Source organism: Tenrec ecaudatus, chromosome 12 (genome assembly GCF_050624435.1).
Source record: "Tenrec ecaudatus isolate mTenEca1 chromosome 12, mTenEca1.hap1, whole genome shotgun sequence".
NCBI lineage: Eukaryota > Metazoa > Chordata > Mammalia > Afrosoricida > Tenrecidae > Tenrec > Tenrec ecaudatus.
Window position 1 is genome coordinate 124,675,166 of NC_134541.1, and position 137,091 is coordinate 124,812,256.

General features: G+C 51.7%; 8 protein-coding genes and 2 pseudogenes across 19 annotated transcripts; 2 read left to right on the forward strand and 8 right to left on the reverse strand.

Moving 5' to 3' along the window:
• Positions 1-12,213: 12,213 nt before the first annotated feature.
• On the reverse strand, positions 12,214-16,616 carry LOC142422911 (sequestosome-1 pseudogene; annotated as a pseudogene).
• On the reverse strand, positions 16,343-17,691 carry NUPR1 (nuclear protein 1, transcriptional regulator). Its single transcript, XM_075564695.1, has 3 exons — positions 17,504-17,691; positions 16,928-17,077; positions 16,343-16,663 (listed from the first exon to the last, which is right to left on the reverse strand). Exons 1-2 carry the CDS (start codon positions 17,616-17,618, stop codon positions 16,941-16,943), a joined length of 252 nt encoding a protein of 83 aa, XP_075420810.1. The 5' UTR covers positions 17,619-17,691; the 3' UTR covers positions 16,343-16,663; positions 16,928-16,940.
• Positions 17,692-31,619: 13,928 nt separating this feature from the next.
• On the forward strand, positions 31,620-91,375 carry SGF29 (SAGA complex associated factor 29). 6 transcript variants are annotated; one of them, XM_075564696.1, is made up of 18 exons: positions 31,620-31,799; positions 50,502-50,662; positions 54,704-54,794; positions 58,251-58,326; positions 58,847-58,919; positions 63,236-63,300; positions 64,136-64,265; positions 64,340-64,486; positions 64,638-64,673; positions 64,788-64,950; positions 65,445-65,524; positions 76,478-76,542; positions 77,378-77,507; positions 77,582-77,728; positions 77,880-77,915; positions 78,030-78,192; positions 78,686-78,765; positions 89,283-91,375. In XM_075564696.1, the coding sequence occupies exons 2-18, from the start codon at positions 50,583-50,585 to the stop codon at positions 89,392-89,394; spliced, it is 1,674 nt and encodes a 557-aa protein (XP_075420811.1). In that variant the 5' UTR covers positions 31,620-31,799; positions 50,502-50,582; the 3' UTR covers positions 89,395-91,375. The 6 variants fall into 6 exon arrangements, with proteins under 6 accessions (XP_075420811.1, XP_075420814.1, XP_075420813.1 ...); XM_075564697.1 differs by lacking the exon at positions 31,620-31,799 and adding an exon at positions 45,455-45,576; XM_075564699.1 differs by lacking the exon at positions 50,502-50,662 and having other exon boundaries at positions 31,621-31,799.
• Positions 65,942-69,109, reverse strand: LOC142423202 (sulfotransferase 1A1-like). Of its 2 annotated transcripts, none has more exons than XM_075528417.1 (8): positions 69,048-69,109; positions 68,119-68,273; positions 67,900-68,025; positions 67,712-67,809; positions 67,147-67,273; positions 66,861-66,955; positions 66,267-66,447; positions 65,942-66,136 (listed from the first exon to the last, which is right to left on the reverse strand). In XM_075528417.1, the coding sequence occupies exons 2-8, from the start codon at positions 68,264-68,266 to the stop codon at positions 66,024-66,026; spliced, it is 888 nt and encodes a 295-aa protein (XP_075384532.1). In that variant the 5' UTR covers positions 68,267-68,273; positions 69,048-69,109; the 3' UTR covers positions 65,942-66,023. The 2 variants fall into 2 exon arrangements, with proteins under 2 accessions (XP_075384532.1, XP_075384533.1); XM_075528418.1 differs by lacking the exon at positions 69,048-69,109 and adding an exon at positions 68,499-68,724.
• Positions 79,172-82,393, reverse strand: LOC142423203 (sulfotransferase 1A1-like). Of its 2 annotated transcripts, none has more exons than XM_075528419.1 (8): positions 82,274-82,393; positions 81,349-81,502; positions 81,130-81,255; positions 80,939-81,036; positions 80,374-80,500; positions 80,087-80,181; positions 79,509-79,689; positions 79,172-79,378 (listed from the first exon to the last, which is right to left on the reverse strand). In XM_075528419.1, exons 2-8 carry the CDS (start codon positions 81,494-81,496, stop codon positions 79,266-79,268), a joined length of 888 nt encoding a protein of 295 aa, XP_075384534.1. In that variant the 5' UTR covers positions 81,497-81,502; positions 82,274-82,393; the 3' UTR covers positions 79,172-79,265. The 2 variants fall into 2 exon arrangements, with proteins under 2 accessions (XP_075384534.1, XP_075384535.1); XM_075528420.1 differs by lacking the exon at positions 82,274-82,393 and adding an exon at positions 81,699-81,961.
• Positions 91,376-91,565: 190 nt separating the features above from the next.
• Positions 91,566-94,651, reverse strand: LOC142462637 (sulfotransferase 1A1-like). 4 transcript variants are annotated; one of them, XM_075564703.1, is made up of 8 exons: positions 94,558-94,651; positions 93,641-93,794; positions 93,422-93,547; positions 93,232-93,329; positions 92,667-92,793; positions 92,493-92,587; positions 91,898-92,078; positions 91,566-91,767 (listed from the first exon to the last, which is right to left on the reverse strand). In XM_075564703.1, the coding sequence occupies exons 1-8, from the start codon at positions 94,597-94,599 to the stop codon at positions 91,655-91,657; spliced, it is 936 nt and encodes a 311-aa protein (XP_075420818.1). In that variant the 5' UTR covers positions 94,600-94,651; the 3' UTR covers positions 91,566-91,654. The 4 variants fall into 4 exon arrangements, with proteins under 4 accessions (XP_075420818.1, XP_075420820.1, XP_075420819.1 ...); XM_075564705.1 differs by lacking the exon at positions 94,558-94,651 and adding an exon at positions 93,991-94,323; XM_075564704.1 differs by lacking the exon at positions 94,558-94,651 and adding an exon at positions 94,016-94,322.
• Positions 94,652-98,004: 3,353 nt separating this feature from the next.
• Positions 98,005-103,962, reverse strand: SLX1A (structure-specific endonuclease subunit SLX1A). Its single transcript, XM_075564708.1, has 6 exons — positions 103,439-103,962; positions 100,280-100,331; positions 99,853-100,179; positions 98,431-98,558; positions 98,207-98,294; positions 98,005-98,124 (listed from the first exon to the last, which is right to left on the reverse strand). The coding sequence occupies exons 1-6, from the start codon at positions 103,624-103,626 to the stop codon at positions 98,092-98,094; spliced, it is 816 nt and encodes a 271-aa protein (XP_075420823.1). The 5' UTR covers positions 103,627-103,962; the 3' UTR covers positions 98,005-98,091.
• Positions 103,963-104,118: 156 nt separating this feature from the next.
• On the forward strand, positions 104,119-104,813 carry BOLA2B (bolA family member 2B). Of its 2 annotated transcripts, none has more exons than XM_075564710.1 (3): positions 104,119-104,181; positions 104,275-104,372; positions 104,670-104,813. In XM_075564710.1, the coding sequence occupies exons 1-3, from the start codon at positions 104,119-104,121 to the stop codon at positions 104,767-104,769; spliced, it is 261 nt and encodes an 86-aa protein (XP_075420825.1). In that variant the 3' UTR covers positions 104,770-104,813. The 2 variants fall into 2 exon arrangements, with proteins under 2 accessions (XP_075420825.1, XP_075420826.1); XM_075564711.1 differs by having other exon boundaries at positions 104,313-104,372.
• Positions 104,814-107,196: 2,383 nt separating this feature from the next.
• Positions 107,197-112,307, reverse strand: CORO1A (coronin 1A). The gene is made up of 11 exons (XM_075564707.1): positions 112,168-112,307; positions 110,579-110,777; positions 109,363-109,485; positions 109,139-109,268; positions 108,860-109,044; positions 108,601-108,720; positions 108,363-108,467; positions 108,120-108,265; positions 107,982-108,039; positions 107,666-107,881; positions 107,197-107,405 (listed from the first exon to the last, which is right to left on the reverse strand). The coding sequence occupies exons 2-11, from the start codon at positions 110,774-110,776 to the stop codon at positions 107,301-107,303; spliced, it is 1,386 nt and encodes a 461-aa protein (XP_075420822.1). The 5' UTR covers position 110,777; positions 112,168-112,307; the 3' UTR covers positions 107,197-107,300.
• Positions 112,308-115,289: 2,982 nt separating this feature from the next.
• LOC142422913 (large ribosomal subunit protein uL13 pseudogene) lies at positions 115,290-115,926 on the reverse strand (annotated as a pseudogene).
• Between the last annotated feature and the right edge of the window lie 21,165 nt (positions 115,927-137,091).

The following is a 137,091-nucleotide window of genomic DNA, read 5'->3' on the forward strand; positions in this document are numbered from 1 at the left end:
TGGTGGGTAGGAGTCGTGAGTTGGGCTGCTTACTGCAAGGTCAGTAGTTTGAAACCACCAGCCGCTCCTCGGGAGAAAGGTGGGACTTTCTACTCCCGTCAAGGAAATGTTTTGAAAATGACGATGGCAACATATGTACAAATGTGCTTGACACAATCGGTGTGTGGATTGTTGTAAGAGCTGTAAGTGTCCCCAATAAATGATTTATAGAATAAAAAATAACAAATTGATGTGTATCATAAATCTACTTAGGGTTTTCCACATGTTCTTTTTAAAAAATATTTTCTTTTTAAAAATCATTTTATTGGGGGCTCATACAACTCTTATCACAATCTATCCACCCATCCATTGTGTCAAGCACAATTGTACATTTGTTGCCATCATCATTCTCAAAACATTTGCTTTCTACTTGAGCCCTTGGTATCAGCTTCTCATTTTCCTCCTCCCTCCCTGTCCCCCCTCCGTCATGAACCCTTGGTAATTTATAAATGATTATTTTGTCATGTCTTACACTGTCTGACGTCCCCCTTCACCCACTTTTCTGTTGTCCGTCCCCCAGGGAGGGAGTTCTACACGTTCTTTCATATAATCCATAGACAAAGCCTATGATGAATGTTAAAAAAAAAAAAAGGTTAGTCTTGTAAATTCACAGGAGCAGTTCTGCCTTGTCCTGGAGGCTCTCTATGAGTCAGAATGGATTCAATGGCAGTTGAGTTTGGTGGTTTTTAACTACGCTCGCCTAAGTATCCCAGAAGCCTTTGCTATAGGCGCCAATTTGAATTTTTGGACTCTATCTTGACTCAGCATTTCATCTTGACTCAACGTTGTGCGTACGTGCACCCACTGAAAGAGGCTGCAGGTCATACGGGCACGTGACTGCACAGACTGCCCAAACCAGAAACATTGCCCCAAGGAACACTTACAGATCCTGGTCACCCCTGGATGCTGACGAGGAGACAGTTCTACCGAGGCCTTGAGTTGCAAGCTAAGGGGCTGTAGGCCCGAGGTGGTCTTTCCTGCCATTAGCTGTCTATTCTTTAATAAAACGCCTTAGTACAATTTTGACTTTCTAGTCTTTTGACCACGCCCATCTCTGAGACAATCCGTTCACTATCGAAGTTGCTTCTCGGTTTTGGCAATGACGAATGAAGTGTCTACAAACGTGTGTGTGTGCGGGCTTTTGTGAGGACATACATTTTAACTCACTGAAGTAGAGAACCAGGAGTATGACGGCCAGATCTTATGGTAAGACAGGTATTAGCTTTGTTAGAGACTGCCAGCCTGGTTTTCCAAGTAGCTGTTCCATTTTGCATTTCCACCAGTGTTTTAGGGCAAAAAAAACCCAACTCAAATTCAAATGCATTTTGTAGAACCAATTATTAAGTCTTCCACAAGACAGTGACAAGATAAAGACAAAAACCAATCGTTCAGATGAGCCCATGAATGCGGTTGAGCATACTGGGGGTAAAGTTATGGAAACTTCTCAGACAGAACCAAATCCCTTGAGGGAATTGAGTTGTTAGACCTACGGGCTCAGGACCGTGGTCTCAGGGAACACCAAGTTCAAGTGGCTTAACATGGTCTACATACTACTTTGGAGAGTTGCAAATGGGATCTTAAAAACTCATAAAAGATGCAACTATTAATCTCTCCTTGCTGGAGCAGGGAAGAGTAATGAAAGTCAAACATGGGCAGAAACAGTAAATTCTGTAGATTCACGGGTCACTGAACCATCAGTCTCCATAACCAGAAGAACTAGATGGTGCCCAGCTACAACAACTCGCAGCTCTGAAAGGGATCACCTTGGAACGTGCCGGAAGAGTAGAAGAAAAATGTACTTCAAAACTCCAAAAGATCAGGCTTATAGGTCTTATAGAGACCGGAGGGACCCTCAAGACCATAGTATGTTAACACCCAATTCTTTTCCCCCGCGCCACCCCCCTCCCATGTTACCCCGGAACTGTCATCCCGTTGTTCTCTCTTCCGGCTTGCTTATCCCGCTTATCCCTCCCAGATAGATATGCAGTGGCAACAATATGCACCAACTCAAGACCAAGCACAACGAAGCAACAGTAGAAAATAAGACAATAGCCACAACAACAACAATGATAACAAAAAGGAACAACAACAACAAAGCCCTATAAATAGTTCAAGGTCTATTTGTTGTCCTTTATGAGTGCTTTCCAGTCGAGTCTGGTGGGGTGCCATGGCCTGGCATTCCTGGGGACTTCATGGCTCTGCTTCCCCTGCTGCTCAGCTGCACGTCCCCAGTGTGCAGACTGCTGCCTTCTGCACCTTTAGTCAGGACACAGAGGCAAGTGTCCCTTTATCTCAGGCGGAGAGACAGGCTCACCATTGCTTCAGCAGCCCCCCTGGCTGAGCCGCCAGCCTTGTCCCCCAGGCCGGGAGAAGGAAGGGGTGGTCCTGTCCCGTTAGCCCTCACGGAGACCTTCGTGTCACGCTGCTCTGCCTCAGTAGACTAGGGCCCCCTGAGTAGGACACAGATTTTTCTTTCTTACAGTAACAGTGAGCGGTTTCTTTTTTACAGTAGGGATCGTGCTCTTCCCATGTGGGGAGATTACACGCACAGTTTCCTTTTGAATGAGTCTGAGTCAAAAGGAGCCGTGTCTGCAGGGCTAGTGACTGACAGCATAGCTGGGAGGCACACGCGGGAGGGACTGCCAAGTGCTGGGGAGATCGGGAAAGCCGTGAGGTGGACAACAGCGGTCCTCGTCGTCGGCATCACTGTCGCAATGACTCCTGCTGCCCCTAGCAGGTGGTCCCCGAAAGTCAGCTCTGGGTGATTCTGGGGGGGTGCAGAGGGTGTGTGGGAGCACATACAAGGGGACTTCAAAAAGCGCATAAAAATGGAATTAATGGATACAAATAAAAATTGTAAACGTTATTCCTCAACATAAGGCCCATCGAGTTCAAGATACTTTTGTCAGCAATGACACTGGCCATTTAGTCCATCGCTAAAGAATGGAGGGATCGGGGGAATCTAACCAGGTCAATGTCATTCTTTTTCCCCACTCTTAAGTGTAGAAAACTGGGTGCACTTTAAAGATGTTTTACAGATTTCCCCAAACCAAAAGCATTGCTATTGAACTGATTCAGATCCAGGATCTCCCAGGGTGTAAATCTTTAGGGAGTAGGTTTAAGACCCACTGTCGAGGAGTCAATGCCATCTCAGAGTGACGGTGCACAGGGCTCCTGCAGGCGCCCCTGCGGTGTAGGGCTCTGCTTCCTGCAAGGTTAGCGGTTTGAGCCTACCAGAGGCTCCACAGGAGGAAAGTGAGCTTGTCTGCTCCTGGCAAGATTGACAGTCTCACAAAACCTCCAGGAGCTGTTCTGCTGTGCCCTGCCCCCGTCACTGTGATTTGGAATTGACTCTATAGGAGTGGGCTAGCGAAGGTTTCTGAGCCGTGATGTCTCTCTCTCTCTCCATAGATATATTATATATTAAAAGATCATTTTACTGGGGGCTCTTACAACTCTTATTACAACCCATACGTCCATTGTTTCAGGCATATTTGTGATGTGTTGCCATTATTTTTTTCTAGACCATCATTTTCTGTTAAGTCCTTGGTATGGAAGTCTATCTTAAAGTACACAACTTCAGCTTTCTCCTCCAAGCAACTGGCGGGTTTGGATGGCTGGCCTTACGGGCAGCTTTCCAACAGTGCCGAGTCAGAAGGAGCCCCAAAGGACTGGAAGATGAGATCCCACCGAAACTCTCACTGTGCTAGGCTGGGTTTATAAGAGAAACAAATCCAAAAACACGCATATGTGTGCAAGAGAGCTCTTTATAACCAGAAGCAAGTATGCATCGATAGAACCTCTCAGCCCAGTTCAGATCAAGCCCATAAGTTGGAGATCAGTCCATATGTCTGATACTAGTCCATAAATTCTTCTTCAGACTCATGCAGCACATGCAATGATGCTGAATGCAGGAAGATCACAGGCCAGTGGGTGGATAGTCCCGTGGATCCAATGGCGGTGGAAGCCTCTCCAGGACTCTGGCCGCCATCAACCTGGCTCCATGTGGCTCTTCCATAGGAAGACCAAGGTAAAGAGAGAGTGTGTCCCGCTTCCAGGGAGGAAGAGAGGGAGTTCCCAGAATCCTCATGATTAGGCCACGCCCACAAGGAGACCACTTTAGGCTGTGACCTGATTGACAGGCTACACCCCGCCCCCTCACTCTTTTATTAAATCGACATGAATTGTGTAACCACTATACTCACAAAATCGCCTGGCTTTGATGAGAGGAATGAGCTGTGGTGGAAAATAACTCTCCCATGAGAATTTCTCAAGCGTTTTCAGGTTAAAGCTTTGGCAAACGTTCTCAAATCACTCTGGTGTTGAGTAGATGCTATAGATCCTTGGTCCTCCAGAAAGCCAACAAGCAAAATATTATGACCACCTCCCAAACTATTGGTACGATCTTTGCTCTTGACTGGTGGATCACTTCCACTTCTTGGTAGCCATTTATTTGCTTTGTGCTTTGGCTACAGGATTATACTGGGTCATCTCTGGTTACAATATTTTTTGGTGGGGAAATGCTACAAGATCATGATCCCACTTGTTTAAAATTTCCATTAAATCCACAGACTGGGAGAAAATGGGGGAAAGGGACTCATCTCTAAAACCTCTAGGCAACTTCAACAACCCAATTTAAATGGCCAGGGGCCATGAACAGGCCATTCGCACATCGAGGTGGCCAACAAGCGCGAAGGGTCCGTAGTCAAGAAACGGAAATCAAAACAACGTGGAGATGCACTCCGACCCCGGCATTAATGGCAAAGGTCGAACAAACAAACCCAAGTCCCAGCAAATAAATGCTGAAAAGGGAGCAAACCAATTGGGACCCACATCCACCGCTGGTGGCTGGAAAGCACCGAAACCACTGTGGGAACGGTATGGCGCTTCCTCAATCGGGGCTCAAAATACCACGGGATCCCTCAATCTGCTGCCCACTCCAAACACGAAGCACAGCATCCTAGATACAGGCACACCCATGTTCAGCACAGAGCACTGTTCACAATAGCAAGATGATAGAAACACCCTCACGGCCCATTGGTGGAAGAGTGGATGAATAACTGTGAGTTCATACACACAATGTTACAGCATGATGACGAATCTGTAATACCCCTCATGTTGTGAATGGGTTAGGGGACATTATCCTCAGTGAAATTAGTCAATCGCGAAAGGACAACCTTGTACGGGACCACTGTTATTTACTTTAAAAAAAAGGAAAATGTTTTCATACCCTCAGAGACAGACTTGGATGGTTACCTCTGTGTGTGTGTGTGTGTGTGTGTGTGTGTGTGTGTGGTCAAGGGAAGTAATAGGCTAGAGGCAGACGGGTGTTCACATGAGGGAAGGGGAAGATTATGTCCAATGAGAGAGAGATGGGCAAAAATAAATAAAAAGAAGGCAACATTGGGAATTTGATAAGTTGTTGAATCCCCAAAATGATGGTCTGACCTGTAAGCCCCTCCTAACCCACAATGCATAGTTTGGAAAAAGCCAAAAAAAAAAAAATGCAAAACGAGGCCGGTGGCTGACTGTGGAACAGACCATCAGTTTGCTCACATGTCAGTCCTTGGGGTGCAGTGGTTGCACCTTGGGTTGAAGCCATTAGCCGCTCGGCAAGAGAAAGGGCTTTCTTTCCATCTTTCTTATAAGATTTTATAGTTTATTAAATTCTGGTGAAAAAACCGCACATAATCCTTGCAGCTCAAGTCACTGTAGTAGCTTTATTCTTTCTGGGATCCCATCTCCAGCCCACTTTTCTCCAGAGCCAACGATGGCCTTCGCAGCCCCGCCTTCCCTCGTCCTGTTCTTGGCTTCCTCGCGCAGTTTGCTGGAGGCCTCGTTCTTCTCACAGAGGCCGTGTCTTGCAAGGCTGACTTTAGGGTCATTTTTCCTTGCAGAATCCAAGGAATGGTCCCTCATGCGGAAGCCCGTCGTCTTGCCACCACCAAAATGGGTTCTAAATCCAAACACAGAAAAGACAACCGGCTGTGTGCTGTACACGTTGGCCCGTTTTTTATGAATTTCTGTCATGGCGCCGTCGTTCTCCCGGGGCGCAGGACATCCATGACCACTTGTTTTCATTGAAGTAGTCTGGTGGTCATGAACTTCCTGGTCCGGATAGTGACTGGGTCATTCCTGATGGCCGAGGATGCTCAGGGAGCCAGCATCGAAAAGAAGGTGCTTCTCGACTGGCCAGTCGTATCAAAGGACCCTAGATGGGCTGTGGGGTCAGAAAGGGATTTCTGTCCTTGTAAAGAGTTAGTCTTGGAAACCCACAGGGACGGTTCCACCCTGCCCTGTAAGGTCACTATGAATCAGAAAGGATTCTATGTCAGTGAGTTAGTGAAGTTCAAGTTGAAAAAGATGAAAACAAATCCACCAGAGCCAAAATATGCCCTTGATTAGTATGTCGTTAAGTGTCCTCAAGGTGATTCTGTCTCATAGTGACCCTGCTCCCAACAAAATGAAAGAAACACTGTCCACTCCTACGCCGTCCTCACAATGGTTATGTTTGAGCCCATTGTTGCAGCCACTGTGTCCATCCATCTCGTTGAGCGTCTTGCACTTTACCAAGCATGGTCCTTCTCCAGGGACCGATCTCTCCGAATAAGTCATCTAAAGTACAGGAGACTAAGCCTCGCCATTCTTGCTTCCAAGGAGCATTCTGGCTGTATTTCTTCCAACCCAGATTCGTTTGTTCTCCTGGCAGACCATGTGCTTTCAGTAGGCTGTACCAGCACCATGTTGATATTCTTAACTATATCCCACCTGAGTTTTGAGAATACCTCAAGAACAGACCTGACCATCTGGACATCACTGAAGGAAGGCCTGACGAACTGTGGGAGGACATCAAGACCAGCGCACAGGAAGAAAGCAAGAGGTCATGAAAACAGCGAGCAGGAAAGGCGCCATCAGAGTGCATGCCAGGAGACGCTCCGAAACCTGCTCGCGGACATGGAGATGTAAACACATAGGATGAACGATGAAGTGAGGGGCCAAACAAAATACCTCAAAGGGCAGCTCGAGGAGACAAAGCCAAGTACTATAAGGAACTAGGAAAAGACCTGGAGTTGGAGTTAGTTAGAAAGCCAAAAAGGAAGAACACACTCAGCATATCTCAAATCGAAAAAAAAGAGGCAAGCCTCAAGTTGCAATATTGAAGGATTCCATGGGGGACGTTGTTGAATGATGCAAAAGGTATCAACAGATGGTGGAAGGGATAGCTAGAGTGACGATCGGACCCCAAATAACTGGCCAACAGCAACCATTTGATGAGGTAGCAGTATGATCAGGAATCAATAGTGCTGAAGGCATTCGCCAAAAATAGACTCCAGGGATTGATGAATTCCAATTGAAATGCTTCCACAAACTGAGGAGGCACTGAAAGTACTCACTCGTCCGTGCCAAAAATTTGGAAAACACCTGCTAGGCCAACTGATTGGAAGAGATCCATATTTGCACCGATGCCAAAGAAAGGTCATTCTACAAAGTGCAGACATTATCAAAAAATGTCATCAATATCACATGCAAGTAAAAGTTTGCTCAAGGTAATTCAACAACAGCCAGAGCAGAGGGCTACCTGAAATTCAAACTGGATTCAGAAGAGGATGTGGCACAAGGGATCTCATTGCTGATGTCAGATGGATCTTGTCTGAAAGCAAAGGCTATCAGAAAGATGTTTATCTGTGTTTTATTGATTATGCCAAGGCATTTGACTGTGTGGATAATATCAAACTTTGAATAACACTGAGAAGAAAGAGAATTCTAGAACACTTCATTGTGCTAATATGGAATTTGTACATGAAGAGAACAGGGGAATCCTGAGTGGTTTAAAACAACAGGAATGTGGGTCAGGGTTGTATCTTCTAACCATACTTACTCAGCACATATGCTGAGCAAATCACCTGAGAATCTGGGCTACCTGAAGACGAATGTGTCATCAAGAGTGGAGGAAGGTTGTCCCCACCCCCAGCCAGTCCCAGGGCTGTGGGGCTCAGCTCAAGGGGAGTCCCTCCGGGACATGGGGGTACAGTGAATGGTATGACCCTTTGCTGGGCATGCCTACACAGTAGGGTATGCTGGGCCCCTCTAGGGTTTCCCGTATGGGCTCCAATAAATTTCTTCCCTTTTGCTTAAGAAAAAAAAAAGAGTGGGGGAAGGTTTATTATGAACCTGTGACATTCAGATGATGCAACCTCGTTTGTTGAAAGCAAGGTGGACTTCAGCCTTCAGTAGTGATTACATCCCAATATAAAGAAAGAAAAATGAAAACTAAAATCCTTACCATTGGACCCCTAAACAACATCACGAGAAACAGAGAAAAGCTTGAACTCCCAGTCCAGTGCTCGTGGAAGCAGCAGTTAAGAGATCAAATGAAGTATTGCCTTGGACAGATCTGCTGCCAAACGCCCCTTCAAAGGGTTGACAAGTCGGCCCGTTACTTTGAGGACTCAGGCACTTGGGACATGTTATCAGGAGAGACCAATCCCTGGGGAAGGACGTTGTGCTTGGAAAAACAGAAGAAGGCCCTAGACAAGCTGGGTGACTACAATAGCTTCCACAACAGGCTCCAAGTTAAGTGTGAAGATGCTGCAGGACTGGGCAGTGATTTGTTCTGTTGTATATTGGGTTCCTATATATGTATACCAAAAGGTCAGGGGTTCAAATTCACCAGCTGATGCATGGGATCGCGTTGAACGGTGCAGTTGAAAGGACTGCAAGATGGGATATGGAAAGTTGAGGCTGTCTGCCACCATAAGTATTTAATCTAGGGGGCTTTTCCAGTCTGTCCTGTCAGGTCACTCTGAGTTGGAATCCACTTGGTGGCAGTTGCGATACAGGTTCTGTGATGCAAACATTGTCTTAAGGCCACAGGAGCAGTCCCTTAAAGTCTTCTCAGCCAGGGGTGGACTTAGGGAAGGTGGAGGTCTGGGAAGACCAGGTGGAGGCCTCCAGAAAGGAGCCGTGTGAGACCTGCTGGCATCGGCCAAGGACCCAGGAACCAGGGAGTGGCTAAGTTCAGCCAAGCGCATTTCCCAGCCCGGCTTTCCTTTGAAGAAGAGGGAGGGGAAGCTAAGCTTCCCATTTGACAAACTAGGAAACTGAGACTCAGAAGGAGTAATTGACCAGAAGTTAACTAGAAGCTGGAATTTCCCTCTGTGATAGATGGTGCTTTTTTTTCCCCAGACACGCAGCAAAAAGGTAAAAACCCAGCCACTGGAGATCAGACGGACCGGGGTTCAGAATTCCAGGGGTATGACTTCGAGCAAGCAAGTTACTTAACTTCTCTGAATTTCAGTTTTCTGATCTGCAAAAGAAACTAAAATTGTGTGTCCTGTTGGCTATCCGGCGGTGCTGGTGCAGGGGATTGAAAGGCGTCCCATGGCCAAAAGAGGCCGTCAAAGAAGAGGGTCCCTGTAAAGCAGGAAGGCCCTGGGCAAGAGGGATCGACACAGGGGCGGCCATGATGGGCTTGAACCTGACAATGGCTCTGAGGGTGTTTTGTCCTGTTGTACACAGGCTTGCTACGAGCCGGACCCAACTGGATGGCACCTGGCAATGCTAACGGGGGGGCTGTTGTCAGTAGTCACTGGAGTAAGGCCGATAAAGCAGAGTAGGAACCCCATTCCAGACCTGTTCGTGTGATTTTCTGACACTGGGCGAGAAGATAGTGATGTGCGTTGCTCCTGTCATTGGCCTCCTGTGCGCCAGCGCTGGCAGGGGCTGTCAAGACGGATCCCAAGGACACCAGGGTCCCCTTGGCCCCTCTTTGCAGTTGGTGCTTTGAGCCAGTCTTTCAAACCCAAACCAGACTCACGGCCGGCCAGGGGATGCCGGCTCCTAGAGGCCCCGCCGCTCTGGGTTTCTGAGACTGTCACTCTTTATGGGAGTAGAAAGCTCTGTCTTTCTCCCGAGGAGCAGCTGGTAGTCTCGAACTGCAGAACCACTACGCCGAGCCAGGCTCTGGTAAGGTTCAAATAAAATGAAGTTTAAAAAAATCAAGAATTACTTGTGGGAAGAAGCAATCAAGGGGAAAGTAGAAGGAACTGCATCGGATCCTGCCCCAGGAGATGATGATGATGATGATGTGTGTGTGCAGGGCATTGTTGGGGAAAACTTAGAACAGAAAGTGGCCCTTGAGCGGAGCCTTGGGGGATGGGGGAGATGAAAGGTATGTCAGACAGAAAGTACGGGAACAACAGAAGCAAGGTCAGTGCCTGGTAGAGGGACATCATGAGCCAGGTTTCAGTCCCCATTGAGGTATTCTTCGGAGAACGAGACAGCCTTCAAAGAGAGTGAGCCCCTCATCTCCAGTGACAAACAAGGGAGCCCTGGTGGGGTAGTGATTCAGTGTGGGGCTGCTACCCCATGGTCAGCAGTCAGAAACCACCAGCAGCTCCGAGGTCAGAAGATGGGGCTTGCTGCTCCCACAAACAGTGACCGTCTCAGAATCCCACCAGGGGGCATGAGTCAGCACCGATGATTCCACGGCAGTGAGTTTGTTTGTTGAATGATAAACGACTAAGAAGATGTGATCACATCGCTTCTCGGCCTTTTGGCTAAGATCAAGTGTAGAAGACGTGATCACGCAGGATGGGACTGGCCTCCAAACTAACACTCAAACTCACTGCCACTGGGCCGATCTCCACACGTAACGCCCCCTACAGGGCAGAGGAGGACTGTCCCCCTGGTGGGTTTCTGAAGCTGCACATCCTTAGGAAATCCTCCTCGTTCTCCCGAGGAGTGGCTGGTGGGTTTGGACGGCTGACCTTGCAGTTAGCAGCCCAATACATAACCAACCCATTATGTCACCAGGCATCCTTGGGGTTGAACTAGATGCCCTGCAGTGCCCCTTTCCTGTATAACTGTGATCATGCTGGACTGAGGAGATGGCTGGACAAGAGAGCCCCAAAGGTCTCAGTGGGTGTGAGTCCACTGTGTGTCTGTAACTGCTCTAGTGCACAGCCCGTTCTGCTCTTGATACTCTTGGGTCTCAAAGAACATTTGGCTTCCAGTTCTGCAGGCTAGGAAGAGGGACGGGAGAAGAGGAAAAAGGGGCTGGCTGATGAGTCATCATCCCCCACTTGTGTCGACTCCACCCGTGGGCAATGCTTCTTGCTAGTGTTTGCCGAGACTCATTCGCTCCGGCGTCTTTTAATAGTCAGATCCTGCCCTCATCCACGTTTCGACTAACAGCTACATAGACACTTCCCTTCCTGGTCTCTTTGTGGCTGGGTGGGTCCATGTGACTGAAGGCTGAGGAGATGTGGGTTGTGCCACTTTTTGGTTCTGCCTTTCAGAAGGGATAGCGGGGTGAACCACCTGGCCTCTTCCCTTCCTTTCCCACAGGATGCGATCCAGATGTGGTGTGGGCGTTGGAGCAGCTAGTGTGCACCGCAAGGTGGAAGCTGTCTTTCAAGGCTGGCAAAGCAATGAGTTCAGAGCACCTGGGGATTCCCAGCACAATTGAATTCTTATTTTCGCCCAGGAGAACGTCTCCATGGGTGTATGCTTAGGGGAAAATCGTGTTCTGTCCTGCCTTGTGCACCATTCACTTGTCAGTCTGTCGTACTGTGGTGATGTCCACCTTGTTACGATGCTGGAAGCTAAAGAGTTCCTCCAGCGGGAAAGTACTCAAAGTACACCTGGGGAAAGAGTTGCCTCCTCCAAACAGAGGCTGGGGATGGAGCAAAGGTTTTGGGGCTGGCTGGCCCCAATCCCAACTCCATGGACACCTCCCTCTCCCCCCAGAAGAATTCACTTCAAAGGACAGCATTGAAGCTGCAGCTCAGGGAAAGGAACCTGTCTGATCAGAGCCCACAGGAGCAAATGAAGGGGGAGGAAGAGAGAGTGGAGCACATCCTGGCCCATCAAGCCTTGAGGATGATATTCCTGCTCAGAGCAGCCAATGCACAAAGAGGACCATAGGGATGGCCCACCATGGGACAGGATGTCCCTCACTGACCCATAGCCCTACAGGGGACAACACTGGAGACAGTGCGGGAATTGTGCCTGATCTGAGGGCCTGCAACAGAACAGCAAGGGGAGCAGAGCAAAGAAGTTCCAGGGAGTACCAAAAATAGCTGGTGGGGCCAGGGTGTGGCACCCCATCAGACTCCACTGGAAAACACTCCTAAAGGTCAACAAACAGACTTTGAACTATTTATAGGCGTTTCTTCTTTTTTTTTTTTTTAACTTAACAGCATTTTAATGATAGGTTGCTTATAAACATCAAGGCTACAAAGGGATGATTGTACTTCAGAGTCAACAGATCCATTAGGAAAGGAGAGCGCTGTCTGGGTTAGGGATGAGGAAGCAGCAGTTAATGAAGACCAACCTCTCGGATTCCCCCTTCAACCAGCTCCCAGCAGCCCCACTGCGTTAGTCTGCAAGCACCGAAGACAAGGCATCCGGCTGTCCTGCCCTCTCCCCATTCCGTCCCAGACCTGCTATGGGACAGCCCTCCGCTGCTTCCTGATGAAATGGTAACAGCACTCTATTTAAATAGAATGAATCAGGTTTCTAGCGGATGGTCAAGTACATGTCAGCATACGGTCAGTCACTTAAGCAAAAGCAGAAGGTTGTTAGGCCGGCTATATTCTTGACTGCTGGTATGACTCAGGGGCAGAGGGGCAAGAACACGCTGTAAGGGTCCCCTGGGTAAGGACAAGGGCATGCTGGTTTCATTTCTCAATCAACATCAATCAACAACAGCTCAAGTCCTCAAATAGACACAAACTTTGGACACCCCCCCCCCATTGCTGCTTCTGCCCTAAATGGCTCCCTGCATCCCCACCCCCAGATTCTGGAAGAATGCAGAGAAACTGGCCTTTCCCAGGATTTGCTTCTCTATCTTACCAGAACTACGAGGCAAGTGAGGGGTACAGATGAGGGGAGCAACATTGTCACAAGGGCGGTGCGTGCTTCCAATACCGGATGGTGTCCAGAGGAGCTCCGACGTCGTAAGTCTTGGTCCACAGGAGCCTGGTGAGCCATCCACCTTCCTCCAGAAACCCCTGGACAGCATCTGGGAGAGGGCCTTGATCAGCCAGGGTCTGCTTCAGGTGGCAGAGGTGGGTCCAGTGCCGCTTCCTTCAGCCCTGTGGGGCCATCCTGGGAAGGGTTCAGAGAGCTTGGCCCTTCTGATTCTGTCACCTGCAGAGACGGAGCTCACCCGTAGATGGGTCCGCTTCTTTTGAAGACCAATGAGTCCAGTCGTCCTCTCCTCCTAAACAGTTATATCAGACTCCATCTGCTCTGTCCCTCCCAGGGTCTGGGGAGCAGGCTTGCCCCAGGTTGCCCCACTGGCTCCAAGGGATCTTCTGCATTTGCTCTGCCAGAGCCTGGGTTCCACTCCCCACACTGCCTTCAGGAGGAGCAGCTGCTTGGCTGAGAGTTGCCCATCCCTGTGATAGAAGGTCTGCAGAGACTGACTTCAGGCGGCTTCCTTTCCCTCGGAGTTCCACATCAATATCACCTTCAAAGCCCAGGTGGCTGAGCACAGTGGCCACACTTGCCCCTACGTTCTTCATAAAGTTAACCTTTGGATGATCTGAGGGACCAGAAGATGTGGGTCGGACTGGTGGGCCCATTTCCCAGCCTTGCCACCCTAAGTGCCCATGTTTCAGCTTCAGGAGCCAGCAGCTACCAGCCACGGTGCCCTGCACTGAAGGAGGCAAACTTGGTGTGCTAGCTGTGCATGCCCTCGCCCGCGCAGGCAGCCCACAGGTCATAGTTCGGGCAGACACTGCACGTGCCCCCCCCCCCCGCCCCGCCCCGCTACAGGCCCATTGCGACCATCACAGATCACACTGGGACGCTCCAAGCTAGCAGGCACCTCCTGCGCACACGTGGGGCGGCGCTCCCGCGGGCACTCCTTCTTCTCTTCCATGTGAATACGGAAGATGTCATCTGCACACAGGACAATGCCACTGTCAGCACCTCAGCACTGGAAAAGGCAACCAAGTCTCCATCCTCGTTGGGCGGCACGCCTGGAAGCCTCCGGGACGCAGCCCGCGCCCGGGGGCCACTGCGGCCACCGGCTAAGCGCAGCTCCCAGGACCCGGCCCAGCCGCGGCCTCGCTAGCATTGAAGCTGCTGATCTCGCGGCCCCTTCTTCCCTCCCCAGAAGGGAGGCTTGACCATGAGCGATGCCATAGCAGCCATGGCCACAGTGAGTCGGAACCGAACTGGACTCGGCTTTTCTTCTTTTTGTCATTGTTGCTGTTGTTGTGTTTTGTTTTGTTGCTTTGTTTTGCTCTGTCTTGTTTTTGTGCATATTATTGCTCCTGCAAGTCTATCTAAATAAGATAGGTTGGATGAACAATCTGGAGGAGAAAACAACAGGACTGATGGTTCTGGGGGACATGGGAGAGGGGGAGGTGGGGGGAAAAGAAGTGGTGTCAACAAACCCAGGGACAAGGGAACAAGTGATCCAAATTGGTGGTGAGGAGGGTGTAGGAAGTCTGGTAGGGCATGATCAAGGGTAATGTAACTGAGAGGAATTACTGAAACTCAAATGAAGGCTGAGCATCATAGTGGGACAAGAGGAAAGTAAACGGAAATAGAGGAAGGAACTAGGAGGCAAAGGGCATTTATAGAGGTCTAAAAAAAGGAATGTACATATGTAAATATATTTATATATGAGGATGGGGAAATAGATCTATGCACATATATTTATAAGTTTAGTATTAAGGTAGCAGATGGACATTGGGCCTCTACTCAAGTACTCCCTCAATGCAAGAACACTTTGTTCTATTAACCTGGCATTCCATGATGCTCACTTTCCCGACATGATCACTGAAGACAAAGCGGGTGCATAAGCAAATGTGGTGAAGAAAGCTGATGGTGACCGGCTATCAAAAGATACAGTGTCTGGAGTCTTAAAGGCTTGAAGATAAGCAAACGGCCATCTAGCTGAGAAGCAACAAAGCCCACATGGACGAAGCATACTAGCCTGTGTGATCATGAGGTGTTGATAGGATCAGGTATCAGGCATCAAAGACCCAGAACAAAAAAAAATCATATCATTGTGAATGAGGGGGAGTGCAGAGTAGAAACCCAAAGCCCATCTGTAGACAATTGGACATCCCCTTATAGAAGGGTCATAGGGAGGAGACAAGCCAGTCAGGGTGCAGTATAGCGCCAATGAAACATACAACTTTTCTCTCGTTTTTTAATGCTTCCTTCCCTCCACTATCATGACCCCAAATCCAGCTAGTCCAGAGCATGTACACGGGTACAGATAAGACCTGGAAACAGGGAATCCAGGACAGATAAACCCCTCAAATCCAATATTGAGAGTAGCAGAGGGGAAGGGGAAGGTGTGGGGGAGAAGGGGGGAACTGATCACAATAACTTGTCTATAAACCCCTCCCAGGGGGATGGACAACAAAAAAGTGGGTGAAGGGGGACATCCATCAGTGTAAGACATGAAAAAACAATAATATATAAGTTATCAAGGGTTCATGAGCGAGGGACGGGGGGGGGGGGAATGAGAAGCTGATACCAAGGGCTCAAGTAGAAAGAAAATATTTTGAAAATGATGATGGCAACAAATGTACATATGGGCTTGATACAATGGATGCATGGATTGTGATAAGAGTTGTATGAGCCCCAATAAAATGATTTAAAGAGTTACGGTCTCAGAAACTCAAGGGGCAGTTCTACCCTGTCCTAAAGCTATGAGGTGGCATCGATTTGATGGCAGGGTTTGGGATTTTTCCTTTTCTTTTTTCTTTCCCCCAAACAGTAGAAGGGACTAAGCCTTGAGCCTGCTGGCTTCCCCAAGGTCACAGTGCTGTTCCTCCGTGAGTAAGTGTCCCATAAATAATAAAGCCTATGTCTCCCAGAGTGACTTTGGGCCAGTCAGTTCTCCAGGCTCTGTACACCTAGTCATCAGGAAGGACAGATGGATGGACGGACAGACGGATGGTCCCTCCTTAGGGCATTGCCTCACGCCTCCATCGTATGGATGGCACCAATAAATAAGCACTTCCTTCAAAAGGTGGTTTGCATCCGCATAACTCAATTCTTATCATTTGGGGGAAAATGTTTATTCTTTTGGATACCACGGCTAAGAAAGGGTGTCTCCATATGTCCAAGAAGAGACCACAGAACGATGCCACCAAGGCACATGCAGAGCTAACCCACGAGCAGGCCAGTGGACCTCTCCAGAATCTAGAACAGCCCCAAAGACAAGCATGCAGAAGAGCGCTCGTCAGTTCACACAAACACAGACACGTGCGGGCAGCCACCCACCTGCAAGTCCACGGCAGGGTACAAACACAGACAGGACAGCAGCTGTGGCACAGCGCCCTTTTATTGTCACTGTCGCCTGGTTTCTTCAGCATCTATCTCTTCTCCTTTTTTTTGGTTGAGGGAGTGGTACCTCCCTAGCCCACCTTCCTCTTATTCCCTGTCTCATACTCTCCCTCTGGCCCCTTTGCGGGAGCTGGGGGTGCCCCCTTGGGGGACCAGGGGGCTCCAACAGGTAGGGTAAGTCCTGAGGACAGGGAGGGGGACAGCAGGCTGTATCGGGTTCCCAGGTCCTCATTCCTCCGAGGTTCTGTCGCCATGGTCCTATCTCCAATGCTTGGTGTGGTTGTCTGTTTTCTGGCCTTAACTGCGGAGAGAGAAAGAGACAGAGAATTGGCTTTGAATTCTGCCCTCCTGTTTACTTACTTCATGAACATCCTAACCAATCTGGGTATCAGGCCTCTCCCCGCCCACCGCCTTTGTCCACCACTAGTCTATGTCTCCCTTTCCAGTTCTGGCTGTTGGGAAGTGCTCTTCTAGGCTGAGACAACAAAGACAACAGACATCTCCCCCTCTTTTCCAAACGACACACTCCCAGGCCTGTCCTTCGGAGGCAGCGGACACTCCTTACCTCCAGCTCCGTCTCAGGGCCGGGGCCCTCTCTTTTTCTGCTCTGTGTTCTGAAGCTTGGTCACTAGCTTTCTTTCGTGCCCACCAGGGCTGGGGCGGTTGGTGTTGGCAGCAGCTTCTTTCTTGGTGCGTCCTTTCCGGCCTCTTCCTCCTGGACACCAAGGCTGGAGTCAGGGGTGGACGGGGGGTTGGGGTGGGGGTGTTGGGGGCGGGGGGCACAAGGACCAGCCTTGGTCGGGGCAGGCGGTGTAGGTGAAGAGGGGCTAAGGCTGGGTTAGGGAGGCCGGGGTTTCCCATCCTGTGGCTCTGGGGTATTACAACTCCTGTCAACTTAGTTCCTTCTCTGTGTGAAATGAGAGATCCCCCCCCCCAACCCCCTGTGTGTGAGGTCCCAGGCTGAGGAAGCCAGAGGTCAGCGGATGGGAGGTCAGAGGGCAGACTCCGAGGGCATGGGATGATGAGAGGCCATGAGCAGAGGTTGACTGCAACAGGGTGAGAGATGGGGAGAAGGTCTCCAGGGGAGGTGGAGGGGAGGGTGTCAGCACACAGGGAGGGGCGGCAGAGGTCCCTTCCTTACCCAGGTAGGAAGGGGTCATGTTGTAGAGGTCATACTCATCCAGGCTACAGTCCTCGTCCTCTGGTCCTTGGGGCTCCTGGCTGGGGCTGGCTGCCTGGGGGAGGGCGGCCATCATGTATGGCTTAGTCTCGCCGTCTCTCTTCTCCGTCTTCTGTTTGTGTCTGGCTTCTCCCCTCCCAGTTCCCTTGCTCTACTTTATAAGGCCACAGCCTCCCACTCAGCCCACAGTCTTGGCTCTAGTCCCTCAGGCCCTCGCTGATGCAATCTGGCCCTTTCCCAGAACCCGGCCCTGTAAACAGAGAGAGCTGGTCCCTGGAATCCCAGCCCCTCCCTCCCCACAACCTCCCAACCTCGTGCCCCTCCTTCTGCCAGAGCCACACAGCCGGGTATTTTTCCAGAGGCGATCCCTGCCCTTTAAGGGGGGAGGTGAAAAGTCACAGGGCCTGGGCATAAACAGTCCTTGGGAGGTTGGCCAACAGGAACCTGCGGCCCTACCTGGCCTGTCTCCTTCCTGGCCATCCTGTTAACTCTGGCTCCCTCCTGAGCCTTGGGCTATGATCACAAAGATCCCCACCTGCCCTAATTCTGGGGCTGAGTCAGGACCGTGATGGCAGACTGTGGAGCAAAGGAGGAAGGGTGTGTGTGTGTCCACATGCAGTCTTTAGAGTTCAACTCCACGGCCATTGACTCAGCACCTCCCATGAGCTGGGTCACTGAGTGGTTACGCCATCACACCTAACCCCGTTGTCTGTTTGCGTTTCCTACAGATCCCCTTAATCATCTGAAATGGGGTCCCCGGGCAACCTCCCACCCCCTGGAGGGAGGCTACCTCTCAGTGGAGTTCTGAATGTGGACTTGGGAGCCAGCCACCCTGGGTTCCAACACCTGGGGCATGACTTCATGAGGGAGTCTCTTAGAGTCCTTGTAAAAGGAGGAGAGTAGTATCTGCAGGACCCTGGTGGTGCAGTGGTTATGCATTGGGCCGCCAGCCTTGAGGTCGGCGGTTCGAAACCACCAGCCTCTCCAAGGGAGAAAGATGAGGCTCTCCAGCTGGGAGTGGGTGTGGCCTGCACAACAGTGAGGGTGAGTGAGAGCTACGTGTGTAGCCGCCACCCAGCGCTGGCGTGCGGGCCAGCTGAAAGGTATGCGCAACCCTGTCTGCTGTCGTGGGGACACCTTTCCAAGCCAACCCAGTGCCCTCCAGGTTTAGACATTCTGAGCTGTTTGGATCCCATCAGAGAGTTCTTCACTTGAAACCAACAAGCACAACAAAACACGATGGTTCCCCAAGAAAAGAAGGACCTTCCCAGGCCGGCTCCCACTCCCGCTCAGCTTGGATGCTCTCCCATGCCGGTGCGCCCGCAGCTTCGGCTCCCCACCCCGAGTTACAAGCCCTGTAACTCCGGCACCAGCTCTGCTGCCCAAGCAGCAGGACTTCAGCCTGAGTCTCTCTGGAAGCCCCTGTTGTTTGCCAGCTTGGGGTGGCTTGTGAGTTCATGGCCTGGAAATGAACGCGAGGACAGGAGGGCGCTTGAGCGCGCACAGGGGGCTGACAGCAGAAACACACGGATGATAGAAGGAGCGAAATACCTCCGCCCAAACAGCGGTGCCAACGGCTGGGGTGGAGAAAGCGAATGAGGGGTGACCGTTTCTTGCAAAACTCCTCACTGCAGTGAAGTCCATGCCACCCTGAAAGGCGGGGTAGGACGGTCCCTGTGCGCTCCCCAGACCGTCCCTGTTTACCGGAGTCGAAGCCGCGTCTCTCTCCCGCGGAGCGGCTGGCTGATTCGAAGCGCTGACCTTGAAGACTGCAGCCAATGGGTAACTGCCATGTCTCCAGGGTGCCTTTCTGGAAAAGGGTGGGCTTCATCACTGGGTGCAGCAGCCGTGATTCCGTCTAATCTGACGTGGAACAAGGCTAGGTTCAGAAAGGTTACCACTAAGTTTTTCCACGTCTGCGAACGTCTTCTAGCAGGAGGGGCAAACACCGTACAGGACATGAGACACTGCCGTCTCTGCGGGCCTGTCCCTGCCCTTATTCACCACCGTGGAGCTGATTCCGACTCGGAGCGACCCTTTGGACACAGGAGAACTAGCCTCTTTGGGTTTCTGAGGCTTTAAACCTTTACAGGAGCACCCACCCTCATCTGTGTCCTTCCGCCTAGCGGGTGGGTTTGAACTGCTCAACCAATGACTCAATGCATAACCCGCTGTGCAGCCAGAGCGCCTTGCTTTTCAAAACACACTGCCATCGAGTTGATGCCAACTCACAGTGGCTCTATAGCCCAGAGTAGAACATCCCCAGTGAGTTTCAAACTGCTGACCTCGTGGTTGGGATTCCAACGCATAACCACTCCACCACCAGGGCTCCACCAACCCCCCAAATCCCCCAGAACTCCCCCAGAGGGCGGTGACGACCCCTCCGCCGCCGGACCTCGCTGTGCACACTTCACAAGCTGTTTCCTCTAAGGCAGCGGTTCTCAACCTGTGGGTGGCGACTCCCTTTCACAGGGGTCTCTTAAGACCAGCGGAAAACACATCTTTCCAATTGTCTTAGGAACCGAGACACCGCTCCTCTATCCGTCTCCAGGCAGGTCCGCCCATATCAGAGTACCCCATTGTGAAGACTGTTCCCCAGCCTACACCATGCTTCAAGACAAAATTTCATTTACTTGTCATCAGTAATAAATAGTTCACAATATAGAATGACATACTGTTTTGTGATTCATCACGATGCTCTAGTGGTGTTCAGTTTGTAACAATGAAAATGCATCCTGCCTATCAGATATTTACACGATGATTCGTAATAGTACTAAAATGACAGTGATGAAGTAGCAATGAAAATAATGTGATGGTTGGGGAGCTATGTGAAAGGGTCACCGTGTGAGGAAGGTGGAGAACCACTGCTCTAAAGGAACAGTAGCGTCCCATGGAGGCGTCCAGGCGTGTGGTGAGGGCAGGGACTGACTCTAGCCCGCAAAGGAGGAAACCGGGCCGGAGAATGACTGGCTCAATGACACACAGCTGGTGATGGTGACGGAGTCCTCCCTGCGGTCCTCCTGACCCCAATTGCAGCGTTCCTCCTAAGGCAGCGCAGCTGACCAAACACTGACATGGGTTTGACCACACTGGATCAGGGACACTGGCCCGCCACCTCTGGAAGCTGTGTGCTGGGGGGGGGGGGGGGGGCTGAGCACATAGATTCACATGCCTAGGTAAAATATCACACATCCCATGGCCTCCCCAGCGCGGGTGCGTGCGCGCAGGCACACACACACACACACACACACACACACATACACCAACACAACTTCCTTTCTTACAAGTTAGTGACATGTCTCCCATTTGTCATGTGGTACTGGCATCATCCAGAACACTCCACCTACAACAACCTAACTCAGTGTCCCCCACCCCAAACAAAACCGTCCCACTTCCCCTCTCCTTTCCCGGCTACTGGGAAATAATGATTAATCACCTATTCTTCCATATATTTGTGTGTGTTGACTCTAAGTAAGATCATCCTGCATTGGCCCTGTAGGGACGGACGCATTTCACTGAGCTTCATGTTTTCCAGGTCCATCTGTTACTAACAGTGCATGCCGGCATTCCCTTCCTCTGTGTTGTCTTGGTAACCCGCCCACAAATGGGTCCCAGCTTTGAGAGATCCTGCGCGAGCAGAATGAAACAGAGCCCCAATCCTGTGCCACCCCAGGGTGCTCCTGTGCTGGATCCCACAACTGCAGCGACAAGGGTGTCGATCGGTCTTAGGGAGGGTCTTCTTTTTCTCTGATCCCGTCCTTTATCAAGCAGGACATCCTTTTCCAGGGACTGGTCCTTCCAGATCACATGTCTGAAGGATGTGCGATGAAGTGGTGCCATTCTTGCTTCTAAGGAGCATTCTGGTTTCGTGTCTTCTAAGACAGGTTTGTGGATTCTTCTGGCAGTCCGAGGTAGATTCGCTATTCTTCACCAATGAGACCGCCCCCTAAGCTGTTTAGCCCTTTGTCTATTCCACAACTTGCCCAATCAAGCTACCTGGAGAGTATAGAGAGACTGTCACAGGATGTCCAAACAGCTATCGGGCTCATATATTGTCCATAATTAACCTGCTCTGTATTTCCCGATCACCTGTTTCCTTTGAGCCCCTTTCTCCCAGCAAGGTAAACCACAGCCAAGTGAGAGAGCCTTGGTGATAACCACATCTAGTCTATTCGAACATGCGCAGAAAGAACAAGTGCAACCTACAGTTGACTCTCGAACAAAAGAGCTTTTGTCGAGGCACAGAAAGTTGCTGGAAAGCCACCACCAGACCAACTCAGAAAACATTTAGAAGCAAGGAGTCCAAGAAGCCATTATCTGGCCAAGAATCATAACCCTGCCCCCGGGAATAGTCATGGTCACTCTTTGGAAACCTGGTACATACTCATAGCCCCTCCATTGATTGCACATAAAACTGCAAATCCCCCTTTTTCAGGGACTTGCTTCGGTTGCTCTGGTCCAAAGCAAAACCTTCCTCTTCACTTTCACCTGTCTTCCGAAAGCGTTGACTGTGGATCCAAAATAAAGGACATCCTTGGTAACTTCTGTCTCTGCTCCATTGACCAAATGTGAAGGAGCACACCCCCCACTTGGTGGTGGTGTGGGGGGTGTTGGGCTACCGACCACCAAGTTGGCAGCTCCCACTCACCAGCCACTCTGCAAGAGAAAGATGAAGCTATCTGTTCGCGAAAAGACTGACCATCTTGGAACACCTTGATTGGCTTGCTATGAGCTGGAATCTGCTCAATGGCAGTGGGATTGTTGTTTGTTTATTTTGTTTGAAATCACGATGTTGCTTATCGGTCCACTTGTGGGGTCTTTTGTTTCATGTCGAGGCTGGAGTGTTTTGTCTCCTCAGTAAGGCTTACTTCCCATTCTCTTTGAGTTTAACCAGCAAAGCAGCGTCATCTTCATCTCCCAGGTCGTGAGTGACATGACATTCTTCTTCATCCAGTCCAGCTGCCCAGCGGATTCTTTGCTCAGGTTATGCTTTATTTATCGGTTCATCTGTCGATGGACATTTTGATCATTTCCACCATTGGGCATCAGTGAAAAGTCTTGCGACGAGATGGCATCCAGGTGGCCAACAAGCATCTGGAGAAATGTTCACTTTGAAACAATGAGCTACCACCTCACACTGACATGCTTAGCAAAATTGAAAGAAAATCAAAATGGAAAATAATAACACTGGAGAGAATGTGGAGGTTGGAATGTACATGCTTTGCTGGCGGAATTGCGGAATTGCCCATCCACTACGGAAATCAGTATGGCACTTCTTAAGCCAGGGCAAATGCAATCTCCCTACTGGGAATATCCCTAAAGAAACAGGGAACACAAACACACAGAAAAGAAATAATGAACACAACACAAATAGGGTTATGCATACGTGTGCTTATTGTAGCAATTTCTATAAGAGCAAAAAGATGGAAACAATGAAAAAAACACCCTCTGACTGTAGAGGAATAGATAAACTCTGGAATAGTCATACAATAGCATACTAAATATCATCGAGAAACAAGGACTTTACCAAATACCTTAAGGCAGTGGTTCTCCACCTTCCTCAGGCTGCGACCCTTTAACACAGTTCCTCATGTGGTGGTGACCCCCCAACCATAACATTATTTTCGTTTCTACTTCATCACTGTCATTTTGCTACTGTTATGAATTGGGCGATCCCTGTGAAAGGGTCACTTGACCCCCAAAGGGGTTGCAACCCACAGGTTGAGAACCGCTCTCTTAGGGAATGGACAGAATTGAGACTATTATGCTTAGCCAAATCGATCTCATAAAGATAAATCGCGGATGACAATATTAATGTAAAGAAAAATACAGAAAAACAGAACTGGTTTTCACACCAAAGGGTAAGATGTTAAAGACTAAGAGGAGGCCTGGAGCCGGGGCCAGGTGAGTGAGTGAGTGAGTGAGTGAGTGTGTGTGTGTGTGGGGGGGGGGGGTGAAGGGTGAAGGGTGAAGGGTGAAGAGTGGAGAGGGAGGGAACAAGAAACTCTGGAGGGAAGGGGGTGGGGTGGGGGAGAAAGTAGAGCATAGAAGGCCAAAGTGTTCATGGGATACAGTTACAGTTACAGTGTTACTGACTGGATTTGGCCAGACAAGTCCAACTACACAGACTCTGTTTTTCCTTCTAACTATGGTATACCACAGACAACAGGGAAATTAACCTGTATGTAAATAAGGAAAACCCAACATAAATAAATCATGTTAAACTTTTTTAGAGAGAGAGGGGGGGGGCGTCCCCACCTTAAAAGCCCTCCGGATACCCTGACCCATCAAGTCTCAGCATCGCTCTGAGTGGCTCTCAAGGAACGCTGAAGCGGACACAGACTCTGGTGACCACAGAGGATTACGGTGAACCTGGGTGTGTGGGTTTTTTTCAGTGTGCCTGGCTTCACTCCCTCTGGGTCTGTACCTAGGATTGGGATGCTCTGGGTCCGATGGTACTCTCTGCCTCACAGCCATGGTTCACAGCGGGGACACCACGTGACACCCCCACCCCCCAGCAGGGGTTGAGGGTTTCAGCTTCACCACCCCACCAACATGTGTTATTCACCTTTTCTTCCCCGATTATTGCTGCTGTCACCCGGGAGATATGGGATCTCCCGGCGATTTTCAAGTGCCTCTCCTCCCTTCTATCCCCCACCTTCTGTGGCCCTACCACACTGGTCCTGCTCTGCTTGCTCCGTGGCTTGATTGCTCAGGAATGCATCCCCATTAGAATGCCACCGTGGTTTAGTCTAGACCAGCGTTCTCAACCTGTGGGTCATAACCGACTCCTTTGTGGGGGGGGGGGGGTGTCAAACGACTCTTCCACAGGGGTCACCTAAAACCAGCAGCAAACACATCTTTCCGATGGTCCACTCTTAGGAACTGAGACAGCGCTCCTCTATCCATCTCCAGGGGGGTCCACCCACATGCAGACACGCCCACCTAGGAGTACCTGGCTTGAAGACTGTTCCCCAGGCTACACCATGCTTCAAGACAAATGTCATTTACTTGTCATTAGAAATAAATATTTCACAATATAGAATTACATCTTGTTTTTTGTGATTCATCATGATGCTTTCATGTTCAATTTGTCACAATGAAAATACATTCTGCCTATCAGACATTTCCATGATGATTCATAACAGTAGCAAAATGACAGTGATGAAGTAGCAATGAAAATAATTGTATGGTTGGGGGTCACCACCACATGAGGACCTGTCTTAAGGGGCCACGGCATCAGGAAGGTGGAGAACGGCTGGTTTAGAAGGACGACCAAGAGGAAATGAACTTCTGAGGACCTGTCTTCCATAGATCCTCTAAGGCCCCAAAGGTGACTTAATGGGAAAGTCAACAGGTGTGTTTTTCTAGTCTCTCGCCTCCAGGTGTGTGTTTAATCAGCCACAAGGAAGTTGATTTTCTTTCTGTTGATGACTGTGCCTTCCTGACCTCCCAGGCGGCTGCCCGGCACACCGGTTACAGCCACCGGTCAGCCCAGTGTGGTCAGCTGGAATGAAACCCAGGAGTTGGGGCGCTCCTAGGAGGGCACCTCACCCAGGAGGAGGATCAGGGCAGACTTCCTGAAGCCAGTAAGATGTGAACAAAAGGGGCTGCTTGTGGCAAAGACAACAAGACCCCCAACTCTAGGAGGTAAGCTCTACAAGGCCGGAAAGGATGGATAGCCCGAGGGAGATGCAGAAGTCACTCACTGACTGGGTCAGTGGGTCAGATCTTCCCAGGCTGAAGGCAGATGTTCCAAAGCCATTGATTCAAAGGGCCAGGCTAAAGACAGACATGCATGGGAGGAGGGTCAGTGCCAAGAAGCCTGAAATGAGGTGATGCAAGAAGAGTCTGCCTGGTTTCCAGCCCCCACCCACCCTTAAACCTGGCAGCTGAGCAGGGAACGGTTCTTGGCTGTGTGGTATCATCTTGAATAGACCTAGACCCAGTCTTGCATGGGCAGTTCGGCTGTATGTAGCATTGAATGCACACACTGCTTCATATAAAAAAATCTCCTTCCAGAAGTCTCTCCTACAGAGAGGCTCCCAGAGGTGAGTAAAAGGTGAGTATCAGGATGATTGGGACCACCTGGTCTGTAGTGATGAAAAACAGAAAGTCCCCCGAGTCTCGCATTCAGTATACTCTGTCACTATTAAAAAGACTGTGCTCAGACTCTATCTGTAACGCATTGCTGGATGAAAAGAGTGGCTTGTAAAATCTACTTTTGTGAGAAAAACATGAGGGCCACCTGGCTGTGACACCTGTCTCCCCCTGATCCGAGGGTTAACTTGACAGGGCTGGGTGGTTAGGTGAGTGTCTCCATGTGCCTCCCTCACTGCTAAGCTGTGTGTCCCTCCGGAGCTAAGCTGTGCTGTGCCTTTGGCTGAAGAGGGAAACCTTCCCTCCTGGAGAAGGGCTGTTCTGTGGGAAGGGAGGAAGACACGGCTTTCCACTCCTTTAAAGAGCAGCAGTCTCAGATGACCAGAGGGGCAGATCTGTCCATCCTGCCCTTAGGGTCTGCATGAGTCAGAATCAACTTGATGGTAGTGTGTGTGGGGGGTGGGGTGGGGGGCAGGGGCCAGGGGGTGGAGGAGGTGGTCCTTTGGACAAGGGTATATATGTGTAGCTGTGGTTCCCCTGATAAATAAGCACTAATAAATAAAAAAGAAAACTACTTTAGTTGTTGGAGAGGAATGAAAAAAAAAAAGTGATGTGGGATGTGTATCAAACTCTCCATAGTGAATACATCCTGGACTTAGGGGATTGTGGAACATTGTTGCTTTTTCCACTGTAGATACTAGATCCCTGCAGCGTTTGGCTTTTTCACCGTGGGCACCTCTCCTGAAGAAAGTGTTGAACCATCGTAGATTTTATTCCCATCTTCACTTGGTTTCCGAGCATGCTGTGCCCCCTTCTGGTCATGACAGGGCTTCTTGTGCGTGCACTGGGGACAAGGACCATTCTGTCAACAGTCGCCATTCCTCCCCTCCTGCTACCAGCCGAAGGAGGGCAAGTGGGTGGTGATGGGTAGGCATGCCCCAGAGACCAGCCGAGAGAAAGGATCCCTGGCTGCCCACAGAAGGCACCTGAAGCCCCCGTTCAGAGGGTTCTGAAGAGAGGAGAGAGGGGCGTTGCCCTCGGCAGGAAGATCCCGAGTGCTCAGGGGGAGTCGTAACAGAGGGTCTTGTCTTCCCCCAAAGACGTCAATTTGGCCAGTCCGTGGTTCTCAGGATGATGGTGGTGGTGATGCTATTAGGTGCCATCGAGTTGGTGCTGACTCTCAGCACAACAGATTGAAACGCTGCCTGGTCCTGTGCCAGCCTCCCAGTGGTGCCCACCCTTGAGCCCAGGGTTGCAGCCACAGTGCCCACCCATCTCTTGGGGGCCTTCCTCTTTTGTGCTGCCCCCCCACTTTGCCACGTATGACGTCCTCCTCCAGGGACTGGTCTCTCCTGACAACCCGTCCAATTGACACCCTCGCCTCTAAAGAGCGCGCTGGCCATACTTCTTCCAAGACAGCTCCGTTTGTCGTGATATTTTCAGTATGCTTCGTCAGCACCGTAATTAAATGCATCGGTTCTTTTCTCTACTTCTTTAGCCACTGTTCAGCTTTCACATGCATATAAGCACACTGGAAATATGATTACCTTTATGCTGTGATGTCATTATCCTATGCTTTGGATAGCCGATGATACTCACAAGGCAGGATCAAAAGCAACTGTGTTAATGAGCTAGGGTACATGCAAGCATTAGGAGCCTCTTGAGTCAATCTCTTTTGAGATATGAAAGAACCTAAACAAGCTGATGGTTATGCATTGGGTTGCTAACTTCAGGGTCAGCAGTTCAAAACCACCAGCCACTCTTTAGGAGAAAGACAGGGCTTTCTACTCCCATAAAGGCTCTCAGTCTCGGAAACTTATCGGGGCAGATCTACCTTGCCCTAAAGGGTCACTATAAATCGTCATCAACTCGATGGCAGTGAAAGCAGAGAAAAGTGACCTCAGCACCCCCCCACCCTCCCCCAAGAAAAGACAAGCTGGGGGCAGAGCACATCCTTTGGACCTCGGGTTCCTGTGCTGACAGCCTCCTAGGCCTGCGGAGGGACTTGATGCCAACACACGTGGATCTCCAAGCAATGCCGGGCCCACATGCTGAGAGGAGACAAGGATATTCCTCCAGAGCCAACAGACAGCGCAGGCTTTTCCCTGGAGTTGTCAGGCAGAATTCAGACTTTTAGCTTCCTAAACAGAGAGAATAAACTGTTGGTGAAAACTATCCATGTGTATTACTTCTGTCAGAGCAGACTGGATAACAAAGACACATCCAGGATATTGTGTTGTGTGAGACCTTTCTCAGTGCCCTTGAGAGACCGTGAGTAAAGGATTACAATTGGATGTGCTGAGGAGACGAGACGTAGATAGAGAGCGGGGAAGTCCGCTATAGTCTGACCCGTAGCCCTACAGGGGACAACACCAGAGACACAGTGTGGGAATTGCACCCAATCTGATCCTGCCACACCGAGGCAAAACACTAAGGAGGTGCAACAGAGCAGCAAGAGAACGGAGTGGCGAGGTCCCCAGGGAATGCTGAAGGTGGATGTTGGGGCCAGGGTACGGCGCCCCAACAGACTGGACTGGAAAACACTCCTAAAGGCCAACAAACAATCCTTGAACTAACTACAAGCTTTTCTTTCTTGTTTTTTTTGTCATTGGTTTGTTGTAGTTGATGTTATTTATTTATTTTTTATTATTATCATTATTTTTATTTCTATTTGTGATGCTTTTTTCTTTTTTAACATTTTATTAGGGGCTCATACAACTCTTATCACAATCCACACATATACATACATCAATTGTATAAAGCACATCCGTACATTCTTTGCCCTAATCACTCTCAAAGCATTTGCTCTCCACTTAAGCCCTCTGCATCAGGTCCTCTTTTTTTTCCCCTCCCTCCCCGCTCCCCCCTTGTCATTGATGTTTTGTTGTATATTCTTGCTTGGTTTTGCTCTGTCTTGTTTTTGTGTATATTATAATCTCCGCAGGTCTGTCTAAATAAAATAGGCTGGATGAACAATCTGGATGAGAAAACAACGGGACTGACAGTTCCTGGGGGACATGGGAGATGGGGAGGTGGGGGAAAAGGTAGTGTTGTTACTAAACCCAGGGACAAGGGAATAACAAGTGATCCAAATTGGTGGTGAGGAGGGTGTGGGAGGCCTGGTAGGGCGTGATCAAGGGTAATGTAACCAAGAGGAATTGCTAAAACTCAAATGAAGCCTGAGCGTGATAGTGGGACAAGAGGAAAGTCAAAGGAAATAGAGGAAAGGGCTGGGAGGCAAAGGGCATTTATAGAGGTATAGATAAAGGCATGTACATATGCAAATATATTTATATATGAGGATGGGGAAATAGATCTATGAGCAGGTATTTATAGGTTTAGTATTATGGTAGCAGAAGGACATTGGGCCTCCACTCAAGTACTCCCTCAATACAAGAATACTTTCTTCTATTAAATTGACATTCTATGATGCTCACCTTCCCGACACAACCACTGAAGACAAGTGGGTTCATAAGCAAATGTGGTGAGGAAAGCTGATGGTGCCCAGCTATCAGAAGATATAGCATCTGGGATCTTAAAGGCTTGAAGATAAACAAGTGGCCTCCTAGCTGAGAAGCAACAAGCCCACATGGAAGAAGCACACCAGCCTGTGCAATCATGAGGTGTTGAAGGGATCAGGTATCAGGCATCATCAGAACAAAAAATCTTATCATAGTGAATGAGTGGGGGAGTGTGGGGTGGAGACCTAAAGCCCATTTGTTGGCCAGTGGACATCCCCTTACAGAAGGGTCTCAGGGAGGAGATGAGCCAGTCAGGGTGCGACATAGCTGTGATGAAAAATACAACTTTCCTCTAGTTCCTAAATGTCTCCAACCCCGCCCCCCCCCACCATCATGATCCCAATTCTACCTTGCAAGTTTGCCTAGACCAGAGGATGTACACTGGTACAGATAGGAACTGGAAACACAGGGAATTCAGGGCGGATGATCCCTTCAGGACCAGTGGTGTGAGTGGCGATACTGGGAGGGTATAGGGAGGGTGGATTGGAAAGGTGGAACTGATCACAAGGATCTACATGTGACCTCCTCTTTGGGGATGGACAACAGAAAAGCGGGTGAAGGGAGACATGGGACAGTGTAAGATATGACAAAATAACAATAATAATTTATAAATTATCAAGGGTTCATGAGGAAGGAGGAGAGGGTAGGAGGGAAACAATGAGCTGATGCCATGGACTTAGGTGGAGAGCAAATGTTTTGAGAATGATGAGGGCAATGAATGTACAAATGTGCTTACACAACTGATGTATGTATGGATTGTGATGAGTTGTATGAGCCCCTAATAAAACTTAAAAATAAAAAGAGAGTGGTTGAGAGTCAGAGTCTACTGATGGCAGTGGGTTTGGTTTGGAGTGATGAATTGGTTCAGTGATGGCAGGGTTGGGGGGTTCCGGGGGGGAATGGTGATGTTGATATTACTCTTAGGTGCTGACCCCTGCCATCGTGTCCAATGGGGAAGAAAATGAAAGCTGAGGATAGGCAATTCTTATGAGAACGTTGTGAAGGGGAGAACAGAGCTACCTCTTTTGCGTGCAAACTGTGAAACACTTGATTTCAAAAATAATAACATCTTGTAGTTCATTGTAGAAAAGCTAATGCATGCTCATTATAGAAAAATCAGAAACGGAAGACAAACCAGCAGGCTACCAATCTGGACTCCCAGCGATACCCTGTGTTTCAGCGGGGCACTGGGCTCTAGAGAGGTCTGACGGCTGTGACCTTCTTCAGCATTAAACTGTGTGTACTCAAATGGTCAACCTTTCCGTTACTAGTCAAGTACTCAGCCGTTTGTGCCATCCACAGACTAGAAATTCAAGCTACATGAAATGAAATCTAATTTGAGTCCCAAACTTCTAGAGGAAGTAATTAGGGTCAATATCTAATCTTCAAAAGAGACTGTTTCAGAGACCTTTACAAATACAAAATTTGCAAAATCCCTGCTAGCATTCATCTTCATAAAATGTGAAATGTAGAGCTGGAATTGGGTGGAGGCCATTTATTGCGATAGAGACTTGAAGAACAGCATGCTGGATGGCAGAGGTTGATGAGTTACTTTTGGAGCTGAACCAACCACAGGGTTGAAGTCTGAGACTTTCTAAAAGCAGTAAAATTTATTGAGGGTCTACTATGTACCAGACACTGACAGGTAGTGGGAATGCATATATCCCCAAGAAATCCTACTGCCATCGAGTCGATTCTAACTTACAGAAGCTCTATAGGGCAAAGAACAACTGCCCCCCAGGGTTTCTGAGGATATAAATCTTCATGGGAGTAGGCAGCTTCGTCTTCCTTCCGAGGAGTGGCTGGTGGGTTTGACCCTTCAACCTTGCAAGTAGCCGTTATTCCCTTACAGTGCCACCAAAGTTCCTTCTGGAAATATATTGGTAAGACAAATGATCCTGGCCTCATTGGATTTGCAAATCTGTCAAACAATTATGCAAATACATTACGATGTCATAGCTGAGTATATACATATTATATTGGGATTAAAAGTGATACAGATCTGTAGGCAGATATACAAACATACACACAATTACAAGATACTGTGATGTCCTTTGATGAAGACCATTGTAGCGAAATGTTTGTCCACATCCTTTTTATTTTCCTGGGAGAAGTTCCTAAAAGTGTGATTTCTCGGTCTAAAGACTGTTATTGTGATTGTTTCCCTCACCTCACCACATCCACCATAACCTAAGGATGTGCCATTTAAAAGACTGACAGCTCCAGGAACGATCCATAGGGCCCAAAAGAGTCAGGGCCGACTCCTGGCAGTGGGATTTCTGGGAATGGGGAAAGGACACTGAAAACACACCGAGACTCTGGTTTATGAAATTAAGAGTTCCACCAAAGGGAAGGTCCAGCAAAAGGTCGGGAAACAACCTGTCAACGCAAAAACTACATTTCCCAAGAGACCGCGCGGCAGGTCACAAAGGACGAGCCGCGCACGCGCAGATGGGTTCTCGCGCGGCGCCTCCGCTTTAGAAAGAGCAAAACCCGCGTGAGGGTCCCGACGTGCAGCTGATCGGCCGACGCCAGTGCGCCGCCTTCGGTACACCCCGGAGACGACGTTCGAGGGACGCGCCTGTATCGGGCTGTCGCCGTTTCCAAGGCAACGTGCCTGTTCCGTCTGTGACACGGTAGGTGGGATACCTGGAACCGCCGGAGAGTCGCCGGGGTGTAGGAGATGGGGGATTTGGGGGGGGGGGGGTCTGCCCCTCCGGGCGTCACCCCTCAGGACTCCGCCGAGGCGGCGCTAAGAACGCTGCGCACGCGCCCTGGGCGGAGAGAGGCGGGGTCGGTGCCGGGCGCGCGGCGCGCTTCGTACGCTGTGCGCCTGCGCCCCGCCGGCCCCGCGCGCGGGTGGGAAATGTGGCGGGGTCGCCGCTTGGGGGCGCCAGGGAGAGACCGGTAGTGCGGCTGAAGCGTCAGCGTTCCGCCGGCTGTGGGCCGGACGCTGGATTGCAGAAGGTTTTTGGGTTTTCTTTTTTAAGTAATTATTTCAAAACGTGCCTGTTTTGAAACAACCACAATATAACATCACTCACCATCCAGGTATTCGTCTGCGTCCCTCTGCAGCCTGAGGCCGTGGTCCGTGCTCCCGGACGCCTCCCCACCCCAGCCACCCCCCCTGCCCGGCCAGGGTCACCAGAAGCCGGTTTTTGACTCCTCTGAAAAAGTTCCCGTCGCAAGCCGCCAAGGACCTCTAGTTTGTCCCAGGCTGTGCCGAGTGCGTGCCCTCGTTGATGCGGTTGACCCCTGCGGCCGCTTGCTTGCAAACTCTCTTCTGCATTCGGCTTCTGGAACCATTTCCTAGCCTCCGTTCTCTGTGACCCCCTATTCGTTCCTCCCGCCATTCTTTCCTTGGCTGTGCCCCCCGCCCCCCCTCCAGGGCATGGCTTCGACTCCAAGGCCGCGGATTCCAAATGCGGGGTTTCCGAGGCCGGAAGCGGGCCGCCTCATCCTGCTCTCTCGGAGCAGCTGGTGGGACTTACCTGCCGCTTTGCGTCAGCAGCCCCATGTTGAATAGCTTATCTTTAGATTCGTTCCTAAATTGAGAGATTGCTTTAAGGGGTTTCCAGGATTCTGTTCAGTTCAGCAATCATCCACTTTGAGGACCTGCTAGGTCGGTGCCAGGGTCCAGGCTAGGCGCTGTGACAAAAGATTGCATCTTTCTCTTGGTGAGGGAGACAGGGTGGTTTCCAACCTTCCTCTTGGTTGGGGCTGGGGCTGGAGTTGGGTTGGGTTGGGTTTGGGGCTGGGGTTGGGATTGGGATTGAGGTTGAGGTTGGAGGAGGCGGCATGGATGGAGTTGTTGGGTGCAGCCTCTGTGGGGAAGGTTAGTTGGATTGCTGGAGGGTTTCTGTGGGGAAGGTCCATTTCCTGAATGGCTGACTGGACCGCTAGATGGGCGGGCCGCTCTCAATAGAGACCTTCATTCTTGACCATCTTTCTGCAATCAGAAAGTGGGGACATGTGGCAAAAGCTTGCCTTTTTTAACTTTGTATTTTTCTTTCTGCTTTTCAAATTTGAAAATCTTACAAAGCTTTTAAAAAGGAATCTCAGAATTTTGGTGAATTGTCTGCATTTAGGGGGGAAAAATACCTCCATGATGTCACTTAAGGATTTGTAAGTCAGTCTGTCTGTGGGAAGGAGCCTCCATCGTGCAGTGGTTAAGCATTCAGTGACGAATTGAAAGGCTGGAGGTTCCAGCCGCCTATTCCACCCCTTGGGATAAAGCTATAGCCTGTCAAGATGACAGCCGAGTAAAAGCCCCCAGGGGGCAGTTCTGCCCCGTCCTCCATAGCTGCTGTGCGCCTGGTGACTGTGGTGTGGGTTGTATGTCTGTGGGGTGGAAAGCATGGAGCCAGAGTGGCTCCTGTTCGTCCAAGAGCTTCTTGGAGTCCTTAGGTTCAGGTGCTAGAGTTTGGTTCTAGAGCGGGTTTGAATCCTACCTCTGCCATATATTCACCATCATCAGATTCTGGGTCTGTCTATAAGTTTTTTTTCCTCTTCCATAGGAGCCTGGTGGCCCTGCGGGTCAGATGGGGGGCTTCTAACTCAAGGTGGGCAGGAAAAAGATGGGGCCGGCTGTTCCTGGCAAGGTCAGCAGTCTTGGGGACCCCGAGATCGGTCCCCGTGAGTTGGAATGGACTCAGTGACCTGTGGGTTTGTGGGTATGTTTTTTCCTATGCTACAGTGACCAGCACCTTACAGAAGTAATCGATCATAATAACCCAACAAGTAATCAATGTTTTTACAGTAGATGAAATGTGTTTACATCTGTGAGTCTTTTTTAGCAAAAGCGAGGTTTGTAATTGTCAATGTATTTTCTTTTAAAAAAATCATTTTATTGGGGCTCATACAACTCTTATCACAATCCATACATCCATCAATTGTGTAAAGCACCCTTATACATTCATTGCCCTCCTCATTCTCAAAATTCGCCTTCTGCTTGGGTTCCTGGAATCAGCTCATTTTCCTTTTTTCCCTCCCCCTCCCTCCCTGCTCCCCACTCCCTCATGAACCCTTAATAATTTATAAATTATTTTATCTTACACTGCCTGACATCTCCCTCACCCACTTTCTTGTTGCCCATTCCCTAGAGAGGAGGTTATATGTAGATCCCCAAGATCGGTTCCCCTTTCTACCCCACCTTCCCTCCCGGTATTGCCACTCTCACCGTTGGTCCTGAGGGGTTCATCTGTCCTAGATTCCCTGTGTTTCCAGATCCCAACTGTACCACTGTGCATCCTCTGGTCTAACTAGGTTTGCAAAGGTAAAATTGGGATCATGATAGTTGGGGGGTCTATGAGTCTTTTTATTCGATATGTGGAAATTCTGACTTAACTTGCAATTAGATAGAAGTGAATACATTTTAAGAGTTTGCAACCTTATATTCTGAACCCAGCTCACCGGCCTGTCTTTCTTAGCTGGGTGGTCGCCCGTCACGGAGCCTCTGCAACTTCAGTTCTCTCCAGTAATATAGAGGACACATTGATAGCTAGCTGTCTGATGGGATAGTAGTAAAAACCTAAATGAGGATAACTAAACTCCACTGCAGAAGCATGATAGATTCTCTTTCTCTCGTGCATCTCTTTTCTGTCTTTTAATGTCTGATACTTAGTGAGTGTAGTAGATTCCCAGTGATGGTGAGTGGATTGAGGGTGTATGGTGGTGTGTAGGTCTCGGCTGACTGACAAGCCTTATGGGATTGCTTTTAGAATGTTTGGATTTGCTTACAGGAAGCTTTGGCTCGCAGCAGATGGTCACCCTGGAGCTGGACAGTGGTTTTAGACCACTGTTTAGTAGTTAATATAAGCAACCTTTGACCTGAGAAAGCACCTGTAGCTTGTCCCTGAGCATAACCCCTTTAAGGCCCTACCTTGGGGAGTTCCTCTTACTGTTAAGGTTCTTAGTTGCAGGCAGTAGGAAGCTGTCCCACACTTGCCTAGGCAGGAAAGGGCATCTAATTGAGTCGACCTAAAAGAGTTAGGGTCATTGATGCTAGATGTTTACCTTCCATGTGCGAAGTCTGGCTTCGGCGCCCAGCCAGTCCACGTCACCTGCAGTCACCACCTGTCTCGCTGGAGGTTTGTGTGCTGCTACAAGGCTGAACAAGTTTGGGCTGAGCGTCCAGGCTAAGATACACTAGGAATCAAGCCTGCTCCCCAATCATCCAATAGGAGGAGCCTTTCTTGATCACAGGCATCCTAGACACAACTGCTCGCAGGTGCGTCGCGGGCCCAGGCAGCCTGCTGTTCTATTTCTGCTGCGTATGGCGCCTCCAGGAGGCAGCTGACGACAGTAACCAGATCATAGGGTACCAACCAAAGACACAACCGTGTCCCGAATTATGTTCCCAGTGTGGCCTTTCATCTCTGCTTTGGCAGCATGCTGGTTTTCTCTCAGGCAGACTTTCCGCCAACAGGTTTAGGTTCCTCTGCTGCCCTCATACCAAGCACCTGAAAGAAGACACCTCTTTGCAGACAGCGCCAACAACAGATTGGTCAGGCAGACTTGGATCGTGCATCTCTTACACCAGAGGGGTGTAAGACCGGGCCAATGAAATTAAAGCCCCAGTTTGAAATGCCACTTTACACTGAATAAACTAAGAAATCAAACTCTTGACCCTGGGGGTTGATTTCCTACTCATCATAATGAGACAGGTCCCACACCCCATTCCAGGAGTAAGAGCACACAGGCCACGTCAGTCTGGCGCTGTCATCTCGTGCTGTTGCTACAGCGAACATTCTGCTGCTGCCTCAACCGTCCAGGAGGAGACAAAGCCATAGGGTTAATGCTGACACTATAGGGTTAATACTTAATGCTTCTGTTTCTGTAAACTGCCCGTTCTCTTACATGTTTGAATCAGCCAATCCTAACCCTGCACATCTCCCTCCACCCCTCCTGAAACGCCCCAAGGGTGTCACTGCTATATCAGTGGGGTCCGTCCCCCACCTTCCCAGGTCGGGGCTCAGTCATTGCACAGGAGTCCACTGAGCCACCTGCAGGCACAGCAATAAAGTGCTTCCTTTGCTAATCTCCTCAGAGCGTCTCCAGTGACAGTAACTCTACAAGGGAAGGACACCTCTGGGCTTCTGAAACGAAACTCTCCACAGGAGTAGAAGGCCTTGCCTTTCTCCCTTGGAGCAGCTGGTGGCTTTGAACTGCCAGCCTTGTGGTTAGCAGCACAATGCATAACCTCTGGGCCACCAGGACTCCCTTTTACACTGACTAGGATGGCTGCAATGTTGAAACTTTCTCTGTATGTTGCCACCCTGTGTTGACAAGGCTGTAGAGCCACTGGAACATTGATAACTTGTTGGCAGAACCATAAGGATACAGCTATTCTGGAAAAGGCTTTGGTCTGGCAGATTCTTCCCAAATTAATCTGTACCTTGGACCTATGTATACACACCTGGGTAAATAGTCCTGGTACATAGTCAAGACAAGTGAACATAGCGCCACTTTGTAATAACAGCATGTCTGGGCACGGGCCTGCAGCTCTCCAGGTGCCTCCAAAGTTGGGGGAGGTGAAAAGACCAAAGGAGGGGGCTGGCAGCTCCAGGACAGTGATGTCAGAGCTTATTAAGGGCTTACTTACAAGGGGATGCCCAGTGTGGCCCAGGGCAGACTGGTCTCTGCACCCCCAGAGGGAAGAAGGGTTTTTATGCTTCTGGTCAGCCACGATGGCTCAGTGAGTGGGAGCAGAAGTGAGCCAGGAGCAAGCAAAAGTGTAGTTCCCACTAGAGCTGCTTCCCCACCCCATCATAGAAAGAATGGCCCGTAACTGGCAACACCGAGGAGTGAGCCCCCACAAAAAGTGTTCCCAACAGGATGCTCCTTAGCGATGCAAAGTTATATCTAACAATAGGAATCTGCCCCAGCAACATGCTGTGAAAGACTCCAGACGCACAAGAGTACCTGTGGCTTGGTTCATTAGTAAGAAGTTTTAACTCGGTGTAACTGCCCTCCCTTGAAAAAATAGCACAACAGTGGGGCCTCCTGCGGGTAGAAAAAGATGTGCTTCTTAAGTGACAGGGAGAAAAACAGAGACAAAAAGCTTAGGGGACTGGACCTTGCCTTGGAGTTCCTAAAAATTCTTTTTTAATTTTTAAAATTAATAAAAAAAGTAATTTTATTAGGGGCTTATACAACTCTTGTCACAATCCATACATACATCCATTGTGTAAAGCACATTTGTACATTCATTGCCCTCATCATTCTCAAAACATTTGCTCTCCACTTAAGCCCCTGGCATCAAATCCTCATTTTCCCCTCCCTCCCCACTCCCCCTCCCTCAAGAACCCTTGATGATTTATAGATTATTATTTTGTCATATCTTGCATTGTCCAATGTCTCCCTTCACCAACTTTTCTGTTGTCCATCCCCCAGGGAGGAGGTTATATATAGATTCTTGTGATCGGTTCCCCCTTTCCAACCCTACCCCCCCTCCACCCTCTGGTATCGCCACTCTCACCACTGGTCCTGAAGGGGTCATCTGTCCTGGATTCCCTGTGTTTCCAGTTCCTATCTGTACCAGTGCACATCCTCTGGTCTAAATATTTGTAAGGTAGAATTGGGAACATGATAGTGGAGGGAGGAAGCCTTTAGGAACTAGAGGAAAGCTGTATGTTTCATCGTTGCTACCCTGCACCCTGACTGGCTCTGTCTCCTCCCTGGGACCCTTTAATAAGGGGATGTCCAGTTGCCTACACATGGGCTTGGAGTCTCCACTCTGCACTCCCCCTCATTCAGAATGATGTGATTTTTTTGTTCTGATGATGCCTGATCAGGAAATTCTTTTCAAAATAATCTGGAAGCGTTTTGGTTATTGCTTGGGGTCGGTCGTGGTCAGATCAGCTGCCATCACTGGGCTCATAAAATAGCAACTTAACCTGGAAGTTCCCTTTTCTCTTTGAGAGATTGATTTACACACACACACACACACACACACACACACACACCACCCACCCCCCCCTCCCCGGTCTTTGAGGTTCCAGTGCTTGTTTCACACTGCGGGCTCTGGCGTTCTTGGAGTGAAAGCCATGTAATCCTTTGCCTCTGCTTAGGGGGTGGGGGGTGGTGGTGGTGGTGGTTGTGTGTGTGTGTGTTGGGGTGGGAGAGTGTGGACTCAGGCTCATGACGAGGGAGATGGAGAGATAGCAAAGGACGTGGCTGTGTGAGGCAGAGCTTCAGGTGGTAGGCAAAGCGCAAACAGGAGAGAACCTTTAAGGCTTCAACCACAGTCGCATCTCCTGCAGGTGGGATCCTCAGGGATCGCTCGGTGACGTTTGAGCAGCTTTAACTGAGTATCTCCAGAAAGTGCCGATAATCCTTTTGGTCCCAGGACGTCGTTTCTCAGAAACCCCTTCAAGTTGTCTAGAACATATTAGATCAGGCTGGCTCCGACCAAGCCCCTTTGAGCAGTTGTTTCTACTACATCCTGTCATGAGGAAACACTGCCGGGCCCTCTTTATATAAAAGACAGCTGTGTCAGGAGACCCGCTGATTGTCTTTCCCATCCTGGCTTGACTGCGGGGAGATAGCAGTGCCTTCGTTACTGTGGCTTTGTGAGAACCCTGAGGTTGTGTGTCGAAGGCAGCTAGGCAAACATGGAGTCCCAGGCCAGCAGGCAAGTAAAAAGACGGTTTCATGCAGCAAGGACTGAGTTTAATCCTGCCATTTCCTCTTGGTCGAAAGGTTTTGTGCATTTCTTCTTCACAAGCGTGTAAAGTATGTAAGAACTGACCAAAATGTAGGATGCTTGGCATAATGAAGATAGCTCATTTTACACCTAAATTAAACTTCATGTTAAATTTAATTGCTATCTGGCCAAAGCCCTGACCTTTGCTCTTGTGAGGAGGTAATTCAGCAGTTTGTGACTTTAACTGCTGGTAGGGCAACGAAGGACCAGGGAGCAGTGTGGTAGCAGATATCTGTGCAGAATATTTGCTTAGCATGCCCTAGGGAAAAAATTTGGGGTCCCACGAAGTTGGGAAACAGAATGGATAATGTCACGTAAAGTAACCACAATGGGGTAAAGGCCAATCAGCCAAGTCTTAGTTTCTTGACTTCCTCAGGTTGAAATCCACTTTTTTCACTCTCTGAGCCCTTCACTGTGTGTTCTGCAAACTCCTTGGAATCTGTAACTAAGGTATAAATGTAATTTCTTACTCTAAGAGAATACTGTCACGCAGGAGTCATGGAAAAGTAGCTCTCGGTTGTTCCTGACAGACTGGCTTTGTTAACACACTCTCGTGGTAAACTCACTGCTGACTCAGAGAGACGCTCTGGGAGAGCTCAGGACTACCTCTATGGGTTTCTGAGACTGTAACTTGAGACTGGAATAGAAAGCCTCGACTTTCTGCCACGGAGGTGGTTTCGAACTGCTGACCTTGTGGTTAGCAGCCCAGTGTGTATCCGCCCTGCTGTGTCAGGTGCCATCGAGTCAGTTGTAAGTCATAGCCACCTAGGTTCAACAGAAGGGAAATTGACCTGAGAACCCCACAAGTAACATGCTGTCCTTGGGAAGCTACTTGGACAACACAGGGCTTCCTGCCCTTCGAATGGCTGAATGCTCGGCAGCAAGTGCTCTTTTCTGCCCTCTTTCTTCTCAGCCCATCCACCTGTCAGCGTGCTTGGTGTAGATGATCCGATGCTAGACGTATCTTGGACACTAGACATAGTGGGCTGCTAGAGAACACCCGACCAAGGAAGGATGCTCTGAGACTTAATTCCAGGTCTTTAGTTGGAACTTTAAGCAAGAGTCCTGGTGGTGTGGCGGGTTAGGTGTTGGGGTACTAACTTCAAGGTCAGGAGTTTGAACCGACCAGCTGTTCCTCGGGAGAAAGAGGAGGCTGTCTGCTCGCAGAAAGACTTACAGCCTTGGAAACCCTATGGAGCAGTTCGCTTTCAACCCATACAGTCCAGACTGGTAGTTGGTTTGGTTTTTGGTGTAGACAAACGAGGAGCCCCATGTGGTGCAAACAGTTAATGTGTTTGGCTGCTGTGTTAGGGTTCTCTAGAGAGAGAAAAACAGATTGTTGATAGATAGATAGATAGATAACACAAGAAATGAACAGTTAAAATATAAACAGTTTGATATATAATACAAGAAATGAATAAATTATAAAGCAGTACAAATGGCTCAGTGTGACTCACTCCCGTGAGAGAGTTGTGAGACGCTGGCAGTCCTTCAAGCCTTGAGGGCCGTCAGGTAGTCCTCTGGAGAGCGAGCGAGCGAGCTAGGCTATCCGAGCGCAGACAGCAAACAGCAAGGCAGGTCACCAACCGTCAGCCAGGTCACCAGCTGTCAGTCCTCAGCTCTGGAGATGTAAATTTCATTTGTGTGGTCTTAAAGGGACCTCAACTTACAGCGACACAGACCACAGGCTAGGCGTCCCACAGGTAGTGTGCCCTTTAAATTGAGGCACAGAACAAGCAAGGCAGCTGCACACTGGTCCAATGATTAAAGAGCGAGAGACAAGGCCAGGCTGGCACAATAAACTCTCTCAGCTGCTAACTGACAGGTTTCAGGTTCCTATCTACCCAGGAAGCCTTGGGAAGCAGGGAATGATCTACTTCCTAAAAACCAGCCACGGAAAGCCGTCTGTGTGGAGCACAGTGACATTCGGATACACGGGATTTCCATGAAGACCAAGTCCTGAGACTACTCTCTGAATCCCTGGTTCCTGCCATACTTGAAGCTTGCCTTGTTCAATTATGTGAAGCAATCGATACTTCTTCCCTTGCCACCCCTCCCCCACCCCTCAATCGATTTTGAGTTGTTCTCCTTAGGTAGCATAGCGTTGGTTCTGACCTGTAGTAACCCTGTGCACAGCAGAATGAAACACTGCCCAGTCTTCTGGCAGCCCATAGTACTCTCGGTATTCTTCTCCAGCGTTGTTGGGTTTCTTTGGTCATCCTTATTCGGTGTCCAACTTTCACATGCATATGAAGCACTTGAAAATACCATAGCTGGGACAGGCGCATCGTAGACCTCAAAATAACATCCTTGCTTTTCAGCACTTTAAAGAGGTCTTGTTCAGCAGATTTGCCCTGTGCAGTGCGTCCTATCTCTTGACTTCTGCTTCCATGAACATGGACTGTCGATCCAAGAAAGACAGAAACCTTTGACAACTTCAATCTTTCCTCCATTTATCATGATGATACCAATTGGTCCAGTTGTGAGAATTTGAGTTTTCTTTACATGAAGTTATAATCCATACTGAAGGCTTTCCTCCTCTGTGTTAGAGCCTAAACTCTGAGCACCTCAGTTTTCGAAGGGCTATGGGTGGCAGTGACAGCCCAAGATCCACTTGCAGAGGCCCCACGTAGATCAAGCGTCCATTGAATGCTCTCCAGCATTGACCAGAGACACAGATGGCCTTGCCCTCATGCAGAATGCCTTGGACAGTGGATTACACCACTTCTCGCCTGCCAGCCCAGGAGCTTGCCTGGATGCGCCCTTAAAGGAGATCACTGTAACAGGAACAGTCCTGGGCTCACAGAGTCACGAGTCATGCCCTATCGGTCCGGCCCTGGCTGCCTTGGTCAGAAGGCCCTGGACCAGGGGTGCTCATGCTTTTTCAGCATGCGATCTACTTATCAAATCAGAATGATCTACCAACTACAAAAATGCAAAGCATATATATTTCTTATTACATTTATTCACAAATGCATTGAGAATTCTTTATATGTACAGTGTATGTTTATGTACTTTGCGCAACCGCATGAGTCCATATTGCACAACACAACACAATTAACTATGTACATATTTTGTCATGACCTGAGTTTACTCTGATGACTTGCACTGAATGGAATGAGCCAGGGATGCACAGTCTGGACAGGAGCTGCTGACAGCCAGCCTCAAGCCCACTTCCACATGATCGTCAGTCCTGGTGGAATGGTAGTTGGACCTAGCAATCTTTATGTGGGCAAAGGCTGACTCACATGAATAAGTAGAGGCGAATCATGCAGTCAAGGAGGTGGCACGTTTTCTCATGTTTGGGTGCTTTCCCTCTGCGGGTAAGCTCCAGAACTGTTCATGGGTTCCGGACTTCATCTGAATTTCAGCTTGTAGTGTCAAAATCTCCCATTCCATATGAAAGTGATACATCTTTGTCTTCTTACTTGGTCCAGCTCCCCCACTCATTTTAATACCCTTTCTTACGTTTAAGAGGAACTAAAAAATAAGGTCTGAAAATTGGCGATAACTGAGCCGGTCAGTTTTGCTGCACTTAGCGCAGTTGTTTGCACATGCGTTTCACACCTAAAATTGCATCTGATCAGCTGCGCTGTATATCAGTTATGTGACGGGATTGATGATAGGCTTACATCTATTTTTTTAATGCCATGCGATCTACCCACACTACATTTGTGATCGACTAGTAGATTGCGATCAATGTATTGAGCACCCCTGCCCTGGACCAATCTTGTAAGCCCTGGGGGTGCAGTGTTAATGTGTTGGGCTGTAATCCACAAGGCTTGCAATTTGGAAACCACCAGCTGCTCCACAGGAGAAAGATGGGGCTTGCTACTCCCATAAGCAGTTCTCGTTTCAGAAATGCACAGAGGTCGTTCTGCTCTCTCCTATAGGGTCCCTATGAGTCTACGTCGACTCAATGGCAGTGAGTTTGTTTTTTTCATCACACATTTCGGTGCAGCTATGCCAGGCTACTGTTTCTTTTATATATGTGGTAAAATAAATTCACTGGAAACCTGTGATTTCACCTGTCTGTCCTGATCCACAGAAGCTTGCCAGGAGGCTCCGTTTTCAGTGTACAAGGACACCACTACTGGGTGCATCTTGTTGAGTGTGTTCACACTTGTCTCTTGTTTTTTGGTTGATCAGTAGAAGTGCAAGGCAGAGTTCCCAATAGATTTTTGTCAAACCCAGAAGTGGGAAGGTTTCCGGTGTGTTTTTGGCCCCAATTGCTGTTTGATTCTGATTCATGCCTTTTCGAATATGACTTTAAAGTAGTATGTCTGTCATCTGGTGGACAGAAGGAGTAACTCTGCGAGTGGCCTTTCCCCTGGTTTGTTTCTCTCAGGGTGTGTTTGGGCCCCGCACACCTTGTTGATACAAACCTTGGTAAGGTGAGGAGTACCCTTCTATGGAGCCCCTCCCTCCTTTGCACGTGGACAAGAATGATGACACCTGTAAGCTTCAGTATCTCGAAAGGCACCTTTATCTGAAGCTAAAAGAACTGAAGAAAAATTCAAGCCTCGTGGTGTGGTCCTGCAGGAATCTGTGTAGAACGCTGCGTGATGCTGGAAGCATGAAAAGAACCCGTCGAGAGAGCCAGTAACAATGAGGACGAGAGAGACGAAAATGTTTGTAGCTTGATTGTGGTGAGGATTGTACAACTCTTCTTAATGTGACTGAACTATTGAATCATATGATATGTGAGTCATATGCCAATGAAACTAACTTTTAAAAGAATACACAGAGCCTCTGAACCAAAGAGAATTGTTTAGTATTCAACCATTTCTGGAAGTAGCATGTGATCAAGACCTGACAGCATTGAAGGAAGATGTCCAAAATGAAATGAAGGCTTTAGGGGGGATGGGAGAATTGATACCGATGGAAATCTTCAAAAAGTAATACAGTACTGGAAGCACTCACTACTTCATGCTGAGAAACTTGGAATACAGCTACCTGACCAACTAACTGAAGATATCTATAATTATGCTTAATCTAAAGAAAGGTGGCCCAACAGAACGAGGACATTATCAGACAATATCATTAAAATCACATGCAAGCAAATTTTTGCTGAAGACAATTTAGAAATGTTTGCAGCCATCCTTTGGCAGGGTGCTGCCAGACACTCGAGCTGAGTCCAGGAGAGGACTTGGAATGAGGAATATCATTGTTGATATTGGATAGATCTCGACTGAAAACAGTATCCAAAAGATTTTTACTTCCCTGTGTTTTATTGACTATGCAAAGGCTTTTGACTGTATGGATCATCACAAACTAGGGCTAGTGTTGCACGAGAGTGGACATTCCACTGAACTGTGCGCAGGTGGAACTGGTACACGGCCAAGAGGCACTTATTCACACAGAACAGGGGATACTTCATGCTTTAAATTCAGAGAAGTTGTCTTAGCATTGAATCTTCTCACTGTACTTACTTAATTTATATTCTGAGCATATCATCAGACAAGCTGAACGGTATGAAGAAGCAGCATCAGGATTAAAGAAGGCTCATTAACCTGCAGTGCATACAGCCTTGCCTTCTGAAAGCAAAGAAGACTTGAAGCACTTGCTAATGACCATCAAGGCTTCAGCCTCCAGGATGAATTGCAACTCGGTGTAAAAGGAAAAAGCAACAGCATTAAAATTGGATCAATAGACAACGATCATCCAAAAAATAAAAAGGACAGCATCATGATAAACAGGAAAGATTGATGTATTCAAGGGTTTCGTTTTCCGTGGATCCCAGTCAGCACACATGACTCAGCAGTTAAGAAGCCAAAGGATGTTTTGCACCGTGGTGCCCAAGTCTGTGACAAGTCAAAGATGGCACTTGGAGGACTAAGGGGTGCCTGACCCAAGCCATAGTCTCCCCAGCCACCTCCTCTGCCTGTGGAGGATGGCCGGATGTGTATGGCGGTGTCGGCCGAGAGTACCACGGACCGCCAGAACAAACGCATCTGCTGGGGAGACCTCCAGCCTGAATGCTCCCTAAAGCAGAGATGGCAAGACCTGGCCACGTGCACTTTGCTCACGTCCTCAAGAGAGACCATCCCTGGGAAAAGGACCCCATGCTCATCAAAGCAGAGGGTCAGTCACAAAGAGGAGGCCCTTCCGTGTGATGGATGGACCCAGTGGCTGCAACAGTGGGCCGTGTTTCATTCAGCACCTCGAGGACACCCCCAACCACCGCTTGAAAGGTGGCAGGAACTCCGCACTCATCAGTGGCCCGATGGTGGCAGTTTCATGCTCAGTACACTACCTTTGCTGGCCATGGCTTTAAGGGGGGGGGGGGGCTCTTCATAAAGCAGCAGAGTGCAGTGCTGTGGCCTAGCAAGTGCCGTTTCTTTGCTGGTGATTGTGTTCTCTCTCAGCCAGTCTGTATTTAAGCACTCTGCACTGTCCACCTTAATTGTATTAAGGCATCGGCTTGCCTGGACTACCAGATTTGCCTCATACTCTGGCTCTGGTCAAAGCAGCATCTTTGCCAAGAAATGAATGGTTTACAGCTGCAAGGCGGCTGTAAATCCTGTCAAGGAAGAAATTCCTGTTTCAAAAAGAAGCTGTAGAAATAACAAGTTCGAATGTAGTCCCATGCTAAGTGCCCTGTTACAGAGAAACCTCATTTTAGATCGTATTCCGAGGTCCCGTCAGTTCTAAAACGGAACCCACCTCAGTTCAATTGTCAGCCAAGCAGCAGCAAGGTCTGTAAGGTAAATGTTACTACTAGGGGGGAGGCACACTGTGGAACAATCCGCCATTTGAGTTGAAAAGAGCAGCAGTTTCCCCGAGGAGGAAGCTTAGAAACCAGGGAAGGTTTGCAGGGAGGAGGATGGAAGTGAGAGGCACAGAGAGGAAGTGGAATCAGGGACGGTCGGTTGTGGGGACTGCAATGGCATTGAAACGCAATGTAGGTGTTGTTTGATGGAACATTGATTAGTTCTGTAAGCCTTCCCCCAGTTCACAATCTAAACTTAGAACAAAAGAAAGGCAACATGTACTGTTCCTAAGCTGACTACTTTCTATTTTAAACACTGGACCCTTTTAATTATTAATAAGCAATCCCTAAAGAAGGGCTTGTACGTTAGAAAAATAGTAGACACTATCACCACCGATGAACCGTTAAGCTTGGTGGGGGACTCATAGCAATGCATACATTGCTATTATTACACACACCACCACCACTGCCATCACCCCTCCTCCCAAGCCCTGGTGGTGTAGAGGGTGGCTGCCTGAAGGTCAGTAGTTCAAAAGGACCGACTGCTCTGCAGTGGAGAAAGGAGACTTCTTATTCCTGTAAAAAGTGAGTCTTGGAAACCCACAGGGGCAGTTCTCCCCTGTCCTATAGGGTCACTGTGCGTCAGGATCGACACAGTGGCAGTGAGCTTGTGTGTGTATATGTGTATGTGTGTGTGTGTGTGTGTGTGTACGTGTGCGTGTGTGTGTGTGTCTGAAGAGAGTCTATTGAAAGTACCATGGGCTCTTCCAGAGGAATAAACAGATCTGTCTTGGAAGAAATAGAACTAGGACGCTCCTTAAACGTTCCTCCTTAAGACTTCATGTCATGAATTTTGTTGGGAAACCTACCTCATCCACCTAACATCCCTGATCTTGCCTCTTGAGACTTCTTTGTGTCCCCAAACTCCATATCTGAGTGGAATACGATTCGAACCCCTCAAGGATGCCAAGCAGCCATCGGGACGTGGTGTCAGTGGGAGAGGGCAGAGTTTTTAGGGCCGGGAGTAGATGGAATATGTGTTCCAGTTAATTGACTAGTAAATGTTTAAGTAAATAAAGGTGAATTTGTTCTAACAAAGGTTTTTATCTTTTGTCGATCTTAAACATCCTTTGAAATAATTTAACCGAATTTTTCACTTAATTAAGGTTCTGATTTATTGTAACTGAAGTTTTGATCGGCTAATTAATAAGATTTTAAAGAACTTAATGTCAAACATATAAAACAAAAATTGTATTTCTCACTGTTAAGGTGAGAAGTGCACCCTAGTTACTAGATAGAAAGGTTAATTTTATTTTTTATGCAGCCTGCCTTGAAGGCAAAGATTCAATGAAGCAAATTACTGAAACAAAAAGTTACGTAGTTTTGAAAAGGTAAGATTTTTACCTTTAAAACCTTTGCTTTAATTCCCCCTTGGGGAGAAAGGGAGAATTGATCACAAGGATCAAGCTAAGCCCCATCCCAGGGGGACGAACAATGGAAAAGGGGTGAGGGGTGACAGAGAACAATGTAAGATATGAAAATAACAATCTATAACTTATCAAGGGTTGGTGAGGGATGGGGAAGAAATGGGGAGCTGGTATCGGGCTCAAGTGGGAAGAGAAGGCCTTGAAAATGATGATTGTGGCAAATGTGCTTGACACACTGGATGAATGTAGGGATTGTGATAAGAGATATGAGTATTTAATAAAAATATTAAAAAACGGTGAATGAAGGGGGAAGTGCAGAGTGGAGACCCAAAGCCCATTTGTCGGCCGCTGGAGACCCCCTCACAGAGGGGTCTAGGGGAGGAGATGAGTCAGTCAGGGTGCGATGTAGCAACGATGAAGAATACAGCTTACCTCCAGTTCCTAAAGGCTTCCTCTCCCCCCACCCATCCCCAACTATCATGATCCAGTCTACCTTGCAAGTCTGGATAGAGCAGAGGATGTACACTGGTGCAGATAGGAGCTGGAGGCACAGGGAATCCAGGGCGGATGATACCTTCAGGACCAGGGGTGTGAGGGGCGATACTGGCAGGGTAGAGGGAGAGTGGTTTGGAAAGAGGGAACCGATTACAAGGATCTGCATGTGACCTCCTCCCTGGGGGACGGACAACAGAAAAGGGGGTGAAGGGAGACTCCGGACAGGGTAAGATATGACAAAATAATTATAAATTTTCAAGGGCTCATGAGGGAGGGGGCAGCGGGGAGGGAAGGAAAAAAGAGGACCTGATGCAAAGGGCTTAAGTGGAGAGCAAATGCTTTGAAAATGATGAGGGCAAAGAACGTACAGATGTGCTTTATACAATTGATGTATGTATGGACTGTGATAAGAGTTGTATGAGTCCCTAATAAAATGTTTTTAAAATATATTTTAAAACCCTTTGCTTTAAATCACTTAGATGTTATTTCTTAGTAATCTACAATGAACACCGGACAGTTTTGGAACATTGTAGAAATTTGCAAATGCTTTGCTTATGTTTTGTAAAAGAAAAAGAATGAATGTTTTGAATTACATAAAAGATGACATCAAAATCAGGAAAATGTCTGATTTTCTTGAAATTAAAATGTGTCAATAATATTTATCTACAGCTGGACAATGATGTTATGTCATAATATTATGGTAGTTGCTAACTTGGTCACAACTCTGTTTCATGTCAATTTAGCATCATCAGAGCCTTGTTTTCAATTAAAGAATTCTATTTACTGATAACATTTTTATTATCTCAAATATTTAGCTTAATATATTCTTGATATAGCCTGACTTGAGATATAATGTGTCCTATCTGAAAAGACGTCCGTGAAGGGGTTCCCCAGGGCCCCTTGAAGGGATCACACGTGGTTCCCTGCTCATCCGTATGCTGATGACTTAACAGGACGATAAGGCTGGAGTGTTATACCTCTCCCAATTGAAGAAAACTGCCACTCTTGCTCTGGATAGTTCAACCAACTGAAAAAGTCACACTGAAATTCAAGTTTGCCAAAAGGAGAAACAGATACAATCTGACATGGACAGCTCATCCTAAAGTCCAGGACCAGACTTAAAAACTCAGTATTCCAAAACCCTGGATCACACAACTAGAAATACCATTCTGTGACTTTGCAAATTTCTTTTACTAGAATTTGCTGTCCTTCTGTTTTTGCTTTTAGGATCTTTGCATTAATTACGTTCTTGTAGTGAATGAAGGTTCCTGTCATTAGTGTTTTGTGCCTAACTCATTGTTTTTAAATTACTTCTGTTTTATCATTTAGGCCTGATTAATTGATAAGGCACAGTTGTGTAGGTAAGCCTTTCTCTGTGTGTGTGTGTTGTTGTGGTTAGTGAACTTGTTTGTCACAAGTCCATTTCAGTTTCACTTTCCTCCTTCTTTTTTTTAAAAGCCGGTCAGAAAACTGCGTAGGTTTGAGGGCTAGGGAATCTGGGGGGATTTCTATGTTTTAACTGGAAAACTTTGTATTTTTCTTATCACTATCTTACTACTTGTGTCAGGCTGTCTTCTTCAGAGGTGCAAAACCAGGGATGCTTGTAAGCGTTTGTGTTTAGAAAGATACATATTTATAGATAATCATTGGGAAAAGAGATTTATACGGAAAAATGGCTTACACAGTTGTAGAGGTATCTCAGTCCAGTCCGGTTCAAATCAGGCTTCTTTTGACTCCAGGAAACTGAGAAACAGGAAGCAGGATGAAGAAGCAGAGGTGGCGGGAAGCACAGGCTGATGGGCAGAGATGTAAATGACTCTACAGTCTGCCCAGTGAATCCACTGGGGTCCTCTGGCGACCTAATGGGAGATTGAGGAACCAGATGCAGACTCCTAACTGCACCAGAAGCCGCAGGACCTAACTGCACCAGAAGCCGCAGGACCAAAGAGGATTCGACTCTGCCCCATCTCTTTCTAATACAAAAGCCTGCCCGCCCTGCAAGGAGGTCTCCTTAGGCTGATAGCTTGCGCTCCACCCCTCCCCTCAGCCAGGAGTGTCTAGTTGACAGAATCCCTAGCATCCCACTACTCACTGTGTGCCATGACCACTCTTGCTCACTCAGGAGGGGGCTTCGAAAGGGCTTGACAAAACGGAAGGAAAGAGAATGACAATTTCCTCCTGAAAGCCCTCTTGTCTCTCCCTTTTCTTACGGAGCCCTGTTGTCGTTTCTTTGTGAGAAAGGGATTTGGTAAAGTGGAACGCCATGGAAAAGACAGACTTCTAAGGAGGTGGATTAACAGTGGCTGCGACAGTGGGCGCAGACACAGCAGCGCTTGTGGGGATGGTGCAGGACCGGGTGACGGTTCAGCCTGTTGTCCACAGGACCCTTCTGAGGTGGAACCCGCTGACGGCACCTAATAACAAACAACCACAGTTTCCATTCTTGGTCATCGATGCGCCCATCACTGTGGTTTTGTTCCTAAGCAGTTTTTCTCCATTTTGAAGCCTTTCATAAGTTCTTTGTTACTTTGCTTCCTAATAATGAAGGAGCCTTGAACACAGTGCTTCTGTCAGGTGGCCTCGGTCAGGAGAAAAACCACCTGTGGGTACTGGTTTATTACATCGTTGCAGAATCCAGCAAGAAGACAGTTTGGTTGGACACTGGCTGCTCTATGACTTTACATCCTGTTTTGATATCTTTTGTTGGCTACCAAATAGTATAGATCCTTGGTTATGATCTCTTTTGCCAGCTGGGTTAATTATGTTAACAATAATCCTGTATTAGGGGTATAACCTGCTATTGGATGGGCATCTACCATACCAAATAGCGAAGCCTACTGCTGTCAAGCCGATTCTCATCTAACCTGCTTCATTTCACACTCAACTATGTATGTGAACAATGAACTCAGAATTCACACATAGAGAAGCCTTATAGCTTAGATTCATCATTTGAAAATATGTCCTGTTTTTCCTCCAATGTGTCTGTTCCCATACCAAGATCACTGAAGGTGGCTGCTCAGCATTTGCATGGTGAAGAGGCCCGAGTTGCCCGACAATGTAGGTACCAGAGGTCCTGAAGATGGAGGAAAGGGAGCCTCATGTAATGAAGATTGAGCCACTCCTTGAAAGCAGCATATCCACAAACCCATCTGGAAGAAAGTACGTCCATAAGTATGATCCGAGAATATCCTGAGAAATCCTGGATCGAAGTAGGAAATGTTAGCCATGTAAAACTGAAGCCGAGGCATGCAACATGTTGGTAAAGTAACTGAATTACTCAATGTAATTAGTTAAGCTTAATGTAGTCTTTCACCTACATTTAACCTTTGCTGCTTAGACGTTTCATGTAACCTTCCTCCCAAATTCTACTTTGTGGCTTAAGAGACCCACCCTGATTATGGTTAAGGAATTATGTATCTTGGCAGTTGGCTAAGGAATGTGAGTACCTGGTGGAAACTTTGTATCTCAGATACACGTTTCTTGAGGATCCAGTAGAGTACTACTTCCCCAAACACTTTAGGATTTTATACATCATGCCATTACTTTGTAACCAGCATGAACCTCCATTTTGACCTGTCTTGCAAATGTGTCTTTCAGCCAATCCATAGATTATAATTGGATGATTATAGCCAATAATGTTTGAACTTTATACACTTCATTGTGCCTCACCTTGAATGAGCTTTATCACTGTAACCAATGAGAATGTTGTAATTTTATTCCCTTCAGCACTTTTTACTTATGACTTGCATTTTTCCCCCGAGATTTGTTTTCAGCCTGAGAGTTTTGAGATCTCCCATTACAATGTTAATTCCGCCATCAATCACTTGAGCTTTACTTCTACAGAATAAGAGTGTTAATTCTCTAATACGATGGAGGTTAAGCAGTGCACTTGCTAATATTCAGAAGCATGTTTAAGCAAGACTGTAGTTTAACAATCCCCCGCCCCCTTGTAACTTGTATTAGAATTTGTAGTCTGAGCATCCGATTTGCAGGAGGCTGTGGAGAACAGTGAACAGCCCAACATCCATTCGCAGAGCCCCCACATGGATTAAGCCTCCACTGAATTCTTGTCCATTAACTAGGAATGTGCACAGTCTTGCCCTCAGAGGCCATTAGACTGTAGATGATTACTCCCCCCCCCCACCCCCGCTAACTAGCCTAGGGAGAGATGGTCTCGCTAAGAGCTTGCCTGGGCATGCCTATGATAGGATTGCCACACTGAGCCCCCAAGCCTCTGCACCTTGCTCATAAGGCTCTGGACCAATTTTGTAGGCTATCTAGCCTAATGTACATGTCCCAAATAAGGTCCCATGCCCATTTCTATAGCCCCTCCTCCAATTGTGATGTATTGAACCGCCACCAGTCATGCTTTTGTGAGTTTCCTTTGCCTCCCATTTTCCCGTTCCTTTGTCCTGTTTAAGCCTCCAATTCTCCGTAAACCCCATTGCCACCTTGGGCTAAAGATCTCCTTCATCTGGACGAACACTGTGTTTCTGTGTTCTCTCTCCCTGTTTGAAAATAATGTTCTTAAATTATATCTGAGATTTGGGGTCTCCATGTGTACCCTAAACCAAGCTCTTGCCTCTTAGCTTCCCTCCCTCTTGCACTTAGTACAGACACCTTCCTCTCCTTGCAGTTGGGAACAGCCCAGTGCCCAGCCCGCCCTGCCCGCCCAGCGGTGCCGGCGGTGACACGCTCTGCTGTCACTCCTGCCGGAGTGGAAGCTTAGTGTTTCACTGAGACGGGAGAAATCCTGGAGGGAGTGCGATTGAGTGATTGGCAATTGGGCATGGTGGGGGTGGTAATCGTAACACATTGCGGACGGATCCCCGAGTTTACTCGTGTTTCTCCCACCATCTGTTACCGACGGATCATGAGATAGCTCGTAATTTCTACACACTGTCTTCAGATGCCATCTGCTTGGGTATATTTTATATATTTAGGTGTTTACATCAGTAGTGAATGTATCAAACTTGATTGTCTTCATGTTCTTTTTGTTTATTTAGCATTTTAGTGCATTTTGTTTGAATCAAATAGTTACTATTTGTTTGAATTGTTTTGCAAGGAGTTGTGCACTCACCATGATCAAACCTCAGTGAAAGGTGAAACATCACCTAAATCGTTCAGGTGGTCAGTCTCCCATTACACAAAAAGACATGAGGAGATTCTTAGCCCGAATTCTTCTAATTTTTCAAAGTCATATGGATCATGTTGATTATTTTTACATGATAGTTCATAGAAGTAATAATGTTCCCCATACATTGCAAAATATTGTTTCATAATGTGAGACGTTTTATATTCAAAAACTGAAAGTTATAAATAAATATGATAAAAAGTTGATGAGATGATCTAACAGCCAAAAAAAATACCCGGCCACTTGGGTAAATTGGTAAAAAAAAATATCTGGCCTTTAATGTGTTAACATGATTACTTGAACCTTGCCCTCGCCTCTTTTTCTGAGGTCAACTGTGATCTCTGATGCTTCTGACCTGCCTTGAGTCATGCCTTTTGAAATTGAGTTTTAGTGAGCCAGTTTGCTAGAGAAAAGATCAGCAGGGCTGGATGGGGGAAAGTGCTGGTGGCAGGGATAATTTGGGTGTGGACTTTCAAGTCACAGTAAGCTGCTCCTGGTTAATGTGTCTATTGCCCACGGTAACCAGTGGTTTGGCTCTCACCTCTGAGAACTGTCGTGTCCCCTCATGTCCCTTGAAGGGCTACGGGAAGTGCCTTCCTGTCCCTCGACTCTGGCATTTGCTGTTTTCACCGTGTTCAAATAGAATGTGAAAGCGTGCATTCGCAGTGGCTTGCAACCGTCCCCAGTGTTTGTTTCTCAAATCTCCTCGTCATCCCAAACAGAATCTTTGCCCCTGCGCCCGTCAGCCCAATTCACCGTTTGCTCGATTTGATTTCTGTGTGTTTGCCTTTTGTAAAAGCTTGCTGATACATGGGGCCCTAGCAGATGTACTCTTTTGGGTCTGACCCATGCTGTGGCCTGTGTAACCACACTGTTCCCTCGGGTTTACAGACCAGTTTGTTTCGCCACCCTTCTGCTGGGGGCACTCGGGTTGGTTCTACCGTTTGGCTGTTGTTGCGGTGAAGGCCGAGGGGCGGGGTTGGAGTGTCTGTTTGCAGCCCTGCTTTCATTTCTCTTGGTTTACACCGATTCGTAGAAGTGCACAATTCGGTGTTCAACTTCTGAGGGACTGCCAGACTTTCATAGAACGGCCGCCCCATTCTCTGTTCCCACTAGCACCCTTTTCTGCATGATCAGTGTTTGTATTTTGTATATACTCGAGTATAAGCCGACCCGAATGTCAGCCGGGAGGCACCTGATTTTACCACAAAAAAAGGCATTAAAAATGTGCTGAGATGAGTATGTGCCGTATGTTTGTTTATTTCACCAGTAGCAGTTCTCGTGGGAGTTAAGTGGTAGCTCTCTGCGTTATTTGCTTTTCCCTAAGGATGTTGATCAGCCTTTTATGTGCTTATTGGCACTTTGTGTGTCTTCTTTGGACAACTGTCTGTCCAGAGCTTTTGCCCACTTCTGAGGTAGGTGGGGGATCTTTTTGAGTTTCAGGGGTTCTGTATAGAGTCAGGAATTTCTTCTTTCATTCTCTAGATTGCCTTTTCACTTTCTTTAGTACAATAAAATTTTTTTCCGGATAAACTCTATAATTTACCTATTTTTACTCATGCAAGAAAAATACAAAGTCCTGAAGATTTTGCCATTTATTCAATTCCAACTCTCACGACCTTCGAGGTCTCTGTGAGTCTGTAAGACCAACTCTGTGGTGGAGACAGCTCGTCTTTGTGCAGAAGAGTGTCTAGCAGCGTCTCGGTGTTGACCTGGAGGTCAGCACCCCGACTCAGAGCCGCTGCACCATGTTTAGGTCATTGATCCATTTGAGTTTATTTTTGTCTGGGGTGTGAGGTAGGGGTTTTGAAATATTTTTCAGTCCCTAGAGCTTGGCAGGGGTTGTCCCTGTTTCACAAGTAAAAGGTGGTGTCCAGAAAGCTTGGATCATGGGATGTTAGCAGAGCTGGCACTGAAGGATGCTCCTTTGGGGAGGTATTGAAAAAGTATTCCTTTTCTTGGTTGAACATGATGAATAAAGACACATCACTAGATTGGGATGGAATTCTGGGAAAACTTGCTGTCAAAGCCATTAATGGGGCTCTGTCCTGTCCCCTCACCCCTAGGTGCTCTTCATATAGCATGGCCCTCGTGTCTGCCGACTCCCGGATTGCAGAGCTTCTGACCGAGCTCCATCAGCTGATCAAGCAAACGCAGGTAAAACCACAGCCCTCCCTTCGTGGTCAGCTGTGTAGAGAGTGAGGGGTGGAGCCGTCTTGTGGAGACAAGGCGATATCATAAAAGTGGGAGGAAGGGAATTGGAGGGATGATGAATATTCCTGATGGATATTCTATCACACACAGGATGTTGTGGTTCTCAAAGTATACAGATGCAGTGGTTTTTAGTATATGCACCCAGTTGTTCAACCATCAGCTCATCACTTAAAAAAAAGTTTTTTTGAGAGATAACACATAACACACAATTCAATAATTTAGTCATATTAAGAAGCATTGTGTCATCATCACCACAGTCAGCTTTAGAACATTTTCTTTTTTCTTCTACTGGTTGTTGACTCCTCGTTTCTCCCAACCTCCTCCTCCTCCTTTCCATTCCTCTAAGAAATTATTTATCCAGTTACTATCTCTATAGATTTACCTATCCTGTATTCCTTATACAGGAAAACATAAAAAACAAACACCAAAAAACCCCCAGAAAGTACCCAGCAATAATGACCAAATAAAACAAACATCTCAATAAAAAAATAAAGCAGAAAATATTTAAAAACTGGAATAAATTTAAGATGGGTCAGAGGGGAGATGAGATGATGTGGTGTTACATTTTGGCCCAGTTCCACTTTACACTGCTCTCTGCCTGATACTGTGGCTGTTCAAGCCCCAGGAATATGGCCAGAGGGGTTCACCAGACTGACTGCTTCAGCACATAGTGACTCTGTGCTTCCACTGCCACAAAGTCCCCTCACGCAAATCAAGGAGGAAGGAATGTTTCAGGGAGACTTGGAGAAGGGAATCCAGGAGATGGAGAATGTTTTGAGAGCATTTTCTCTCTACTTGGAGACTATTCTCGTTTTTCTTTTTAAACCCACTTCCTGTCTTGTCTTGTTTCTCTCACATAGTAGGTAGCAAAGAAGATTATTTTGTAATAGAAGTGGGCAAAAATCATGTTCTCAATTTTACCACCTGGGCAAATAAGGCTGATAGTCATTGCCTTGTTTAGGATGAATTGCTCTCGAAGTCGTGAGGACCAGGTTATCTTTCCATCAGTGGACCACCCTTGAACAAGCAGGGATCATGAAATGTTGGAGAAGATCCTCATACTTAGCTCTGGCTCAGAATGTGCTAAGGAAATGTCAGTCGCTCTTTATAAACATCTGTAAAATTCTCCACTTATCAATAAATGCAAGTGATGAAAGGATCCCTTGTAGCACTGGATGGGACAAGATGATGCCTTACACTGGGACTCTCCGTTCACTGTGCCCAGATTCTGCCCAACTCGAGAGAGAGAGAGAGAGAGAGAGAGAGAGAGAGAGAGAGAGAGAGATAAACTATTGCTCTAGGATGTGTCATCTGTCTTCTTATTCTTCCACTAAATCATTCGGCTTGTTTGGTTCGCATCTCTGTTTAAACTGTGAGGAATAGACACCACAGTGGCACATGCCCAAGGCGATGCTTTCTAAACCCACTTTTCTTTAGAGCACTTTCTGCTTCTGTTAGTGGATCTGGCATCTCCTAACCTGTTAAGGAACCAGTGACTGTTCATGAGAAGCCACCTGAAGTTTAACCAATAGGACTACTGCTGTCTTTATTCAAGTGTCTGTTGCTTACTTAGTACATGGGAACAGAGCATCGGATGCCTATTCTGTTTTCTGCAATAACTGTTTGAGTACTTTGAAATTTAACTGTGCAAAATATTTTTATTAGAATACAATTTGAAGCTTCTTTTTTCTCCATTGCCTTTTTCAACTGGGGAAGCGACTAGTACACTTTGTTCTTGCACTCGCTGTGTTTCTATACAATATGTGCCCCGTGACCCTCCTGGGTCCCCATCTGTGGGTTCTGCTTTTGTGAGATTTTTTGAGAATATGCCGGCCATAAAATGTTCCCTGCTTGTTAAAAGAGAACAAGAAAGTGACCCAGAGCTCCTTGAAAATAGCACCCCCCCCGCCCCCCCCCCCCCCCCCCCGTTAAACACTGAAACAGGGCACCAGGTTCCCAGATTCTCTCCGAGTCACAAACAGCCTAGGCATGCGGGCCAGAAAGCCTGAGCTCAGCACTGAGCAAGAGAGCAGTTAAACGTGTTTGCAGGGGGAGGGGGTAAAGAGAGGAGCTGATACCAAGAGCGCAAATAGCATGTCAATGTTTAGAAAATAATGATGGCAACATATGTACAAATATGCTTGATACAATTGATGTATGCATTGTTATAAGAGCCCTCAATAAAATGATCTTTGAAAAGAGTAACACTTTATTTAGCCCACTTAAAAAAATAAAGTTGTTTGGAAACAGGACAAACAGAAATGAACAAACAGTTCACTGATGGGGAACCACACAGATTTAATAAACAATAAAGTTGTGAAAAGTCCCCCCGCCCCCTAAGCAAGTTCATAAATCCAAAAGCACTTACTTCTCAGGTTTCCCAGGGCCTGCGGAATGCTGCGAAGTAAAACACCCCTTTTTCTGGCGCCAATCCTTGATTCCCCTTCCCTCTCCCTGGAGATCCCACTAGGAAAGACAGTTTCAGATTCTAGCCTAACTCCGTTTTTGTCCTAGGGAAAAAAGCAGCCCTAAATCCAGATAGACATTGTAGAGACCTGTTTATTAAGTCTTCACCAGACCCAAGACAAGGCAGATCATTGAATGAGAAACCAACAGCGTGAAGCCATAATGGTATCCCTGGCATAGAGATTTAAGAGTAGTCACACGTTCTTGCTTACACCCAGGACTGCCACATCCAAACCAAAGCAAACCAACAGCCATTGAGTTCATCTTGACTCCTTAGGACCCCACGCACAGAGTAGAACCTGCCCCCCTGTGGTTTCTAAGCCTGTAAATCTTTACGGGAGAAAGCAGCCTCCTCTTGGTCCAGGGGAGCAACTAGTGGGTTCAGACTGCTGACCTTGAGGGTAGCAGCCTCATGCATGGCGCACTCTGCCGTTAGGGCTCCTACTACTGCAGTCATCAGGCAGGAAAGCAGAAGCTGAGTGAGGTGAAGAGGACAGGTAACAGCATCAGCTCTTGTCCCATCTCCAGAGCAGTTGGCCAGCAGTGTACTCTCAGCTCTGCTCCTGTGTTCTTGTGTCAGGACTACGCGCTCTGCCTTGATGACTGGAACTGTGTGGTCAAGTTTGAAATCGGGGCCTGCGAGTCCCCATAATGTTTTCTTGGGCGAGGTTGTTAGGACGGCGCTGCGTACTGGAATTTCCACATGCAGTTTAGGCTCATCTGCAAAGAACTCAGCTGGGATTTTGATTGGGAGCTCCTTGTCTTGTCTTGCTAACGGAGAGGCTACTGCTGGTGCAGCCTCATGCTTTCTGTAGTGCTGTTGCATTAGTCAGAGGGGAAATGTTTGCCCGGTCTCTGGGGCCCCTGGTGTGGAGCGCAGGCCCCAGAGGGAGGGAGGGCCTTCCTCACACCCCATGGTTCTTGCCTGCCCAGGAAGAGCGCTCCCGGAGCGAACACAACTTGGTGAACATTCAGAAGACCCATGAGCGGATGCAGACAGAAAACAAGAGTAAGTAGCCGGGCTCAGGAGAGAAGGGCCAGGGAGCCTGGTGTTAGCATCTCCAACGGGGACTTTGCATGTGCCTGTTGTGTCCCCAAGTAACTGCCCCTTGAACCTGAGGGACTGCTGCCTTCTCTTAGGCTGCGTGGCTTGAGATGACTCAGCAGACTGGTGTCAGGCTGCCAATACTTAATAACGCTCCACTTGGGAGCCTGGAGGGCCAGTGAATTAAAGATGCACCCAGGGAAACCCTGGGGAGTTCAGGCCCTCGGTCCATGGGCGTTCGCTCGAGCTGTGGGTACCGACGCGTGGCCTGGTGCTGGTCACGGGGACTAGCGTTGAGAAGAGTCCAGTGTTAGCAGGTCTGGTGATGCAGAACTCCTCTCCGAGGAGGAGTAGGGTTCCAGACACGGGGGCGCTCACTGAACATGGGCATCTGCGTCGGGAAGCACTGCTGCGCCCTGGCTCTGGGCTCAGCACCACCGTCTGCCCCGCCCTCTGCTGCTTCATCTCTGTGTCTGCTCCGCAGTCTCCCCCTACTACCGGACAAAGCTGCGGGGGCTCTACACCACGGCCAAGGCCGACGCAGAGGCCGAGTGCAAGTGAGTAGGGGCCTCCCACCCCTCCCCTGGTGCCACTACCTGCAGTGCCCCCTGCATGAGTGCACCCCTACGCTCCAGTGGGCCCCCTCCCCTCCTTGGTGCCACCACATAACAGAGGGCAGGGCCAAGAGGCCTGGGTCAAGTCCACGCGCTGCCTTGTACCAGTGCCCTGGGGCAGTGGCCTCAGCTGAGATGCAGTTGTTCCATCAGTAGAAGGGGATCATGAGGTAACGGCTCCCTGCAGGGAGGGGTGTCAACAGAAAAGTGCCTGCCATCCCACGTGCCTACGATATGCCCAATACTGGTGTTTTCCAAACTCTTTGCCCATGACCCAGTGTGGAAAATACAGTCTCTATTACAGCTCAGCAGTAGCGATAACTCACACTTTTTTTTAATTACATATTTTATTGTGAATTGGGTGAAGAGAGCAGATCTTAGATTTACTTTTACATCCAACAATTCATACACATTTATTGGGAGCTATTACAGAATGAACATTCCATGGTTCAATCCCATCCATCAGGACTGTGTAATTGCTACCAGAATCAGCTTCAGAACATTTTCTTTCTTCGTGAACTCCTTGACATCAGCTCCCCTTGATCCCCCTGCCTTCAACCCCCACCCCCCCGAACCTTTATTTGATTGGTGTTGCCGCATCTCATACCCTCCTCAATTGCCATCTACATACAGCTCTGTGGTCCGACCCCTCGAGTAGGCTACACTGTCGTCCATGCCCTGATGGTATGCCGTCATGGTACCCCTCTCACCCCACCCCTGCCCGGTGTCTCCTGCCTCCATGTCTCCTTCTTTCCCAGCCCTCTGCATTTCGCCCGCAGGTAGATTACCTCCCCGTGGAGGTCAGTGCCATGCCAGACCCGAAGGCGGTCTGATAGGCTGAGTCTTGGGGTCTAACCAGTGAGGTTGGTCTGTTTCATGTTCCACGTGGTTGCCCGCCATCTGTCCATTCCCTTCTATTGGGATCATCTCTGCGCAGTGGGAAATGGTAGCAGGCCCCATCTAGTGCTGCTGGGCTCAGGCGGGTGGAGACTCGGGTTTTCGTGGTCCGTTAGCCCGTGGGGCGAATTGTTTTCACGTCCAGGTTGATTTTGGCCACTCGTCCTTCCTATGGTCAGGGGGAGACCAGGAGTCGTGCCTCAGGTGGCTGTCTGTGAGCTGCAAGCCCAGGCTCCACGCACCAGAGTCGGCCCTAGTGAACTACGTCCACGCTGGCTGGGCACCTGCGACTGTCCCACGCACTTGATGCACTTTCCCTCTAACGGGAGGGCAGCGAGGTGGAGCTGGCACGTCCCTCATCGTGAGGTGCGGAGAACAGTACCTGACACCCACGGAGGCCCTCAGTGCCCCGGGCGAAGAGCAGTTCACAAAGACAGGGCGTCTCTCCTGTTGGCACGGAGTGACTGGCCTCTGACAGGGTCGCTGTGAATCAGCATGGAGCCGATGCTGCAGAAACAGAGGGCTTTGTAATCTCCCAAGCGGGAAAGCTGATTCTCAACCCTGCACTGAAGCCAGGGGTTTCACCCACCCATTACCCCCCAAGCCCCAAGGCCTGAGGTCACTTCACTTCCTCAGACTCGCAGACCCGCACACCCCAGCAGGGTCAGCACAGCGGTGCACTCCATGCATCCGGAGTTCACTGCGGGTGTCCTGTGCAGCAGTGACATGCCAGGAGCCAGAGGGAGCAGAGCCTGCACCTGGGCCTTGCTGCTGCTCTTGCTGCTGCCCAGGACACTGCTGCACCCCCGCTGGTGTGTGTCTGCATTGCAGAAAGAGGAAATCACCCCTCAGCGGTTCTGTAACCACGCACCTCCTTCTTTGAGCTGGGCCTGGACATGGCGCCCTGGCCACAGGGCTCCAAGGGACATGGCCAGAGAGCACAGGCATGGCGTGGAGGACCGCTTCCCAGGGAGACAGACGATTGTGTAACTCAGTGCCAGCGCCCTTCTGAAGATGCTTCTGTGTAAGGGCCTAGTGACCTGCCTAACACATGGCGACTTCTCAGGGACTGACAACAGAGGCCTCTGGGGCTCCAGAGCGGAGCTCCAGGAGGGAGGTGGGGTGTATGAGGGTTCAGGTGAGTGTAGGCAGAGGGCCAGCTCAGCTTTCCAGCGCGGCCACTCCCTGGTGCTGACTGGAGGTGGATCGCCCGCCCTGACCTTGCCCGGGAAGTGTCAGCGTAGAAGCCAGGGAGAAAGTGTCCCGATCCCCAGGCCAAGCCACTTGCAAGTGGGCAAAGGAGCTGTGTGCCGGGGAGACGAACCTGGTTCTGCTGAGGCCACCTGCTCCCCCAGCCTGGACTCCAGAGCGGCCCAGAGCTGGCAGCGCTGCTTCAGGCTCTGGCTCTGGCCAGCAGTGGACAGGTGGGTGGGGTGGGCCAGCCCACCTGTTTGGAGCTCTGTGGCTCAGCTGCTTGCTGTGTGCCAGCTTAGAGCCGGCCCTTCCGGCAAGAGAGAAGGGCCCAGAGCTCAGGCTTACTGTTCACTCTTGCAGGAGGGGAGCCGAGTCAAGCACGGAGGCTGTTCATTTGCACGCATTGCACTGCTTTATGCTAACGCATCTGAACGGGTTTGTCTCCCCACTAATGCCAGGGCGTGACAAGGACTGTGGGGCAGCGGGCCCAGGTGCAGCGAGCCTCCTGGGTGACACCATCCCAAGGGTCACTGCCAGGCTAGTGGCAGACAGCGGGATTCAGCTTTGGCTGGCAGGCTAGGCCCTCTGGAAGAGCAGTTCTCTCAAGAACCCGAGGGACCAGCAGGCTCCCTTGGGAGGTCGGACCTCAGCTCCAGGCCAGCAGTGCTGCTCCGTGCAGAGTGGTGGTCCCAGAGCAGAACTGCCACAGCTTTAGGAAGGGGGACCTCACGTGCTTCCTGGAGGGTGTGCGCACGCACGCAGACCGAAGCCCCCAAGGCTCTGGCAAGCTCTGCACCAGGGAACTCAGTGTTTCCTAGACTCGCAGGGTCCTCGAGTCTAGCTCCGCCCAGGGTTCTGACGTCAGTGGAGAGGGACTCTCACCGTGGGAGTCATCCTTTTTCTTTTTAATCATTTCAGAGCTAGGGAAATAGAGTTTTTACCCCCTGGGTTCACAGGCATGGTTATTTGCTGAGTCACGGCAAAGGCACATAGGGTGCAGGCCCCTGTGGGTGCAGTGGTCTTTGGGGAGCGTCCTGCCCCAGGTCTGAGCAAATGGTACAGCCTCTTTCAAGGACATCTGGCAGGGTTCCTGGGTGGCGCTAGTGTTAGGCACTCATCGACTGTCGGAAGAATTGTTAGCTCAAAATCACTTCCCAGCATCCTAGAAGAGAGCTACTCCAAGAGTTTCTACCCGTGGTGAATCCTAGAAATGTGAATGTGGTAGAACATTTAGGAGACAATGTGGGGGAAACAGTTTAGACATCAGTAAAGTAAACAGCTTTAGGGAACAAGTTGCTGAGCCTTGGTGGGTCAAGAGCATCCTCTGGGGGACACCACGGGCAGTTGGCCTCACGTGGTCCACGGAGACAATGCCCCACGCCCTGCGTTGGTGAGTAGGGACTGGGGTCCTCAAGGTTGGTAAGCAGCCATCTAGAATGCAGCTCTTGGCCTCTCCTCCCAACAAGAGGGAAGGAAGGTGATGCGTTAGATTCATCAGCCCTTATCAAAGGGCAGTATTTACCTGAGGAGAAAGTCCAGAGGGCTGGGAAAGGGCAGGATGTGTATGAACTGTTGAATGTAAAACAGTGGCGTGTTCTGTAACAGTGTGTTCTGATCGACCATAGAAAGTTGCACAAAACATCCCCTGGTCTCTGTGGGGAGTTCCACCTGGCACACTCGGGGTCTCCACCAGGTGGAATTGACGAGCGGGTTTTGTGCTGGGTGGTTTCTTTATTTGGCAGGGGGGCGATGCCACTCTGGGACCACCTACAAGCTAAACTCGGGTGCCTGGTCTGTAAGGCCATGCAGAGGTCTGCCTTTATACACAGTCCGCCTTGTCCACCCTCCGCTGTGCCGGTGGGAGTGGGGGCGGGATTGGTGCAGAGCTGGTTTCCTGACACACCCAGGCAGACCCTGGGTTCAGCTCTGTCCGTTGGGTCTCCAGAGGTGTCAGTGCCACAGCCTTTCCTCCGAATTGGTCAGGTGCTTCGTGGCCCTCACTGGGATCAGTGTTGGCCTTCCTGCTTCCTCGCCACCCTCTTAGGCATTTAAGGTGCAACAGTGCATATTACGTGTTGTTAGTTCTCAGCAGCACGTTTGGTCCAAGCAGGCTAGCCCGGCACTGCAGCCAAGAGCTTCACCCAGGCCTTCTCCCCTCCCCACCCCAGCATCCTCCGGAAAGCCCTCGACAAGATTGCTGAGATCAAGTCTCTGCTGGAAGAGCGGCGGATCGGTGAGTCCGGGGAGAGTGGCCTCGCCTCCCCCAGGGCCCTCTGTGACCCCCGCCCGCCTCGGCTCCTTGTGCCCAGGAGTTTCTGACCTACAGCGGGCTGGACAGCCTGGGGCTGGGACAGGAGGGCCCCACCAGAGGCCAGCACACCGTGTCCCCTGCCCAATGCTCTCCCCTGTCCCCACTGCCAAGTCTTCCTGTGTAAGAATTGGCTTATTTCTACAGACCTTCTCTCTCTCTCTCTCTCTCTCTCTCTCTCTCTCTCTCTCTCTCTCTCTCTCTCTCTCTCTCTATCTCTCTCTCTCTCTATCTCTCTACCTTTCTCTCTCTCTCTGTTTCTCAAGGGTGGGCACGAAGATGGCATAGTCTTTCTGTTGGAGGTACAACATGTATTAACAGCAGGATACATAGATCTAGGACTTTATGAATTTTTCACTAAGTGAACACAGACTTGTACCCAGGCACCCTGCCTTCTGCCCTCCAGTCCGCTGGGGCTGTGGGCGATGCGTGGGGTTGCGAATCCAAAGTTGGCAGCGCCCCAGGCAGCTGTGTGCAGGGAGGGAGACGGGGCTGTGGTGTCTGAAGACCGGCCCCATGCAGGGTTGCTGAGAAGCTGGATCTACTGGGGGGTGGTGGTGGCAGTGATTTTGCAGGCCCTCCCCCAGGGCTTAGCTACGTGGTCAGCTTCACTTGGTGGACATTTTAAGCCATGAGCATCCAGTGCTGGGGCATGCATGGTGCTTGGGCCCTTGGGTGTGGATTCTGGAAGTGGGGGCTCCAGGCGGACCGTGCAGGGTGCTGGGAGTCTCTAGACCCAGGACTCCCTTCTCTCCCACAGCGGCCAAGATTGCCGGCCTGTACAATGACTCAGAGCCCCCGCGCAAGACCATGCGCCGCGGCGTTCTGATGACGCTGCTGCAGCAGTCGGCCATGACCCTGCCCCTGTGGATCGGGAAGCCTGGAGACAAGTGAGGGCAACGGGAGGGTGGTGGGGGCTGGTGCCCAGGGGCGGCTGCGGCTGACAATGACGCCTTGCTTATAGGCCCCCACCCCTCTGTGGGGCCATTCCAGCCTCGGGGGACTACGTGGCCAAGCCTGGAGACAAGGTGGCTGCCCGGGTGAAGGCCATGGACGGGGATGAGCAGTGGATCCTGGCCGAGGTGGTCAGTTACAGCCATGCTACCAACAAGTGAGTGGGCCCGGTGGCTGCTGGCTCAGGCTGGCCTGCCCTGCCTGTCTGCACGTGGGCACGGTGCTTTCCTGGTGGGCTGCAGGCTGCAGCACGCCCCCTGCCCCAATGTGCCCTGCACTGCAGCGTGTTTTCCTCTTGCTCTCCCCAGATATGAGGTTGATGACATCGATGAAGAAGGCAAGGAGTGAGTGTCTGGGACTGGCGGGGGGTGTGCGTGGCGGGTGAGGCAAGCAGGCTGCTGGGGAGGAGTCCCCCACCTGTCCCGGGTTAACACGCTCCTCCCTCCCCTTCCCTCCAGGAGACACACTCTGAGCCGGCGTCGTGTCATCCCTCTACCACAGTGGAAAGCCAACCCAGAGACGGACCCCGAAGCCTTGTTTCAGAAGGAGCAGCTGGTGCTGGCCCTCTATCCACAGACCACGTGCTTCTACCGCGCCCTGATCCACACCCCTCCACAGCGGGTAGGTCGCCCACCTGGTCCCATCGGTGCTGTGCCACCCCACATGCCAGCTGACTCCTCTCCAGCTCATGTGTGGGCAAAGGGCAGCGGGCTCTCTCCTCTCAGACACCAGGGCCTGCACTGGGGTCTTTTCGGCCCGGAGACCGAGGTCCCACCTACTACCCACTGTGCTGTGAGGGCCCAGTGCCTTTCTCCCTCCAGGACCCCTGCCTGGTGCCCTCGGGGTGATGCCTGGTGCCCTCAGGGTGACTCCTGGGCAGGACACGGAACCTTCAATTAACAGCCCCACCACATGGGTCAGGTGCCCCTCCTTCCTCTGATCCTTGTCCCTATGAAGGACTAGGGTTAGGCCCCCAGGCCTCTGGCTCCAGAGTGGCAGCGATGAGGGTGAAGGCTGGGAGCCCTTGGAACGCATGTTCTCAGTGTTTTTGGTCAGGAGCAGGTTTTAAGATGGTTCTAAGCAGGTTCTCACCCTGTGTGTGCCTCCTGCCACAGCCCCAGGATGACTATTCAGTCCTGTTTGAAGACACCTCCTATGCAGACGGCTACTCCCCACCCCTCAATGTGGCCCAGAGGTACGTGGTGGCGTGTAAGGAGCCCAAGAAAAAGTGAGGCCACCGGCCGACCTGCGTCTCCTACCTAAGATCCTCTGTGACCCAATAAACAGCTCTGTCCCCGTATCTGTGTCATCCAGCTCCTGCCTCGGCCCTCTCCAGACCCCCTCCCTCTCCAAATGTGGCAGACCCGGGAACTCAGGGCTGCATGGGGCGAACTCCGGGCACCAGGGGGAGAACACCGGGCACCAGGGGGAATGCTGGGGGTGGATGGGGGAACTGGGGCTGCCGGGGGAGAACACGGGGCTACAGTTGGGACACCAGGTCACAGGGCGAGAACTCAGGACTGTAGGGGGGAACTGGGCTGCAGGAGGAGAACTCAGGGCTGGAGGGGGGGAAAGAGCACAGGCTTCCTCGTGACTTCTCAGAGGCCCTCTTTTAGCACAAAGCACACTTTATTCACGTTCTTCCTGAGGCCCCAGCAGCCCTGCTGTCCACCCTCTCTCCAGAATGACTCTGCTCACAGCTGTAAGCGGAAGTTGAGATCAGAGCCAGCCATCTCCTCTGCGTAGTGGGCGTCAAAACGTTCATTCTGGGCCACAGTGAACGTGCGCTTCCAGTCTCCTGTGATGCCTGAGGGAGAGAGGGAGAGGAAAAGGAGGGGGCCCAGGCTCAGGGGAGACCCTGGCAGGTGAGGTCTGGCTGCTCCCGCCCTGCCCTCCCCAACAGCCCAGCCATTGCAGGCAGGCGGGTACGCGCTGACCTTTCCTCATGAAGGCGGAAATGTTGTGGTCCATGATGTCAGTGGGCATAGTGCTGTAGTTAGCCATGGGGTTCTTCTTCATCTCCTTGAAAGATGTGTTCTGCACAATGTGATCTAGGGTCTCCTCGGGCAGAGAGCGTCCCAGAAACTTCAGGATCTTCTGAATCTCCCTCTTGGGGTCCTGGAACGGCAGTGCGTGCCTGAGTGCAGGTTTGGGTTGTTTGCTGGCAGAAAGAAGTGGAACCCCTCTCTAGCCCCTCAGGGGGTCAGTCCACTGCTACTTAGCAACCTCTCAGAGCCAACTCCAGGACCCTGGCCCTCTTTGCTCCTGTGTGTGGGCTCATGTGGGGGAGGCCAGGAGCAACCTCTGCCCTCACTGGCCCTTCAGCTTGGTCCAGCCCATGCCCAGTGCTGCAAGAAGTGTCCACAATAAGGTGCTGGCCGGTGGCTGCCCGACAGCTAGCTCAGGCTCTAGCTCACAGCTGCACCGCGACTGCTGTGGGAGCAGAGGGACCAGCAGGTCCTGGTGAAGGGCAGGGAGCTGAGGGGCAGCGGGTCCCAAGGCATGACAGCGGAAGGCAGGAGTGGTCTCACCTCCTTCATGTCCTCGTAGAAGAGATAGAGGACAGGGTGGGTCTGGCTCAGCTTCCACCACTCCTGCACGTGCTGGTACCAGGACCCATAGGACACTAGGGAAGGGGGGCGGGCAGCGGTGGTTAATTCCCACTGGCTATCCCCAGGCTGTCCCTGGCCACAGTCAGGCCTAGCAACCCCAGTCATGAACAACTCCAGGAAGACACACTATGGAATGGAGGCCAGGCTGAAGTGGTTAGTCTCAGCTGGCTATCCCCAGACTGCCCCTGGCTTCAGTCAAGCTTACCTGCCCCCATCATGAACTTCTCCAAGAAGTCGTCCCAGGTCCCGGGATCGGGGACCACCTTGGCCATTTGGCTGAAGTGGTAATAGGAGACGGCCACGTCCTTGGCATTACGGGCCATGTAGATCACCTGGATGGGCAGTGAGAACGCCAATGCCAGGACCCCCACTTGCCAGGCTCCTGGCAGGGAGCCCTCTCATGGTCAGCAGCACCACGTGCAGTACCTCTGCTGTAGCCAAAGGCGGAAATAGGCACTGAGGCGGTACCCCCAGCGAGGAGGGCCGAATCTGCTGTCATAGTCCCTTGTTCCCCAACAGCAGGCGCTACTACCCTTGGCCCCGATCAGCACCCTCCACCTAGATCTGAGCAAGCAGGACACTGCAACTTCCCACCAGGCCTGCGTGCACCCTGACTACAGCGTTGGGTCCGCACTGGGCGAGGTTTCACTTGATGGGGCCTCCCCACTCCGAAGGTGAGACGCCACTCACGGCGCGTGGAGACCAGCCTAGAGGAACAGGAACAGCCTAATTGGCCCTGCGACAGCCTTCCTGGGCACCTCTGTACTCACCTTAACCTTCTGGTCCAACAGACTCTGAGGGATCAGGGCCAGCGGCAAGTGGGTCTTGAGGAGCCGGGGGGATGATAGATCCTTGAGCGACTCCATTCCTAAGCCAAAAGGAGGGTCAGGCTCGAGATCTAGAGCCTCGGTCCATGGATCCCCCCTTCTTCCACTGGAACCCAGACCCACCCCCATACCTGAGGGGAACCCTGGGGCCTTGAACTCCAGGAAGGGCACCCGGATGAAGATGGGGGCCCTGCGGCACTTTTCCAGATCACCGCCCTGGTAGATCATGTCCAGGATCTCACTCACCCAGGTGGTCCCTGTGGAGGGAGGTAGAGCATGCCCCTGCTTTCCCAGGGTGGGCACTTGGGCCCTGATTCCGGGTGGGTGTGGGGAATCTGGTCATTGCCTACCGGATTTGGGGTAGGTGCTGATCAGCACGTCATCGGGCCAGGATTCAAAGTTCTGCAGAGGGTCCAAGGCCTCTGCGAAGTACTTGATGAGCGGGAACCCCTTCACGTAAACCAGAGGGGGGCGGGAAGTGTCCTGGACCAGCTCCATTGTTGCCCTGAAAGTAGCACAGCAGTGCCCGAGGGTGAACCCCGCTGGCCTTCTAAAACCAGGGTTGCCTTGGCCAAGCTCACCCAGCTAGGCTCCCTCCAGGCCAAAGGTGGGGAACACCCCAGTGCCTGGGCCACAGCACACCCAACAGAAATTACTCTCTGGGAATGGAGAAAGGCCCCATGAATCACTCGGCTACCAACCCCCAGGCCAGCGGTTCAAATCCACCTACAGGTCAGATGGCCGCGGGACAATGGACTTCCCCAAGGAATGCAGCCTTGGAGAATCTCTGGATCCCCACTTCTCTGTGCCCTGGCTTATTAAACAAACAAACAAACAAACTCTAAATGTTTCCAAAGTGCAGGTCAGAAAGCACGGACGTTGGAGCCTGGTGTGCCTCTCCACCCAGTCTTGTGCCTCTTCCTGCAGAGTCAGTCCACCGGCCCCTTTTCAATCTCCTGCCTCTTCCTGCTGCAGCGCCCAGCTGACCCTGTTGCCAAATACCGAACTCCCAGGCCCTGCCCTTGGGAAGCCTCCCCCTGCCGGGCCTGGATCCCACTCTATCCTGGCTCAGGGGTAAACACACTATGATTGGGCAATTGAGCTTGTCTCTGTAGCAACCAAACTTGGTGGGACGAGGGATGGGGCCTGAGGCCAGAGTGGATGGTGATGGAATGGGAGGGGGGTGCTGGTCAAGCAGGAAGCCCCTGCTTCGATGGTCAGGGGTCGCTGGCTTCTGGATGAGCAGCAGTAGCGCTGCGTGCCCCTCCTTTGTACTCACGTGGGCCTTGTTTGAGCTTCCAAGGGCTATGACACCCTGCGTACCAGGGTGCTTCTGAGTGAAGTTCTTCTGCATGGGAGGGACCAGGGACTTGGCTGTCCTCTCAGAAGGAAAGGGTGGAGTTTGGCGTGGGAGGACCATAAGCCATTCTCATTCACACACTCGCCTGGAGGCCAAGTTTAGGCTGGCTTGAAAGGTCCAGTCCTTGACCCTCCATGTGACCCTGGAGCCCAAGCTACACTCTGAACCTGCAGAGCTCTGAAAGGGGAAGGGAGGGGAAGGGGAAAAAAGGAGGGGGAGGGGAAACAAGGCCGAAGGGGAAGAAAGAGGACCACTCACCTTCAGGCCAATCTTGAAAGCACCAAGAGTTCTCACTAGTGCCCTCCCATCCGGGGAAGGACTGGTTTTAATCATTAGGATGGCCCCAGATTACAAGGTGGGGCAAAGTGAGGGGTTCAGGGTGAGGACAGAGGAGCAGTGCTGGTCTGCCATGACCCTGGCAGTGTCCCGCTCCACAGCTTCCCTGTGCCCCCAGAGCCTCACCCTCAGCACCCTTAAGGAACCTGCCACTCATGGTTGGTGGAGGAACTGACCCCCAACAGTGCTTTTCCTTACCTAGGCTCACTTGACATGCAAGAAAGGCTTGGGGGCCACAAGGCCCATCCCCCCCCAATTTTGACCTTACCACTGTGATTAAAGTCCAGAGTCCACCTGGGCCCTGGGAGGGGTGGGGCTGACTCAGGGGCAGACTCAGGGACAGGGCAGGGATTGACTTAATGAGGAATGTGTAGTGATTGCTATGGTAGAGTGTTGTGTGAACCACGTAGAATGGCTTTTGGAGCCACAGGGATTGTCAAGTCCCTCCAAAGGACAGGGTAGGGATACGCACACGTGCGGTGACCACCAAGGTGACCGAAGTGCTTGCTTAGAATAGAAATAGGAACATTACTTTCAAGAAGAGAATTGGAAACTCCACTGGAACGTAGTCGCTAAAGCAAAAGGAAGCGGCAAAGAAGAGCTGAACAGACCCCTTCACGCAGCTGCTTGGAGAAGACGAGGAAGCCCAGTTAGAATGGTCTGGAGTTAGAAATCGGACAGGAAGGGCAAGCTTGGTGCTTCTCAAGCTTCCAGACCTGGGGGGGGGGGGGGTGGGAGCCAAGCCTTGAGTTGCAAGACTGGAGAACTCTCAGGTGGCTGTCCGTGAGCTTCTGCAAGCCCAGGCTCCACGCACCAGAGTCGGCCCTAGTGAACTACGTCCACGCTGGCTGGGCACTTGTGACCGTCCCACACACTTGATGCACTTTCCCTCTAACGGGAGGGCAGCGAGGTGGAGCTGGCACGTCCCTCATCGTGAGGTGCGGAGAACAGTACCTGACACCCACGGAGGCCCTCAGTGCCCCGGGCGAAGAGCAGTTCACAAAGACAGGGCGTCTCTACTGGTGGCACGGAGTGACTGGCTTCTGACAGGGTCACTGTGAGTCAGCATGGAGCCGATGCTGCAGAAACAGAGGGCTTTGTAATCTGCCAAGCGGGAAGGCTGATTCTCAACCCTGCACTGAAGCCAGGGGTTTCACCCACCTATTACCCCCCAGGTCCTGAGGTCACTTCACTTCCTCAGACTCGCAGATCCACACACCCCAGCAGGGTCAGCACGGCGAGGCACAGAGGTGAACTCCATGTATGCGGGGGGTCACTGCAGGTGTCCGGTGCAGCAGTGACATGCCAGGAGCCAGAGGGAGCAGAGCCTGCACCTGGGCCTTGCTGCTGCTCTTGCTGCTGCCCAGGCCACTGCTGCACCCCTGCTGGTGTGTGTCTGCATTGCAGAAAGAGGAAATCACTCCTCAGTGGTTCTGTAACCACGCACCTCCTTCTTTGACCAGGTCCTGGACATGGCGCCCTGGCCACAGGGCTCCAAGGGACATGGCCAGAGAGCACAGGCATGGCGTGGAGGACCGCTTCCCAGGGAGACAGACGATTGTGTAACTCAGTGCCAGCGCCCTTCTGAAGATGCTTCTGTGTAAGGGCCTAGTGACCTGCCTAACACATGGCGACTTCTCAGGGACTGACAACAGAGGCCTCTGGGGCTCCAGAGCGGAGCTCCAGGAGGGAGGTGGGGTGTATGAGGGTTCAGGTGAGTGTAGGCAGAGGGCCAGCTCAGCTTTCCAGCGCGGCCACTCCCTGGTGCTGACTGGAGGTGGATCGCCCGCCCTGACCTTGCCCGGGAAGTGTCAGCGTAGAAGCCAGGGAGAAAGTATCCCGAGCCCCAGGCCAAGCCACTTGCAAGTGGGCAAAGGAGCTGTGTGCCAGGGAGACGAACCTGGTTCTGCTGAGGCCACCTGCTCCCCCAGCCTGGACTCCAGAGCGGCCCAGAGCTGGCAGCGCTGCTTCAGGCTCTGGCTCTGGCCAGCAGTGGACAGGTGGGTGGGGTGGGCCAGCCCACCTGTTTGGAGCTCTGTGGCTCAGCTGCTTGCTGTGTGCCAGCTTAGAGCCGGCCCTTCCGGCAAGAGAGAAGGGCCCAGAGCTCAGGCTTACTGTTCACTCTTGCAGGAGGGGAGCCGAGTCAAGCACGGAGGCTGTTCATTTGCACGCATTGCACTGCTTTATGCTAACGCGTCTGAACGGGTTTGTCTCCCCACTAATACCAGGGCGTGTCAAGGACTGTGGGGCTGTGGGCCCAGGTGCAGCGAGCCTCCTGGATGACACCATCCCAAGGGTCACTGCCAGGCTAGTGGCAGACAGCAGGATTCAGCTTTGGCTGGTGGCAGGCTAGGCCCTCTGGAAGAGCAGTTCTCTCGGGAACCCGAGGGACCAGCAGGCTCCCTTGGGAGGTCGGACCTCAGCTCTAGGCCAGCAGTGCTGCTCCGTGCAGAGTGGTGGTCACAGAGCAGAACTGCCACAGCTTTAGGAAGGGGGACCTTACGTGCTGCGTGGAGGGTGTGCGCACGCATGCAGACCGAAGCCCCCAAGGCTCTAGCAAGCTCTGCACCAGGGAACTCAGTGTTTCCTAGACTCGCAGGGTCCTCGAGTCTAGCTCCACCCAGGGTTCTGACGTCAGTGGAGAGGGACTCTCACCGTGGGAGTCATCCTTTTTCTTTTTAATCATTTCAGAGCTAGGGAAATAGAGTTTTTACCCCCTGGGTTCACAGGCATGGTTATTTGCTGCTGAGTCACGGCAAAGGCGCATAGGGTGCAGGCCCCTGTGGGTGCAGTGGTCTTTGGGGAGCGTCCTGCCCCAGGTCTGGGCAAATGGAACAGCCTCTTTTTTTATTGGATCATTCTATTAGGGGCTCTTACAACTCTTCTCACAATCCATCCATACATCAATTGAGTAAAGCACATTTGTACATACATACCCTCATCATTCTGAAAACATTTGCTCTCCACTTAAGCCCCTTGCATCATGTCCTCATTTTCCCCTCCCTCTCCACTCCGCCTTCCCTCACGAACCCTTGATAATTTATAAATTATTATTTTGTCATCTCTTGCCATTTCCAACGTCTCCCTTCACCCACTTTTTTGTTGTCTGTCCCCCAGGGAGGAGGTCACGTGTAGATCCTTGAAATCGCTTCCCCTTTCCAACCCACACTCTCTATGCCCTCCCAGTATAGCCACCCTCACCACTGGTCCTGAGATGATCATCCGCCCTGGATTCCCTGTGTTTCCAGTTCCCATCTGTACCAGTGTACATCTTCTGGTCTAGCCAGACTTGCAAAGTAGGATTTGGTCATGACAGTGGGCGGGGAGGAGAGGAAGCATTTGGGAACTAGAGGAATGTTGTATTTTTCATCATTGCTACATCGCATCCTGACTGGCTCATCTCCTTCCTAAGAACCTTCTGTAAGGGGATCTCCAGTGGCGGACAAATGGGCTTTGGGTCTCCACTCCGCATTCCCCTCCTCATTCACTATGGTAAGATTTTTTGTTCTGATGATACCTGATCCCTTGGACACCTTGTGACCGCACAGGCTGGTGTGCTTCTTCCATGTGGGCGTTGTTACGTCTGAGCTAGATGGCCGCTTGTTTACCTTCAAGTCTTTAAGACCCCAGACGCTATATCTTTTTATAGCCGGGCACCATCAGCTTTCTTCGCCACATTTGGGTGTTCACCCTTTTTGTCTTCAGCGGTTGTGTCGGGAAGGTGAGCATCATTGAATGCCAATTTAATAGAAGAAAGTATTCTTGTATTGAGAGAGTACATGAGTGGAAGCCCAATGTCCTTCTGCTACCTTGATACTAAACATATAAATATATGCACATAGATCTATTTCCTCATCCTCATATATAAATATATTTCCATATGTACATGTCTTTATCTAGACCTCTATAAATGCCCTTTGCCTCCCAGCTCTTTCCTCTATTTCCTTTGACTTCCCTCCTGTCCCACTATCATGCTCAGTGCCCACCAGGGTTTCAGCAATTCCTCTTGGTTACATTACCCTTGATCATGCCCTACCAGCCTCCCACACCCTCCTCACCACTGATTTGGATCACTTGTTCCCTTGTCCCTGGATCTATTAACACCACTACCTTTCCCCCCACCTCCCTCTCTCCCATGTCCCCGTGGAACACTCGATCTCCTTATTTTCTCCTCCAGTTGTTCATCCAGCCTATCTTATTTAGACACACCTGCGGAGATAATAACACGCACAAAAACAAGACAGAGCAAAACCAAGCAACAATATACAACAAAATATACAACAACAACAACAAACCAATGACAAAAACAAAACGCAACACAACAAGAAAGAAAAGCTTGTAGTTAGTTCAAGGACTGTTTGGTGGCCTTTAGGAGTGTTTTCCAGTCCAGTCTGTTGGGGCACCGCGCCCTGACCCCCGAGTCCACCTTCAGTATTCCCTGGGGACCTCGCCGCTCAGTTCCCTTGCTATTCTGTTGCACCCCTTTAGTGTTTTGCCTAGGTGTGACGGGATCAAATTGGGCATAATTCCCACAATGTGTCTCTGGTGTTGTCCCCTGTATGGCTATGGGTCAGTGAGGGACGTCATGCCTCATAGTGGGCCAGCCATGTGGGGCCAGCCTCTCTGGACCGGCTGTTCTAATCGGGAACATCATCCTCATGGCCTGGTGGGCCAGGATGTGCTCCGCATTCTCCTCTTCCCCCTTCATCTGCTCCCGTGTGCTCCAATCAAATATGTCTCTCTCCCAGAGCTGTAGAGTCAATGCCGACCTTTGAAATAAATTCTTCTGAGGGGAGGAGCAGGTGTCCACGTAATAGTAGGGGTTAGGGCAGTCCCCTCAGATCTCTCCATTGGTTCCCTATTCCATGCTGGCATGTTGTATTTATATCTTGGAGCCCTGGGTTGAAGTCTTGTCCCTCTTTCCCTGTGGAGATATAAACTATACCCTCTCCTTGGGTGGGTTTGTGCCCTGTGACCCTGCTACCCATTTCTTTTTTATTATTATATTTTTCCTTACCTCACATCCTTTTTAGTTGTCTACCATGTGTATCCCTGTATTTGGTCTGTTCCCTGCCATATTACCTGGTCCTCACCCAGAAATGCTTGTGTATCATAGTCTTTTTACCCTATGCCCCTTAAAAAAATTTTTTAAAGCTTATCTCAGCAGCCTTTGAATTCTTTCCATCTATAAATCAATGCTATCTTGAGGTCTGTTTTCTCTTTTTTGCCCTCTGGGTGAGGTTGTTCTATGTGGTTGTCTCTTATTTATGCTTAGTGAGTGTGTTCTTCCGCCCATGCTGGGTCCGCAAGGATCTTTTGTAGGACTGGGTTTCTTCTAACATATTCTTTGAGTTTTCCCTTGTCTGGAAAGACTCTTACTTCTCCATCCATCAAGATTGATAATTTGGCGGGGTAGAGTATTCTTGGGTTTGCGTTGTTTTCCTTCAGTTTTTGGAATGTGTTACTCCACTCTCTCCTCTTCATAGTTTCTGTTGATAGCTCTGAGCATATTCTTATTTGGGAAGTTTTATATGTGATTGCTTGCTTTCCCCTAGATGCTCTCAGGATTTTCTCCTTTTCCTCAGAGTTGAATAATTTAACTATGATGTGCCTTGGTGACTTCTTCTTGGGATTTACTCTAGCTGATATTCTTTCAGCCTCCAGACATCTGGCAGGTTCCTGGGTGGCGCTTGTGTTAGGCACTCATCGACTGTCGGAAGAATTGTTAGCTCAAAATCACTTCCCAGCATCCTAGAAGAGAGCTACTCCAAGAGTTTCTACCCGTGGTGAATCCTAGAAATGTGAATGTGGTAGAACATGTAGGAGACAATGTGGGGAAAACGGTTTAGACATCAGTAAAGTAAACAGCTTTAGGGAACAAGTTGCTGAGCCTTGATGGGTCAAGAGCATCCTCTGGGGGACACCACGGGCAGTTGGCCTCACGTGGTCCACGGAGACAATGCCCCACGCCCTGCGTTGGTGAGTAGGGACTGGGGTCCTCAAGGTTGGTAAGCAGCCATCTAGAATGCAGCTCTTGGCCTCTCCTCCCAACAAGAGGGAAAGAAGGTGATGGAAATCAAGACGCACGGAGTTAAGCCATCCAGGGCACTAAAAGCCACACCACCCTGAGACCAGAGGAACTAGCTGGTGCCCAGCTGCCACTCCCAGCTGCTTTGCAAGTGGCCCCTTTAAAATCCCTGGATAGGGGTCGGGGGTCGGGGATGTGGAGCAACACTGCAAATCATGCGAGAGACCAGGCCTGCGACTGGGTGGACCCTTTACTCCACTTGACTCTGCCTGCAGAGACAGGACCAACTCACCTGTGGGTTAGATTCATCAGCCCTTATCAAAGGGCAGTATTTACCTGAGGAGAAAGTCCAGAGATCTGGGAAAGGGCAGGATGTGTATGAACTCTTGAATGTAAAACAGTGGCATGTTCTGTAACAGTGTGTTCTGATCGACCATAGAAAGTTGCACAAAACATCCCCTGGTCTCTGTGGGGAGTTCCATCTGGCACACTCGGGGTCTCTACCAGGTGGAATTGATGAGCGGGTTTTGTGCGGGGTGGTTTCTTTATTTGGCAGGGGGGCGATGCCACTCTGGGACCACCTACAAGCTAAACTCGGGTGCCTGGGTTGTCAGGCCGTGCAGAGGTCTTCCTTTAAACACAGTCCACCCTGTCCACCCTCCGCTGTGCCGATGGTTTCTCCCCACCAAGGGTGGGGCGGGGTTGGTGCAGAGCTGGTTTCCTGGCAGACCCTGGGTTCAGCTCTGTCCATCGGGTCTCCAGAGGTGTCAGTGCCACAGCCTTTCCTCCGAATTGGTCAGGTGCTTCGTGGCCCTCACTGGGATCAGTGTTGGCCTTCCTGCTTCCTCGCCACCCTCTTAGGCATTTAAGGTGCAACAAAGCATATTACGTGTTGTTAGTTCTCAGCAGCACGTTTGGTCCAAGCAGACTAGCCTGGCACTGCAGCCAAGAGCTTCACCCAGGCCTTCTCCCCTCCCCACCCCAGCATCCTCCGGAAAGCCCTCGACAAGATTGCTGAGATCAAGTCTCTGCTGGAAGAGCGGCGGATCGGTGAGTCCGGGGAGAGTGGCCTCGCCTCCCCCAGGGCCCTCTGTGACCCCCGCCCGCCTCGGCTCCCTGTGCCCAGGAGTTTCTGACCTACAGCGGGCTGGACAGCCTGGGGCTGGGACAGGAGGGCCCCACCAGAGGCCAGCACACCGTGTCCCTTGCCCAATGCTCTCCCCTGTCCCCACTGCCAAGTCTTCCTGTGTAAGAACTGGCTTATTTCTACAGACCTTCTCTCTCTCTATCTATTTCTCTCTCTCTCTCTCTCTATCTCTCTCTCTCTCTCTCTCTCTCTCTCTCTCTCTCTCTCTCTCTCTCTCTCTCTCTCTCTCTCTCTGTTTCTCAAGGGTGGGCACGAAGATGGCATAGTCTTTCTGTTGGAGGTACAACATGTATTAACAGCAGGATACATAGATCTAGGACTTTATGAATTTTTCACTAAGTGAACACAGACTTGTACCCAGGCACCCTGCCTTCTACCCCTCCAGTCCGCCGGGGCTGTGGGCGATGCGTGGGGTTGCGAACCCAAAGCTGGCAGCGCCCAGGCAGCTGTGTGCAGGGAGGGAGACGGGGTTGTGGTGTGTAAAGACCGGCCCCATGCAGGGTTGCTGAGAGGCTGGATCTACTGGGGGGGTGGTGGTGGCAGTGATTTTGCAGGCCCTCCCCCAGGGCTCAGCTACGTGGTCAGCTTCCCTTGGTGGACATTTTAAGCCATGAGCATCCAGTGCTGGGGCATGCATGGTTCTTTGGCACTGGGTGTGGATTTTGGAAGTGGGGGCTCCAGGTGGACCGTGCAGGGTGCTGGGAGTCTCTAGAACCAGGACTCCCTTCTCTCCCACAGCGGCCAAGATTGCCGGCCTGTACAATGACTCAGAGCCCCCGCGCAAGACCATGCGCCGCGGCGTTCTGATGACGCTGCTGCAGCAGTCGGCCATGACCCTGCCCCTGTGGATCGGGAAGCCTGGAGACAAGTGAGGGCAACGGGAGGGTGGTGGGGGCTGGTGCCCAGGGGCAGCTGCGGCTGACAATGACGCCTTGCTTATAGGCCCCCACCCCTCTGTGGGGCCATTCCAGCCTCGGGGGACTACGTGGCCAAGCCTGGAGACAAGGTGGCTGCCCGGGTGAAGGCCATGGACGGGGATGAGCAGTGGATCCTGGCTGAGGTGGTCAGTTACAGCCATGCTACCAACAAGTGAGTGGGCCCGGTGGCTGCTGGCTCAGGCTGGCCTGCCCTGCCTGTCTGCACGTGGGCACGGTGCTTTCCTGGTGGGCTGCAGGCTGCAGCACGCCCCCTGCCCCAATGTGCCCTGCACTGCAGCGTGTTTTCCTCTTGCTCTCCCCAGATATGAGGTTGATGACATCGATGAAGAAGGCAAGGAGTGAGTGTCTGGGACTGGCGGGGGGTGTGCGTGGCGGGTGAGGCAAGCAGGCTGCTGGGGAGGAGTCCCCCACCTGTCTTGGGTTAACACGCTCCTCCCTCCCCTTCCCTCCAGGAGACACACTCTGAGCCGGCGTCGTGTCATCCCTCTACCGCAGTGGAAAGCCAACCCAGAGACGGACCCCGAAGCCTTGTTTCAGAAGGAGCAGCTGGTGCTGGCCCTCTATCCACAGACCACGTGCTTCTACCGCGCCCTGATCCACACCCCTCCGCAGCGGGTAGGTCGCCCACCTGGCCCCATCGGTGCTGTGCCACCCCACATGCCAGCTGACTCCTCTCCAGCTCATGTGTGGGCAAAGGGCAGCGGGCTCTCTCCTCTCAGACACCAGGGCCTGCACCAGGCTCCTTTCCTCCCGGAGACCGAGGTCCCACTTACCACCCACCGTGCTGTGAGAGCCCAGTGCCTCTCTCCCTCCAGGACCCCTGCCTGGTGCCCTCGGGGTGATGCCTGGTGCCCTTGGGGTGACGCCTGGGCAGGACACAGAACCTTCAATTAACAGCCCCACCACATGGGTCAGGTGCCCCTCCTTCCTCTGACCTTTGTCCCCATGAAGGACTAGGGTCAGGCCTCCAGGCTCTGGCTCCAGAGAGGCAGCGATGAGGGTGGAGGCTGGGAGCCCACGGACCACATGTTCTCGGTGGTCTTAGTCAGGAGCAGGTTTTAAGATGGTTCTAAGCAGGTTCTCACCCTGTGTGTGCCTCCTGCCACAGCCCCAGGATGACTATTCGGTCCTGTTTGAAGACACCTCCTATGCAGACGGCTACTCCCCACCCCTCAATGTGGCCCAGAGGTACGTGGTGGCGTGTAAGGAGCCCAAGAAAAAGTGAGGCCACCGGCCGACCTGCGTCTCCTACCTAAGATCCTCTGTGACCCAATAAACAGCTCTGTCCCCGTATCTGTGTTGTCCAGCTCCTGCCTCGGCCCTCTCCAGACCCCCCCCTCCCTCTCCAAATGTGACAGACCCGGGAACTCAGGGCTGCAGGGGGCGAACTCCGGGCACCAGGGGGAGAACACCGGGCACCAGGGGGAATGCTGGGGGTGGATGGGGGAACTGGGGCTGCCGGGGGAGAACACTGGGCTATAGTTGGGGAACTCTAGGTTACAGGGCGAGAACTCAGGACTGTAGGGGGGAACTGGGCTGCAAGAGAACTCAGGGCTGGAGGGGGAGAAAGAGACAGGCTTCCTCGTGACTTCTCAGAGGCCCTCTTTTAGCACAAAGCACACTTTATTCACGTTCTTCCTGAGGCCCCAGCATCCCTGCTGTCCACCCTCTCTCCAGAATGACTCTGCTCACAGCTGCAAGCGGAAGTTGAGCTCAGAGCCTGCCATCTCCTCTGCGTAGTGGGCGTCAAAACGTTCATTCTGGGCCACAGTGAAGGTATGCTTCCAGTCTCCTGTGATGCCTGAGGGAGAGAGGGAGAGGAAAAGGAGGGGGCCCAGGCTCAGGGGAGACCCTGGCAGGTGGGGTCTGGCTGCTCCCGCCCTGCTCTCCCCAACAGCCCAGCCATTGCAGGCAGGCGGGTGCGCGCTGACCTTTCCTCATGAAGGCGGAAATGTTGTGGTCCATGATATCAGTGGGCACAGTGCTGTAGTTAGCCATGGGGTTCTTCTTCATCTCCTTGAAAGATGTGCTCTGCACAATGTGGTCTAGGGTCTCCTCGGGCAGAGAGCGTCCCAGAAACTTCAGGATCTTCTGAATCTCCCTCTTAGGGTCCTGGAAGGGCAGAGCACTCCTGAGTGCAGGTTTGGGTTGTTTGCTGGGCAGAAAGAAGTTGAACCATGCTCTAGCCCCTCAGGGGGTCAGTCCACTGCTACTCCAGGACCCTGGCCCTCTTTGCCCATGCTCCTGTGTGTGGGCTCATGTGGGAGAGGCCAGGAGCAACCTCTGCCCTCACTGGCCCTTCAGCTTGGTCCAGCCCATGCCCAGTGCTGCAAGAAGTGTCCACAATAAGGTGCTGGCCGGTGGCTGCCCGACAGCTAGCTCAGGCTCTAGCTCACAGCTGCACCGCGACTGCTGTGGGAGCAGAGGGACCAGCAGGTCCTGGTGAAGGGCAGGGAGCTGAGGGGCAGCGGGTCCCGAGGCATGACAGCAGAGGCAGGAGTGGTCTCACCTCCTTCATGTACTCGTAGAAGAGGTAGAGGACAGGGTGGGTCTGGCTCAGCTTCCACCACTCCTGCACGTGCTGGTACCAGGGCCCATAGGACACTAGGGAAGGGGGGCCGGGCAGCGGTGGTTAGTTTCAGCTGGCTGTCCCCAGGCTGCCCCTGGCCACAGTCAGGCCTACCTGCCGCCGTCATGAACAACTCCAGGAAGACACACTAAGGAAGGGGGGCCGGGCAGCGGTGGTTAGTTCCCACTGGCTGTTCCTGGGCTGCCCCCCGCTACAGTCAGGCCTACCTGCCCCTGTCATGAACTTCTCCAAGAAGTCGTCCCAGGTGCCGGGATCTGGGTGTACTTTGGCCATTTGGTAGAAGTGGTAATAGGAGACGGCCACGTCTTTGGCGTTACGGGCCATGTAGATCACCTGGATGAGCAGTGAGAAACCCAATGCCAGGACCACCCACTTGCCAGGCTCCTGGCAGGGAGCCCTCTCGTGGTCAGCAGCACCACGTGCAGTACCTCTGCTGTAGCCAAGGGCAGAAATAGGCACTGAGGCGTTACCCCTAGCGAGGAGGGCTGAATCTGCTGTCATAGCCCCTGCTCCCCAGCAGCAGGCGCTACTACCCTTGGCCCCGATCAGCACCCTCCACCTACATCTGAGCAAGCGGGACACTGCAACTTCCCACCAGGCCTGCGTGCACCCTGACTACAGCGTTGGGTCCGCACTGGGCGAGGTTTCACTTGATGGGGCCTCCCCACTCCGAAGATGAGACACCACTCACGGCGTGTGGAGACCAGCCTAGAGGAACAGGCACAGCCTAATTGGCCCTGTGGCTGTCTCCCTGGGCACCCCTGTACTCACCTTAACCTTCTGGTCCAGCAGACTCTGAGGGATCAGGGCCAGCGGCAAGTGGGTCTTGAGGAGCCGGGGTGCTGATAGATCCTTGAGCGACTCCATCCCTAAGCCAAAAGGAGGGTCAGGCTTCAAGACCTGCATCCCCTCGGTCCTTGGTTCCCCCTTTCTTCCACCGGACGCCAGACCCACCCCCATACCTGAGGGCAACCCTGGGGCCTTGAACTCCAGAAAGGGCACCCGGATGAAGATCGGAGCCCTGCGGCACTTCTCCAGATCGCCGCCCTGGTAGATCATGTCCAGGATCTCACTCACCCAGGTGGTCCCTGTGGAGGGAGGTAGAGCATGCCCCTGCTTCCCCAGGGTGGGCTCTTGGGCCCTGATTCCGGGTGGGTGTGGGGAATCTGGTCATTGCCTACCGGATTTGGGGTAGGTGCTGATCAGCACGTCATCGGGCCAGGATTCAAAGTTCTGCAAAGGGCCCAAGGCCTCTGCAAAGTACTTGATGAGCGGGAACCCCTTCACGTATTCCAGAGGGGGGCGGGAAGTGTCCTGGACCAGCTCCATGCTGCCCTGAAAGTTGCACAGCAGTGTCTGAGGGTGAACCCCCTCTTGTCTTCTAAAACCAGGTCTGGCTTGGCCAAGCTCACCCAGCAAGGCTCCCTCCAGGCCAAAGGTGGGGAACACCCCAGTGCCTGGGCCACACCACACCCAACAGAAATTACTCTCTGGGAGTGAGAAAGGCCCCACGAAGTTCTGGGCTACCAACCCCCAGGCCAGCGGTTCAAATCCACCTGCAGGTCAGATAGCCACGAGACTGGGTTCCCCCAAGGAATGCTGCCTTGGAGAACCTCTGGATCACTGCTTCTCTGTGCCCTGTCTTGTTAAACAAACAAACAAACAAACTCTAGATGATCCCAAAGTGCAGGTCAGAAAGCAAGGACGTTGGAGCCTGGTGTGCCTCTCCACCCAATCTTGTGCCTCTTCCTGCAGAGTCAGTCCACCGGCCCTTTTTCAATCTCCTGCCTCTTCCTGCTGCAGCGCCCAGCTGACCCTGTTGCCAAATACCGAGCTCCCAGGCCCTGCCCTTGGGAAGCCTCCCCCTGCCGGGCCTAGATCCCACTCTGTCCTGGCTCAGGGGTAAACAAACTGATTGGGCAATTGAGCTTGTCTGTATAGCAACCAAACTTGGCAGGAGAGGGGAGTAGGCCCAGGCCAGAGGGGATGGTGATGGGATGGGGGTTGGCCGCTGGTCAAGCAGGAAGCCCCTGCTCTCCAGGGTCAGGGGTTGCTGGCCACTGGCTGAGCAGCAGCTGGCCAGGTCTGCCCCTTCTGGCGACTCACCTGGCGCTTGTGTGAGCTTCCAAGGGCTGTGGCAGCTTGCTTGCAGGGTGCTTCTGAGGGAAGTACTTCTGCGTGGGAGGGACAAGGACTTGGCTGTCCTCTCAGAAGGAAAGGGTGGAGTTTGGGGTGGGAGGACCATAAGCCATTCTCATTCACACACCTGGCTGCAGTCCAAGTTTAGGCTAGTTTGAACAACATACTCCAAGCTTGGAATTCGGCAGAAGGGTCCAGTCCTTGACTCTCCATGTGACCCTGGAGCCCAAGCTGCACTCTGAGCCTGCAGAGCTCTGTCAGGAGAAGGGAGGGTGGGGAGGGAAGAAGGTGTTGGGGAAGGGGAAACAAGAGGGAAGGGAGAGAAAGGGGGAGCACTCTTCTTCAAGCCAGTCTTGAAAGCACCCACTAGTGCCATCTCATCCCAGGAAGGACTGGTTTTAATCATTAGGATGGCCCCAGATTACAAGGTGGGGCAAAGTGAGGGATTCAGGGTGAGGACAGAGGAGCAGTGCTGGTCTGCCATGACCCTGGCAGTGTGCCCCACTCCACAGCTTCCCTGTGCCCCCAGAGGCTCACCCTTAGCACCCTTAAGGAACCTGCCACTCATGGTTGGTGGAAGAACTGGCCCCCAACGGTGCTTCCTTACCTAGGCTCACTTGACATGCAAGAAAGGCTTGGGAACCACAAGGCCCTTCCTCCGGAGTTTTGACCTTACCACTGTGATTAAAGTCCAGAGTCCACCTGGGCCCTGGGAGGGGCGGGGCTGACTCAGGGGCAGACTCAGGGACAGGGCAGGGATTGACTTAATGAGGAATGTGTAGTGATTGCTATGGTAGAGTGTTGTGTGAACCACGTAGAATGGCTTTTGGAGCCACAGGGATGGTCAAGTCCCTCCAAAGGACAGGGTAGGGATACGCACACGTGCGGTGACCACCAAGGTGACCGAAGTGCTTGCTTAGAATAGAAATAGGAACATTACTTTCAAGAAGAGAATTGGAAACTCGCTCTGGAACGTAGTCGCTAAAGCAAAAGGAAGCGGCAAAGAAGAGCTGAACAGACCCCTTCACGCAGCTGCTTGGAGAAGACGAGGAAGCCCAGTTAGAATGGTCTGGAGTTAGAAATCGGACAGGAAGGGCAAGCTTGGTGCTTCTCAAGCTTCCAGACGTGAGGGTGGTGGGGGTGGGAGCCAAGCCTTGAGTTGCAAGACTGGAGAACTCCCAGGTGGCTGTCCGTGAGCTTCTGCAAGCCCAGGCTCCACGCACTAGAGTCGGCCCTAGTGAACTACGTCCACGCTGGCTGGGCACCTGTGACTGTCCCACACACTTGATGCACTTTCCCTCTAACGGGAGGGCAGCGAGGTGGAGCTGGCACGTCCATCATCGTGAGGTGCGGAGAACAGTACCTGACACCCACGGAGGCCCTCAGTGCCCCGGGCGCAGAGCAGTTCACAAAGATAGGGCGTCTCTCCTGGTGGCACGGAGTGACTGGCCTCTGACAGGGTTGCTGTGAGTCAGCATGGAGCCGATGCTGCAGAAACAGAGGGCTTTGTAATCTGCCAAGCGGGAAGGCTGATTCTCAACCCTGCACTGAAGCCAGGGGTTTCACCCACCCATTACCCCCCAAGCCCCAAGTCCTGAGGTCACTTCACTTCCTCAGACTCGCAGACCCGCACACCCCAGCAGGGTAAGCACGGCGAGGCACAGAGGTGCACTCCATGCATGAGGGGGTCACTGCAGGTGTCCGGTGCAGCAGTGACATGCCAGGAGCCAGAGGGAGCAGAGCCTGCACTTGGGCCTCGCTGCTGCTCTTGCTGTTGCCCAGGACACTGCTGCACCCCCGCTGGTGTGTGTCTGCATTGCAGGAAGAGGAAATCACCCCTCAGCGGTTCTGTAACCACGCACCTCCTTCTTTGACCAGGTCCTGGACATTGCGCCCTGGCCACAGGGCTCCAAGGGACATGGCCAGAGAGCACAGGCATGGCGTGGAGGACCGCTTCTCAGGGAGACAGACGATTGTGTAACTCAGTGCCAGCGCCCTTCTGAAGATGCTTCTGTGTAAGGGCCTAGTGACCTGCCTAACACATGGCGACTTCTCAGGGACTGACAACAGAGGCCTCTGGGGCTCCAGAGCGGAGCTCCAGGAGGGAGGTGGGGTGTATGAGGGTTCAGGTGAGTGTAGGCAGAGGGCCAGCTCAGTTTTCCAGCGTGGCCACTCCCTGGTGCTGACTGGAGGTGGATCACTAGCCCTGACCTTGCTCGGGAAGTGTCAGCTTAGAAGCCAGGGAGAAAGTGGCCCAAGCCCCAGGCCAAGCCACATGCAAATGGACAAAGGAGCTGCATGCCGGGGAGACGAACCTGGTTCTGCTGAGGCCACCTGCTCCAACAGCCTGGACTCCAGAGTGGCCCAGAGCTGGCAGCGCTGCTTCAGGCTCTGGCTCTGGCCAGCAGTAGACAGGTGGGTTGGGTGGGCCAGCCCACCTGTTTGGAGCTCTGTGGCTCAGCTGCTTGCTGTGTGCCAGCCTAGAGTCCACCCTCCCGTCAAGAGAGAAGGGCCCAGAGCTCAGGCTTACTGTTCACTCTTGCAGGAGGGGAGCCGAGTCAAGCATGGAGGCTGTTCATTTGCACGCATTGCACTGCTTTATGCTAACGCATCTGAACCGGTTTGTCTCCCCACTAATACCAGGGCGTGTCAAGGATTGTGGGGCAGCGGGCCCAGGTGCAGCGAGCCTCCTGGGTGACACCATCCCAAGGGTCACTGCCAGGCTAGTGGCAGACAGCGGGATTCAGCTTTGGCTGGGAGGCTAGGCCCTCTGGAAGAGCAGTTCTCTCAGGAACCGGAGGGACCAGCAGGCTCCCTTGGGAGGTCGGACCTCAGCTCTAGGCCAGCAGTACTGCTCCGTGCAGAGTGGTGGTCCCAGAGCAGAACTGCCACAGCTTTAGGAAGGGGGACCTCACGTGCTTCCTGGAGGGTGTGCGCACGCATGCAGACCGAAGCCCCCAAGGCTCTGGCAAGCTCTGCACCAGGGAACTCAGTGTTTCCTAGACTTGCAGCGTCCTCGAGTCTAGCTCCACCCAGGATTCTGACGTCAGTGGAGAGGGACTCTCACCGTGGGAGTCATCCTTTTTCTTTTTAATCATTTCAGAGCTAGGGAAATAGAGTTTTTACCCCCTGGGTTCACAGGCATTGTTATTTGCTGAGTCACGTCAAAGGCGCATAGGGTGCAGGCCCCTGTGGGTGCAGTGGTCTTTGGGGAGCGTCCTGCCCCAGGTCTGGGCAAATGGAACAGCCTCTTTTTTTATTGGATCATTTTATTAGGGGCTCATACAACTCTTCTCACAATCCATCCATACATCAATTGAGTAAAGCACATTTGTACATACATACCCTCATCATTCTGAAAACATTTGCTCTCCACTTAAGCCCCTTGCATCATGTCCTCATTTTCCCCTCCCTCTCCACTCCGCCTTCCCTCACGAACCCTTGATAATTTATAAATTATTATTTTGTCATCTCTTGCTATTTCCGACGTCTCCCTTCACCCACTTTTTTGTTGTCTGTCCCCCAGGGAGGAGGTCACGTGTAGATCCTTGAAATCGCTTCCCCTTTCCAACCCACGCTCTCTATGCCCTCCCAGTATAGCCACTCACACCACTGGTCCTGAGATGATCATCCGCCCTGGATTCCCTGTGTTTCCAGTTCCCATCTGTACCAGTGTACATCTTCTGGTCTAGCCAGACTTGCAAAGTAGGATTTGGATCGTGACAGTGGGCGGTTAGGAGAGTAAGTATTGCTACATCACATCCTGACTGGCTCCTCTCCTTCCTAAGACCCTTCTGTAAGGGGGACTCCATTGGGGGACAAGTGGCCTTTGGGTTTCCACTCCGCATTCCCCTCCTCATTCACTATGGTAAGATTTTTTGTTCTGATGATACCTGATCCCTTGGACACCTTGTGATCGCATAGGCTGGTGTGCTTCTTCCATGTGGGCGTTGTTACGTCTGAGCTAGATGGCCGCTTGTTTACCTTCAAACCTTTAAGACCCCAGACGCTATATCTTTTTATAGCCGGGCACCATCAGCTTTCTTCACCACCTTTGCTTATGCACACATTAGTCTTCATCAGTTGTATCTTGGAGGTGAATACACAATGATATGTTTTTTTGTTCTTTGATGCCTGATAACTGATTCCTTCAGCACCTCATGAGCACACAGGCTGGTGTGCTTCTTCCATGTGGACTCTGTTGCTTTTCAGCTAGATGGCCGCTTGTTTACCTTCAAGCCTTTAAGACCCCAGATGCTATATCTTTTGATAGCCAGGCATCATCAGCTTTCTTCACCACATTTAGGTGTTCACCTTTTTTGTCTTCAGCGGTTGTGTCGGGAAAGTGAGCATCATTGAATGCCAATTTAATAGAAGAAAGTATTCTTGTATTGAGAGAGTACATGAGTGGAAGCCCAATGTCCTTCTGCTACCTTGATACTAAACATATAAATATATGCACATAGATCTATTTCCTCATCCTCATATATAAATATATTTCCTTATGTACATGTCTTTATCTAGACCTCTATAAATGCCCTTTGCCTCCCAGCTCTTTCCTCTATTTCCTTTGACTTCCCTCCTGTCCCACTATCATGCTCAGTGCCCACCAGGGTTTCAGCAATTCCTCTTGGTTACATTACCCTTGATCATGCCCTACCAGCCTCCCACACCCTCCTCACCACTGATTTGGATCACTTGTTGTTCCCTTATCCCTGGGTCTCTTACCATGACTACCTTCCCCTTCTACCCTCCCCCCCCATGTCCCCGTGGAACTGTCAGTCCCCTTATTTTCTCCTCCAATTGTTCATCCAGCCTATCTTATTTAGACAGACCTGTGGAGATAATAACACGCAGAAAAACAAGACAGAGCAAAACCAAGCAACAATATACAACAACAACAAACCAATGACAAAAACAAAATGCAACACAAGAAAGAAAAGCTTGTAGTTAGTTCAAGGACTGTTTGGTGGCGTTTAGGAGTGCTTTCCAGTCCAGTCTGTTGGGGCACCGCACCCTGACCCCCAAGTCCACCTTCCGTATTCCCTGGGGACCTCGCCTCATGGATTAAAAACGTGTACACGAAGAGATTGGTGTGTGGTGAGTAGCTATTGCGAGAAAAATGCGACAAGGAAATAGCAAAAAGATCTTTCTAAACATGCTTCTAAGTATGCTAAAAGCTAGAGGAGCAAAGTAAGCTACCAAAGATGAGAGAAGTTTTTAGATTTTGTGGTTAAGGTATCTCCTTGGTTTCCTGAGGACGGGACTGTAAATATTGAAACTTGGCAAAAAAGTAGGGCAACGGTTAAAAGATCACTATACCACTCATGGACCTAGTAAGGTTCCCATAAACACGTTTAGTCTGTGGAATTTAGTTAGGGATAGCCTGGACCCTAGGCATGAGGGACTCCAGGGTGAGACTAATTCATCTGCATGCTCGAACAAAAGTGAAAGGAAAGTTCCTTCTGCACCTCCCCCTCCTCTCCCTCTGCCGCTGAAGCCGCTGAAAGTAACCTTGGGGGCTTTGAAAGTGAGGAAGAGGAACCCCTTGATCCTGGAGAAGCGGAGCAGATAGAGGATGAGTTGGCACATTATCATGATGAAGACTTAGGAATTTTTGCCGCCTCCGAAGCCCTTCAGCCTGAGAATCACAACCCGGTGCAAGAAACTCAGGAGCCATGCCAGGATGAAACAAAGTGGTAGGCTGGGAGGGAGTTTATGCATCCTTAGCAGCAAAAGTGAGGGAGATGTGAGTTAACTTAATAGAAAAGCCCTGTCCGATGGAGACCCAGGAATGGGTGCCAAAACTTACGGAGTGCACTCAGCAAAAAGAATCCTTTTCCAGAAGACTTGCCAGTTGGAGCACCAGTTGTGACTAGGGCTCCAGGGAAAGGATCTATGCTCAGTGCTGCCGTACCTGCTGCAGCAGAATGATGAGAGGCTATAGGGGAGTTCAGTGTGCTGTTCCCTGTTATTGAGCCTCAGGATGCTCAGCGTAATCTGGTTAGAGATCATATTCCAATTCCTTTCAAACAGCTAAAGGAACTTAAGGTTACTTGTGCCCAATATGGCCCGACTGCTCCTTTTACTCAATCTTTAATAGATACACTTTCCATCTGGGTGCTTGGCCCTGCAGAATGGAAACAGCTGACTCAAACGTGTATGTAAGGAGGTTACTTGTTATGGAAATCAGAGTTTCATGAGAGTTTTCAAAATACAGCAGATATAAGCTGTTTGTGTGAACAAAGTGTGTGTGTGCGCACGTGTGTGTAAGTATTACATACTCTTTCACTTGTATGTACAAAGAGGTTTTTCTAAATATTTAGTTTAAAGATAAAATCACTTTTGCTTGTGTTTATTACTGCTTAAAGTTGAGTCTTTTTTTAATATCAAAAAAATAATAAGTACACCAATGCAACGACTCTCCAAGGGAAACTGTTGCCAGCATTTGTAGACTATGTAACCTTCAAGTATGTGCTGAATTTTTTATCCCTTTGTTTAATTCAAATCGGGATTTTTATTTTAAAAAATTAAACAATTGGCTTTTGAAAATGCAAATGCTGCCTGCCAGGCAGCGCTGAGACTTTTTAGAAAAAAGGGCAACCTGTCCGATTATGTCAGACTGTGCTCGGACATTGGACCTTCCTTTACTCAGGGGCTTGCTTTAGCAGGTGCTTTGTAAGGAAAAGCAGTAAAGGAGGGTTAAGGATGCTATGGAGCTTATGGGAGCCCCGCAGCCTGGGCTCCCTTCCCCTCTGCTACTCCAGCCAATACAGATAAGATCGTTTTAGACTTAAAAGACTTTTTTACACTATCCCGTTGGATCCAAACGATTATAAAAAATTTTCCTTTAGTGTTCCTTCCACCAACTTCAAAGAGCCTATGAAGAGGGATCACTGGCTTCTTTTGCCTCAGGGCATGGCCCCGACCCGGTATTAATATGGGGAAGAGAGCATGTTTGTGTTTTTTCCCACAGGATGCTGATGGAGCACGGTGACCGATGGAACGGTTGGTGCAGTTTGCAAGGCATGCAGATGGTAATTTGCCTCGGAGTGCTTCTGGGGACATTTTGCAGTGAGCAGTACTAGGCTTAAGTTCCTGATCCACCCCTCTTACAGTCTACTGTCTGAGAAGGTCCGGAAATCACGATGTGGGTTAATGACTCCCTCCCTCCCTGTACAAGGTGAAGAAAATGTTATCTCATCCACTCCGCAGTCTGTTTCTTCTTGTGGACTAGAGACTTGAAAGAGTAATAAAACCATATTGTGGAGATCGTGTCTCATGGACAAGCCCATCCGGTATAACATCACAAAAGAAAGATATATCATCGATTGGTCCGGCAACCAGGACAATACTCAAAAAAATACTGCCAAATGGCGAAAAGGGCTGTCTGCAGGACTTTGGTGGTCAGACTGGTTTTCCACGAACTCAATGGTGGAAAATCGGGGCTGCTTTGGGGGACATGAAGCTTATGGGCCCTTCCTCCAGACCTCAGGGAAACGTTACTGCCTGCGTACCATCGCCTTATGTACTGTTGGCAGGGAATATTACTATAGATCATGATGATTTTAAGTTTAACATGTCTTGTAATAATTGTAATTTGTCTAATTGTATTACCTGGATCCCTGAAGGTATTGTTGTCGCCATTTTGTATCAACCTTCTTTTGTTATGTTGCCAGTGAATATTACTGGGTCTTGGTATTCAGAAAAAAAGGTTAGAGGTATGAGAAGAGATTGAAAAAGCATTAACCAGACCTAAGCGTTGTGTGGGTTTGCTCATAGCAAGTATTTTAGCTATATTAAGTTTAGTTGCTGCTGCTACTACTGCAGCAATTGTACTTTCACAAAACATACAAACTGCCCGATTTGTAAATGAATTATCCAAAAATGTGACTAATGTGTTGGGTCCTCAAGAACATAGAGACAGGAAGTTAGATCAAAAAGTAAATGCTTATGTCCGTGGTCACAGCAGGAGTGTGTGTATTGTTGCTCTTATGCATTCTCCCTATGATACTGCACAAGGTTATGGTTGAATTATTGGCCTTAAGAACAAAGCTTCATGAAGTGCATCTGCGCGCTTCGCCCCCTCCCCAAACAGGGGTGTAAAGCGGAGGCTGGTTAGTCAAAGATGGGTAAGATCGCGTCTGAGCCTCTCAACCTAAGACAGGTGATTCTCGCCTGGGGGACTGTGACTGATGACGGGTAAGGACGATTTCAGGACTTAACAACCTAAGACAGGTACAGTCATCTGCCGACGTTTTGAATGAAAATGTCTTCAGTAATTAGAAAAGGGGGGAGATGCTGAAGCCCATTAAGACTCAGCCTTGAAACGGCTGAGAAGTCTCATGACCTAAGTGTTTGCTGATTTCTTCTGTGACTTTATGCTTTGAACAGACTGTGAAGGACAAGAAAGCAAGCAAGGTCTAAGAAAAACAGGATGTTTAATTTTCTCAAGCATGTCTGGCTTGGCAGAAGATAGAGTTGCTATGTGTATCAAATGTGCTTGCTTACCAATGAGATAGTCAACCCGGGTTGTTTCTGCATGGATATAAGGCGCGTGCAGAATAAACTCCGGTGCTTCAGTCCATCAGACTGCTGCCCTCCCAATACTTTCTGTCTCTCTTTTTTTCCTTAATCCTCGCTCCCCCTCTCAGGACTGTTCAATTCGTCGGCTGGCTCCGACAGGTCAGGTGCCCCTGCTTCCTCTGACCTTTGTCCCCATGAAGGACTAGGGTCAGGCCTCCAGGCTTTGGGCTCCAGAGAGGCAGCGGTGAGGGTGAAGGCTGGGAGCCCTTGGAACGCATGTTCTCGGTGGTCTTAGTCAGGAGCAGGTTTTAAGATGGTTCTAAGCAGGTTCTCACCCTGTGTGTGCCTCCTGCCACAGCCCCAGGATGACTATTCGGTCCTGTTTGAAGACACCTCCTATGCAGACGGCTACTCCCCACCCCTCAATGTGGCCCAGAGGTACGTGGTGGCGTGTAAGGAGCCCAAGAAAAAGTGAGGCCACCGGCCGACCTGCGTCTCCTACCTAAGATCCTCTGTGACCCAATAAACAGCTCTGTCCCCGTATCTGTGTCGTCCAGCTCCTGCCTCGCCCCCCTCTAGACCCCCCCCTCCCTCTCCAAATGGGGCACGCCCAGGAAATCAGGACTACAAGGTGGGAACTCAGGGCTGCAGGGGGGCGGAACTCGGGGCACGTGGGTGAACACAGGGCTGGAGGGGGAGAAAGAGCACAGGCTTCCTCATGACTTCTCAGAGGCCCTCATTTAGCACAAAGCACACTTTATTCACTTTCTTCCTGAGGCCCCAGCAGCCCTGCTGTCCACCCTCTCTCCGGAATGACTCTGCTCACAGCTGCAAGCGGAAGTTGAGCTCAGAGCCTGCCATCTCCTCTGCGTAGTGGGCGTCAAAACGTTCATTCTGGGCCACAGTGAAAGTGTGCTTCCAGTCTCCTGTGATGCCTGAGGGAGAGAAGGAGAGGGAAAAGAGGGGGCCCAGGCTCAGGGGAGACCCTGGCAGGTGGGGTCTGGCTGCTCCCGCCCTGCCCTCCCCAACAGCCCAGCCATTGCAGGCAGGCGGGTGCGCGCTGACCTTTCCTCATGAAGGCGGAAATGTTGTGGTCCATGAAGTCAGTGGGCACAGTGCTGTAGTTAGCCATGGGGTTCTTCTTCATCTCCTTGAAAGATGTGCTCTGCACAATGTGGTCTAGGGTCTTCTCGGGCAGGGAGCATCCCAGAAACTTCAGGATCTTCTGAATCTCCCTCTTGGGGTCCTGGAACGGTAGAGCGTGCCTGAGTGCAGATTTGAGTTGCTTGCTGGGCAGAAAGAAGTGGAACCCCTCTCTAGCCCCTCAGGGGGTCAGTCCACTGCTACTTAGCAACCTCTCAGAGCCAACTCCAGGACCCTGGCCCTCTTTGCTCCTGTGTGTGGGCTCATGTGGGGGAGGCCAGGAGCAACCTCTGCCCTCACTGGCCCTTCAGCTTGGTCCAGCCCATGCCCAGTGCTGCAAGAAGTGTCCACAATAAGGTGCTGGCCGGTGGCTGCCCGACAGCTAGCTCAGGCTCTAGCTCACAACTGCACCGTGACTGCTGTGGGAGCAGAGGGACCAGCAGGTCCTGGTGAAGGGCAGGGAGCTGAGGGGCAGCGGGTCCCGAGGCATGACAGCGGAAGGCAGGAGTGGTCTCACCTCCTTCATGTCCTCGTAGAAGAGATAGAGGACAGGGTGGGTCTGGCTCAGCTTCCACCACTCCTGCACGTGCTGGTACCAGGGCCCATAGGACACTAGGGAAGGGGGGCCGGGCAGCAGTGGTTGGTTTCAGCTGGCTGTCCCCAGGCTGCCCCCCGCTACAGTCAGGCCTACCTGCCCCTGTCATGAACTTCTCCAAGAAGTCGTCCCAGGTGCCAGGATCGGGGTGTACCTTGGCCATCTGATAGAAGTGGTAATAGGAGACGGCCACGTCTTTGGCGTTACGGGCCATGTAGATCATCTGGATGAGCAGTGAGAAACCCAATGCCAGGACCACCCACTTGCCAGGCTCCTGGCAGGGAGCCCTCTCGTGGTCAGCAGCACCACGTGCAGTACCTCTGCTGTAGCCAAGGGCAGAAATAGGCACTGAGGCGGTACCCCCAGCAAGGAGGGCCAAATCTGCTGTCATAGCCCCTGCTCCCCAGCAGCAGGCGCTATTACCCTTGGCCTTGATCAGCACCCTCCATCTATATCTGAGCAAGCGGGACACCGCAACTTCCCACCAGGCCTGCGTGCACACTGACTGCAGCGTTGGGTCCACACTGGGCAAGGTTTCACGTGATGGGGCCTCCCCACTCCGAAGATGAAACACCACTCACGGCGTGTGGAGACCAGCCTAGAGGAACAGGCACAGCCTAATTGGCCCTGGGGCTGCCTCTCTGGGCACCCCTGTACTCACCTTAACCTTCTGGTCCAGCAGACTCTGAGGGATCAGGGCCAGCGGCAAGTGGGTCTTGAGGAGCCGCGGGGCTGATACATCCTTGAGCGACTCCATCCCTAAGCCAAAGGGGGGGTCAGGCCTCAAGATCTGGAACCTCAGTCCATGGTTCCCCTCCTTCTTCCACTGGAACCCAGACCCACCCCCATACCTGAGGGGAACCCTGGGGCCTTGAACTCCAGGAAGGGCACCCGGATGAAGATCGGAGCCCTGCGGCACTTCTCCAGATCGCCGCCCTGGTAGATCATGTCCAGGATCTCACTCACCCAGGTGGTCCCTGTGGAGGGAGGTAGAGCATGCCCCTGCTTCCCCAGGGTGGGCACTTGGGCCCTGATTCCGGGTGGGTGTGGGGAATATGGTCATTGCCTACCGGATTTGGGGTAGGTGCTGATCAGCACATCATCTGGCCAGGCTTCAAAGTTCTGCAAAGGGCCCAAGGCCTCTGCAAAGTACTTGATGAGCGGGAACCCCTTCACGTATTCCAGAGGGGGGCGGGATGTGTCCTGGACCAGCTCCATGCTGCCCTGAAAGTAGCACAGCAGTGCCCGAGGGTCAACCCTGCCGGCCTTCTAAAACCAGGGCTGGCTCGGCCAAGCGCACCCAGCTAGGCTCCCTCCAGGCCAAAGGTGGGGAACACCCCAGTGCCTGGGCCACAGCACACCCAACAGAAATTACTCTCTGGGAGTGGAGAAAGACCCCACGAAGTTCTGGGCTACCAACCCCCAGGCCAGCGGTTCAAATCCACCTGAAGGTCAGATGGCTGCGAGACAATGGGTTCCCTGAAGGAATGCTGCCTTGGAGAGCCTCTGGATCCCTACTTCTCTGTGCCCTGGCTTTTTAAACAAACAAACTCTAGATGATCCCAAAGTGCAGGTCAGAAAGCACGGACGTTGGAGCCTGGTGTGCCTCTCCACCCAATCTTGTGCCTCTTCCTGCAGAGTCAGTCCACCGGCCCCTTTTCAATCTCCTGCCTCTTCCTGCTGCAGTGCCCAGCTGACCCTGTTGCCAAATACCGAACTCCCAGGCCCTGCCCTTGGGAAGCCTCCCCCTGCCGGGCCTGGATCCCACTCTGTCCTGGCTCAGGGGTAAACACACTGATTGGGCAATTGAGCTTGTCTGTATAGCAACCAAACTTGGCGGGAGAGGGGTGGGCCTGAGGCCAGAGGAGATGGTGATGGAATGGGAGGGGCCGCTGGTCAAGCAGGAAGCCCCTGCTCTTGAGGGTCAGGGGTCGCTGGCCACTGCCTGAGCAGCAGCTAGCCCTGTCTGCCCCTCCTGGGCACTCACCTGGCGCTTGTGTGAGCTTCCAAGGGCTGTGGCAGCTTGCATGCAGGGTGCTTCAGAGGGAAGTTCTTTTGCGTGGGAGGGACTAGGGACTTGGCTGTCCTCTCAGAAGGAAAGGGTGGAGTTTGGGGTGGGAGGACCATAAGCCATTCTCATTCACACACCAGCCTGGAGGCCAAGTTTAGGCTGGTTTGAACAGCCCGCTTCAAGCTTGAAATTCGGCAGAAGGGTCCAGTCCTTGACTCTCCATGTGACCCTGGAGCCCAAGCTGCACTCTGAGCCTGCAGAGCTCTGTCAGGGGAGCACATGGGGGGAGGTAAAAAGAGGAGGGGGGGAAGGGGAACCAAGAGCTTTGGGGGAGAAGGGGAGGCACTCTCCTTCAGGCCAGTCTTGAAAGCACCCACTAGGGCCCTCCCATCCCGGGAAGGACTGGTTTTAATCATTAGGATGGCCCCAGATTACAACGTGGGGCAAAGTGAGGGGTTCAGTGTGAGGACAGAGGAGCAGTGCTGGCCTGCCATGACCCTGGCAGTGTGCCCTGCTCCACAGCTTCCCTGTGCCCCCAGAGGCTCACCCTCAGCACCCTTAAGGAACCTGCCACTCATGGTTGGTGGAAGAACTGACCCCCAACAGTGCTTTTCCTTACCTAGGCTCACTAGACATGCAAAAAAGGCTTGGGGCCACAAGGCCCATCCCCCCAATTTTGACCTTACCACTGTGATTAAAGTTCAGAGTCCAACTGGGCCCTGGGAGGGGTGGGGCTGACTCAGGGGCAGAGTCTCCCATGGACAGGGCAGGGATTGACTTAATGAGGAATGTGTAGTGATTGCTATGGTAGAGTGTTGTGTGAACCACGTAGAATGGCTTTTGGAGCCACAGGGATGGTCAAGTCCCTCCAAAGGACAGGGTAGGGATACGCACACGTGCGGTGACCACCAAGGTGACCGAAGTGCTTGCTTAGAATAGAAATAGGAACATTACTTTCAAGAAGAGAATTGGAAACTCGCTCTGGAACGTAGTCGCTGAAGCAAAAGGAAGCGGCAAAGAAGAGGAGCTGAACAGACCCCTTCACGCAGCTGCTTGGAGAAGACGAGGAAGCCCAGTTAGAATGGTCTGGAGTTAGAACACGGACAGGAAGGGCAAGATTGGTGCTTCTCAAGCTTCCAGACCTGGGTGGGGGGCCTGGGGGTTGTGGAGCCAAGTCTCGAGTTGCAAGACTGCGGAATCTCCCGGCAAATCATTGTCTGATGCAGGAAGCATTCAAAGATGGAAGGAATATGCAGATCCCATGTAGCCACAAGAGTGGGTGAGTGTTCAGTCATTTAGGGAGGTAGCAGAGGACTAGGAGACTATGGTATTGAAGAAAGAAGTTCAAGCTACACGGATGGGACTGGCCAAAAGCGTGGCTGTGAGGATTCACGGAGCATCGTTTGCAATGTTTCAGCAAACAAACGCAGCTCTGCAGGTACTCATGTAAGCCAAGCCATTTGGAAGACAGCCGACTGGAAGAGATCTATTCTCCGTACCCGCTTCAAAGGAAAATGACCCCACAGAAATTTCTGGACACTCTCTTGAACCTTATGTGCAGGTAAAGTGTTGCTGAAGGGAGTTTTTAAAGGGCACATCAACAGAGAACTGCCAAACTTCAGCTCGATGTTGCTATCAGATGGGTTTTGGCCGAAAACCCACAAGACCAGGAAGCTATCTAGCTGTGTTATAGTGACGGTGCAGAGGGACTGGGTGGCTCATGGGTAACGTTGTGAAGAACAACTCCAGAACACGGAGAGCAGCAGGGAGCTGCTCAAACTTGGGAGTTCAGCATCGTTAACCCTCCGAAAGGTAGGCCTCGGAGCTGTAATCCTTTTGCCACACTGTGCCGGTTAGAGTTTACGTCAACCAGGCACACTTGGGTGAAGGGTGGGATGGAACCCACCTTACCAATCCGGTCACGGCCTTATGACACCTGGGGGGTGGGGGGGGCTTTGGTATAAGAAAGAGACCCTGAGCAGAGCAGAGGCTCTTTGTCCCGTCTCCTTCCAGTGGATTTGGACCCTGCTTCTGGTTCCTTTAAAAAGCCAAACCCAAACAGCCCCCATCGCTGGATCGAGAAGCAACATCACGTTCAGCAGAGAAAACATCGTCGCGGTCAGGGAGTTCGTTTTCCTGGGATCTACAGTCAATGCCCATAGAAGCGTCCGCTGAAAAACGAAACAAGGTATCGCATGGGGGCAAATCGGCTGCCAGAGATTTCAAGTGCTACAAAGCAAAGATGGCACTTTGGCGACCGAGGTGCCCTTGCCCCGGGCTGTCGATTCTCGCCTCGTCTGCACGGGCAAGCTGGACAAAGGAGGAGGTAGAGTGGGGAAGGACGGATGCCTCTGGCTGATGGCACAGGAAGGGAACCCTGAGTGTGCCCCAGACGGCCAGAAAACCCCTTGGGAGAAGGATGGCAGGAACAGCCTTGAACAGCAAGAAGGGCAAGACGTCGTCTGGCATACTTTGGGCCCGTTGTTCTCCTGAGACCAGTCCCTGGAAGACAGCCTGCTGGGGAGAGCAGGTCAATGAAATAGAGAAGGACCCTCCATGAGATAAACAGGTGCAACCCCGGGCCCAAAACATGCCTGGCTGAGGATGGCGCCGATCGGGTGGGGTGCATGCTTTGTACACAGGGTTGCTGAGCTGGAATGGACTCAGGCCTCAACAGCAGCCATCAGCTGTGTCCACCTACGAGGTCGGATGGACTGTGGAAGCTCACCAAGGAGACTGGACAGCTTGCTTACAGTGCAAATAAGGGTCCAAGGCACACTTTTGGAAGTGGGACTATGCGAACACTAACGAGGGGACTAATCAATTGTGCCATACCGCTGGAGAGTGCCTCTGGACACTTACTGGTGAGACACCAATCCACCCAGGGCAGATGCTGGGCAGAGGCCAAGCCAGGGCCCACCTGTGGGCATGGCCCAGAGACTTGACCCAGGACCTGCCTGCTGGGATGTTTCTCCTCCTGCATTCTAACCTGCTGCTTCCCAAAGAAGCCGCTTCCCGAAGAAGTTTGAGAGTTCTGCGTGGCCCTTCTCAGACCCAGCAAAGAAGGGGTCTGTGCCCTGGGAGGGGCGGGTGGTGTCAACCTTGGTAAGCAGGTTGGGGAGGGCCCTTCGTCTCACACAAGAGGAATCGGTCTGGGGCTGCCCCCCACTTGTGAAGTTCAGAGGCAGTGAGAGGCCTCCTTCCCCACTCTGCCATGTATCACAAGTCTACGCAGAAGGAAGTGCTGCCAGAGTCTGAGGGTGGACGTTGAGGCAGTGGGGCCTAGGGTCATGGAGAGACGTGGTCCATGCGGCCTGAAGCCCTGCCCCTCCTCTCTTCTTCGCACCTACCCCCAAGTTGAAAGCTGGTCTCCCAGAATCTCTGCCTCCTCCTGGTTCCCCCTCCCCAGCAAGACCCAGAAGGTCTCTTAATGGAGACTTTATTATATACACAAGTAAAACACAGTGGCAAGGAAAAGAAGCGGGGGTGGGCTTGGGGGGGGTACAGGGGTCAGTTCTCCAGCAGCATGTCGGTCCAGTGTTCCTGTGGAGACAAAGGAAGCTGGTTAGAGCCAGACCCGAGGGCAGAGTTGGAGACGGAGGCTGGGGCCGCAGCCATCTCTTACCTCTTCCAATTCCAAGTCTTCCTCCTCTTCCTCAGATCCCGCCTGGCACAGCCTGACCAGGTCTCCCCACAGCAGTGAGTTCTTACAGCTGCCAAGGAAATGCAGACTTGGGCCTTGCCACCCTCTTCCAGTCCAGCCTCTGGGGGCCAGCACTGGACTTGCCTGGCCTGGGCCTGGCCTTGCCCTGAGCCCCTGTAGGGCTGGGGTGAGGGCGTCAGACTTACCCAGGACACTGGCCCTCTAGGGGCAAAAGCTGCCCCGGCTCCTCTCCAAGGAACTCTTCTGCCAGGCAGATTACGTGGGCCTTCAGGGGGCAGCCGGGATGGGGGCAACATAAGGGGCTTTCTTCATCCTGTCTCGGGTGACACCAGCAAGGATGCGGCTCACAGAAAGCCTTTCTAGGCACCATGCCCAGGGCTGATGCCACGCACAGCCGCTGCTTACAGACGAGGGCACCAAGGCCCAGAAGCTCAACCCCACACTCGCCCACAGTGACTAACGACACTGGTGGATTTCCTCGGAGCGTCTTGAGTGATTGTGGAAGAGGCTGCACTTCCCCATGGACTACATGCTCCCCAGCAGGTTACCCCCCAAGGGTAGGACAGGGTCTTCCCATTCACCGAGTGCTCCTTCACCTTGGTGCACGTGGTCTACAAAGACCACTGACCACCTGCTCTCCGTGACCCACACTCTTCCCACCGTGAACAAGAACTGCCCTCGGGGACTCATGATCAGAAAAGGGAGCCTGCAGGATGTCGGGTAACAATAAGTATTAATGTCAAACAAAAAAGCAGACCTGTCCATCGATGGATGGCAAGCCCAATGTGATGCATCTGCGGCCTGGATTACTTATTGAATCCACTCTAGAAATGAATGACGTAACACAGATGCACTCCTCAACCATTGTGCTAAGTGAAACGGCGACCAGGCCGGAGAAGGACGTCACCCGAGGGGCAGGGGGGAGGCCCTCAAGGAGATGGAGGGACACAGCTGCTGCAACAATGGGCCAGGGCACAGGAACAAGGGCGGGGGTGGTACAGGCCTGGGCAGTTTCCTTCTGTTGGGCACAGGTCCCACTCAGTGGCACCTCACCACAACAAGAGCTCGGGCACCGAAGACACCTCTCGTTTTGCACAATGGTCCGAGTATAAAACCTCTGGAGGAGGTTGATTCGGAAGCTGAGGGGACTCGTGGGTGCCTGGAGCTAGGGCTGGGGGAGAGTGGGGGGAGTGGGGAGGGGCAACAAGTGGGGATAAGGGTTTTCCTTTTGAGTTTGACCACAGTGAAACCGGATGACAGCTCTGGGTTAATTCACCTTTAAGAAGAGGGGGTAGAGGAAGTCCATCCGCAGCTGGCAATGTCCCATGGAGGTGGCACGGGGTCAAAATCTAACAAGTCGGGAAGAGCCTTCCAGATGACCAGGAAGGGCGGGGAGCCTGGCCAAGAGCTGCCTGGTGTGTCCAGGAAAGGCCGTTGGTGTGTGTTGGGGGTAGGGGGAACAGGTGGCTGTGGTTCTGCCTCTCCATGAGCAGCACCCCACTCACCCACCCATGGGCTCTCACCTGGAGCGCGCGTAGGGGGTACAGGTGGCTGTGGTTCTGCCTCTCCATGAGCAGCACCCCACTCACCCACCCATGGGCTCTCACCTGGAGCGCACGGGAGCAGAGCGTGCAGGGGACCGCGGGTCCCGGGTCCCGGTCCGGGTCGCGCTCCGGCTGGACGGCTCCACGTCTTGGGCCCGGTGGCGGGGGCCCGAAGGCGAGCGGCATGTGCGGGGGCGCGGGCAGGCAGAGGTCTCGGTGGAAGTCGGCGCGCAGCCAGCGCAGCGTGAGCGGGAGGCGCGCCCAGGGCGGCGCGCGCAGCATGTGCGCCAGCACGCGCAGGTGGTAGGCGAAGGGCTCCTCGCTGCGCGCGCGCCGCCCCACGTGCGCCAGGCGCCGCGAGGCCTGCGGGTGCTGCCAGGCCCACTCGAACTGCGGCGGGGGGCGGGGCAGTGGGCAGCGAATCAGGCCCGGGCGCGCTCGCCCCGACCCCCGACTCTCCACCACCCCCACCCCGGGGTTGCTGGCTCACCCGCAGGGCGGCCACCGCCGACAAGAAGCCATGGACGATGAGCACCATCTCCCTGCAGAGCAGAAGGCGGGCGCGGCCAGTGAGGGCCCCCACCCTGGGGTGGGGCGAGGCGATGACTCCTCCAGGACACACCCCAGATCTGGTCTCCTGCTCCCCAAAGGGAGGTCCCACACGGGCTTTGGGGCCTGGCCTCCTGGGTGGCAGGGTCACCCCCTGGCCTGCCATCTGCAGGCCCTCCACAGTTCTTGCTCTTCCAGGACTCCAGCCCCAGCCTGTTTCACCAGGCACACTGACCATGCACCACGCCTGACCCAGCATGCATGGCCAACCCTTCCAGCCCACTGTCACCAGGCTGAGCCCTTGGCGCTCACTCAGTGTCATCCAGTGGAAGCCGACTCATAGTGACCCTCTAGAACTGCCCCTGGGGGTTTCCGAGACTGGACCTCTTCATCGGAGTAGAACACCTGGCCTTTCTCCCTCGGACAGGTGGCTTTAAACTGCTGACATTTCGATTATCAGCCCAATGCTACTGTAGCACCGGCCTCCATCGAGAGAGCTTGAAAGGGCTTTCTGAGGCTCGAAGTCTAGACGGAGGCAAATAGCTGAGTCTGCCCCCAGTGGGGCAACGGTTCGGTTTGATTTGGGTTAGCGAGTTCAAAGCTTAGCTCACAGCACCATTAGGCCCTAACTTAGCAGATCCCATGTCAGCTCCCCACCACCTGCCTGTCGCGGTGACTGTGTGTTGCTGGGATGCTGGAAGCTATGTCATTTGAATTTCAAATGCCAGCAGGGTCCCCCAACGTGAACAGGTTTCAGCAGAGCTTCCAGACTGAGAGCAGGCAAGGAGGAAGGACGCTTTGAAACACTGTCAGGGACTGAGGGCCGAGTCTATCCCACCTGAAATCTGAGGCCATCTCAAGAACGGAGTCGATGCACTTGAACACTAATGACAGAAGAGCTGATGAGCTGCGGGAGGACATCAGGAACGCCGGTCAACGCCGGTCATGAAGGAAGCAAAAGGTCATTAGAAGGCCAGAAAGGAAGAAAGAAAAGATCAAAGTGGATGTCAGCAGAGCCTCGGAAACTTGCTCTTAATCATGGAGCTGCTAAAGTGGAAGAAAGGATGAAGTCAGAGGTGAACAGAACATGTCGAAGGGCCACTCGAGAAGGACGAAGCCCAGTATTCGAATGAAATGTGCAAAGACCTCGAGGTAGAAAACCAAAAGGGAGGGGCACGCTCAGCATGTCTTACATGGAAAGAATTCAAGAAATTCAAGCCTAGAGTGGCAATATTGAAACATTCTATGGGGGAACGTATTGAATGATGCCGGAAACATCAAGGGAAGCTGGAAAGAATACACAGAGCCACTGTACCCAGAAGAACTAGTCGACGTTGCACTATTTCAGGAGGTGGCTTCTGAGCAAGAGCCGGTGGTCCTCAAGGAAGAAGTTCACGCTGCCTGGAAAGCATTAGCAAAAGCTAAGTCTCCAGGAATTGGTGGACTATCAATTAAAACGTTTCAACCAGCCGATAAAGCACTGGCAGCCTCGCTTGTTCTATGCCAGGAAATGCAGAAGATTGCTACTTTGGCCAACTGTCTGGAAGAGATCCACATTGGTCCCCATTCCAAAGAGAGGCAGCCCAAGAGAGAACTCAGATTGCACACCAGTATCGTTGCGATCACGCATGAGTCAATGGTTGCAGCAGTACATTGATTGACAGGGAGCTAGCTGTCCGAGGTTCCAGCCAGATTCAGAAGAGGACGTGGAACAAGGGCTGTTATCACTGCTAAGGGCAGATGGATGTTGGCTCAAAGCAGAGAACACCAGAAAGATGGTGGCTTGTGTTTTACTGGCCGTGCAAAGGCATTCGGCTGTTTGGATCATAACCTTGCAAAGAATGGGAATTTCGGAACACTTCATTGTGCTCACGAGGAACTCACACGTGGATCAAGAGGTAGAACGAGGGAAGGCTGCTGCCTGGCTTAAAATCCGGAAAGGAGTGAGTGTGTCAGGGTTGTGCCCTCTCACCACTCTTAGCCAATCTGTACGCTGAGCACATCAACAGAGAAACTGGTTTCTAGGAAGAAGAATGTGGTGTCGGGATTGGAGGAAGGCTTATTAACCTGCGATGGGTAGGTGACACAACCTCGCTTGTTTAAAGTGAAGAGAACATGAAACACTTGCTGATAAAGATCCAGGATTGCAGCCTTCAGTATGGATGAAAACTCAATGTGGAAAAAACCAAAATGCTCACAACCGGACCGAGAGGTCACATCGTGATACATGGAGACAAGGTTGAAATGGTCGGGCATGTTGTCTTGCTTGGATCCACAGTCATGCTCCTGGGCGCAGCAGTCAACAGCTCGGAAGAGAGTTTGCGGCACTGGGTAAATCTGCTGCAGAAGACCTCTCTAGAGTACAGAAAAGCAAGGATGTAACTTTGAGGACTGACTACACCGGACCCAAGCCATGGACGGTTCAGGGGCTTCGTACGCGTGTGAAAGTTGCGCATGGAATAAAGAAGCCGGAAGAAGAATGGATGCATCTGAATCGTCGTGCTGGAGAAGGATATTGGAAGCACCATGAACTGCTACAAGGGCAAACCGATCTATCTTGCAAGGCCAGAGTGCTCCTTGGAGCCAGGAAGGCGAGACTTCATCTTACACACACTGTGGACATGTCACCGAGACAGGCATCACACGTGGTAACATGGAGAGGCGGCAAACAAGCCTTAGCGGAGGTGGATCGACACCATCGCTGCAACAATGGGCTTGTCAAGCTCAGCAACAACGCTGAGGACGACACAGGATGGGGCAGTGCTTCCTTTCCTTTGGCACAGAGTCACGCTGGCTGGCGCCTAACAACAGCAGCATGCAGGGCGCGGAGGAGGGCGTAGTAGTACCACTAGAATTGCTAGCTGCAAGGTCAGCCGTTTGCAATTATCGGCTGCTGCGTGGGCGAAAGGCTTTCTCCTCCCATAAATAATTAGTCTCAGAAACGCACAGCGGCAGTTCTACCCTGCCCTGCGCAGCAGCGGTGTGGCAATCGACTCCGTGGGGGCAGTTTGAGAGTTATGCCGGCCCCGCCCACCGCCACAGGCCCGGTCTTCTCCCAGGAGGCCCTCCGCGCACCCACCCAATGACCCACCCTTCTTACCAGGGCCCTCGCCCACTGGTCCTCCAGGCTCCGCCCCTTTTGCGGCCCCCATTGTGCTGCAGCACCCGACGAGCCGGGTTGACCGTGAAGCCCACGTAGATTCGGCCCCGATGACGAGGGTTGAGGCAGTAGAGCAAATAGACACCGAAGAAGCGCCCCGGCCCCGCCGTGCCTTCCACGGGGCTCATCGGAGCAGGGGCTGCCACTGCAGGGAGGGGCGGGGGGCGAGGGAGGTGGCTGCTGTGACGTTCGACCCTGCGGAGGCCTGGGTTGCTAAGGTTGCAAGATGCCAGCCTCTGCAAACGTGCTTTGGGACGATCCCGAGGCGCCCAAGAGGCCAGAGCAATGCTCGCCGGTGCCCCCTCTCCTGGCCGGAGCAGGAACTGCAGGGCGCTCCGCCGGCCCCCGCGGCCCGGAGGCGGTGCTCCAATTGGCGTTCGCTTCGGCCGCGGACGGCCCCGCGCAGCCTCTGATTGGCTAGTCGATAGAAAGCGCGGAGAGCCTGGACAGTTGGAAAGCTGAGCTTGCGTGAGGGCGGAAGGGCGTGTTCACCGACGCCGTGCTGAGGGCGGAAGTCGATGCTTTGTCGGAAGTGGCGTCAGTCAGGGCGGAAGCCCTTCGATCCGGGTCCGGGCTGCGTGCGGTCCCCGCTGGGCTGCTGCCCGCTCTGGGCTGCCGCAATGGAACTCAGCGCCGAGTACCTCCGGGAGAAGCTACAGCGAGAGCTGGACGCGGTGCACGTGGTGAGTTGGACGGCCCGGGCCCGCCGGACTAAAGGACACGAACTGGGGGGCAGGTTCGGCATCGTCCACATCCCGCACTGATCTGCCCCGCAGGAGGTGGAGGACACGACTCCCAACCGTTGCTCCGCCAGCTTCCGAGTCCTGGTGGTGTCCTCCAAGTTCGAGGGGAAACCGCTGCTACAGAGACACCGGTGAGGCCCGCGGACAGCTCACCCAGCCTGATGCCGGCTCGGGACCCCCATCCTGGCCTCTCCCGCCCCCCGATTTCCCCGCCCCTGCCCAAACGGGCCCAGCGCCCGGTTCCACGACTCCGTGGGGCTCCTTGTGGTTGGTCTCTGCCTCGAGGTCTGCGACTTGACCCTCGCCTCGCCTAGTCCCAGGTCACGGAGTTATAACCCAAGCTACGTCTTCGTCTCCTAGGTGACCCTAGCCCAGTACTGAGACCCACACAGGGGACCTCCTGACACCTTCCTCTTCTCTCGCCCCAGGCTGGTGAATGCGTGCCTCTCGGAAGAGCTTCATCACATCCATGCCTTTGAGCAGAAGACCTTGACCCCAGAGCAGTGGACCCGCGAACGGCAGAAATGATGGGCGGGGGCCCTGCGCATCCATTAAACCTTACATCTGGACCAGCTTCTCTGTCCGTGGTGTGGGTGTGTGTAGCTGGAAGGAGCGGGTCTGGGAGTCGAGGGCCTGCCCGGTGCCCACTGTCCAGGTTTACCTTGGGTGAACAACGTCCTCAACCTGTTCTCTGCGTCTGCTCTTATTAAAGCCCCTTCCAGGGCTGGCCTTTGTAATTCCCAGTGTTCAGCCATCAGCCAAGAGTCCACTGCCCGCTGATGGGAATTCCTGCTTTTTAGCCCTCCGAGACCACAGATGAATTGCTCAGGGTTTCAGGGCCTGCATCACTGTAAATTGAATGAAGACTCCCACCTCCCACTAACCAAATGCCAGAGAATGAATTCTGTGAATGATCCCTGCAGGCTCTTTCACCCTTTGTAGGCCTCAGGGACAGGTTACCCCAGCTGCGGTGGAAGCCAACTCCTTGGGACCCCTTAGGGCTAGGGCAGGCTAGAATTTCCCCTGGCAGTTTCTGAGACTGTAACTCTTTACAGGAGTAGAAAGCCCCATCTTTCTCCTGTGGAGCAACTGATGGTTTTGAACAGTAGATTTGGGGATCAGAGCCTAACACATAACTAGGGGTGTAGCCCTGGTGTTGTAGTGGCTTATGCATTGGGCTTCAATCCACAAGGCTTTCTCTTCCTATAAAGAGTAAGTCTCAGAAAGTCACAGGGGCAGTTCCACCCTGTCCTACAGGGTCGCTGTGAGTGGGCATCAACTCGATGGCCATGAGTTTTAAAAGATCCAGTGACTTTACAACCCAGATGTGGACAGAGGATGAGAACAGGGTTGAAGTAGGAGAATAGTGGGCCCTGGTGGTGTACTGCATACACATTGGGCTGCTAACCACAAGGTCAGCAGTTTGAAGCCACCAACGTCTCCCTGGGAGAAAGAAGACGTTTTCCAGTCGCATAATGAGTGACTGTCTCAGAGACCCACAGGGGCAGTTGCACCCCATCCTATGGGCTCCCGAGGAGTAGGCTTGGACCCTTGCTGGGATACCCTGTCCCGGGTCGGCATCAACTTGAGGGTGTTTAGTTTTCCCATATCAGTCTTAACCCCAGATGTGGAGGCTGGAGAGCTAACTGGGGCCAAGACTCCTTTGCGAGTGACAATTTCCTGTTTTCATCCTTCCTACCGACTGTCCCCTTTTGTGTTTAAGGCCAAGTTTCTCAGGTCCTGAAATCTCGTCGCCTTCCTTCTGTTCCCGTCAGGGAGAATAGGACTGGGGGTCATGGTGATGATGGGTTCCAGAACTTTATTCAGTTCCCCCAGGCCAAGAGGACCCCTAGTTCCTGCTGTCCCACGGGGACCCCAGAATCACTCCTTATAATCATTGGCAGAAGAAAAAAGGAGTACTGCCTCTTTAAGAGGCCCAGACACCAGTTTTTCTGATGTCACAGCCCTACCCCTGCCTGGGGTCACTTGCACCCACGTGGTGCATTCACCAAACCTCCCCCATGGTGTCCCTTCCCAACTTCCCAGGTAGGCTGACTGAGGCCCGGAGAGAAGTGACTTGCCCAGTGTCACACAGCCTACATAGAGTCAGACCCAAAGAGGCACGCAGGTGTGTATCCATCGGCCCCATTCAGTTCCTGCCTGCGGCGTGGGTGGTTTCTGGGACACACTGAGGAGAGGGGACTGGGTATGGGACTTTGGAGCCTACGTGGAATGATCCCTGCCCTGCTAGGGTTGGAGCAGTCATCCTTAACAGCCGTGTGCTCTGCCAGACCAGGGGCACCTACTAAGAGCTGGGCATCAGGCCTATCATGCCCCCTCTCCATCATGTTGGCGGGTCTGCTTCCCAGTCTTCCCATAGAGGTTGTGTTCCTCCCCCCCCCCCCGAACCCCAAGCTCTAGAGGCAGCAATGTGGGAGCCGTGGAGGCTCTGACCCAGATCGTGGCCCTCACCTGCTCTTTGTTTCCTTGCCTGACCACTAAGGCTGGCTGGTGCTGTTGCTTTGGCCCTAAACACCTTCCTTACAAAAGGTCCCCCTCGGGCCTGTGGTCTGAAAGATAGCTACCAAGTGCTCCTGGGTTCAGCATCAGCACAGCCAGGTCCTTGCTGAGACGGGAGGAAGGTGAAGGCATGATGAGGTCCTGGGAGAAAGATGCAGCTTTCTATTCCTGTCAAGGTACAGTCTGGGAAACAAACCCACAGAGGCAGTTCTACTGGCTCCTACCGGGTCACTCTGAGTTGGCAGTGAGTTTGGTTTGGGTTTTGAGATCAGGGTCCTAAACAGCTGAGCTTTTCCACCTCTGAGATGCTGGGAGACAGAAGGCCCCCAGCTCCCATTGTCTTGGGTGCTCTGTATCCATCAAGGCCCTCTTCCTGTGATGGGACCACCGAGTGAGGGGCAGGAGGACGACATCAGAGTCTGAGAGGTACCAGAAAATAAAGCCATTTTATTAATTTTTGTTCTCTGCCACAGTGGCCTGAGGAGTTGGGGTGGGTGGAAGGGGGTTTGGTGGTGGCCCTGCTGAAGGTTCTGGATCCTCTACTTGGCCTGGACTGTCTCCTCCAGCCGATCCAAGCGCTTCTGCAGCTCCTGCACGGTGGCTTGGAGCTTCCGCACCTCTTCCTCCAGCCGGGAGACAGCATCCTGGGGGAGCCAGCCAGCTCTGTGTCAGGCCCAGCTCCCCCAGCCCTGGCATCTATGAGCTGCCCTCCAAGAGACTCTGGACGGAAGCTTCTCAGCCTGAAACCTGAGGCCTCAGGAGTGTCCACTCATCACCCCAAAAGGATCCCCAACACTTGCCCCAATTGCCAGCCTCCCTCCACAGGGACAGAGACCCAATCTGCAGCAGCCTCTGTCCGAACCCAGTCCCCTCCTGAGGCCTGAGGTCCCCAAGTGCCTCTCACCGAGCTGGGAGTACCGCTGGCCTCTGGTGCTGCCTTCCTGCGCCCGCTGTCCAGGCCCCGGTTAACCCGCAGCTCCCGACTCTTTGAGGGCACATAACCATCCTTGAGGGAAATGAGGAGGGGGGCGGCATCCCGCCCTCCAAACCACTCTTCAGCCGTCAGCGCAGGGTCGGGCCCTGCAGTGGGTGGGTACAGATCCTCCTGGAACAGGTCCGACTGCAGGCAAGGGCAAGGCTAGTTAGTGCGCTGAGCCCCCATTCCCCCCCCCCACCAAGTCCCCCAGATAGCTGCCCAGGAGGGGCCTTGAGAGCTTCACCTTCCTGGGCACAGTCATGGCAATGGGCTCACACCTCCGCTCGTGCAGCTTGTAGAACCTGTGGAAGCAGGGAGAGGTGAGCTGAGCCCACCTGGGGCTCGCAGGGCAGTGCGGGTCAAGCTAGAGCCGGCTAATCACCTGGCGATCTCACACTTGTTCACCTCCAGGCCACGTTTGGGCATGTAGCCCATGCCACGCTGGGACTCCTTGGAGCTGAACATGCAGAGGTAGTGCAGGAACGGGGCCTCTGACGTGATCTCAAAGTAGCGGATGGAGCTGTCGCCCTGCGGGAGAAGCCAGCACCCAAAGATGCCTCCAGTGGCGGCCCTTGGCCAGCCCCCCTCCAGCCCACTCCCCCCAGCCCCTGCCTGCCAGGGTCACCTTGCCACAGAGATAGACAATGTTGGTGTCAGGGTCAAAGAAGGGCAGCAGGACGCCGCTGCTCGTGTCCAGCTCCTGCAGGGACAGAGGCTCCTCCAGGTGCTTCTGCAGAGACACGGGCCGCGTCAGGCGCTGGGAGGGAGGGACGGGGCTGGGGGTCTCCGTCCTGGGCCGTGGCCCTCGCTCACTCCACCCCAGGCAGGTGGAGGTGGCAGGTGGCCGGGCACGTGGCACTCACCATGTCCCACAGCGCCACCTGTCGCTCGCTCATGCGGCTGAAGCCCGTGGTCAGGATCTTCCCTTCGGACACGAACACGGCGCGCACTGGCCGGGTCCCCTCGTGGGGACGGTCCTTCTCCTGGCAGGGACATGGGCGTGGTGGGTCAGGCACCATCGCCCGTCCCTTCAGGGGCTAGCCCAAGGGGGGGGGGCGGCACGGGAGGGGGCCTTGGTGGTGGTGGGTAGAAGGGCAAACGTCACGATTCAGGGCCACTCACAGCGACTACTGTGCCTTTGCGGGGCTCGATGACGCGCACGTGCTTGTCGCGGCAGGACGTGCAGATGAGGCCGCCGTCCCGGCTCCAGTCCACGCTGTAGATGGTGTCCGGGTGCACGTCTGGGCCCAGCGTCAGCATGGCCTCCCCAGTGCCCACGTCCCACACCAGAATCACGTTGTCACAGCCTGGGCAACCGTCCCGCCTGAGTCAGAACCCACAAGCGCCCCTGGCCGGCCCCGCCAGCCCCTCCTCCCCTCCCCCGCCGGCAGCCCACTGCACCTGCGCTGAGCAGCACATTCTGCGCAGTGGGGTGCCAGGCCACGATGCCCACACGCTTGGTGTGGCCCTCCAGGGTGACGACGGGCTCCCGCAGGGGCAGCACCAGGCCCCCGTCGGGGATCTCCCACACCTGCAGGGAAGGGGCTGGTGAGTCTTCCGGCTCTGGCCTCCAGGCTCCAGACCTTGGGGCTCCCCCTCCCCACTTGAAGCCCAGCCCTGCTCACCATGACTGTGCAGTCTTCAGAGCCACTAGCAATGACATTGTCGTTGTGCGGGCACCAGGCAATGTCCAGCACAGGCGCTGTGTGGCCACAGACCGTAGGCACGTTCTTGTCCACTCGTCCAGTCTAGGGGTACAGCAGGACCTTGATATGCAGGGTGCACTTTCCCCTCCACATCCCTCCATGCCCTCTCCAGAGTGCAAGACTGCAGGCTCCCTAGGTCCTGGGCTGGGGAGAGGTGGGTCTTCTGTTTGCCACAGCCCAGAGCTGTGTGGGCACACCCCAGGAGGGCGTGGGTTCAGGACAAGGCTGAGCCTGCCCCTTGGTGCTGTGTGGCCTGGCCAAGTTCTGGCCTGGCTCCGTCTCAGCTTCTGTGCTGGAGGGTCAGCAGGAAATGGACTCTCTGGTCTCCTAGTTGCCCCCTCCCCACCCCCTACCCCTCCAGCTTCCTGGAGCAAGGCTTCCACGGCCAAGCAAGTGTGCGTGCGTGCGTGCGTGCGTGTGTAGGAGGGTTGGGGGGTTGTGTTGGGACTAAGCTTCTCCCGGGAAGTGTGTGTGCAGGGTAGGGCTGTAGTAGGGACGATGACAGGACTGGGAGGTCTGTCACCAGGGGCCCCCAGGAAGGAGCAGAGGTTTGGAAATGGCCTCTTCCGGGGAGAGCCGCTGCAGGGCTTCCTGTGTGCAGAGCTGCGTGCGGGGGCACAGGCCGGCTCTCACCCCGACAACCACTTCCTCTTTTCTTTGCCTCCATCGGTCCTTGTAAGGTAACAACCTAGGACTCCTCACCCCTTCCTGCCTCACCCCCTAAAGAGCACAGGAGGGTGCTGGGGGCAGGGCTCTACAGTCCGGGGAGCAAGGCTGAGGGGGGAAGGGAGAACCAATGTTGCATCATCCCCCAGTGTGAGCTGGGGCCAGAGCCTCTGGTAGGGCCACCCCCTGGGTCCCCCCCAACCCTGGAAAGCACTGCTGGTCCTGCCCACTCTGTGCTCCTGAGGGGAGGGGGCCCTAGGCTGAGACCACATGGGCTGGTTGTGTGGCTCCCTCACAACCACCACAAGTAGGAGTCAGAGGGATCTTCAGGCTCATCGAGCCCATTCTACAGACTAGAACACTGAGACCCAAAGAGGCTTGGTGATGGTCAAGGGCCCCAGGGGGGCCACTGGCTGGCTTTCCACACCCTTAGATGGAGGAGATGTTGCTTCAGGGTCCCAGGGCTCACCTTGCCCAGGGGCAGCACCAGGAAGGCTCCTCCCCCACTGGCCTCACAGATCAGGGCCACGAACTTGGGGTTGACCGCACAGAAGCCACTGTCCCAGGTGGTCTGTGAGACTCGCACGTCCTCATAGCACTGGTCGGCCTTGGCTGGCTGTCCGAACACGTGACGGAACTTGCTGGAGCGGACCACCTGCCGGCTCATCCTGAGGGCACACAGATTGGGGCTTTGCTCCCAGCAGGTCCACTGGGACCGGAGCTGGCCCCCACCTTTCTCAAGACACCCCTGGATCTGGCATGGACATCCTCGGCTCAGTTCCCTAGCATCGTCTTCTTGGGCACCCCCTGCTCCCCACCCCACCACTGCATGTCTTCCACCCCCTTCCCCACTCCTGTCTCCCCACAAGGCCCTGTGGACCCCAGCTAACTCCAACCCACCCCTCCGGGCTGGTGTCCCTTTCGCTAGTGGGTTCGGAGCCTGCGCCCCAGTAGCCTGGAGGGTGAGGTCTGACTCACATCCCTCACACCCGCGTGGGGAGCTTCCTGAAGGCAGGGGCTGGCCCAGCCTCCCCTGGAGGAAGTGGTGTGAGGGTCTGTCCAGAGGGTGGTGGAGGGGATGAGCAGGAAGGACAAACTCCCTAGGAAAGGTCTCTGGGCACACATGCAAGCAGATGGCTCCTGTCTCCTCCCCCACTCTGCTGCCACTCTCTTGCCTCCACTTAGAAAAGGCAGGTGCCCTGGGGGGCTGCCTCCACCCGGGTGGGGGCTCCATGCACAGAGGGCTGGGTACTGCCTCCTCCACAGCCCAGCTGGCCCAGTGGAGAGCACCAAGTCAAGAGCCTTGGGCCAGTCCTGGTGCCAGCCTGTCACCTGCCTGCCCAGTATAGAGCCCACCTGTCCTTGCCCCTTGCCTTCAGATCTGTCCCCTTCTCCTGGGGACCCCAGCCCTCCTGGCTCACCCTGCAGACACCCTACAGGCAGCTTGGTCCCCTGTCCATGGGGCAGCGGTGAGGAGCAGGTGCAAGAGCAGCAGCCTGCAGCGGGTTCAGTCACAGGTGAGAGGCTGGGGCCAGGGGTGAGAGGTGCCCCAAATCGCAGCCCAAGGGCCAGGAAGCCATGGCCCTGCTCTGCCACCCCCACCCCACCCCCAGCAGGTACCAGGCCCGGAAACCCTGAAAAGGGGAACTTGGTCTTTTCTTGTTTTGCTATCAACCCCTTCCTGTCTCGTCTCTCAGCGCAGCTGCTCCCGCACCCCACCCAGGCCCTCACCCCCTGGCCACCCCACAGCCTCTCATTTTGGGAGGAATCGGGGTCACCGCGCGCCCGGAGACCCACTGGTCCAGGCTGCAGACCCTCCATCTTGTCTGTGGTGGTCCCGCCCGCTCACCTCCCCAGAGCTCCTCGGACGCAGATGGCCGTGGAGCCCACACCCGGGGACAGTGGCCCCCACGCGGGGACGCGGGCAGCCAGCCACCCGGACAAGCTGTCCGCCCCCAGAGAGTCAGCTCCCACGCTCACGCCTGCCCACAGGTGGCCCAGCGCACACACCCGGCCTCTGCAGGCCGCCCACCCCCTCCCCCAGGTCCCCAGCCTTACCTGCTGCCTGAGATGACAAGGATCCTCCGAGTGGAGGAGGAAGAAGCGGAGGCGGCGGCAGGAGCCGGGAGAGCCCAGACTCGCTGAGGATGCTCTTGTCAAGACAATGAATGAGAAGCGCCGAGCGGCCGCCTCCTTAGGGGTGGCATCGCCCCTTTGGGGCGGAGCTCAGAGAGGGGATGGCCCTGCCCTCCGCGACAGGGGCCACCCGCCGGCCCCGCGACCCAAGCACCGCCCCTCCCCCCGCCCTGCCCGAGCGCGATGATGCCCGGCCCGAGAGCCACTGCGGGCTGGTCGCTGGGAGTCTAATGGCACACTGCTGGGTACATGTCATCGTGCACACACCCTGTCCTCCGTGCCTCCTGCAGCCCCGCCCCAGCTCCTCACCGTCCTTTGCTGTTCCGCGTTAGAAGGCCCCCGGAGTCCCCCCACCTCTCACTATGTGCCTCGGTCCCTCTTCTCAGCCCCCACCGGGCCTGCACCCCGGGAGCCTGCTTCTGCACCCGCGCCCGACATTTACACACGATCTCCTGGCTTCAGCACCCGCCCAACTTCAAAGGTGCGGGGTGTGGACCGCGTGACAGAGGTGACATTTGGAGCAGGTTGAAACCACAGGCACTTTGGGGGGGGGAGGGTTGTGGGGGGAAGGCGGGGCTTTCTACTGGGGTCAACAGTTACAGTCTGGGAAATCCAAGGGGTCGCTGCTATGAGTCAGCACTGACTGGGTTTGTCTTTCATTTTGGGAGAGAGGCCGTGGAGGTGAACGCCCACCCCCAGGGGCGGAGGAGAGCGCTGAGGATCCGGTCCAAGGCCCACTGCAGAATCAAGAGGGAGGGGAGACTCTCAGACCCTTGGATTCAGAGCAGGACACTGTTTTAAGGGCTTAACGTCATACGGGGTAGCTTTCTCAGTAGACAACCTCACTGCTAGGGAGCCAATGTCCACTCAGGGTGGAACTGCCCCCTGTGAGTTTCCAAGACTGCCACTCTCTCTGGGAGCAGAAAGCCTCGTCTTTGTCCTGAGGAGCGGCTGGTGGTTTCGAACTGCTGGCCTTGCAGGTAAATAGCCCACAGAGTAGCCACATCACCACCACCAGGGCTCCCCTTCCTCAGCGGCAGTGTCACAAGGAGCCCCGGTGGAGCAGTGGGGCTTGTGGGGGGGGGGGGGTTGCACAAACCATGAGTTCAGTCATTTGAAACTGCCTGCTGCTCCCAGGCAGAGAGGACGCTTTCTATCTCTGTCTAGAGTTTCCGTTTCGGGTTCAGATCCCACCGGGGCAGTTCTACCCTGTCCTGGAGGGTTGATATGAGTGGACACGGACTTGATGGCAATGCGGTTTGAGGTTTAAAGGCATCATAGCTACCTCATAGCACTCTGGGACAAAGAATTGCCCCAAATCACCCGGGGCCGCCGTAGGCAGTGTCTGGAGTGTCTGGGCTCATCTCCATTATTGTTTGCAGAGCTCCGGAGCTGGACTTGCAGGGATGAGAAGGTGCCAGCAGGTCCGAGGAGAGCATCTTCCAAGCAGAGCAAAGACCCAGAAACCGGAAGTCGGTCCAGGAACCAAGGGGCTGGCTCACCACTTCTAGGCGGGAAGATGAGGGCTGCGCCTCATTTCCTCATCTGCAAATAGGGGATGGAAAGGAAGCACCCTCCTGCTCACAGAGAGTGCAGGGGGAACACATTTATTCGAATGTCACAGCCAAAGCCTTGGATTGTATGGGAGGGTCTGGAGCCGCCTGCCTTGGCCGGCCAGGGACCGAGATGTGCAAGCTGCAACCGAAGAATCATGGCCCACAGCGGGCCCTTACTACGCACTGGTCACTGTCGGGAACTCTATCACGTGCTGTTTGTTTAATCCTCACAGAAACCCTGGTCGTTGCCATGAAGTGCAGTTGGGTCCGTTCCAACCCATAGCAACCACACGCACACAGAAGGAAACACTGCTGCGTCCTTGCCAGTCTCACAGCCCTTGTTCTGTCTGAGACCACTTCTCCAGCCACTGGGCCAACCCCTCTGTTAGTCTGGGTCCTTTAGAGAAACAAATCCACAGAAACTCATGTACAAGAGAGAGTTTTATATAAAGGCTAAGTGCACATCAAGAAAACATCCCAACCCAGTGCTGCCCAAGCCCACAAGCCCAATATTAACCCATTAACCCATATGTCCAACACCAATCCACAAAGTCCTCCTCCATCTCACAAAACATTGTTCGACAAGTTTCCCTTTCTGTCGAATCTTCTTTCTTGAAAATGAGCACAAATACAGATCACTTCCAATTGGTTGGCCGGGTAGCTGTCTTCCAAATTTCCTGGTGTGGACGACTGAGAACCTCCTGCACTGTGCTGGTTCATTGAAACATTTCAATTGGGATTCAGTCAGTTCCCGAGGCCCTGGTGGCACAGTGGGTGAAGTGCTGACTGCGCACCGCCAGTCGCTCTTGGGGAGAAAGAGAAGGCCACCTGCTTCCATGAAGATTTTCAGCCTCAGGAACCCCCTGGGGCAGTTCCACTCTGTCCTGCAGGTCTGCTCCAAATCTAATCAGCTGCAGGTGTTTTGTTTCTTTGTGTTTTGCCCCGGCCTTCAATGCAGCTTGGGCGTCTTCCTTCAATCCCATGAGCCATGAGCTCTTGATCACCATATTCCGCCTCTTGAAATGGTTAAGCGTCAGCCAATTCTCTCTTTGGTACCTTAGGTAGCAGATACGGTCTCTGTTTTACAGATGAGGAAACTGAGGCACAGCCTGCCTTCCATTCTGGAGGGCCTCATTGCTCAGCAGGAACTCACTGTTGAAGGACCATAGAATCATGTCCCAGAAGCAGCGCGTGGGAGAGGTGTGGAGAGGGGGAGGTGGGGGGAGTGCAGGAGATGCTCTCAGGTGCAGGGTATATGGCGTGAGGTAGGAGCAGGCAGGCGTGGGGCTGTTTCACAGGAAGAATCAAGGCCAGTGCGGGGAAGGTGTGAGGAAGCAGAAGAGTTTGTCCAGCGATGGTGGTGGGGACCCTGGCATGGGATCCTATGGGAAGATGTTCTGAGAGTGGCCCAGCATCTCATCTCTTCTCTTTCTTTCTTTTTTAAGAACGAACAGTCTTGCTTGGGCTCAGACCAGGAGTCTATGGGTCTTAACGAACCTCTGTGCACTTGCGGATCTTCGTCTCCAGGTTCTTTGGCCTCACAAGCTGCTGTCGCTTCCTGGGATGGATCTTGGCCTTCTCTTTCCTCTTCTCCAGGGTGGCCGGCACCGCCTGGCGCTTCCAGATTCCCTCAGGGGCTAGGCACCCCGTAGGCAAACTTGCACGCGCCTCTCCCGGAGGGCAGCAGGAAGCACCAACCATCCACATGTTCTTGTCATGGGGTGTGTGGGGGGCGGGGGGGGGGGACCCATCAAACACCTTAAAGTGGTCCTAAGTGGCCTGGCCAAGCTTGGTCTTGTGGGGCAGCCAGCCTGGCACCGTGCACCAGAAAATACAACTGGGGACGGGGACGTGGCAGGGGCCCCGGGAGGCGCTGGCGTTCAAGTGCTTCAACTTGTTCCTGTAGAAGCTTCCAGAAAAGACCAATGCCTTCACAGCATAGCACCTCCACCTGCCTGCCCAGCAGCACTTGGCTGGCCACCAGGACTGCCCAATGGCCCAGGGGATGGCCGTGGCCACCCAACAGCAGGACCTTTCCTCTGGCTCCGCAGTCACCTTCCCAGGATCTTTTCTTACTCTGTCCCTTTCCTGGTGGCAGCACCAGCAGTTGCTTTTGGGGACCCATCCTTTCCTCTCGGGGTGCATGAGCCTCGGGTGGGGCTCAGAGGTAGGCATCAGACCCAGGCTTCCCCCCTGAAAGCAGCCTTTGTGGTTGGTTCAGCGATCGGAACCAGATTTGGACCTTGTGTCAGGCTGGGTCCTCTAGAGAAGCACAACCGAGTGAAACTTACATGTGTAGCTAGAGCTTATCCTTGGGAACTGGCTAACACGGGCACACTCACCCCACTCACTGCCAGTTCTGACTCACAGCGACCCTACAGGACAGGACGGAACTGCCCCTGTGGGTTTCCAAGACTACAAATCTTTTAGCGAAAAGAAAGCCTCATCTTTCTCCCAAGAAGTGGTTGGTGGTTTCAAACTGCTGACCTGGCAGTTAGCGGGCCAACTCGTAACCCACTACACCACCAGGGATCTTCCAGCTCCAGAGATGGACAAGACCCCAGTCCGAGGGTTGCCTGTGAGATGAAGGCATCGTCTAACTTACACAGCTGCCAGGGCTGACCAACTTCAAGATCAGCAGGATAGACAGGAAGCTGCTAGCTCGTGAGCTGAGGTGGCTGACAGATCCACGACTGGCCGGTAGTGTGGCAGGACCCTAACTGAAGCCCCAATAACTGGAAGTCCCAGGAGAGTCAGTGCAAGATCCAAAGGGAGCAAAACGCTCCCCAGATCCTTAAATAGTCAGTGCAGGCCAACCCCTTACGGAGTCTCCCTTTACATCAAATCGGGGAAATGCCTGGACTAAGCATGCTGTATCCCACCACAATCCCTTTGTATTTGACCAGGATTGATTCCCTCCGGTCATATTGTGAACCACGACTACAGCAGTCCAGGACTGCTGCCACGCCAGAAACTCACCCCGCAGCCAAGTTGACACACAACCTTAACCACCACAGGCCTGCTGGGGAAAAAAACAAAACAAAAAAAGCCTTCTTCCCACTAGGGATTAGTAAGCCCCCAGAGGTGAGAATATAAAGGTCGTCATATTCTTGCTATCATTTGAATATCTAGATCAAGCTGTGCCTGAACTCCTTAAGCTTTCTGTTATGTAAAGGTGTGGTTTTGGTTTTTGTTGTGTTTGCCTAAGGCTGTTTGAGTTGGATTTCTGGCACTTGCAACTGTAAGGAGTCTGACTGGAAGACTCACCTGGATGAAGACTGGCCTGAAGGACCATCCAGTAGACTCACCTGAGGAAGACTGGCCTGAAGGACCATCCAGTAGACTCACCTGGAGGAAGACTGGCCTGAAGGACCATCCAGTAGACTCACCTGGAGGAAGACTGGCCTGAAGGACCATCCAGTAGACTCACCTGGAGGAAGACTGGCCTGAAGGACCATCCAGTAGACTCACCTGGAGGAAGACTGGCCTGAAGGACCATCCAGGGTGCCTACGAGGCTGACCCTTGAGAGAACGTTGAAACGTTGACACCTGCAAGCCCTGCTCTGCTCTCACGAGGCTGGAGGCCTGGATGGACGGGGACGGCCAAGCCTGGAAAATCCTGGCACGACCATGTCCTCATGGCCACTCATCGGGCGAGATTTCCTCGTTTATAAAACATGCACCATCATCGTCACCTAATATAGCACCAAGACTCATGCATAGCGTGTGGGTTCGGCCAATCCCAGTGCCAGTAACAACCACATCCGAGTGTCGGCGTGTTCCCTCTCCCCTGGCCTTCTTCACTGGAGAGAACTTGGCCCAAGGACCCCACAAGGAACTCGTTGTCCTACTCAGGACTTTCTGCCCTTCGAACGGCCCAACTCCTCAGCAGCGACTGTTCATTTCACCTGCTTTCTTCTCAGCCTGTCCACCTGTCCACTTGGCTATGTCCTAGGCAGCGTGCTTGATGCAGGTGACAGCAAGCCCTAGCTCGGCCGCTAGAGAGCACCTGACCAAGTGCGCCCTGAGACTTAACGCCAGGCCTTTAAGTTGGAGCTAGGAGTCTGGTGGCGTAGTGGTTACGTGTTGGGCTGCTAACCACCAAGTCAGCAGTTCAAAACCACCAGGAGAAAGATGAGACCTTCTACTCCCACACGGAGTGCAGATCTAGGAAACCCACAGGGGCAGTTCTACCCTGGGCCCAGCCAGTCGCCATGAATCAGAACCGACTCGATGGCAGTGAGAGGGGCCCTGGAGGTGGAAGGGCTATGTGTTGAGCTGCTAACTCCCAGAAACCCCCGCCTCTCCAAGGGGGAAGAGTGAGGCTTTCTACTGCAGTCAAGAGCGACAGTCTTGGGACTTTGGAGGGGCAGCTCTACTCCGCCCTACTCAATGGCAGTGAGTTTGGGTTTGGGGAGGTCTGGGCAGCATCGTGGGTAAGGGGTTGGGCTGCTAATCGCAATGCCAACAGTTTGAACCCACCAGCTGGTCCTTGGGAGAAAGACGAGGCTTTCTTGGGGGCCAAAGATGGTGCAAAAAGTTCATGTGCTGCTGACTGACAGGTTGAGGGTTCAAATCCACCCAAAAATCCTTTGGAAGCAGGGAATGGAGACCTACTTCCCAAAACTCAGCCACGGAGAGCCCTGTGGAGCACAGTGACCTTCTGATACATGGGCGGTTTCCATGAAGACCAAGTTCTGAGACCCCTCTGAATCCTGGGTCCAGCGGTGCTGGCAGCTTGCCTCTTTCAGTTACGGGACTCAATCGATACTTCTTCCCCAGCTGCCCCTCATCCCCCCACTCCCCCACTCCCCCTACCCCACCTTAACCAAAGTTCGATTTCCTTGTTTCTTTTCTTCTTAACTTCTGGTGGCAATAATGTTCTATTTTATCTGTCTATTTGATTTTTACTTGATTACATTTTAAACTTTCATTGAAACATTTTTAATTAAATCATATTTTTATTATTTTAAACTTTCATTGCGGACTCTTCAAACATGTGGGAAACAGAGCGGGAAGAGAGTGTATGCAGATGAAGCCTTTATTCTCATACCTCAAGAAGCCTGGCAGGCTGGGTTTCTGGGGTGGAGAGAGAGGCTTCACCTTTGTGAGGCCCAGTAGATTCTCATCATTAATATTGCTCCCACTATATCCTCCTGTAATAGTCCTGTCTTACAGTGACTGCTTAGGAGCACATGGCTGACTGCCAGCTAGCTGGCAGCTTTAATTATAAGAGCAGCCACGTGGGATTGCTCTCCCTGATCAGGGGATGTCACATGTCACTCCCCCTTACCTGCCCCCAGCACTGGTTCAGGTTACTCCTCCAATGAACTCAGGGACTTTTAGGGTTAGGGTACTGCCCACATTGTTAAGTATGTATTTACCTGTAATTAGGGGGGCTTTCATGGTGCCCCCCCCATGAGAATATATAAACTGTTGTTGGAAATATAATCTATCTCTCTCTCTGTGCTGATCTGGCTCCTGAAGTCATGGTGGCAGAGGGGAGCCCTGGCACGCTTTACCTTGTCTGTTGTCTCTTTAATTTACCCTTCAATGACACAACCACCCCTTCGACCCATTTGGTTGTGGGGGCTGGTCCCCCACACAAACACACCACTCAAGAGTCCTGTAAGAAACCCCTTTGTCCCCATCACGCAGCTTGAACACTTTAATTAATAGCATGCCAGTGTAGCTTCATCTTGTTCCCACGTTAAAATCTATGTATAAGCGCAAATCCCAAGCGCCATAGCACTTCACCTTCAGCGCTGTAGTGACTTTACCTCTAACAGAAAAGAATTTCGCAAAAACACCTGCCCTTTTCCTACAATCGTGGTATTAAATGTATAGATTGAGTTGGGAAGCACTGACATCTCTGTAATATTCCCCCTTTGCATGTGGTGTCTTTCTCTCTACATGTCTGTCTTCTTTTATGTCCCTCAGGGCCATTTCACTATTTTCCCTGTAAAGCTCGTGCCCGGCGTTTGATTTCCGCCCCTCCCCCACCTCCATTGTTGTCCGGGGGGCCACAACATCGCACACACCACACAACAGGAGGTGACGGCACTTGGTCCTGCGTCTCCTCCCTTGTCCTTGAGTCTGAGCCCCCTGCTGCATTCATGGTGGCAAGCCATCTCTGCCGTCCCCCTCCAGGGTCCTGTCTCTCCTGACCGAGCGTTCAAAGACCATGAGAGGACATCTCCCTACCTTTGCCTCTCAGGAATATTCTGGCTTTTCCTTCCCTAGACATATTATAACGGTGTTATCATTTTATTCCGTAGACCTGTTGTAATTTTATGGATGTTTGCATGGTTTCTCCTAGTTACAACTTTATTTTTCATTTTCTCCCTTGTTAGATCCACTTTATTCAGGTATGATTTTCACACAAGAAAATAAATCCATGTTGAGCTCAAGTTTCATTCATTTTGACAAGATATCCACCCGTATAATTACCGCGATAATCAAGATTTAGAATCGTTCCATCACCCATACATGTCCCTCTTACCCTTCCACAATCACCCTCCACCCTCAGCCCCAGGCGAGCACTGCTCTGCTTTCTGTCATTGTAGATTAGCTTTGCTTGTTCCAGAATGTTCTGTACCAGTGGAATAACACAGGGAGCTCTTCGGGGCCAGGCCTCTTTGCTCGGCATAATGTTTGGAGATTCAATCATGTTGCTGTGGTTGAGAGAAGAAATGTTTTTACTTTACCTAACCCCAGTGCCATAATTGCACCTAACAACATTTGCAATGCTTTGTTAACATCATCTAATACCCAGGCAATGTTCCAGTTTCCATGCCGGTCTAGAGAAAGAACCCATTGATCAATTTTAGCATCACAAGCAATGGGACGGCCAGACATTAGCTGTCTCTGCTAGGATGCAGTAAGCTGTATACAGCAGCACTTTTATAGTAGTCATATATATATATACATTCAGATTTCTAGATGCAATTATTAGTTTGTAGGTAATCAGAGAGAGAGAAGACAGGTTCACTAACACCGTGAGCAAAGGAGACACCAAGAGGAGACACCAAGAGAAACACGAGAAAAATTGGCAACGGAGGTCAACCCTTATAGACAAGGAAAGCCCGGGGAACAGCCTCCGATCTTCACCTTCCTCAGTGGGGAGAAGACTCACCACCAGCCCCAGCCCCAGCCCCAGCCCCAGCCCTGAGAAGCAGACCCAGACCCGCCTCCACCATCCAACCTTCTCACCAGTTCAGACACCGGCCATCCTTCTTCTCTGCTGGGCTAGATCTCGCCTTACAGTGGCTACACAGAACTCACAGACAGTATCCGTGCTTACGGTGGGTCTTCAGGAGCTAGTAGGTTAGACTTCGGAATGATTAGGCGCTCACAGAATATCATTATTTGGTCAGGACAGCTTCCTCTCTGTCATGCTTCCAGCCTCTGAGCCATGCGGGCCCCTTTGGCTCCAGCCTGTTCAGACAAGTGTTAAAATTCTAACCCTGCCACTGAATGCCCATCCTGCCAGGAAGCCTTGGATTAAGTGGGCTCAACTCTTAACTCTGGGCTCAGCAAAACCTAGTTCCCCTGAGGCACCTCACTCGAACCAGCAAGCCTCCTGTCCGAAGGAACTCCGCCTTCTTATTCTGGGGGCCAGGGAATCCCACCACACCATCTCTTGCTGGTCCCCTGGTTCTGTTCCTGCTGCTTCTCTGCCAACTGTCACCCTCTCTGATGTCACAGCTCTCTGTCCCCTGGCTTGAGGGCGCTCAGTACAGGGATCTCAGGCCCCACTCCATTCTTGGCGCTTCTTTCTGGGCGGTGGTGAGATGCCCCTCTCTGCCCCTGGAATGGCTCATTTGAAGCTTGGCACGGGATGGCAAAGCCGAGCAACCTCCATGTTATAGCCCCATGGATCTTACTTGCATGGTCCTACTATGAAAGGGTGCCATGCTACTTACTGACCCTATGAGCAACCGGCCTTTGGGTGGGCCCCCAGCACCTCACATTTGCATAGTTCTCCCCAGTCATTTGGTGGGAGTTACAAAGACGATGGCTGGAAGGGTCATGTGAGTATTCACAACAATGCTGTGCCCAATCCTGCAGTAACAATAGCAGCAATAATAGAGTCCAGATGAACAAGGGTGGGAGAGCAAATGGGACTCGAATGGACTGACCTTTGTCCCAAGCGTGTCATTTCCAGCCACCGTGAAGCACGCACCATTCTCTAACACGGGACGCTCTTTTCTGGGCCCCGTGCCTTTATCTCCGTCTCCCCTCTTTTCTCTCCTTGGTAATGCGCTGCTCTTCGAGACTTGGTGCAACCGAAGAGTCACCCATCCATTTCTACCAGCATCGACCGAGTGTCTAACATGCTTTCTTCCTGGGCCACACTCCCTGACTCCCCTCCCATACACACCTGTGCTTCCAGCGGCTGCCTGGACAGCCTGGGCTCCCTCCTGGGTTTGCCAACCAGGTGGATCTGGGCTTGGAACGCCAGGTCGGGTGGCCTTGGGTAGGCCATGTGTATTCCCTCTGTGTCTCTAGAATGGGGACGATACAAAGACTTCTGATTCTTGAGACTTTGAAATGACGGCCTTCTTACCCAGGCCCTTCCTTTGGGTGCAGACACACAAAACGTTTTCAACGTCTCTTTTCCTTTGTCTGAATTTGGTTTCTTTGAATCGGTACCCACATGTGACATGGGATTGATGGGTGTGGCAGTCACCTAATGTGGTGTCAATTTAAGGATTAAGAGTATAGGGGTGGAGTCTAGGCTGTCAATCTGGAGATAGCCAATGGGGCTTCTGTGTGGGCGTGGCCTTCTCCTGAGAATTCTGGGAAATCTGGTATTTCCTCCTTGGAGTCCGAAGACACCTCTCTCTGCCACTCCCTGGGAGACATTGCAGAAGACAAGTCACATGGACACAACCTGACCTCTGAAACCAGAGAAGCCACAGAGAGACCCCTGTCGGCACTGAGATGCTTACAACGTCACTGGACCCAAAGACTTTCTACCCACTGGCTTGTGATCATCCTGCATTTGGCTTCATTGCATGTGTTTCACGAGTCTGAAGAGGACTTTATAGATTGGTATTGGGCATTTGGGCAAATATTGGACTTATGGACTTGATCTGGACTGGGCTGGGATGTTTTCTCTGTGTTCAGTTGCTCTTGTATGCACATATGTCTGTCCATGGGTTTGTTTCTCTCGTCTCCCCGGAGTCACACACTGGGTCTCCGAAGACTCCACTAATCAATGTATCAATGTCCTCGATTCTTTTCTTTTCATGTAGTCTCTTTGGGGAAGGCGGGGTCATTGTCTTAGGTCACAGCTTCCCAGGGTGGGGCCATTGTTGTTCTTAGAGATCTTAGTGTGATTTGGGTGAAAGGTGACAGAGCACATGGGCTTTCCAGTCAACAGTTCATACATGTGCTGTTTTGTGACGCTCCTGTCTTCCTCACCCCAGAACCACACGCTCCCCACTTCCTCCTGTGTTTACTATTGCCACTTGCCTTCCTCTCCATCTTTGCTGGCCTCCTGAGCTCTGTCCCCGCCCTTTCTATCTTGTGTGGGTGGGCACTCGCTCGTTCTAAGGACTGTGCACCACTTGGGTTTGGTCACTGACCTTACAGACCCATCTATCATTTGGTTGAAAGTGGAGTCATCAGGGGACCAGGTCTCAAGCACCAAAGAACAAACAATCCTATCATTGTGTGCTCACCTTCCTGATACGATCACTGACGAAAAACAGCTGCATAAATAAATGTGGTGAATAAAACTGATGGTGCCCGGCTATCAAAAGAGATAGCATCTGGGGTCTTAAAGGCTTGAAGGTAAACAAGTGGCCATCTAGCTCAGAAGCAACAAAGCCCACATGGAAGAAGCACACCAGCCTGGGTGATCACGAGGTGTTAAAGGGATCAGGTATCAGGCATCAAAGAACAAAAGATCATATCCTTGTGAATGAGGGGGAGTGTGGAGTGGAGACCCAAAGTCCATATATAGGCAACTGGACATCCCCTTACAGAACGGTTGCAGGGAGGAGATGAGCCAGTCAGGGTGCAGTGTAGCAACAATGAAACATACAACTTTCCTCTAGATCTTAAATGCTTCGCCATGCCCCCCACCACCCCCGACTATCACAATTTCAATTCTACTTTACAAATCCAGCTAGACCTGAGGATGTACACTGGTATAGATAGGAACTGGAAACACAGGGAATCCAGGATAGATAATCCCTTCAGGACCAGTGGTGAGAATGGTGGAGGGAAGGTGGGGTAGGAAGGGGAAACCATTTACAAGGATCTACATATAACCTCCTCCCTGGGGGACAGACAACAGAAAAGTGAGTGAAGGGAGACATCGGACAGTGTAAGATATGACAAAATAATAATTTACAAATTATCGAGGGTTCACGAGGGAGGGGGGAGTAGGGAGGGAGGGGGAGAAATGAGTTGCTGATACCAAGGGCTCAAGTAGAAAGCAAATGTTTTGAGAATGATGAGGGCAACAAATGTACAAATGTGCTCGACACAATGGGTGTATGTATGGATTGTGATAAGAATTGTACGAGCCCCCAACAAGTGATTAAAAAAGAAGAAGAAAGCAAGCAGAGTCATCAGGGAGAGTCCATTTCCAGGCCTGAGTGGTGGGGAGGGTGGTAGTCTTGGACATTCCACTCATCTCAAGCAGATCAGCAAGACTGGTCTTTGTTGTTTTTTTTTAAATGCTTTTGAGTTTGGTCCCAGGTCTTCCCCCCACACTCTCCAGGGCTCTTACTGTGTGTGGTCTCTTTCGGATTGTCAGCAGTGGTGGCCGGTCAGCCTGGAGGGCAGTGGTTCTCAACCTTCCTCATGCCGCGACCCTTGAATACAGTGCCTCATGTGGCGGTGACCCCCAACCATAGCATTACTATTGTTCTACTGCATAACTATAAATTTGCTACTGTGATGAATGGAGCAGCCCCTGCGAAAGGGTGTTTGAACCCCAAAGGGGTCGCGACCCACAGGTTGAGAACCGCTGCTCTAGATCTTCTGGTCACAGAATCACGAAGGCCAGGAGCCATGCTGTTGGTTCCTTACACTATTCATTTCCTCTTGGCGGCTTTGAAAGCCTCCTCTCTCTAAACAGACACACATGGAAGAAGAGGTCATCGCGTTGGGCCCAAGGTGGGTCCTTCCCTCTCAGGACCCGCGTCTTCTCATTACCTCGTGGTCTCACTCCACGACCCGGCTCCTCGCTCCTGCATTTGCACAGTCTCCCCTTCACAGATGCCCCTCTTTTCAGTGCATAAAAATGGGCCCTCCCTCCACCCGGCAACCTCAAACCACTTCCCCATCTCCAGCCTCCTCTTCGTACCCCAGTGTCTTGTGAGAGCCGCTGACACTCGCTGCCCCTCCCAGCTCCTTCCTCTCTCCCAGCTCCTTGACCCGCACCTCTTCATCAAAACAAGCACGTTTGGATGCTCATCTGATACTAGGAACGACTCCTTCGCGCGCCAGTTGTCCAACTTTGGCACGCAGGGCCCCTCTCTCCTGGTTTCCTCTTTCCCTTTCTCCACACTGTGCTGATGTGGACGCCCCCCCACCCCACGCCCCAGGGCTCTGCTTCCTTTCGTGTGTTCACTTGCCCGTTGATTTTTCGAGTGGTGGTTGTTGAGAATATACGCTAGCAGCAGCTACACCAACTCAACAATGGCTGTTCACGATTTCGTTCACTCCCACTGCGTTCTGCGCCCATTCTCGCCCTCCTTCTCCGACTGCGTCTTCCCTGCTAGCCTCCATTCCCTGTCCCTGTCCCCCTACATTGACCTAGACTCCACACCCCGCTCCTCCTCTTGCACATCCACAGTCTCAATGACGAAGGAAAGATGGCCGCTCCCAAGGCTCTCTCTGGCCTCACATCTGCCTCCTGCACTTGCCGTTTGTTCGGCTGGGACGTTGCTTGAGCTGCATGGCACGTGGGCACGTCAGGGAGGGCTGTACAGAGGAGCAACGTTGGACCTGCATCTCTGCCCGCGCTCCATCTGGACGTCACCGCCAAGTGGTGCACTTGTATCGCGGCACTAGCACTGAAACGCAGTTCGCTCCTCGTGGATGCACCCCAACTGCATCCTGGGCGCATGGAGAACTGCGCCCCACAAGCCAAAGTGCTTCCTTTTGAGATAGCCTACCAAGTCTAACCTCTACACCTGTGCTTGAAATCTCATTGTGTGGGGCTGTCTATGGTTGCCCAGGAGATGTAGTGGTTATGCATTGGGCTGGGACCCATCAAGTCAGCAACTGGAAACCATCCGCCCCTCTGAGGGAGAAAGACAGGGCTTTCGACTCTCATAAAACCCCACGAGGTCAGGGCCTGTCCCAATCCCAACTACGTGGACAGTCACCCGTCCCCCAAGAAGAATTCACTTCAGAAGACAGCACTGAAGCTACAGCTCAGGGAGAGGGGCATGTCTGATCAGAGCACACAGGAGCAAATGAAGGGGGAGGAAGAGAGAGTGGAGCACATCCTGGCCCATCAAGCCTTGAGGACAATATTCCTGCTCAGAGTAGCCAACACACAGAGAAGACGATATGGCTGGCCCCACTATGAGACATGACATCCCTCACTGACCCCTAGCCCTACAGGGGACAACACTGGAGACACAGTGTGGGAATTGCACCCATTCTGACCCCACCACACTGAGGCAAAACACTAAGGGCGTGCAACAGAACAGCAAGGGGAGCAGAGAAGGAAGTGCCAAGGGAGTACCAAAAATAGACTTTGGGGCCAGGGTGTGGCACCCCATCAAACTCAATGGAAAACACTCCTAAAGTTCAACAAATAGACCTTGAACTATTTACAGGCTTTTCTTTTTTTGTCATTGTTTTGTGTTGTTGTTGTTTTCTTTTGTGTTTTGTTCTGTCTTTTTTGGGGGCATATGATTATCTCTGCAGGTCTATCTAGATAAGATAGGCTAGATAAACAATCTGGAGGAGAAAACAACAGGACCAATGGTTCTGGGGGGACATGAAAGAGTGGGAGGTGGGGGAAATGAAGCGGTGTCAACCAATCCAGGGACAAGGGAACAACAAAATCAGTGGCAAGGAGGGTGTGAGAGACCTGGTAGGGATTGATCAAGGAGAATGTAACTGAGAGGAATTACTGAAACCCAAATGAAGGCTGAACATGATAGTGGGACAAGAAGAAAGTAAAAGGTAATAGAGGAAGGAACTAGGAGGCAAAGGGCATTTATAGATGTCTAAATACCGGCATGTACATATGTAAATATATTTATATATGATGATGAGGAAATAGATCTATGTGCATATATTTATAGGTTTAGTATTGTGTTAGTCTGGGTAGACTAGAGAACCGAATCCATGGACACACATATGTGTGTAAGAAAGAGATTTATATACAAGAGCAATTGAACATGGAGAAAACATCCCAGCCCAGTCCAGTCCAAGGCCCTGAGTCTGATATTAGCCCATATGTCCAATACCACTCTATGAAGTCCTCTTCAGACTCACAAAACACATGCAATGAAGCCAAATGCAGGATGATCACAGGCCAGTGGGTAGAAAGTCTTTGGGTCCACTGGCATTGTAAGCATCTCAGTGCTGGCAGGGGTCTCTCTGTGGCTTCTCTGGCTTCCGAAGTCTGGTTGGGTCTATGTGGCTTGTCTTCTGCAATGTCTTCCTGGGAGCGGCAGAGAGAGAGAGAGGTCTTCCGACTCCAAGGAGGAAATACCAGATGTCCCAGAATTCTCAGGAGAAGGCCATGCCCAAAGAAGTCTCATTGGCTCTCTCCAGATTGACAGCCTAGACTCCACCCCTACACTCTTAATCCTTAAATTGACACCAGATTAGGTGACTGCCACAAATATTAAAAGTAGCAAATGGACATTGGGTCTCCACTCAAGTACTCCCTCAATGCAAGAACACTTTGTTCTATTAAACTGGCATTCCATGATGCTCACCTTCCCGACGCGATCGCTGAAGCCTCTCTATCAGACTGAGGGTTTTCTTCCCTAGCCCGTCTGCCTGCTGACCCTGTTGCCATTACTCTGGCTTCGAGTTCGTTGTTTCTGTCCAGAACGACTTCATGAGTCTTCTAAGGGATCTCCCCAGCTCCAGTTTCTCCCATGACCACCTAATCCCTATGACCTCCCCCAGACTCCTTTTCCTTAATCCACAAACCTGACCATATCAGTCCCCTTCTCCAGTGTCTCCATTATTCCTTGGAATAAAACCTAAGTGTTGGGGGTGAGTCTGTGGATATAGGTTTCATAAATGTCCAACCTAGCCAGTTCAGGGAAGGGAGGGGCACCCGTGTCAGGCCTGGGCCTTTTCCTGGAGATACTTGCTGTCGTTTCTCTCGCTGTGCAGAGAGAGCCTGCTTGGGAGGGGAACCAACAGACAAAACTAAATAGGTGTCAGGTAGCAGGAATGAGGATGAGAGCAAAAATGAGATAGAGATTTAAAAAAATCATTTTATTGGGAGTTCTTACAGCTGTTATAACATTCCGTACCTCAATTGTATCAAGCATATTTGTACATATGTTGCCATCATCATTTCTAAAACATTTTGAACTTGAGCCCTTGGTATAAGTTCAACTTTTCCCCCTTTCCCTCCCTCGTGTATCCTTGATCAATTATATGTGGTTATTGTTATGAGAGAGAGAGAGATTTGATTACCCTACTGAGCCCCTGGGTCTAGTTGGACAGGAAACCCAGAACTTGAACTTCCCGAGTTCTCAGAGTCTGGAGGTAAGATTGAGGACTAGCTTCTGAAAGCCCTGTAACTTGAAGCAGGGCCTGATTGGACCGATCTGAGGAGCATGATTTCTCCGGCATTGTAGAGCACACGGCAGTCAACAAAGATGGTGCTCTCAATGATGCATTTCCAAGAGCCACCCCCTCACCGACCCACTTCCATGGTCAAGGTGGCAAGTCAAGCTCCCCATAAGTCACCTCCAGGGAACACTTTATCCTAAAGGCCTGTCGCCCCCAGAGGATGCTTCTGCAAATGATAGCAACCCATCCTGTAGTCTCCCTTTGGAAATCGTGGGATGTTACTGCCTGTTATTGGGTCGATTTTAGCCCAAGTCCCTCTTTTTGAATATGTTATCTTATTTTTGCCGTTATTGTTGAGAATATACACAGCTATGTTGAGCTGGGTCGTTAGAGAAAGAAACCAGTGAAATAGATATGTAGGAACTTGATAACAAGGAAGCACCCCAAGTCAAGCCCATGGGTCCGATGCTCTCCGAAGCCCTCTTCAGACGCACATAGCTGAAGGCTGAAGACCAGAAAGGAGAAGGGAGATCACAGAAGGGCGGGTGCAGAAGTGTGGGGACCTTGGGGCGGGTGGAACGTGGCAGGGCACAGGCAGCTCGGAGGGGAGGGTGGTGCCCAGCATCAGCAGCGCCCAAGGGGCCGTCCCTGGAGGTAGACACTGAGTCCCAGCAAAGGTGAAGGTGGGGGTCCAGAGAGAAGTTCCTTGTAAGAAAGGCCTCGTCACTAAGGAGATTCATCAGGCTGCTGGACTGTACCGCAACACTTCACACGACTTCCAGGCAACATAAAAGCTAACTGCCACACCAGCAGAACACGCGTGGAGGAGCCACCCATTCTTCTATGCACAATCCAGCGACACCCATGACACTCCCTGTGTTGGGCGAGCAGGCTCGCCTTCCTTTTAGTTGTTCCTCTCTCTGGTTTCTTGCGTCAACTCCCTTGGTTAATGGGTGATGAAATCAAGACCCAGAGGTCATGGTTAGTTAGGCAGAGCCTGAACAACATGCTCAGACTGAATTCCCACCCTACCAGGACCACGTTACCAAAGCTGAGTCAAGGTCCCCATCTCCTCTTCACACACAACTGCCGTTTAGACACAATATTGAAACTCGCCAAGTCCTTAGGCACTGTCAAGATCGACTGGAGCCCCGGTGGCACTGTGGGTTAGGCGCTAAGCTGCTAACTGCAAAGTGGCCATTTCGAACCCAGCAGCTGCTCTGCCGGAGAAAGCTGGGGCTGTGTGCTCTCTGAAAGAATGGCTGTCGTGGAAGTCCTGGATGGCGTTGCTGACTCGGAATTAGCCCCATAGCAGTAGGTACAAGTCGCTAAACTCCCAGGGCACCTTAGGCAGCTCAGTAACCAAAAACTGCGAGGCTGCTTAAATGCGGGCAGTGGCCCCTGGCGAGAGCTGGCCACCTGCTTCTGTCAGGCTGTTGCTAGGTGCCATCCAGCTGGTTCCGACCCATAGTGACCCTGTGCACCACAGAACAAAACATCACCTCACAATTGCTCCTTCGCCGGAACCCCTGGGGCAGCCACTGTGTCCGTGAATCTCCTAAAGGGCTTTGCTGCCCGTCCATTTGATCAAGCAGAACGTCCCTCTCCAGGGACTGGTCTCTCCTGACAACGCGTCCGAAGTCTCCCCATCCTTGCCTCTAAGGAGCACTCTGGCCGTCCTTCTTCCAAGACACATGGGTTTGTCCTTTTGGCAGTCCATGGTATTTTCAGTACTCGCCACCAGCACCACAATGCAAATACGTTGATTCTTCTCTGTCGTTCTTATTCAAGGTCCAACGTTCATGTGCACATGAGACTATGGAAAATACCATGTCTTGGGTCAGGCGCTCCTTAGTCCTCCAAGTAGCATAAAGTACAGTGGACTTTGAAACACATGGAATCAGCATGATTAGAAATCAACTTGATGGCAAAGAGTTGGTTTTATATATATATATATATATATGTGTGTGTGTGTGTATATATATATATATATATGTATATATGTATATATATAGATGGATATCTCCTTGGCTCCTGCTTGTGTAAATACACGGCATAGGGGATAATCAACCACGTGGCCCTCAAGTGAAATCCCTACAATTCTTTTTTTTTTTTTTACTTTGTGCATGACTATTTTGAAGTTGCTGCCCAAGACCTCTTTACAGTGCTGCAAGCAAAGACGCTCAGAACCCCGTTATGGTATTCCTAATTGCCTCATATGCCGAACCGACTGGACATCAATGGATTTTTTTTCCCATAGTATGTTCTGAAATCAGGGAATGTGAGTTCTCCTACTTTGCTCTTCAGAATTCCATTGGTATTTGAAAGCCTTTTATTATTCCAGGTACAATGGAGAACTGGTTTTTCCATTTCCACTTCTGTAAAGGAGGTTGTTGGAATTTTTATAATGATTCCATGAATTCTATAGATCGCTTTGAGTAGTATTGATATCTTAACAATATGGTTTCAGTCTGTAAGCATGGTGTCTTTCCATTTTTTTAGGCTTTCCTTAAACGTTTCCAGCAGTATTATATGTATACATTTTTAATTTTCAGTGTACAAGTCTATCTAACGTCCCTGGTTAAATGTACTCCTACGAGGCAATCTGTTGGTTTAGATGCCATTAGAGAGAAAGTTTATTAATTCCCTTTTCAGATTTCTCATTGATGACATCTAGAAACCCAATTGATTTTTGAAACTAATTTTTTAATAGTTGGGAATATACGCCAATTCAACATTTCCTACATGTACAATCCAGGGACATTTGTTACTTCCTTAGAGCTGTGCATCGATTCTCACCCTACTTTTCTCAGTTTTCCGCCACCATTAACATAAGCCAATACAACTGATTTCTGTGTGTTGAACTTGTCCCTGCAACTTCCCTGAATTCCTCTATCATCTCTGGGAGCTTTCTTGTGTATCCTTGGGATGATGTCACCTGCAAATATGAAAAGAGAGAATGAGGACATTGCTTTTTGTTCCAATTTGGATACCTTCTATTCCTTCTAAGCCTGTTGTTCTGGCTATGACTTCTAACACCATCTTAATTAAGTATGATAAGAGCAGGCATCCTTATTCTGAGCTTGCGGGAACCTACTCAGTTTTGCTCCATTGAATCTAATGCTTTGTTTTGGTCTTAGAATTGCCTATCTTGTTGAGTGTCTCTACGGAGCGAGTAGACTTTATGAAATTGCCTTCTCTACTTCTCTACATCAATTGAGATGCTCATGTGGTTATTTTTCTGGGTTTGAGTAAGGTGGTAATTACATTGATGGATTTTCTAATGTTGACACACCCTTGTAATCCTGAAATAAATCATAGTCAGTCATCGTGCGTAGTTCCTTTAATATGCTATTGGATTTTGATTGAGAATTTCTGCACCTACATTAATCAGGGATATTGGTAGGGAGTTCCCTTTCCCATGGGGTCTTGGTCAGGCTTTGGTATCAGGATGATGTTGAATTCATAGAGTGAGTTAGGGAGTAATCCTCCCTCCGCTACCTTTTTGGAAGAGTTCGAGGCAGTCGCTTCTTCAAATGTTTGGTGGCTCCTCAGGGAAACCATTTGGCCCAAGACTTCCATGGTGGTTGATGGGAGGCTTTGATTTCTGATTCCGTCTCTTCTTTTGGCCTCTTGAGGGTTTCTACTTCCTCTCCAGGCAGTTTAAGCATGTGTGTGCTTCTACAAATTTATCCTTCTCTAAGTTTTGACGCTTGTTTGGCATTCTATAGGAGTTCTTATTTGCCTCCGCTTTAATTTCTTATTTGCATCATTTATCGCCCTCCCCCCACAGGTTTGTCTAGCTGAGCATTTGTGAATTTTATGAGTCTATTCAAAGGACTGACTTCTGGTTTTACTAATTCTATTCTTTTTCCATTCTCCATTTCATCTATTTCTGTTCTGATCTTATGATTGCCTTTCTTTTGATAGATTTAGGTGTTTTTTTTTAATCTTTTTTGGGTAATTTTTCAAGTTGTAGAGTTAGGCTCTTGATATGAGATTTTCCCCTCCCCTGTGCTAATGCAGGGTGGTGCAAATGGGGAGCAAGCTAGCCTGCTAGACCAAAGGTTGAAGGTACGAACCCACCGCATAGCACTTTGGTAGAACAGCCTGGCCACCAACGTCCAAAATGAATCAGTCGCTGAGAACCCCATGGAACACAGCTCTGCTGAGAGACACACGGGACGACCACGAGTCATTCGACTCCATGGTTAGCTTTTAAAATCTGAAAGTTGTTGTTAGACCCGATCAAGTTGTTCCTAACTCGTAGAACCCTCTACACCACCCCGCCCTGCACAGCATCACCACTGTTGCTGTCCTTGAGCCCCTTATAGGAGCCACTGTGCCAATCTTGCTCACTGAAGGTCTCCTGACTGACCTTCAACTTCATCAAGCACAATCTCTTTCTCTAGGGACGGCCCCCACCAATAACACATCTAGTATTATGGTTATATAATTTTAAGTGGTAGCTCCCGGCTTGTTTTGTCTCAGAAAACAAATAAACAAACAACTAAACCATAACCCATTTCCTGCTGCTCCACAAACCAAAGCCAAAGCCATCAGTTCATTCTGACCCGCAGCAACGTGTAAGGACAGGGCAGAGCCGCCCCATGGGTTGCTGAGACTATAACGTTTTTTCTTTTTTTGTGTGTTTACTTGTGTTTTACTTATTTCTTTTCTTTTTTTTGATCTTGAAATTTCTTTTTTTCTTTTTTAAAATCATTTTATTGAGGACTCGTACAACTCTGATCACAATCCATCCATCCATCCATTGTGTCAAGCACATTTGTTGCCATCATCATTCTCAAAACATTTGCTTTCTACTTGAGCTCTTTGGATCAGCTCCTCATTTTCCCCTTCCTCCCTCACCCTCCCGCCCTCATGAACCCTTTATAATTTATAAATTATGGTTGTTTTTTCATGTCTTACGCATACCAATGTCCCCCTACATCCACTTTTCTGTTGTCCACCCCCCAGGGAGGGGGTTGTATGTAGATCATTGTGATTAGTTTCCCCCGTTCTCCCCCCACCTTCCCCTTACCCTCCTGGTATCACTACTCTCATTATTGGTCCTGAGGGGTTTATCTGTCCTGGATTCCTTGTGTTTCCAGTTCCTATCTGTACCAGTGTACATCCTCTGGTCTAGCTAGATTTATAAGGTAGAATTGGGATCATTGTAATAGGGGGAGAAAGCACTAAAAAACTAGTGGAAAGTTGTATGTTTCATCGATGCTAGACTGCACCCTGACTGGTTCATCTCCTACCCATGACCCTTCTGTAAGGGGATGTCCAGTTGCCTACCGATGGGCTTTGGGTCCCCACTCCACACTCCCCCTCATCACAATGATATGATTTCTTGTTCTTTGATACCTGATACCTGATCCCATCAATGCTCATGATCACACAGGCTGGTGTGCTTCTTCCATGTGGGCTTTGTTGCTTCTCAGCTAAATGGCTACTTGTTTATCTTCAAGCCTTCAAGAACCCCAGACACTGTATCTTTTGATAGCTGGACACCATCAGCTTTCTTCACCACATTTGCTTATGCACCCACTTTGTCTTCAGCAGTTGTGTCGGGAAGGTGAGCATCATGGAATGCCAGTTTGATAGAACAAAGTGTTCTTACATTGAGGGAGTACTTGAATAGAAACCAATGTCCATCTGCTACCTTAATACTAAACCTATAAATATATGCACATAGATCTATTTCCCCATTGTCCTATATAAATGTATTTACATTTGTACATGCTTGTATCTAGACCTCTATAAATGCCCTTTGCCTCCTAGTTCTTTCCTCCATTTCCTTTTACTTTACTCTTGTTCCACTATCATGTTCAGCCTGCATATGAGTTTTAGTAATTCCTCTCGGTTACATTACCCTTGATCATGCCCTACCAGGCCTCCTACACCCTCCTCCCCATCAATTTTAGATCATTTGTTGTTCCCTCGTCCCTGGGTTTATTAACACCCACTTCCTTTCCCCTGCCTCTTCCTCTCCCATGTTGCCACCCACCCTGAAACGGCAGCCCCATTGTTTTCTCCTTCAGATTGTTTATCCCACCTATCTTATCTAGATAGACCTGCAGAGATAATAATATATGCACACAAAAAACAGACAAAGCAATAAAAGAAAATAAAACAACGACAATAACAACAAACCAATAACCAAAAAATGAAAAGCCTATAGATAGTTCAAGGTCTGTTTGTTGACCTTTAGGAGTGTTTTCCAGTGGAGTCTGATGGGGTGCCACACCCTGGCTGAAAAATCTACTTTTGGTATCCCCTTGGGACTTCCTTGCTCTGCTCCCCTTGCTGTTCTGTTGCACACCCTTGTTTTGCCTCAGTGTGGTGGGGTCAGATTGGGCACAATTCCCTCACTGTGTCTCCAGTATTGTCCCCCATAGGGATATGGGTGAGTGAGGGATGTCGTGTCTCATAGTGGGGCCGGCCATATGGTCTTCTCTGTGCATTGGCTGGTCTGAGCAGGGATATCATACTCAAGGATTGGTAGACCAGGATGTTCTCCACTCTCTCTTCTTCCCCCTTCATTTGCTCCCATGTGCTCTGATCAGACATGTCCCGCTCCCTGAGCTGTAGCTTCAGTGCTGTCCTCTGAAGTGAATTCTTCTGGGTGGAGGGGCAGCTGTCCACGTAGTTGGGGCCAGCCCCTCAGACCTTTCTATTGGTTCCTTGGAGACTGTAACTTTACAGCAGTGGTTCTCACCCTGTGGGTCACGACCCTTTGGGGGGTCAAACAGCCCTTTCACAGGGGTCGCCAAGACCATCGGAAAACACATAAATATTTCACAATATATAATTTCATTTTGTCTTTGTGATTCATCAGTATGCTTTAGTTATGTTCCATTTGTAACAGTGAAAATACATCCTGCCTATCAGATACTTACATGACGATTCATAACAGTAACAAAATGACAGTGATGAAGTAGCAAAGAAAATAATTGTATAGTTAGTGGTCACCCAACATGAGGAACTGTATGAAAGGGTTGCAACATTAGGAAGGTTGAAAACCACTGCTTTACAGGAATAGAAAGCCTCATCTCTCTCCTACTGAGCACCTGGTAACTTTGAACTGCTGACCTTGCAGTTTGCAGCCCAATGCATAACCACTATACGAATAAGACTCCTTTCTTCTGCTGCTAGATAGAAACACACACACACACACACACACACACGCGCGCACGAAGGGCTTCAAAAAGTTCATGGGAAAAAATCTCAGGATCTTTTCATTGTATCTTTCCACAAGCTTTATAAAAGCCCCTATGTGTAGCCTGCTGGTGCACTGGTTAAGCACTCCGCTGCTAACTGAAACGTCGGTGGTTGAACCCACCTTGCCACCCCACGGCAGAAAGGCCTGGTGGTCTCCTGTGAAGAGGATGATCTACCAGACAGTTCTGCTCTGTCTCATCGAGTTGCCAGGAGTTGAAGTCCACTCGGTGAAACCTAACTGTCCCGTCCCGCGGGACATTCACCGTGGATCCTGGAGGAGAGAGTGGGAATTGGGAGGGTACAAGAGGCACAGAGAATGAGGACAAGACAATATCCTGATCAACTCCTCTTTTAATGAACAAAGAGTCACAGCTTATAACGGCCAGCCAAGGGGGCAGCCTCAGCCGCACATGCAGATTAGGCTACCTTGGTAACAGGCCAATCAGGAAGTTCAGGGGAGCGTGCCCTGCCCATGAGTCAGTAAGGGCTTACAGTCTTCAATTAGGTACGCAGAGGAGTGGCATGTACACGCAAATCAAGCATAGGGGAAGCCGATCTTTTGCCCAATCAAGGGGAAGCAGGGCATGGGTGCTTATCTAAAGAGCATCACCCCTTGTTTGCTCAAGCTTTACAGCTGCAGTGCTCTGTCACGTAGGCTGGGGTAGAAGAATGCCCAGAGCTCAGGCTAATAAATTCCAAGTAATGGCCGGGCCTCACGGCTCCAGGCAAGTCCTAATAAATTCCAAGTAATGGCCGGGCCTCCGGACACCTAACAACTTTTCAAAGACGAAGGAACCATCTCAGTTGACATTTGAAATCAACACAACAAACCAAGAGCCGAAGAGTAAACTATCCTCCTGAGCCACACTGTGTCAGTTAATGGCCGAATCCACCTCCAAGTTCATGATTTTTGTCACCCGATTCTAGTTCTAAGAGTGTAGTCAACACCTGCTGATTGTGCCTGACTGTCATGACAAGGCTTAGAATTTCCTTTGGAAATCTGAAGTGATTGGATGGCTGCCTACTTTTCCTCTGTTTCATTCTCAAGGATTCGTCCAAGCGAGTCTTGAAAACCGTGTGCCTCATTCCAGGGACTGGTTCCGGAAGAGCCCCCAGTGGCCAATGAGATGAGAAGTCTCCAGGGAGCTTAAAAACAGACACACGCGTAAAGCAAAGATGCGTAGAAGGAAATTCAGGACACAGGAAGGACCGGTCTCCTCCTCGTCCTCCTCCTCTGCACGTGGCATCTGGAACTGCACGACCTTCTGGCCTTCAGCCTGAGGAGGAGGCCAACGCGAAGGTGGGAAGAATGGAAAGG

What these genes read in the sequence shown, in the direction of transcription:
- NUPR1 (XM_075564695.1), bottom strand. Translation starts at nt 17,618, where the DNA reads ATGATGGCCGCCCTCCCCCAGGCAGCCAGCCCCAGCCAGGAGCCCCAA. An exon ending in CATGACCCCTTCCTACCTGG is followed by an intron (nt 17,078 to 17,503) that starts GTAAGGAAGGGA and finishes CTTGGTGTCCAG; the next exon opens with GAGGAAGAGGCCGGAAAGGA.
- SGF29 (XM_075564696.1), top strand. Translation starts at nt 50,583, where the DNA reads ATGGAGGAAAGGGAGCCTCATGTAATGAAGATTGAGCCACTCCTTGAA. An exon ending in GACGCAGAGGCCGAGTGCAA is followed by an intron (nt 58,920 to 63,235) that starts GTGAGTAGGGGC and finishes TCCCCACCCCAG; the next exon opens with CATCCTCCGGAAAGCCCTCG. An exon ending in CCCCTCAATGTGGCCCAGAG is followed by an intron (nt 78,766 to 89,282) that starts GTACGTGGTGGC and finishes TTTTTCCCACAG; the next exon opens with GATGCTGATGGAGCACGGTG.
- LOC142423202 (XM_075528417.1), bottom strand. Translation starts at nt 68,266, where the DNA reads ATGGAGCTGGTCCAGGACACTTCCCGCCCCCCTCTGGTTTACGTGAAG. An exon ending in GGCCCCAGGGTTCCCCTCAG is followed by an intron (nt 67,810 to 67,899) that starts GTATGGGGGTGG and finishes CTTTTGGCTTAG; the next exon opens with GAATGGAGTCGCTCAAGGAT. An exon ending in TGTTGGACCAGAAGGTTAAG is followed by an intron (nt 67,274 to 67,711) that starts GTGAGTACAGAG and finishes CTGCCCATCCAG; the next exon opens with GTGATCTACATGGCCCGTAA.
- LOC142423203 (XM_075528419.1), bottom strand. Translation starts at nt 81,496, where the DNA reads ATGGAGCTGGTCCAGGACACTTCCCGCCCCCCTCTGGAATACGTGAAG. An exon ending in GGCCCCAGGGTTGCCCTCAG is followed by an intron (nt 81,037 to 81,129) that starts GTATGGGGGTGG and finishes CTTTTGGCTTAG; the next exon opens with GGATGGAGTCGCTCAAGGAT. An exon ending in GAAGTTCATGACAGGGGCAG is followed by an intron (nt 80,182 to 80,373) that starts GTAGGCCTGACT and finishes CCCCTTCCCTAG; the next exon opens with TGTCCTATGGGCCCTGGTAC.
- LOC142462637 (XM_075564703.1), bottom strand. Translation starts at nt 94,599, where the DNA reads ATGCAAGCTGCCACAGCCCTTGGAAGCTCACACAAGCGCCAG. An exon ending in GGCCCCAGGGTTCCCCTCAG is followed by an intron (nt 93,330 to 93,421) that starts GTATGGGGGTGG and finishes CCTTTGGCTTAG; the next exon opens with GGATGGAGTCGCTCAAGGAT. An exon ending in TCTACGAGGACATGAAGGAG is followed by an intron (nt 92,079 to 92,492) that starts GTGAGACCACTC and finishes CTACCGTTCCAG; the next exon opens with GACCCCAAGAGGGAGATTCA.
- SLX1A (XM_075564708.1), bottom strand. Translation starts at nt 103,626, where the DNA reads ATGAGCCCCGTGGAAGGCACGGCGGGGCCGGGGCGCTTCTTCGGTGTC. An exon ending in TCTGCTCCCGTGCGCTCCAG is followed by an intron (nt 98,559 to 99,852) that starts GTGAGAGCCCAT and finishes CACCCGAGACAG; the next exon opens with GATGAAGAAAGCCCCTTATG. An exon ending in AAGACTTGGAATTGGAAGAG is followed by an intron (nt 98,125 to 98,206) that starts GTAAGAGATGGC and finishes TTGTCTCCACAG; the next exon opens with GAACACTGGACCGACATGCT.
- BOLA2B (XM_075564710.1), top strand. Translation starts at nt 104,119, where the DNA reads ATGGAACTCAGCGCCGAGTACCTCCGGGAGAAGCTACAGCGAGAGCTG. An exon ending in AGCTGGACGCGGTGCACGTG is followed by an intron (nt 104,182 to 104,274) that starts GTGAGTTGGACG and finishes TCTGCCCCGCAG; the next exon opens with GAGGTGGAGGACACGACTCC. An exon ending in CCGCTGCTACAGAGACACCG is followed by an intron (nt 104,373 to 104,669) that starts GTGAGGCCCGCG and finishes CTCTCGCCCCAG; the next exon opens with GCTGGTGAATGCGTGCCTCT.
- CORO1A (XM_075564707.1), bottom strand. Translation starts at nt 110,776, where the DNA reads ATGAGCCGGCAGGTGGTCCGCTCCAGCAAGTTCCGTCACGTGTTCGGA. An exon ending in AGGTGGCGCTGTGGGACATG is followed by an intron (nt 108,468 to 108,600) that starts GTGAGTGCCACG and finishes GTGTCTCTGCAG; the next exon opens with AAGCACCTGGAGGAGCCTCT. An exon ending in TTGTCTATCTCTGTGGCAAG is followed by an intron (nt 108,266 to 108,362) that starts GTGACCCTGGCA and finishes CTTCTCCCGCAG; the next exon opens with GGCGACAGCTCCATCCGCTA.